We start from the raw sequence: 144,179 nt of genomic DNA, 5'->3' as shown, positions 1-144,179 counted from the left end.
CGACTTTCATAAAATATTCAACAGTATGACTTAAAATCAACAGCTAGTCAAGTTTGTTCTTTCAAAGGCCATTTCTGTGAATTTCAACACCTGATAAATTGTGGTGAACAAAGCATCCCTAGTGGAACACCTTAATACACTCTGATCTATCACCAACCTACTGTAAATTCTCTAATTTACTGTTCTTAGTCTGTTCTAGTTCATAAATGACATAATCAGCAGCTGCTGAACTGCAGTTCTAATAAGTCACTAGTGCTTGCAGCAAACTTTGTGCCAGGCTTTACATAATTTTGTGACATTTAGTAGTTTTATTATTTATCATTACTATTCATTTATTTGTAACAATATTTATTCTACCTTAGCCATGTACCATGCTTTTTAAGTCAGACAATTATAGGAGCATAGTTCCTAGTTTTATATACAGTGCAATACACAAATAAGTGCCTTTTCCATCACTACCTTGATCTCAAAGGCCTGTGGTCATTTGTTGTCTGGAAGCACTCCTTGAGACTTTTAACTTCCCATCATTGATGTTCCCAGACACTAGAGATGATGTCAAAGTTAGGCACACTACCAATCACTTACTGACGATGAGTTGCAGCAAGGAATGTCTCAGACTCAAGGAGTGACCTTGGGAGGTGCCCCCACTCAAGGGAGAGCCTGGCGTGCAGCCTGCTGGTATGCAGGAGAGCTCAACAGGCCCTGGGCTATCCACTGTTTATAAATAAGATGATTCATTTGTATTTGCATACCAGCAAGACATCTGGGTCACTGACCGAGACAGCCCTTGGCTACCATGCTGCCATCCATCCCCAAAGTCCAGAGTAAGCTGGACGCAGCGTCACCATCCCCATTGGTGGCTGTGGCTTAAGCAGGACAGTGGAAGGCAGGGGAGACACACCATTACTGTCCCTCTTCCTGAAGCTGTTCCAAGGATGAATGGGGTAATCACCATTTCAATGTCCAGCTGAGATTCAGCAAATGAGAGATGATGAATGTGTGGGCCTACATCTGAGGAACAAGGAACCCTCAAGGGAGTGAGATGCTCTGAACTTTTTATTGCAATCAATATTTCTTATGAAATAGTTTGATAGATATTTGAGAAATGGCTGGAATTTGTTCCAGCTGGAATCTGTCTTTGTTCAGACCAATATGCCAATAGCCCAGGGGAAAAAGCAATACAGAAACACAGATTCACCAGGGTCATGCTGCCATTGCTTAGCCCCAGTTGGCAACTGAGCCCCACGCAGGTCTTTGCCTGTTCCCACTCCCCCCTCCAGAGCAATGAAGGAAAGAATTACAAGAGTAAAAGTGAGAAAACTCATGGATTTAGAAAAAAAACCCGATTTAATAGGTAAAGGTAAGCAGAGCCAAACAAGGAATTCACTCACCACTTCCCACAGGCAGGCAGGTTTTCAGCCATTCCCACTACAGGGGATCACATGTAACAGTTCCTGGGGAAGACAAAGGCAGAGGACTATTGGATCACTTGGTGATCCAAGTCCATAGACTCATGTCACAAAATTGATCACAATATATAAAAAATCAGATTATTTTGCTTGTTTGTTTTTGTCATGGTTTATGTTTTCATCTTGTACTATAATTGTTATATCATAAATACATTGTCTTCACACCAAAAATGATAAATTGAGAAAAAAGAAGCCATTTGAGAATTGGGATGTGTTAGAAAAGTTCAGAAATTCTATACAGCACAAATAATACTTCCAAGCACAGGAGCTAACAAGCAACTCATTTCTGCAATGCATTTTTACTAAATCCAGTAATCTGAAGGATCCCTTTGACGCTTAAATCAGTATGCATCAGCAAAACTAGCACAATGAAAGAATGTTTAAGTGGTCTAAGATCATACATGCTTTTACTTTACTATAGAATTAAACAGAATAATTTTGTGCAGTATGAATATTTACCTAAGCAAACTGGAAAGTTGCTTTTTCTGCCATATACCTTAACTATAGTACAATTTGGAAAATGGTCGTATGATCTTATCTCTGCAGAAAATGGGAAATCAAAGTTGAAAACACCATTAAAAACAACTTTTTTTTTTTCTTATTTCAATACCACAGGATTAAACTGTGTTACTCATTGACATGGGAAGCTTATATTATGTCAAGAGTATAAAATGGGATGAATGTTTTTTTAAAAAGTCAATGATATCCTGAACTATAATAATCAAGTTTTAAAATTTAGAAAGAAAATTAAATTCAGAATAACCTCTGATTCAGGATGCATCCAAAAGGCTAAAAACAAAGACAAGAATGGATGTGGAAGTCTTATAGCTTTGTCTGAAACATTAGTTATTGGGCGTTATCGTATTTTTTTGAAATTACACATGCACACACTCTCACAAATAGAACTTGGATTTGGCTCAGCACAGGGAAAAAACCCTTGGTTTCTTTTTATTTAAAATTAACTTTTTTTACATTCAGTTTATTTAGTAGTTATATAAATTCAGTTTATATAACAGTTGAAGAGAATTTGAGAGAATTTGTACAAGTAAAATAGGAACAGAATGACTAGGACTATTGCATAAAATATGTTTTTTTTTAAATTGTCTGTAGTTCTATTTTTCCTATACTTTGTGAGATACATATGCTTGCTTCAAACATGGAAATTGTAATTAGGTATATTCTAAAGAAGAGGTACTTAAAATAGCTTTTGGAAAGGAAAAAACTAACAAAAAAATTTGCCAAATTGCTAAAGAAAAATAAATGGATTCAGGCTTGACCCTTCTTAATTAATTTCTTTCCAGTTGGGTGCAATCTACTTGTATTCGCTTCAGAGTTGTGGCTTAAGATGCATCATTACAACACTGCTCACAAATAAGAACCTTTGCTACCTTCTAATGGGCAGTACACCTTGTTATTAAACTTTCAGCTTAACTGTATATCATGAGTAATGATCACTGATAGGATGATCTCTGGATGCCCATCCAGTTTGAAAAGACTTGGATTTCAGAGTTCTGAAGTATCTTTTAGTTCTTCTCTAACTTCTGAAGCCAGAAACTGAAGAACACTATTTACATTAGAAAACTGTCTGCCCTGAATAATAACTTCCACATCAGTGCTCCTTGATAAAGCACAAAGATTCCTAAGTTAAATTCATTACATTAAAAGTGTTGTTTAACATCAAGTAATAATAAAATAAATTCATAAACCACAACTTATGCAAAATGAAAAAAATATTATTGCCAGATACGGAAGCACAAGTGCAAAATTGAAACAAAACTTTAGATATTTTTCTCAGCTTCCTTGCACATTCTGTGAGTTATTTAAGCAGAACAGTTTTAAATTCTTGACTGATATTAAGGTGTTAAAGACATCAATAAGTTCACTAATGACTCAATAGTCTTTATTGCTATATTTATGAGGAAAAAAAAATAATAGCAACGAACAGAAAATCATGCTTGAAGCCATCTACTGTGCACTCATCAAAAGATTGTTGCTCTAGGAAAATAATCAGAAATTTTTTTTTTTGCATAATGGCAAAATTTAAGATTTATATATATATATATATATATTTTTTTTTTTTTTTTACTTCCAAGACGCTACTTATAAGCAAAGTAAATAAAGATTAGTAGAACACAGTCAGTAGGTACTTTCTTACTCAGAAACAACAGATACCTTAAAGTGCACTTTGGCTGCATCATTGCTATTATTTCCTTCATGCGCTTCAAGAACTTTATTTCCTCTCATTCAGCAGAGGAAATTGTTCATCTTGCCAATCAAGTAATTCAATGAGTTTAGTGCTTGGCCTTAAAAAGTGCTGGGAACTGCAAAGATTAATACAAATGGAAATTATGAGTATACTCTAGCAGTTATAGATGGAGTACAGAAATGTATTTCCTTAATTCTGCCTTGTCCATGATACCTTCAAAACAGATACCTTTCCCTAAAGGCAAAAATTAATTCTTGCAAGGAACAGTGTCTGTAATTCTGTGAAAATAATAATTCTTTTTTATTCTATCCCCACTTCATGTGTGTGGAAAAAAAAAAGTGCATAATGAGTATAAAATCAATGAACTATAAAGCTGGATTTGGTTTTGTAGTTTATCACTCAAATGTGAGAATACAGGTTCAGAGCCTACTTTTTATTTGGCAGGCATAAAGTCCTTGACAGTCAACAAGAAACTATTGGAAATTACTCAACTTTTAAGAAATATATCAGCTTGTAAGACTAAACTAATTTTAATATTCACTAAACATGAACGGCAATTTTTTTATTTTTTAAAATTTCTAGAACCCCACAACTTTCTAATGGAAAATAATTCAATCCATACAAGACTCCCTTACCATTTCAGGGCAAATCATACCTAATCCTTTGGCCAACTGATATTTTTCTAATTTTCAGCTAACTGGTCATTTCAACATATATGCTGCCCCACTTTAACCAAAATAAGGAAATTTTCAAAAGTGATCTTAATAGAGTAGTAAAAATTAAAGGAGAAAGAAACCTGGAATGTACTTTAATTATCGATGGCAAAAAAAGTGAGATAAAGGTGACAAACAATCTGTCCAACCATGGTTATTTGATATCTCATTTTTCAGAAGTTTAAACTTATAATGTAATATGCAAAAAAAAAAAAAAAGGTATCTAGGTCTGAGTAAATCTATATTTTTATACAGTCCTGATTACTTAATGCCATTTAATTCGGTGAAATTTACATAATTTTTTCACTGATCTAAGATGCATTGAACTTACATAAGCGACTCTGAAACACATTTTCCTCCTGACTATACTGGTATAAATTAGGATCAACTACAGAGAATTCAACACCAAGATCAACTTTAGAGAAGTCAGCATCAAATTTATGAAGCTGTTATTAAGAGCAAATTCCTTTTCATTTTTTGCCGTCATTCACCATTTAATGTTTGGATGCTATTTACATGCAGAGCTGAGATGCTACAAAGATGAACATCACCCTCTTTTCATTATAATATATTTAATTGCCTTTGCTGAGAATTCCAGATGGATAGCATGGTTGAACTGAATTTCTTTATAATGAGATGGACATATTTAAGTCCCCAAAAAGTTTAATGTCATCTATAATTTATTATCAAAATACATGACATGTATAAGTTCAATGATTTTGTTTTCTGGGTTATACATAGCTTTCAGAGTCTTTGTGAATCCTGAATAAATCTTTTACTGCTCTATAAGGCTGCAAGCGATATGGTACAGATGCTTATAAAAAAATAAAATCATATTTACAGGGAAAATTCTTCAAAATTCTTTGAAGATCAATGCTGTCCTTATCCTCTAAATTATAAGGATGGAAAATTGAAGGTCTCTGAGTGGTCATTTCACTTTGGCTCCTCCTTTGAGTGGTGATATCCTTGTGGGTTCTCATTCACAAATAATTTAAGTTGATATAATATAGTTATATAATAAGAGAAAGCCTCATTCCAACCTCCTTATTGGCTAAATTCACTTCTAGTCAGTTTATCTCCATTTATTCTAGTGCTTAAATTGTCCTTCAGCATAAGCAGTTCTCTTCATCTCTGATGTTTATCTTGTGAGACATTAATAGTTAACATTCCTCTCCCCTCTCAGTCTCAGCTTTACTTGCTTGAACATCATATTATTCTAGTCCGTAAAACAGGTTCTCTCTTCCCTTGATAATTTTATTTACTCTTGTCTTTACCTGCTCTTCTTTGAATTTAGCAGCCATGGACACTTGCTTGGGATGCATTTTTACTAGTGATTTGTACAGTGATATCAACATTTCTCTGCTTGTTCTGACTCTGTTTTGCCTGTTATAGTATGAAACTATATTTGACTTTTGAAAGCAGCTTCCTCTTGACAAACTTTAGTCTTTTCTAACTGCATTCCCCCATGTTGGAACACACATTGTGGAACAATCTAATCTGACTTGATTAAAAAGTAATAGGTCTGAAACTGTATTAGCATATGTTTAAACTTACATAGTATATGAAGTTGTTAGACAGATTCTTTTTAGCAGAACAATTATATACCTAAATTAAGGTGTTTATATTCATTGAGACAAAATTTGCTCAACAAATTTGGCACAGCATGTAGTGTCCAGCCTCAGGCAAAATTTTGAGTGGACTTGTTTTATGATTTTTGAAGAAATATTTTATGATATTGCTCTTTTCAATATGATTTCAGTACTTCTGTTAGCTACACTTCTTTGGATCAAAGTATTGCAACATTTTTTTTCATAATGAACTGTTAACCTTAAAGGAAGCTTGAGCGATCATGGTGATTTGCATTGTCTCAAATATTTTTCATGTGTAGAACATTTTTTTCACTCTATTTAAATCTATTTAAAACTGTGTTAATGCTTTACTGTGTGTGATCTCATTACGGCTCTCTGGCTAAGCTGGTAGAGCAAAACACTGTGCTGAGGACTCAGAATCCACAGTGACATTAGAAATGCGGTTAACTTTGGACTGAAAACATGGCAGGATGACTTGAACAGCTGGAGTGCTCCAGTGGGTGGCTATAAATAGGGTTGAGCGTTTACGGATAAGAATCAGGGGAAAGGCCAGCAAGGCAGATATCCCATGGGGAGTCTGTCATAGACTGCCCTACCAGGATGAAAAGACTGATTAAATACTCTATAGACAACTGGGAAAAAAATCTCACCAATCACTAGTCCTTGTTCTCCTAGGGGACTTCCACTTACCAAATGTCTGCTGAAAGTACAAGACGGCAGAGTACAAGGAAGCAGTCTGGGAGGTTCCTGGAGTGTGTGGCAGACAACTTCCTGACAGCTGTTGAATGAACCAGTTTGGGGAGATGTCCTGCTGGACCTGTTGTTTGTGCACAGGGAAGGACTGCTGGGTGATGTGACCCCGGGAGGCTATCTTAGACACAGTGCTCATCAAATGATAGACTTTTTCCAGACAGCAGACCTTGTCCTGTTTATGAGACTGGGTGAGAGAGTCCTTTGCGAGGCAATCTTGAAGGGCAAAGGAGTCCAGGAAGCCTGGACACACTTCAATAAGGATATATTAAAGGTACAGGAGCAGGCTGTCCACATGTTCCAAAAGATGAGCCAGTAGGCAAGAAGACCAGCCTGTCTTAACAAAGAACTTTGGCTGGAACTTAGGCCAAAAAAAGTTCATAACTGTTGATGGAGGGGCAGGAAACTCAGGAAGAGTAAAAGGATGTTGTGAGGTTGTGGTGGGCCAAAGCCTAGCTAGAATTTAATCTGGCTGTTGCTGTAAAGGAAAACATTTTTTTTTTATAAACACATCAGCAGCAAAAGGAGGTCAAGAGAGAATCTCCATCCTTTATTGGATGAAGGGAAAAACCTAGTGACGAAGGATGAGGAAAAAGTTGAGGTACTTAATGCCTTCTTTGCCTCAGTTTTTAATGGCAAAAACAATTGTCTTCAGGTTCCCTGCCCCTGAGTTGACAACAGGGACATAAGGTAGAAGCAGGGAACAGTATGAAATCCCCTAATCCAGGAGAAAATGGTCAGCAACATGCTGTTCCACTTAGACACGCACAGCTCTATGGAGCCAGATGGAATTCAACCAAAGGTACTGAGGGAGCTGGGGTTAAAACCCAGCAAGCCACTTTCAATCTTTTACCTAGAGTCTTGGCTCACCAGAGAGATCCCAACTGACTGGAAGTCAGCAAATGTGATGCCCATTTACCGGAGATGTTGGAAGGAGAAGCCAGGGCACTACAAGCCTGTCAGTTTGACCTTGGTGCCAGGGAAGGCTGTGGAGCAGATCATCCTGAGTGCCATCACATGGTATATGCAGGACAGTTTGCGGATCAGGCCCAGCAAGTGCAGGTTTGTGAAAGACAGGTCTTGCTTGAGTAGCCTGATCTCCTTCTTATGAGAAGGTGACCTCTCATATGAGTGGATGAGGGAAAGGCTGTGGATGTTGTCTAGCTGGACTTCAGTAAAGCTTTTGACACCATTTCCTGCAGGCAATAGTCTCAAGTTGTGCCAGAAGAAGGCTAGATTGGGTATTATGAAAAAATTGCTTCACTGAAGGGTGTTAAGGGAGTGGAACAGACTGCCCAGGGAACTGATGGAGTTCCTGGAAAGGTGCTTAAAAGACACATAGATGTGGCACTTAGGGACGTGGTTTAGTAGTGACCGTGACCATGGCAGTGCTTGGTTAATGGTTGGACTTGATGATCTTAAAGGTCTTTTCCAAAATTAATGATTCTGTCATTCTGTGACCTCAACATGCTGTATAGGAAAAACTGCATTTTCTTCTCCACAGCCCAAGCCGCAGTGAAGCTTTGATGATCAATAGTGATTGACTTCAATAACTGTTAGTTAAAGTATCTACTGTGTGTACTGCAGAAACACTTGTATGGCCTTCTCTGAATTGATTAAATATGCCACTGACTCAAACAGATCAGGATCCATATCCTTTTGCCTAATAGTTGCAGAAGAAAACAGACCTTCCTAGGGAGCCACAAAGCAGGCAAGCCAGGAGACAGGCTTTCCCTCACAAAGCATTTACTTAATTTAAATCTGGGGTGAAAGTAAGGTTAATTATCACTATGCCAGCATTTTGTTTATGTGTATCTACACAAACAGATTGTGGTGTTTAATTACACTGTACCTAATTTATTAAAAGCTTATATAATAGAGGAACAGAGAAGGGTTTGTTTTTTTTTTTTTTTTTCTTATCTCAAGAAAGAGTGTCATATACAGATTCATATATACATATTTGTGTATATATTTTTAGTATTTAGGTGTAATATATACTTTTGGTAAATGCACACATCTGTATTGACAGTTGAGGAATTTGCCATAATATTTTATCTTATTTCAGCTTGAACTAAGAATACATGCAGTCTAAGTCACTGATTTACTGTTCTTTTGACCTTCCAAATCTCAGTTTGTCTGTCTTTAAAATTGCATTGCAGGTAGACATGGTCTTTCCACAATAACTTATGGAGCACTTGGGGCCTATTTTAGCATCTATGTATTACTACCTATAAAACTTAGTACATACATTTGAAGACATTCTTTTGGGGGAGAAAATATTTACAAAATTGGACTGATGCATCAACCATAGCGGAACACAGCTGAGTAGTGAAACAGCAGATTGTTACAGCCTCCTAATTTTAACACCTATTAAGAAAAATCTCTGACGAATGCCAGAAAATACAGTGCAAAATACTAGGCAGTCCTCCTGCCACATGAAGCTTGAGTACAAGGACACTGTTTATTAGTGGGCTCAAGCAGCTAAAGGCAAAGGGTTTTTGATAGTGTTGGCAAAACCAAAGCACTTGAAGCCACTGTGTTCATACAGAATGAGTTTGCAGACACCAATTATAGGCAAATTATCACTGCTGGTATCCCTGATAACTGACTGAAAGATGCCAGCTGTAAAAGGAATTTCAGCACTTTTTCCAGGGCTTCATTCCCTCACAGATAGACAGGGAAATTATGGTAAAACCTTAGAGCCCAATTAAGTTAACAGACTCTTACTTGGAGCACAGGCAGGAGAATAAGAATTTGTTCAGAACATAGCTCTCCATAGGCTATCATCAGTGGTTGCCACAGCCACGTGGGTCCTTCTGTGCTACACTGTGCCACTGCCTCTACCATCACAGTGGAGGCTGTACATGTGAAAATGACCTGGCTAATTAATCACAAATTGTACTAAAACATTAACAAGAAAGAAAAGTTCTGGTGCCACTTCTCAAAAGTGGCACCAGAACCAAAACCATGGGCTGTGCCCATTTTATTCTACTTTTTCCCACCAATTATGAAGCAGTCATTATATAAAAGTTTGGACTGAACTAACTTGTCCTACTTCCCATTTATCTCCGTGTGATGCATTTACTTTGGAAATAGTTGATTACAAATAGATAATCCTGAAATTATAAAAGTAACTATTGTGACTTTATTTTAAAAACACATTTTACCTTTTCATGTATTTAGGTACCTGTCCCAAAATAATTTTCCTCCTCCTTGTGTCTGAATTTCCTTATGCAATTTACAAGTCTGTTTGGTATAATAAACCCTATTAATCTAAGATAACTGCAGATAATATCAAATCTATTGAAATAATGAAGTTGTGAGAGAAAAGAAAGGGACAGAGGATTTTTAGCAATCAAAGATGCTGAAGATTAAAAGTCCATTCCCTTCACAGTATGATATCTCAATTCACCCAAAGAAGTCTTTGGGCTTTCCAGAAAACATTCATAATTAAAAGACAACATATCACTTACAGAGGAGGCTGCAATACTGAATTACTTGCTTGATCTAATCTTCACCATTTACCTACCTGCTTTATATAGGTATAAAGTTACCAGTTCTGATCTCATTGTCAGCTCTAACCTCCATTAACTCACCTCAGCTTTGGTGAGAAGGATGACTGCTGCTCAAGGTTTCAGCTACTGACTGAAGATGTCTGGCCATCCACCTTGTTGATCCATCTTCTGCTTTACTGAGTTGTGCTAGATCCTTCCTAGCTTTCAGCCAGGGCTGGAGGACAGTCATCCCACAGTGGTGATTTCAGAAGCTTTGGGCAGTCACAGAAGTAGTCTGAGGTCACAGTTTATGTTTCTTTGCATTTTCAACTTCTTCACAATGACATTTGTGAAGTGAAAGATGATAATACTTCCCTACCACAGACATTATTTAGATGCTGTGATATGTCTGGTTCTATAATGATCACCACCAGAAGGACAGATAATTTGACACAAAGAAGCAGGCAACAGAGTTATTTTTGTTACAGGGTGAACTCAGTACTCTGGAGAATGGTGTCTAGTGAAGAAGGACTTCAGAACTCTGACATGAGTGCTTTAAAAGCAGATAAAGGAGCGAATGCATAATGCATTCTAATAGGTATTTACATGTTAAATAGTGGCAGTATATTATTCTGAGACAGAGCTTTGAATTTATAAATTCTTTGGATTTATATATTTTTAAAGCTTTTAGATACCACTTTTTATAATTAAAGCAATGCGACCTAAATGCACATAATAGAAAGTGGCAGAACATGCCAACACACCTTTGGGAACATGATTGTGTGCCACTTCTTGCAGCTTTGTTTACTCTCAGAAAATTAATGTTAACATTGATAAGCAACACTCACAAATTCAGGTCAGATAGTGCTGCTCTGCTTCATTCAGAGAAAAAATTAATTTCAAAGACTTACTCTGCTGTGCTAAGAAGCTTGAATTCCCAGGGCACTCAGACAATGGCCATCAGGGTTTCATCAATGGATCATCAAATTAAGTTTTATTTTAATGCTAATTTGCATATGTACATGACGTTATGGTGATAAATGAATACAGTTTCATTTGACACTTTGGTATCTGCAAATAACAAATAGATTTGTTTCTTGATAGCAAGATTGGTGACTTTTCAGAAAAACAATATTTACCTTCCTTTAGAACTCACAGGGAGAAAATGTATAAAACTCTTATTTATTTTCAGGTCTATAAGGAGGAGAGCACATATTTAAAGATAAATAAATTTTGAATCACAAATGGATCTGACTGAGTAAACTCCAGAGACTTCTAACAAGATGCAGAGCATTTCACTCCTATGACAGTAGTTTGAAATTAGCCCAGGTGAACAGAGAGCAGGAGTCATTTTCATCTAATATCTGTTCAGCAGCCTACACAAAATGAGTTGTTGGGGTTTAATGCATGCATCTCCTTGGGGTCACACAGTTGCTTTTTAGAAACCAACATTAATCAGCAGTCAGCCTGAATTATGAATATGCACAGACAAACTAGCAGTAGTATGCAAATAATCCACATGGGAAAGGGACTACTCGAACTAAATATACACAGCAGTACACTCCAAAGGATCTGCTGCAATTCAGGAGAAAAATCTTGATATCAGCACTGGTATTTCTTTGAAATCATCAACTCAAAGCATGAAGCTCAAAAACAATCAGAAAGGCAAACAGATGCTCAAAGTTACTAGGAAATATACACAAAGAACAGGAAGAACTATCATTCCAATGATGTTAGTTCCACACCTGGAATACTATTTTCTTCTTTCATTGCCTCATCTTAAAAATACTGGAGATCTAGAAGAGTTCTTAAAAATGTTCCTAGAAAATACAAGAGAGCAATGATAATCTGAGGCTTGGGACTGATTGAAAATAAAGAAAAATTATTTAGACAAATTCTCAGTCTGAAGGAGTGTCATTGAACAGTACATATAAAAAAAAGTGATATCATGGATGGCATGAAGAGAGAGAATCGGCATATTTATTCGTTTTTTCCACATAAGAGAAAAACTAGGAGGCATTAATGAAATCACTAGGGAGCAGGTATAAAATAAACAGATGCACTTTTCCATGCTATATGTAATTAAATTATGGAACATATTTCCACAGGATGTTACAAAACCCAAATGTGTTTATAAAGTGGCTAAAGAGGTCCATGGAAGTAAGGGCCATCAAGGATAATTAGCACAATGCAGTTGCAACCTCTTGTACTGGAATGCCCAAGCTGCTGATTACAAGTAGCTTAGAATATAAGCTTGGGGAAGTGTATTTCTATGCTACCATTTCATTTTTATGGTTTCCAGCAAGATATTTCTCCCAGGCATCTACCATTAGCTCTGCCAAGAGAGGCTTCTAGGCTGAATGGTGTGGCTGTTTCTACAACAGTCAAAAAAATACTACTTGCCTATTATTTTTGTAAATATATTCAAAGCAAAGAATCAATTTTTTATTGTGGTAAATGTGCTGAAAAAGTATCCAGCATCTGGTAAAAATGAGCATAGGAAGCAAAATATTCCTCGAGGTCAAAATACCTCTTAGAGGTTTTTTTTTTTTGTTGGTTGTGGTGTGGGGGTACTAAATGCAGCTTTTTTCATCATTAATTCAAAGGTGCTATGATGGTTGAATCTCTAAATATGCAAACTGAAAAAAATATATGGTGAACTTACTTGAGCAATAACATTAAATTCAGGGGGAAATCTGTTTAATGCTTCAGGAAAAAAACAAAAATTGCCTTCAGCATCTTGTACTTCATAGGAAAAAATATTTGTTTCAAATTTAACTCTACAAATGCTGATATTTTATAAACTCCTAAAGAATGAAAGCACTTATTTCAGATTATCTCCTGTAGTATCCACTATATTGTAATTTAGAGATGGATGTGAAGTTCTATTCACACGGAAATTATCCTGTTCCTCCACAAAATGGAATTGCGTATTACAACATCTTTTTGCCCTGTGTTGAGAATTGCTGCCTATACTTGTTATAGAGGAAGTTTCCATTTTCTGTCTCTGTGGAACTAGCTATGTGCAGACATATTATATATTCCTTCTGTACTTACTTTCCCTGGATTTTCTAGATTCTCAGTATTAAAAACCATAACAATTATTTTCTTTGTGTGCTCTTGTACATAAGTCTATCATATATAAAATGTAACCATCTAGCATTTTCTTCTTTTAAATCAATAGGTTGTGTTATCAAAGAATTTTTGAGCATCTGGCATAAAAATGTCTTCATTTTGGTTCAACAGAAAGGACATCTCAATAAGAGTTGCATATGGGTCAAGTCAACAGCTGGAGGAACAGGACCAGTTTTATAAGTCAATCAATTGTCCATCATCCTTCTGCATGAGGGCTACAAACATTCATACATATATTACAATTTTTCTCAAAATCTTAAAAAATACAGAATAACAGCTCACATTGAACTCATATCAAGAGGAATATTTAACTATTTATATGTTTAACTTAGAATGTTTAACCTTCTATAGCCAAAATTTTAAAGGAAAAGAAGAAAAATATAGCAGTTTCACATGTTGGCACTAGTAGAATAGTGCATCAGTAGAATTTGCCATTTTTGTAGTAATCAAATTTGAATGTCTGGATCATTATCACACATAATGGATGGAAATTTTTTTAAGTGTTATTTCTTTCTACTTGATTTGAAGTACTGTTATGCATCATGGAAAAGGATTTTTGAACGTGAAATCTGAACTCATCAGTCACTGGGAGTTGCTTTTCTAGGTTATTAAAATAATTTTTTAAACCACATGTCTGGTTAAATTCAAAACTCAAATGGAGATTTTATATCTTCTAAATGTCAAGAAACAAGGGAGCTTAACCATGTTTATGAAAGCTCACAAAAAGAATAGCAGATCAGTACCAAACAATGGAAGCCACTGACAACTGACAAAATCGCTTTAAGGCTTCCACACTGGGGAATGAAGTCCTAGCTCAAGGGAACGAGTAGAAACTTTACGCTGACCCTAAATAGCTTAATGAACAAACAGCAACAGAATAGAGAATAATTAAACACTATAATAATTAAGCACTATTCATTCTAAAATATGGAGATGGCTTCAGTTTTCTTCTCAAACAGATACTAAGATTGTTTTTGAAAATGATAAGATATATTTGAAAATTTTGTGCAATCTTCAAGGAAAAAGATCCAATCAGGTTGACTACAGTGTGAAAGTTAACTTCTACAGAAATGCCCTTTAAAACTCCAGTCACCAGAGTGTAGATCTTAAAAAAAAAGAATGCAGATGTTAATGATGTGAAGATGACAGATAACCAACAGATAATGAATACTGAAATTATGAAGATTGTAGAAGACCCCAAAAAGAGCACAAGTCTGTGTGGAACAGTTTTTTACTAGGCAATATTCTACAGTCACTGCCTGTCCTCTTGTGACCATGCTGTCTCTCTCCAGCAAATATGCCCGTATCTGAAAACAAATCCCATTCTGTATTTACTTGTGTACAGTTAAATTGTATTTTCACTTATGATAGGATAAACTTTTCTGGGTCTTCTATTATCATATTTATCTAGCCGACTGAATAATTATACAAATAATGCAGCTTATTTTCCGTCTTTGCCTTTTGTAAGACAGAAAATCTCACCTCATAAATTTTAAGAAATTATTATATAGAGAAATTAAATAAATAATAATTAAAAAAAAAATCAGTATTCCACTCAATGTATCCCTCTTGCTGGAGTGTAGGGACTCTCAGTGAAGAGGGACAAAGTGATAGGACAAAGGGGAATGGCTTTAAACTGAAAGATTAGATGCTGGATTTAGATTAGAAGAGTCTAAGGCCAAGCTGGATGGGGCTTTGAGCAACCTGGTGTAGTGGAAAGTGTCCCTGTCCATGGCAGGGGGGTTGGAACTAGGTGACTTTTAGGTACCTTCCAACCCAAACCAGTCTCTCTTTCTGTGATGACTGTACAGCTCTGGTTTTGAGACCTGTCTCTGAAAATGAACAATGCAGCCCAACATCTGCATGTGTGACTATGGAACTGCATCAGTATGCAAGTCTTTCTATATTTCCATATTTTTCTGCCTTCAGTTAAAGTTCTCCCTTGAATGTCTGACTATAGCAAGATAATCTCTACTTTGCAAAGATTAACCCCATTAATACCAATTAACACATAACAAAGAAGGCTTTTAATGTTTTACAGCAGCAGGCTAAGGAGGATAGTTCTGAGGAGGATTAGAGGGGATCACTTGTATCTGTAGTTTATGACATCTCATTAAATAGTTTATAATAAGCGTCAAACATTTTATAGTGATGAAGTTGTAAATGTTTAAGCAGTGGGATCCATTACTGCAGTGAAGAAGAAGAATTTATCTCATACAGTTTAATACAAGGGAAAAGAGGAAAATTACAGGTCTTACAGAAAGCAAAGACTCAAAGATGGTATCAGCAGGATCACAGGTTTTCTGAATGAAATCTAGGTTTATTTCCTTTTTTATAGAAAAAAAACCAACAACCTACAAAAAAACCACCCCCAAACAAACAGCCTGCACCCACTTTAAAGCACTCTCAATTCAATGGAGAAATTAGCTTTCTCCTCATTATGGATAATGACTACACTGGTTCAGTTTATTCTTTGCATTTTATCCTAAGAAAATCTCTGCCCAATGTCAGTGAATGAATACATTTTTAAGAATTAGAACTTCAAACATTTTGTATTTTTTGTTGAAAATATCAAGTATATATTTTTAAATAAAAACAATTACATTCTTCCTAACACTGAATTCTTATAAATTTTTACTTAATCAAGAATAGGATTCTTCTGTGATATGGATCTCTACAACAACAGTAAGGAAGGACCCCTGTCCTGAGGCTTTTACAAGAGACATACAAAAAACAGATATTAAAATGAAACCTTATTATACTATGTATACTGAATGGATTTATAAACAGGAACATTTAATATATTATTTCCTCACACTCTACTATCTCTCCACTTTCCCATTAATACACTCAAACTCAAAATATTGGAATATAATGTTATTGGACATACTAACACCAGAATTTATTTCATAAACAACAACTGAATCAGTAGTTTGTGGTCTTTTTACATTTTTTTCACTTTCAGGCACAGAAGTTAAAAATATGTCAATGGATAAATGCACACTCAAATCCTTGGGAAGTATATTTGATATTTTTAGTGCAGACAGAAACTGAAAAATGAACTTTTTTTTCTCTGTACAAGACAGTACTTTTACAGGGCATGAGAAAAATAGAACCTTGCATATTTGATAAGAGCCAATTAATCTCCAGTCTAATGCTCTGTTCTGTTCTACTTTGCCATCCTCCTCTTCTACTGATATTTTATTCTTCTTCCAAAAATCTGAGAATATATTGGGCATGGAAGCTGCCACTCTGGCAAGTTCATGTGAGGAGATGCTACTGTCAGGCCATGTCACACTCACAGTTATTGCATTTCAGTAACTATATTAATTTAGCAGAGATACCTATATAAATACAGCGACCTATATAAAGTCTGCTTTGCTGAATTGACACTATTGCTGCTGTGTATTGCCTCAGAGCCCTCCTGCTCCCCCACTTCTTGCTTGTTGCTAGGTAACCAGAAGGATTTCATAAGCCAGCCCAAAGCAGGCTTTTGGGTTTGGGCATGAACTTCAGTAATTTGTTAACTAACAAATACAGAAATCAGAATTTGCCATTAGACTCTGCCAGTAAAATTACACCTCAAGGTTGTGTGCGTATGTGCCCATTGCTGGCCACCAAGGCAGTCTTTTTGTCAGAACAGAGCCATGGTGCCTTTTCCACATATTCCACAGGGATATCAGCTGTAACCATCTGCTGAAAAATTGCTTTATCTCCTATCTGAACATGATGTACCTTCTCAGAATTTCGAGAGGCCATTATGAACAGTGTGCTATTCCATAACTGATATGTCAAACACACTTTATGACTTCAGATGAAGCTACAGAAAAAATAAGTACATATGTTTGTGTATATATCTTCTTCATACTTTCATGCAAGCATATCTCAGATTATTGTGGAAATACTGAAATTATGCATGTGTAAGTAGTTTTTCACTTCTAGCAGGATTCAGAAGCACCTTTGAAAAAGCAAAAAAAAGACAAGTGTACATCAACCTCCCGCAACAAATCTGGTTATAGCATATTTTTGCCTTCATGGTATAGCCACAAAGAGTTATAATGGCAATGTCGGAGTTTGTTAACCTCTCTCTAGCTGCCAAAAGGGTATTTTGCAGCAATTCAGTTACTCAGTTGGACAAGGTAGACTTGTATCATGTTCATTATCCTCTTCCTTACCACAGAAGCATTCCCTTCAAAACTAATTCCTGTCTTTCCTTCTACAGCACCTGCTATTGAACTTTCTAATTGACAGCATTTGAAAGCCTGGAAACTCTTGTGACCACCCCAGTCTTCAATGATCTACTTCAGGCGTTTCTTTGAAAAAATAAATTTTCTAATAGACTAATAGTCCAAGGTTATCCCCTTGCTCTTTCATAGGAAAACATTAGAAAATCATATGACAGTGCAAATTAGACAACTTCCTGCAAATCACAGATCTTCTAAGAGGTGATAAAATAACACTATTCAATCAATCACCTGGCTTTTGCTACATCCCATCACTTTAACATCACCTCTCTTTATAAGAAATTCCCTTTGATTCCATTAGACCTCTTTTCTCTGTTCCCTGAGAAGAGCAGGAGTGACAGAATTCTTCCAAGCCACAAACTAGCACTCAAAATGTGACACAATAATCAGGAACTGGGGAAAAAAATAATGATGCTCCACCTGAGTCCTCTGCATTGTTTGTATCATGTAAATTGCAATGATGCCAAACAATAAGCAAGTGCTCTGCAGGTCTTGTGCTCAGGATAACATGCTTGTTTCCTAGCTCTTTAAATTACTATAAGGATCTAGAATAATCTTCCTGCACAACTGACAACAGCAAATATTTTCAATCCCCAGAAATCTGATCAAGCATGATTTAGAAAAACTTACTTTTCAACATATTTCATTTTAAATATGCCATAGCATGTATGATTTTATTGACTCTACCATCTTTAAGTCCTCAGGGTCTTTGAATTAACAGCAGGAACAGAATTCTCTGTTTACATAAGAAAACAACCAACCAACCAAGTAAACTCTCCCTCCTACTATATTTTCCCCCACCCTTGAATATCATTTGAATTCCTTCTCTGTATTTCAGATATGAACCTGAGTAGCAAAAACTCGTCTGTGAATAATGTAAATTATACACTGTCTAGATGATTGCAATTGTCAAGGGGATTGTGATGCAAAGTTCTCTTACCCTGGAGATGTATAATTGCAGGTACTCATAATAGACATGAATGCCTGTCCAGCTCTTTATGATGCTCCATGATCTGCTTTACTATTTCATAGAAATAGAAGAACAGAGCAAAATTTAAAACAAAAATGTACAGTGTGGCTAGTAATTTATCTGGAATCACACATGAGATATTTGGATTAGATCCTGAAGTGCAGCTCCTGTGAGGTCAGTAGACATACTCAAACCTGATTTTCTGAGAATCTGCACACAGAATTCTGTATCACCAGCAAAATATCAAATAGAGAACAACAGCATAACATCTAGAAAGTCCTTGTGCCAAGACATAGCAGCCATTGCTTCATTGTGGGCACACTTGGTCATCTTTTAGTATTGCCTGTCTTAGCACAGATGAACCACCAAGCATCGAACACAGCTCCAGTGATCCCCAGGGGACGGTTTTGCTCAAATGATAATGTAAAGAGCAATGCAAGTATGGAAAGGATTATTCATGTGTGTAACAAACTGTTCTCATATTTGGGACTCACATCAGCACAGGTGTTTTTAACTTTAGCTCAGAAAAAACAGAAATGTGTCAGGAGGATATGAGAAGTACTGTGTCACTGTGGTAATTTCAGCATGACTTGAGTTTCCATTTAAAATTTTCTTTCAAACAAAGAAAACCTGATCTGAACAGTATGTCACTGATTCTTGTTTCCAGAAAACCCATTAATGCAAATGATTGTACATCTCAACCCAGGGTACTTCCAAAAAAAGTAACTGCTTTTAAATGACTACATAGTTCTTAGAGAACAGAATTAACCTTGAAGAATAAGTTCATTAAATCAAGAGGAAGCTTTTTTTTTTACATGGTGAAGAACTGGAAAATCTATAAAATGGTCAAACCCTACTATAGTCAACAAAAAACTTTCAGCAATTTCCAGTAAAACACTGATAGTACCTCTCATAGCTAGGAGTCAAGTTTGCAAAATACTGCATCATCAAGTACATTTTTGGAAAATTAATTTATATGAGAGAAAATATTTTGCATTTCATATTAAGGGTTAAGCCCAAAAATTATGTTCCTTTAAACTGAACCTATTCACTAGTAGAATTGTGCAGAAAAAAATAATAGGATTTGATATAAGAACTCTTGATAGAAAAAGCTTAAAAACTGTTCAGTGGATTGCTCAAAGATGAATACTTATTTGTAGCTCAGTCAAAGTGACTTTAAATAGTAGCAGAATTTGCCTTTGAAAGCAAATATCCTGGAAGATAATGTCATATACCTTTGTTTACTTTTTTTCTGGTGTTGGCTCCACTGAAAAACTGCTTTCCATTGACAACAAAGAAAAAATGAAAAACAAATAAAACAATCATACCACTAAAAATTCCTGATAAGCTTTAAAAGGGTCAACATGGGATGAATTTTGCATGGGGTGTAATGTTTTTCTTTATGATATACAAAAGGGTTGGCACATCCTTCAGCATGAATCAGCTCTCATCAGGCCATTAAGATATATAAATATTTCATCTATTTCATTGCTTCTATAATGATATTTGAAAGTACTTGTTTTCTCCCAAGAGTATGCTTTCAAAAAGAACAAATAAATAAGCCCAAATTTTTTTGGTTTCTTTTTTTCATTTATACTTAAAAGTTTGAGTTCACTTTGTGACAAAGACTACAGATTTGCCCCAAAAGCTTTATAGGCTTATTAAAAGAAAAATGTTATTCAGTTCACATGCTGCACAATAGAGAAAATAATGTTGATAAGACTGTTTTTGGTTTCATTGAAGACATTTATGAATGGAGTTCCTCACACACATGTACATACACTCGGCCTTCTCCCAAAGAGGCTCAATCATCAACCTCAAATCAAATAAACATATATTACAAGAAATGAAATCTGTGTGAGTGGTCTTCATAGCAGTACTCTTCATTAAAATACGCTAATATCAATCATTTTGCTCACAAACTGACGACTGAAAAAAAACCACTTTGAAAAAAGTCTGTAAAGTCCAGTATTGTGGAAGGCAAATTTACATTGGCAATGAAAATCAACTCATCATTTATCTTCATTATGAAGGCAAACTTCCTAATAAGTTATTAATCTTATGTTAAACCAAAAAATTATGTTTTTAGACCCACTTTTCAAGTTTTAATCAGTTATGTAAAAGATACCTCACTCCTCTCGAGATTGTTGGCTTCCATGTGCCTTTTATGCATCTCCAAGTTTTAGTTACTTGTTTCTTGGAAGAAGTGGGACACCTGATATGATTTCGTGTTGTTGGATCTCATCACCTTCTGCAGAATTCTATCTACCCTCTCCCATATTATAACTTCATACTGCAGAAAATGGAGTTTAAAAATTGCATAGCTTTAAAAATTTTTGCTTGAGTTCATTTTTACCCTAGTTCCTCTTCAAGGTCAGGTTAACAATCTGTCCATATTAACCACCTGAATGCAGCAGTCCTAGTAGGGCTTTCTTCAATTTGTCTGCTGTTTCCTGTTCTATTTCCTTGTTACTTCCCAATATTATGCTGTTTTTCTATGTAATATATCATATTTGTACATATTGTACACATTGAAGCTGTGCTCTGCAGTTAACTTTCTAATCTGGGCAGCTCTAATCACAAACACTTCAAGCTATTTTAGCTTCAAGAAACTAAAGATGCACAAAGGCATATATAAATATACAAGAATACATACATACATATGTATGTATATATATATATTCTCATATATCCTTGTGTATATATATATTCTGGTATGTATATATAGCAAAACTGGGTTTTGAGAGTGGGGTGCATTGGAAAAAAACAAAACAATGAACACTCAAACACCAATAACTTAAGGAATCAGAATCTTTGTTGCAGATCAAAGGTGGAACCACTCTTCTGTAATTCCTTATTTGCTAATTTTATAATTAACAGATCAAACTATTAGAGAACAAACTGTAACCTAAAGAATAATTATTCTAAACTCTTTGTAGGCAACAGTCCCATGCCAAATTCACCACTGGTAACCTTACTGTAGACTACACAGCACCTGTGGAATTTCAGAACAGCTCTCATCACACACCTGGTCTGGCACTACTTTCCTTCAAATTTCAATTGCAAACTACTTGCAGCACAGGGAGGAAAAGTAAATTGAAAACTCAGAAAGATGAAGGAGAGCCACTTCCAATATACAAGGCATGCATCTTGCTACCTGGACTTGAAAGTCACCCTGGTTTTATTGCTGGAAATCATTATACAACCATTATAAAAGAGAAGGTATAACACCCTTATGTATTCAAATAAAGGTACAGATTTAATTTACAGAATTTCATTGAGAAGTGAAAATGTCTCTTTGCAGCACAATTCAATTCTCTTTGGTTACAAACATTCTCTGATGGGTGAGTTAGCTCTTTCTTCCACATTGCAGTGGACTTGATTCATTGGCAAACGGGTGCAATTTAATCACTTCTAGTCTACATGGCTTACAGCACAAAATAGGGTTAATATTCTTAGAAGCTTGAACACATTTTAAATACAGTTTATTCAGAAGTGAGATTTCCAGTCTCTTGGGTATTGCCTCACAATCCCTGCTTCTATCCTCAAATAATTACTGTCCAAAATATACTCGAAATTAGTTCAGTCTATTTCTTTATCTACTCTTTTTGCATTGAGGGATGCAACATAATTGTGTTATTTCAGGCAATAAAATGGTCATCCCCCATAGACAAATAATCAAGCAATTTAAAATGTGGTCATGGTTGCCTGAGCAGCCAGATTCTGATTTCAAAAGGCCTGGCTACATAACCCTGAGTATGTTGTGCTTTTTAAGGGAAAATCCCTTCACAAAATAAATATTAGCTGGGGGCATGGGGGGGGAAGGTATAGAGCATTTATTGTTTTTGCAAACATCTTGTCTGCTCTCTGGATATAGTGACATCAGAAATTCCTTAAACTCCAGTGCTTTGCTTCTCTCACACACACACAGTTTTCTGTCTGCTTTTCACATATACACACAGAGGTTTGGGGTACTTTGGGTTAGGTTTTCTTTTTGTTTTGTTTTTAATCTAGGACTTTGAGCTGTGGACATTTTGTTAATTTATTATGATACTGTGAAAGCTATGCAAAGAAGTTAATAAATCCTATAGACAAGAAAGTTGTTGGAGAAGGGTGGACGACAGATGATAGTTACAGTAAAAGGAGCATGTTCTTGATAGCATAAAATTTATTTATACAGCCTTCACAGCCAGTCCTGAGGCACTGAATTCAAATGAAATTGACTGATGTCACATGCACTAGTTACCAAGTTAGAATGCACAACTTCATCTACCAAGTATTTGAGGTTCTTTGGTTAAGACTTCACTTAGTCCTCTTGAAGAGTTTAAGCTAGAGACAGCTGTAGCAGTTAACAGATGATAACATTTTGATTCGGACTCTTTTAAATGAAGTATCAATATCATATCAGGTAGTAAAATTCTACTGTGTGTTTTAGAACACAAAACCCATAAGACAAAGGAGGAAGGGACAGATCTCCTCCTTCTCCTTTACTAGTTTCCTTTTGACCATCAAATCTGATTTCCTGCAGGCTTTTTCTCTGTCGAGAGACATTTTCTAGATTTCTAAGATGTGATTCCCATTCCATTCCAGGACTTGCTGTTTGTATCTTTCCCTTAGCCACAGGATCTGCCCTCTCAGCATTCCCCCCAGCACCATTTACGCCTCAGGATATGCACAGCTTCATTTGAAGGCAAAACCGATGTGACCCAGCATCACAGGACTGGGCAACCACCAAGGAAAGGGAAAAAAAAGCAGGATCTCAGACATTCACTGAACAGCTTTGGTATTGCTACATATAATGAAACTCAAACTGTGACTCTATTAAACTACAAATTCACTGTCCAGCACTGAGTAGCAAAGCAGCATGAACAGTGATTACATCAGACTGGTGCTTCATGAGATCACCTATCCCAGTAGCCTACAGCCTGCAGCCCTGACAGCTCTCTCCTTTGCATCAGACCAGCTGCACAACTTGTCCTCAAACCCTTCTACAACCTATTCTCCCTGGCTTCCTCCAAGATAAGGCTTTCTCCTCATATTTTATGGTTGTAATGAAGTTCCCTTTTCTCACAGTTCAGTAACCACACACAACCGACAACTGCTCAGTCTACTTCATGGACAATTTTTCATTAAAAGGTTTTTTTAATTAAAAAAAAATACATCTGAATGCTCTTAAGTCAGCAAAATCCCGAGAAAACCATAACTATAATGAAAATAAGTCCTCTCTGATATTTTGTAAAATCACATTAAATTTTTCATTTATCTCAGAAACACTGCAAAAGTAAATTATATTCTTACCCACATTTGTCATTGATATTTCTTTCTTAACTCACATAGACAATGACAACAACAAAACCGTATTTGTTTATATGTTATTCTTCTAGACAATCATTCATGATGACAAAAAAATATTTTTAACCATTCAACCCATTTTTCCTAAATGAAGAACTGAAACACTGAAGCAAATACTTTGTTAGTGACTTGTCATCTGTTTCAAAATTATTTTTCTTCAATGACATTGTCCAGAAACTTTTATACTTTCCCTTGGGAAAACGATTTTAGAGCCAGGAAAATTTGTGGCACTTTGGAATACATCACTGTCCCCCAGATTTTTCTCTGGGTTAGATTTTCTTTGGACTTTTTGTTTGTGAAATAAAGAGCTACAGAATATAACTTTCTTTTCCCCTGCTCCTGGAAATGAACAATATTAGAAGACAATAAGTCAAATTTCCCCCTCATATCCATGTCAGATTTTTATCATGTGCTGGTCAGAGAAAAGAAATCATTTTATTGTTGTCATATATAAGTTTGCCTCATTATATCTCCTTGATATTAGAACAATTTGCTGGTAGTAGCAATGAGAGAAGATTACTCATCATGTAAAGAAAGACATTTAAAGTGTTTAAATTGTGCTGGTTATGCAAGATTTACTCAGTGACTCTACTGCTGATAATTTACTATCAAGCTAAGATTTTAAAAATATTTTAAATACAAACAACTTTCATAATCACTCATTCTCTTCAGCATCTATACTGCTTTTTTACACTTAGCCATTCTACTTGGACAAAAAGAAAACAGTTTATTTTTAGCTTTGCTCTGAGCCCCTACTGAGCCCAAAGATCTTGCAAAATTATTTAAAATACAAAAGTAAGAGACTTTTAAATATTTTTGTATATACTAAAATAATTTGTTGTCTAAACAGATAACAGGAAACAGAACTGATACTAGAATTATTTACAAAATAATTTCCTTCCACTTGCTCACTGTGCCCTTCACTCAACTCACTCACTGCTAGCTGCAAACTCTGTGACACCTGTGAGTTCCTAGCAAATCTGGTTTTCTATCACAGAAAGGCCCAGCTCAGCTCAACATCCCTGCAGGGCCTCAGCAGATTTGTTTCTCCCCCCATCCACAATCTGCCAAAGCCTCCTCTCCCAAAATGTGCCCAAATATGTCCTGGGGAAAAGCCCCAGCAGAGGAACCCCCATGCCCCAGGTGTTCACTGCACTCACTTCACATCAGGAGGAAACAACCCAGAGTTTATTGCAGTTTCCCTCTAACAGCTGAGGAGGAGGGAAATTGTGAACAAGTATTTGTAACCTGCCTGAAAGGCTCCCATGGAAAGATGTAGCGAAGCAGCGAATGACAGCAATTCCTCCTGACCCCTATCAGCATGAATATCCACTCTGTTTACAATACAGAGTTAAGTTCTAGTTTAATGTGTTAATAATAAAGGCTTTCTGCCCTTTAGTCTAATAATTTTCTTGAAGAGGGAACACTTCATAGTCCATATTTAAGATAAGATTGAAACAGATAAGCCTGTATATTTCCTTAAAGGGCAAAAAACAATCTGCAAAAGCTTACTTATTCAAGAGAAGCCTTTTTCTGAGGAATAGAGAAGATATTTCCTACAACTTTTCCCAAATACTTCTCCCCATCTCTGAGTCTGTTCTGATTGTTTCATGCATGTGTGCCTGCACCTTTCCTGCATCCCTTCACTTTCTTCTTAGAGGATGGAATCACTGATTGCCTTGTCTTTTCTCTCAAAGCTAATGTTTGAGAAAGCTGCAAGAGAAACAAGAGTGTTCCACTATTTGCTCACATCTCACTCCATATGACTGTACTGTCAATGCCTTTGGCAATGATGTCACAGGTGCACAATAGGCACAGATGCCATATCCTTTAAATATCATAAAATCCTGTATTAGTTTTACTTGGAGGCAGTGACTCATTGACCCTTCCACTTGAAATTCTCAGAGAGGAGCATTTAATGCTTGAGAAACACAAAAGAAAAGAAAAATAGCCCCACCCTAGCAAAGAGAGCAACAGCAGTAGTGACCCAACATTCACACTGCTTTTCCTTTCTGTGTTTCCCAACACATTTCACAAATGGGGAAATTGCTACAAAAAATGAAATGAAGAGTTTTTACATATTGATTACAAAGACCAAAGGCAAAACTAGAATTACTACAGAAAGAGATATTCACTTTCTCCCACTTTCAGGTACATGCACTTGCATACTCTTTCCCACTGTTCATACATAAGGAACCATATTGTCCTGTACTAGAGTAGATCCTCCAGACTCACTGCACTGTATGCATGGGGTCAGCTCTTACCTCAGGTATAGGGGTACTCTGTCCACACCAGAACTTTTATCTTTGGTGAAAACCTCTTTCCTCCTCATTTTCCTCCTCTGCCACAGATGCCAGTGGACAGCCTAACCACCCAAAGAGAAGTGCACTTTGGGTGCAGATGCAGATGCAGATGCACTGCATCTCCTCTGCATCTGCATTGTTTTCCAGAGTAGACCTGATGAAAAGCATAAAAAGAGTGGGTTCGTGTGTGTATACTTATGTGTGTGTCTACAATAGAGGAAAGCATGGATTTATATTTGTTTCTAATCGTTTGTGTCTTGACTGATCTTTTTCTTGTAGTACTATTTACGTGGGCACTTTACTCAAACATTGCCCCTGCCTATGGAACTAGATGATCTATAGGCCTAGATGATCTATAAGCTCCCTTCCAATCCATTCAGTGATTCTCTGATTATCTGGATGAACATATGTTCTGGAAGTAAAACCACCACCTTCTTTCTTCTTCCCATTACTTGTGCCATTCCTTGGAAACACCCTGAGAAATGAAATGGAATAAAAAGAATTAATTGTGTCAATTAGGATTGCAGAGAAACAAGATTATTTGGAAGTTTCCATAGGGGATAGAGAGAGAACAATTTGTATCTGAACAACAGACATATAGTGATGCCCCTTTTAATTCTGCATAACTTACCCTGCAAAGACAGGCTGTCAGCTATCAAACACTTTGCAACTGCACTAAGATAGAGCACTTGATGGAAACTTAAATGAAGATATAGAAACTTAACCCAAAGCCAAACTCAGAAGCAAGAGGTATCAATACTTATTACCCCATGATGAATATCCTGTGGTCTATTTGCAATATGTCTGGTATGTGTCTGATAGAGTTTATATCTTAGAGTAAATGCCCAGTCAGAGAACTGCATCTGTCCCAGAAGACTTGGAAGAGATGAAGACTTCTCATGTGCTTCTGGTATACCCTTAAAATCAAAGGTGCAGCACTGTCACAGCAAAGCAATGTGAAAGACTTGGTCTCGGCCCATCAATTCTCCTAGGACTTAATTAACATTTTAAAAGAACAAAATCATTTCCCCTACTGAACCAATATAGCAACACATGTCAGATCACAACTTTAAGGTAAAGCAACAGACTACTACCAGTGGATTAGATGTGATGAATTTGCACAACTGTAAAATTTTGGCATAATTCCTAGCAATGTGCTTCCATAGCTGTGCTATCAGTACTTAAAAGGCATTTCAAAAAAGACCTATAAGTATCTGTGATCAGCAGAAGGAAAATCCATTTAGAAGTATGCTGATCCAATTCTTCAGTGATATCAACTAAATGACAGTCTGGTGGCACCTCCATCAACCATGCATGCAATATGGTCACAGCAATCTAAACTTCCAATAGATTTCTGAATTTTTAAATTAAAAAAACAGCTAAAAAAAGAAAAAAAAAGAAACCTCAAAACAAAGCCCAAACAACTTTTTTCTTTTTTTTTTTTTTTTTTCACTTGGATTGTAAAACACACTTTAGAGGAGACAGAGTATAATTCTTCTCCTCTTCAGAGGTAACATCTTCCTTTGTTAAGATATTAATTACTTCACTCCATGCAGGCTGTTCTAATGACATCCTGCAGCCAAACCACAACTGCCACAGAAAGCTGGAAAGTTTGAATTTACCATGTTGTGCTGCTAAGCCTCGAAACAAGTGCTGGGCAGTCATATTGTTCTGCACTTCTATTTACTATCGACACTTAGAGTTTTTGAGGATGAAAAATTCCTGAACTCCATAGAGACTGACTCTCAATTAGAGACAGAGAATGGTACAACCAAAAAATACTATGAGGCTACTGAATGAGACCAGATACTACCAGGAAGTTTGGGATGAAACACAGCATCCTACAACCCTGCATCAAGGAGAAAATACACAATTAAAAAGACTCAGCTTTTTAATTAAAAAATATGCTGAATGAAAACTGAAGGTACAGAAAAAAAATTGAAGCTGTAAATAGAGACAAAGGAAAAAGGCTTCTAATCTGAAACATAATAAAATCCATTTAATATTTAATTTGATTAGTGAAAGAAAACAGCACATTCATGAATATGAATACAGAATCATGAATAAAGAATCATGAAAACACTTATAAGAAAGACTTATTTGGGCTTCCTACCCTTTTATGCCAGCAAACTAGAATGAAATTAAGAATGGACTATTAAGAAATTAAATTAAGTATGGAGATATAAATCTTGCATGAAAATAATAAAGATATCTTGTGCCTTCCAAAATTTCATCACAGAGACAATTTTTCTATTTTATAATTTCCTTCTATTATTTTGTAAAGGCAAAGAAATGCAACTTAAAATAAAACAAAGCAAAAGCATGCTACAAAATTACCACGTGTTTCACAAGGCATCTCTCCCTTTTTTTCCCCAATATTCTAATACCAGTTTTATTAGATGGCCTAAAATGTTATCCCCATTTGTGAAGATAAAGGGGAAAAAATGTAAGCTCTTTCTTGGTTCCTAATGAAAAATATTGTATTACTAAAAATAACTTCAAAGGATAAAAATGGGAAGTTCTACTAAATGAACTATTTCACTACTGCCATCTTTGTCCATTCCATGCATCCCAGTGCTTCTTTCAGGTTGATTTTTATAAATCCAATTTTAAAATCAAAAGAAGTTAATGCTAAAATTATATGTACATGCAGAAATTGCCAATTGGGTTCTCCCATAATGCAAATTTCTACTTTTTCTTTTGGGAAATTATTTTCTACTTGTAAAGTATGAACAGTTAATTTTTCCGAATTCCAATTTAAATCTCTTGCTACAGTAGTCTTTAAGCATCTTGGTAGTACCTCATAACAATTTAATTACTTCCCTGTGACTTTTTTGACTCACATGAGTCTAAGGAATGTTTCTTTTATTATTTTTAAAATAATCCCTAAAAGAGTTTCCAGTGTGATGTATTTAAAAAGAATTCATCAATGGGTTCAATTGTGATCCAGCTATACCAAGGAACACAATGCACAAAATGAGAAGGAAAGAATAGCTTCACACTGTCCCTCAAATTCCTTCATCTTTTCAATATCTTTTTCTCCTCCTGTAATGTTTATTTTCTCAGGACACTTCCCTCCCCATTACCACTGCATTTTATTTTATTCCTCATTGCTAGGTTCAGCCCTTTATTATGTTATTGTTGTGTTAGGTGGACAAAAGCTTTTTTTGCAGCACAGAATTGATTGCTTCCCCACAAGAGTGTCACAAATCAGCAGGGAGTTGAAAAAAAAAAACATCCAGCGCCAGTGTTTCTCCAGGTAGAAACAGGAGGGGACAATATTTCCAGTAATAATTACTCATGTCCATCCTGATGGAAACACTCCTGATATAAGGAATAGAATTTATTTAAAAAATAAAAGTAGGAGAAAAGAACAATCTCTGTTGAGGGAGTTTTAGCAAAAGCCATGGAAGTTGTCAAATCCTCTGTTTTATTCAGTCTGTTAAGGTCATGGTGACTTTGTTTAGGTTTTGGCTTTCTACGAATCTTAGAGCATTGCTATTTACTGACTCTTTTTTTTTTCTTAAATGGAGTTTTATACAATTCATAATCCTTTTATAGTCTTAATATTCAACAGCATTGATAAGTCTTCTAAGTCTTTATAATTTTATCAAATTCTTGATTTGGATCTTTCTTCATCACAATGAAACACATATTCCAACAGGAAAAAAAAAAAAAAAAACAACTCTTTCAGCTTGGAAGATAGTTGATTAACACATGCCATGTGACCAACAATCTTAATCTTATATACAATATTCAAAACTTATGCATTATTTATGACACTACTTTGCGATATCAGATAGGAATAAGTTGTATAGGAATTAGTGAACTTAAACACCAAGTACTGCAGGAGCCCTGCTTAGGAACACAACACCGACCTGTCTTTGTCTCACTGACCATTTGAATTCACTCCCAACACAGGCTGGATTGGTGGGTGCCTCAGGAAGGCATTTTCAGAAAATGGTAATTGAACAGCTCAACAGCAATGGCTAGCCCAGGAGGGCAAGCAAAATGAAAACCTGCTTGATATTATGTGGGTACTGCCAAAAACAGAACTCATCTTTCCACCTCCTTTTTTAGACAACTAACTGTTCTTTTGAGGAATTAAATGAGTGAATTGAATCAAATTGAATTACATCTTATGGAATTAAATTAGTTATAGGGGTTGGATTAATTCTGTGGTCCACTAACTCCAGTTCTGTTTCACTAGATTCTCTCTTGGCTCATTTATTCTCCCTTATTTTCTTTTTTATACATTTCTTCCTTTATTCCTTTAAACTCACTTGTAGAATAATTTTTAAATAATACACATATACAGACCCATCTGCATGCAAAGCATTCCAAGATAGTAAGATAGTTCCTCTTTCTTAATTTTAATTATTTTTTTTAATTTAGTTGCATTTAACTGAGCTACTGTGAAAGGAACCACAGTATTTTTTCAAGTCATTAGATTTCAAAATGTTTTACTAAAATAAAATAAAATTGCTGTTTATATTTTAAATTTGATAAAATAATTAATAATAATTATTTGATAAAATATAATCAATGCAAAAACTTATCCAAACTAGGATATTAACCATATATTGTTATAATAGCAAAGAATCGAAGAAATGAAGGAATCTCTCACTGCACAAGCCATTTCAAGTAGATTGAAAAAAGCCCCAAAGAGTACCAGACATGCACCTCCAATAAGTGGAGTTTGGATAATTTAAGAGAATTTCCTTTCATACTCTAAGTGAGAACTTTTTGCAAAGCTGAAAGTCCAGATTTTATCATATATGTACTGCAAAATGCAAAAAAAAACCAGTAAAGTATGGATAAAGCAGTTAGAATCCTTGCAGAAGCTGCATGATACACAAAAAAGTAACTAATTGTTGAGTTCACAAATTGTGCTGTTAGAAAATGTGTAAAGATTATCTGGGATATATAATTCCCATTTCTTGCTTTAAACATTACATCTTACTGTTCCTTTCCAATCCAATAATATTCTAATTTATTCTGGCTTGTAGGGGTTTTTTTTCTGCTAAGAATTTCCATCTTAACAAAGTATTTTCTAAGTTCTCAAAAATGACAAACTATTTTTCTCTTTCTTATTTTACAAAAGATGACCATAAAATCATCTGATGATGTCATCAATTCAGGGTCTCTCCCTCATTCCAAACTTTCATACCTCACTGGATTTACACTATATGAAAGATTTGTCTCTTATGAAAGTCAGTCAGAATTCACTGATTTGGCCCTTTGGAGAGCACTCTGATTACCAGACAATCTGATACCAGACAATGTGTATGCTATAAACATGAGAACAAGGAGTAAAACCAAGACAAATTAAACTAAATATTTCCTTACACATTTCTCACCTAACAAAATCATGGTTTATTCTTATTTAAATAAATGGCACGTAACTATTAAAGTACAGATCTCATTTGTCTTCACAGAATTCACACAATAACTACGTAGGAAGAGAGTTTGGATGGAGGTCATTGAGTCCAACCCATGCCCTAACACCTCAACTAAGCCATGGCACTCAGTGCCATATCCAGTCTTTTCTTAAACACATCCAGGGATGGTGACTCTATCACCTTCCTGACTCCATCACCTCCCTGGGCAGACCATTCCAGAACTTAATCACTCTTTCTGTAAAAAAACTTCTTCCTAATATCCAACCTATATTTCCCTTGACACAGCTTGAGACTGTCTTAATAGAGTTAATACTGAAAAATCGATCCTAGAATCAATCAAACCAATAATCATATTTTTTTCAAAGCATGATTTTGCCATTTGTGTAAAAATTACATTGTAAATCCGTGACTTTTTTTTATTCTTCAAGTTTTCCATTGTTTAGTGTGCATTAAGCCTTAGAACCAACTTGTGATTAAATGTGGTAAACAAAAAAAAAAAAAATTCCTCATTTCTAATAATACACTGCATGTCTGAACCTGACCTATTAGCTGTTATGGTGATTACTGCTGCATCTGTGCTCTTAAGTGGGGAACAGTCAATGAAGTTATTCCCAACCGAAATCTCTTCTGCCCTGCTGTACTCTTCCATCCACAAACTAGACACAACCATAGTGCTCCACAGGGCACCACCATAACTGAGGTTGCAGGCAAACAGGAATCGCAGATTTACCTGGTAGGTTTCACAGAATTTCCCCAAACCCATTCCCTGCTGCTGAACCTCTGCTACGTCAATAGTGGTGGCTCCATGTGTTAGTTTTTTATAATACTAATATATAATAACATCTCTGTAATAAAATGTTCACCACCACCTTTGGACTAACTGCAGATCAAATTTTAGAACTGAGATTTTTCTTGGCAACACCTGCACAAATGAGAAAAAGAGAAATTAAGTTGTTCTGCTAAGAAAAACAGAAACCCAGGCACTAAAGCCTAACTGTTTTTGTTACATCTAGAAGATAAGGATAAATTATTTCTTAATTTGTTTCTTTTGGTATGAAATTGCAAGGTAGCTCCTAATATTCCTTCGACCTTCACCTCCTGGACTTAAAAAAAACCAGTGAGAATTTCAAAAATTATGTATTTAGGCCATGTAAAAATGGGATATAACCTTTAGAGAGGGGTGAAAAAGTTGAAGAGATTTTCCATGCCCCTCATTGAAAAGACTAGACTTGTGTCAGGCCATACCTGACACATAAAAACTCGTAACAGCTGTTATGAAACATTTTCATAAGACTATGAAGCTGGTATAACAAAGTACAATATTAATTCACTTATCTTTTCTCTAATTCTGTGATCGACCTGTGTCAGTGGGGACAGGGAATCTTGAAACGATTAAATATAATTTTTAATGTGTTAGAATATTTTAGCAAAAAATACAATTAATCTATTATTTTTCATACATTTAGCCCTTTTGGAAGGAAAATAAAATGTCCATCTTCTATGATGAATTGAATGGAACTGACGTGGTTTGCTTTTACACGTGTTATTTCTGCATATGACAAGATTTGCAAGACTTGATGAAAATTCCAGAAAGAAAATGCTTTGCAATTTCTGTTTGTACAGGACAGCAGATAAACATCTTCAAACTCCATCAAATGAACTGAAGAACAATTCATCATGTCTTATGAGAGTACTAGAAAGAGACAGATCGTGATCAAGAACACAACATTTTTGCACAATTGCTTTACATCACACACAATGTGGTCACCTGCAAGAGAAATGTCATTAAAATTTTCTGTCAGTTATGCTCTGTCATACAGGAGATAGAGGCTTCTTTCTTAACATTGTGGTCTCTGGAGCAGTAACAACAGGCACTGGAATGTGATTTGAGCATCAGAACAAGAGAGCATAGTACCCCCTTCACCTTATTACAGAACTCAGTTCATAATTTAAACTGATCTTTTCTAACTCACCTATTAAATTCACCTGCAAAAGTAGTGAGTGTTTTGTAGAAGTAGGAAGGAATCAGAAATAATATCTGTGGCTCCAAGAAGGATAGGGAACATGATGGGAAAATCATAACAAATATGACTGACATGTAACAGATATATACTTACCCAACCAAACCCGCCCCAATGCTTTCCCTTTATACTTATTATAAGCAAGCAGGAATATCTAGTTTTTTGATTAGCCAATAAAACAGGATTAACACTCAGTAAGAATGAATATATTGCTTAAAATAGTCAGTGATAGCATTTTGTGTTACTGCAAAAAGGATCAAAGATTGTCACTGATCCAGTATTGTATTTGACAATAACTATACCTGATTTCTTATAGGCCTCCTACTAACCTACTTTAGGAGTTAGTAAAATACTATGTGTTTATAAAAGCATGTTGACCATAACTGCTTTCACAAATACTGGTTAGAGCAGCCATAATTTGTTAACATAAACCCATTAATTACAGATTTAAATAGTCCAGATTTAGGTTTCCTGAATGGAATTTTTTTAAATTTTCAGATTAGTATTGGACAGACTGTTCCTAGCCAGGTGGGCAAAGAACACATAGGAATGTGTAACTGGAGTAGTTTTGTACACAATCTATCACAACGCTTAAAAGAAATCACCAATGAAATACTCAATTGCACTTTGAAGAAACAGGCAAACCTAAGAATCACAGCTGCAATATTTTACATTCAGGTCCATCTTTGCCCTCTATTAAAATTCCCTTTGAGTAGATATTATTTTTCATGTAGCACATCAAAGGATAATGCCTTGCCAAATGTTTCTTAGAGATTGTTTTAGAACTTTGTGTTTAATTCGGTATTATAATTATCAGACTCCTTGCAAGGTGTGATTCATTGTCACCTATCTTCACTGTGTCCTCTTTAAATCAGCCTTTGTACTACAACATTCACTTGCAACCTTGAGAACTGTGCATCCAACAGGAGATGTTTACCTCCTCAACCTATCAGAATTCCATCTTAAACTTACAGAATATACGTATATTTTTCAGTGGGGTCTTCATCCTGCATGCTGCTCCATACTAGAAAGATCCAAACAGATTTTGCTAAGAATTTTATTAACCTGGCACAAGGCCCCATAAACCCTCAGTAAGGGTGGTTAAGAAAGAAAACAGGTGAAAAGACATTCAGAAATATATATGAGATTCCTTTTTTTTTCCTAATTTGAATAATCTTAAAATGCTTCTGTTCAGCTGCTAATGCATAAAGTTTAATTTGGCAGAACTTTTGCTTGGAAAAACACAATGTCTTGAAGTGGGTTTTCTTATGAAAAACCTTCCTTTTAGCTTTCGGCAAGCACAGTATACACCAGTCCTATACCAATAAGCTAAATCTAGAGAATGTAGATAAACAGAAAGGCAAAGGGTGTGCATTTCCTATTGGTACATGAGTCTAATTTAATGGGAACTGGGTACTCTACAGGGAGTCTAATTGTCATGTAAATTACAGTAACTTAAAATATCCTCTGATTTGTCTGACTTTGTTCTTTCTCTTCTTTAAACCTAAATCCTCAAATTTCTTCCTTTGATTTACTCCATGAACAGCATGTTGATTTGATTTTGCACATAGGGATACAGCTCTTATTACAGGTATTATAATGGCTAAGCTTCTTTCATATTTGTGCCTAGAAGTCCCAGAACAACTGAACTGGAAACCACTAGCTTTGATATAAAGATGAATTTTCTCATTGACAGTTATAAATAATAAAAAACAGAAAAAAAAATCAGTTTTGTCTAATAAATTCAGAGACAACTGAAGTTCCTTGCAAAACTTTTCTGGAATTGTGAAAAGCATATTGTGACATAATAGAGATAATTGCAAACTCCATTAGAAGGAACCATCTCAGTCTTGCATTAGAAATCAAACACCCTTGTTTGCCAGTATGTTGTTTTCATAAACTAAAATGAAAACTGTGATATCCTTCAGTAATGATCCAAAATGGTTTAATTATTGTCTTTTAGGTGATTGTGTTTTGGACCATCGGAGCAGATTATCATAAGAATGTTAACAAACTTTTGATGCTTAAAGCCACACTAAGAATGAGCTATATCCAAGTACAGAAAAAAAACAGTATTTTATTTATAATCTTAGTTTAGTGTTTGAACTACAAATTCAGGTTCTAGAATTGCTTAAAAGATCATGGGTTTTATAGGCTTTCACAAGTAAATTAATTTTTGGTTTGATTTTTTTTACTTTTTTTCCATTTTTTTCACAGAATGGTGCTTTCGGTAAATACAGAGCAAATCATTACATGGAGGAAAAAAAGGTTTACTTGTTTTTCTCACTTGCAAAGGTACTGTTATTACTCCATTCTCTGTTGAATAATTTCAAAAAGGGCATGAGAAAACAAAAGAAAAAAGAGAAAGTGACAAAATAGACCGAATCTCACCACTAGAATTCACCATAAAAATTCCCAAAGTGTAACAGAATTCTTACAAAATTTCCTAGATCAGTTCTTTTAGGGAATCAAGATCTCCTATGAAAAATATGGCAAATGGGAGTCAGGGTAGGTTGGGCAGAAAACGGGAACGAGGAGGGTAAATAACTGCAGCAAAAACAGGTTCTGAGGAATACACATAATTTTGTCTGCTTTAGATCACAATAGAATTTTTAATAAATAAATTTCTTTTTCTTTGTAAAGACACTTTTGAAATAGTAGATTTAGCCCAGTCATTTGTGTCATTTGTTTTATAAACCATCTTTTGTTGTCCCCCCACCCCACCCCTTAATGTCATAAATGTCTTAGATTTGAGTCTCTTGAACATTGTCTTTCGAGTTCATTCGGATCAATAACGGTTCATGCACTGAACTGTGTATTGAATTTATTGTGTTAATTGTTGTTGTGTGGTTGAAAGGAGATTTATAAGAGTTATAGTGATTTAAGTGCTCATGCTCTATTGCTGGCATGGGCAAATGACTCTCTATGGGTGTGTCACCTGTAAGCTCATCATCCACATTAATGATCTCTACAGTCCGTGTTGGAGCATGATGGTTCTGCCGGTGATGCTGTTTCCTCATTTTGTAGAAAATTACCAGCATCACAGCAGCCATGAGAGTGATAGCCACAAAACAACCAATTATGATTTTGGTAGTCTTCATAACCTCATCTATTCCTGGGATCCCATTGTTTGCATCCGTCACAGGAATGGTGAATGTTTTTTCTGTTGATCTTGTGCTCTGTGGAGTGAGTGAGGTTGTCATGTTAATGGTTTCCCAGTTGGTAACTGGTGTGGGCCCAACCTGCTCTGTGGTCTGTGCCTCATCCTGAGAAGGTTCCACAGTCTCTACCGTGACAGTTGAAAAGTACGTGTAACCAGGGTTATCCAGGGCAGTCACATTCAGCGTGGCAGAAGCCGTGGTATTCCCAACAGAGTTACTCACCATGCATGTGTACAAACCCGTGTCTTGCACAGTTACCTTGGTAAAATTTAATGTGCCATCACTGAGCACAGCAATCCGAACTCTGTATGCCCCATGCGTCATTACAGATCCATTGGGAGTAATCCAAGATACGGAGGTCAGGGAGGTCGATGCCCGGCATTTCATCTCTGCAGCCATGCCTTCTGTGACGTTGAGGTCTGCTGGTGGCTCCACTATGACTGGAGCATAACATGTGAAGTAATTCAGGTCCAGCTCACCAATGTACCTTCCTTTTAAACTGGGGGGCGTGTGGCAACGGGCACAGCATGCAGTGTTGGAGGGTGCCTTGTCTTTAATCCACCAGCTGAGCCAAAGGATATCACAGTTGCAGTTCCAAGGATTGTGATGCAAGTGGATCCTTTCTAGGTGGAGCGGTGTGAACAGGTCATGAGGCAGTAGTGTTAGATTGTTGTGTGCCAGGTTGATCTCTACAAGTGACTGAAGGTTATCAAAAGCATTCCTTTCTATCACTTGAATCTGGGACTGTATCATCCACAATTTCTGAAGATGCATTAACCCTTGGAAAGAACCTGGCCGGATGGCAGTCAGGTGATTCCCAGAAAGATCTAGCTCATCCAGTTTTACAAGCGGAGTAAGGTTAGGTATCTCTCGAAGATTGCACATGGCAAGGTTCAAATACCTCAAGTTGGACAGACCTTCAAAGGCACCTTCTGAGATGTATGAAAGCCTTTTCAATTCCCCCAAATCCAACCTCCGGAGAGAAGGGATTCTGTTAAAAGCATAAGAAGGGATGCTTTCAATGGGGTTGTTTCTCAACCACAGTTCCTTCAGTTTTGATAGGTATACAAAAGCCCCATTTGGGATAGTGGTCAGACGATTGTCAAAGAGTTCCAAAGTGTTGAGATTGGCCAGACCATTGAAAGCCCCTATTTCAATTGTTCTGATGTGATTCCTGCTGAGCTGCAGGATTTCTAGGTGCCTCAGATGCTTGAAGCTATTAACTTTAATGATTTGAATCTGGTTCTCATGGAGATTGAGTAGCCGGGTGTTGGTGGAGATGCCGTCTGGTACGTCTCTAAGATTTTTCCGTACACAAATCACTTTACTGAACTGGTTGCTGCAGGAGCAGACAGAAGGGCAAGTTTGAGCCCTCACTAGACCAGCCACCACAAGAAGCTGAAGAGCCAACAGCACCACAAGCAGGGGGTCAAATAGGGCCCTGTTAAACCTAGGACCTATCATTATCTGCTGTGGATGTAAGGTCATCTTGTTCAACATTCATAATTTATTTGGTGTTGGTCCTTCTGGAGTTTGAATCGTCTGAAAGAAAGGAAGAAAGGAGAAGGAGAACATTAAATTAGTCTCAAATAATTGTGTTCTCTTAACAAAGGCTTCTCAAGTCCTTTCAGTCAACTCTACCAATTTCTTGAAATCCGATAGTGAGAACAGGAATAAAATTTCTAATATTTTTTTTCTGTACAGATATGTATATCAGCTGCAACTGGCAATGAGATAAGAAATAGCCATACAATAGTTCTCCTGCACATTCCAATCTACAATGTATGTAGGTGGATGGCAGATAAGAAGTTCAGTCACAATGAATACCTAAGAGAAATGTAACTCAGGGGAGAGTTGAAAGAAAGGACAAGATCTCAAAAGGCAAAAGTTAGTAGCATAGGAATCTACTAAGATAGGCATCATCAGAGTATTCAAGGTGTTAACCTTTTTTACACATTACAAGACAAGACAACAGATAATATGAAAACAAATGGACACTCCTGCCTCGTATGGGTAAAAATCTTTGTCTATACAAACACAATTCCTGAATCAGAGTTTAACTAGAAGTCTCTAAAACTGAGTGTCATGCAGATGACAGGGCAAGATCTTGCCTATAAGAATTAAAAAAAAAAAATTAGAATAAAGACACATACTGAGCATCATCCAATTTAATGGATATGTCCTCTTCAATTCTTTGGTTTGGCACCAGCAGCAGAGAAACATTCATTAGCAAATGTGTACCGAACATAGAAATGAGAATAGCCTTTTATTTAAATGCTGAAAAACATCCCTGTAGCTGCAGGGTTGGCAGTTTCATTGACACTTTGAAAAAACTCTCAAAAAATTCTTACTGCAAAGGGAAAAAAGACCTTCACACTACAAATGATCATTACCATTTTAAGAACTTCAGTACTGATTCACGTGTGGCAGTTTTTATAGTCCCCAGCTTTTGGTTCATTTTCAATCTGCTGCTCAGTTCAAGATTCCTCTGTTGCAGAGATTAATGAAATTTCTTATAAATCGGCCAAAAGTGAAGTCTTAGAAATCACAGCAAGCTTAAAGCATATTTATAACCCAGAGCACCCAAATGGATAGTACATATATATTCAGTAAAACAAAATACCATAAGGTAACAGTTTTCTACTCCAGGCTCCAAATTGATTCATTTTTTTGTAAAAAATAAAGACCTTTCTTAAAAAAAAAAAAAAAAACAAAAAAAAAACACACCAAAAAAACCAAAAAAACCCCCAAAAAACCCCACCAAACCAGGAAAATATATTAACTTTCATCTCACATAAATTCATTTAATGAAACATTTTTTTCTAATTATATATTCAGCCAATGTGTTTTTGAGAATTCATTTCTGCATTTTTAAAAAGCCTGTAATAAGGGTTCAGAGCTAGCAATCATTCTCATCTCATTTTTAATAATTTACTGCAGAGAAAGCCAATATAATGGTTAAAAACCTGTGAAAGGATCTAGAAAGTCTGAACTGTATCTGTATGTTTGATCTCTCTATATGTGCTATTTATAAAACATCATTCTTGTTATGAAAGATTCATGAAACTAATGTGTTTTGCAACATTGAGCTAGTCATTGAACTTCTCTCTCTGCAGCTTACACTTCTGTCCCATGGCTCTGGAGAAACCTGTGGCTGTAGTGTTAGATGTTACTGCTCCCACCCCTCCATCACTTCCCTCTGCCAACACCTGCACTCCTGAACATCAGCTTCATGTAGGTTTATGTAGGTTTAGGTTAATGTACTAGACTGCATGAAGGGTCACTGCTCTACACACCTTCCTTTTCACTGCAGGCTCACAAGGTCACTTATCGCTTCAGAGGTGCTGAACAGGATGTATGGAGAAACACTCTAACCACTGTAATTCAAGTTCGCTTGCAAAAGTCCAACTGCAGTAAAACTACATTCAAAAGGCAGGTGAAAAGGCCATAGTTCCCATCTTTCTTACACAGTTATGAAGAAAAATCTGTTGTTTTTCACAGGTCAAAAGAATTGTATCAGAGCCTAATATCAACTTTAGAGTTCTTAGTTAAGACTTGTGATACATGAATTTTGCTGCTGAATACTAATTAACCATCATCTGTGATAGTTAATGTGATTGTATTCACATTTTTGGTCACAATTTTTAAATTCTTTTTTTTTTTTTTTTTTTTTTTTTTTGTGCAGTAATTTGTTTTTCCTTTCTCATTTTCAAAATTCTTCTAAAACTTATACCCTAAGGACTTGGACTGAATAATGAATTCCACTAACAAGTAATAAAAGAGACACAGAAACACAACAAACTAATTATTTTACCATTGTACTGGTGCAATATTTTTGTCTTCACTGAAACTGGGGTGAGAACTCAGCCTGCTATGTCTGCCTTCAGAGCTGCCAGTTATCCTTGTGTACAAGGCTGGTGAGGCACAGGCAGCATATGGGGCTTGCAGAGGCACAAGAATCTTCTCAAATTAATTCAGTACTAAAGGCCTGCTTTGTAGGATGTCATAGAATTTCTTTGCCTTTCTTTTTGTGATTGTCTGGTCTCAATCCTGTACCCTGGATTCCCTGAAGGACCAGGAAAACTACAACATTTGTAGAATAAAAAAGTACCGAGAAATAAGAAAGGCCATGGGAAAGCAAAAACCCTCAACATCAGGCTGTGTATGCACCAAGTCCCTTCAACTGCTCTTTTCTAGCCTCTATGAAGCTGATGATCCCAAGCCATGCTGCAAGTACTCCAAGGCACTTTCCTCCTGTTCCAATTACTTGAACCTGATGTATCTCCCAACATTTCCTTTACCTAGTTCTTCATCCAGAAAATCCTTCCTTTTCACCACTACCTGTTGCATCCTGGGATTGGGTTATAGGGGTTCTTATTTGTGTTAGCTAGCCGAGTCCTGTGTACCCCCGCGTTTCCCCTGTGTTGTTCCCCCCCGCGGTTTCTGGCCCCACGCTGCCTGCTGCTGGATCTTCCCCCTCTGCCGCTCCTGTAACCACCCCCTCGTCCGGCCCCGGGAAACCCCGTGCTGGCCACCCCAAGCCACACGATCCCGCTCAGCCCAAGGCTCGGTGCCCGCCCCTGCGGGGTTCTCTGGTTGGTCGCTGTTGCTGGCGTCACTGCCACGGCAACCTCCCCTATTGGACAGCAGGCCGTGGATCCTCTCGCCCCGCCCCTCCATAAAATCCTACCCCACCGGCGCCCAGGTGCCATTTTCTCCCATGCAACTGCTGGGAGCGGTCGCGTCTTTCCATCAAACCGCGCCACGTGATCAATAAATCGTTCCTGCCAAGCACGGAGTAAATGGACAAATTCCTTACCTCTTTACCGGATCCCTAGTGCACGGTAACAGTGGCTGGCCAGCCCACGCGCCCGAGACACGGAGCCGTATCTGGGAACCCGCGGCAGAAAACCCCAGCAGCACGTGGAAGCTACACCACAGCCGGGCTCCTAAGAGCAGAGTGCAGCCAGGGAAAGCAAAAACCCATGCCGCAACTACCCATGCACTCCATGGGGAAAAAAATCATTTTACTTGAGTACATCATTACAACAAAAAAATTATCCAGTTATGAGACTGATCAGTAAATGCTGTCTAACCCAAACCAAAATGTTTCCATGTCTTAGTTGCAAAAAGGTTTTTGAAAGAAATGCTTTTACCTTTTTAAGATAAATTCCCTATATCCTTCCTATTTTTGGTTATTGACTGAAACAATGAATCATTCACATAGAATAGCTTTTTCCTTGAACTGAAGGCCAAATTGCCTGTGGCTTTTACATTTACTGTTCTCCGTAGTCCTGTGCTAGGGATGTCTCAATCAAACATATACCTCAGAACAACCCTCTATCAAAGACCTTCAGGGAAATCTGATACCATCAGGTTTCTGTAAAATTCAAATCTGTGCATACTTCAAATACAAGTTTGGTTACTGACTAATTGATAGCTTCTCTAAGTCTATAATTTTGAAGACAGTATCACCATTTTGTGATATTTGAATACAAAGTTCTAGATACGTTTTTCACAGGTATTGGTATGTTCTTTCTGTGTCTAAGCCATATCTTGCTTAATATATAAGTACAGAATATCTATATTGCCATCCCTCTGCACCATTTTCCACGAGGCAGTGAGAGCCAATCGTAGCTTTTGCAGCCACCAATTGATTTAACTTTGGACTTATTTATATTACTTAACTTTTTCCCCTGTTCTTTGGTAAAACAGGAAGCAAAATGCAGTTTTCAGGACAAGACCATACTAAGTGGACTTGGTGCTGCAAAAGTACAGGGGAGATGATGACCCAAAAAAGTGACCATGACCAGCAGAAAATATACTGGGTATTACCTGGCTAGTCCTGACTTCCAGCTACTGAGGTTTGCATGAGGCTGACATATGGCAGTAAGATTCCTGGTGGCTGGAAGAATGTAGTAAAAAGATCCGTTCTTTTATACTGGTTATTTTCCAGAGTTCAGAGCTTAAATATTCAGGAAGTCTTGGTGCAGATATTTCATATCAGCACAATTTTAAATCATAAATATCTTGGAAATACCCTGGAAAAAAAAAATTAGCCAGCACAAAATCACAGTGGAAAATTAATTTAAAGCCTTGAAGGGTGTTATGGAAATATTTTAATGGGCTTTACATAAAGATCCATCTGGAGCTCTGTACTAGAGTAATTTGCTATTCAATTCCTATTTATGCTAGAGACACCCGAAGGTTTAGCTTTACCAGCCCACACATGGAACACAGACCATCAACCAGCTTCTTTAGTCTTTGTTGACACCTCTTTGTCTTCTAAGTAAGTTTTTTTTTCATTTTTCTAGTACCAAAATAGCAACTCTACGGTCAATTCAATATCACTAGTGCCCTCTGCTGTATAGACTAAAAATTTAGGTTAAAATGTTAAGAATTTCCTTACTGCACAGTCAGTTCCCCAGACACATACAATTATCAAATGTGTTTCCAAACACGGCCTTAAGTCTGTCTGTGGCACTGCTCTAATTACCACAGCATATATCATCTGATTTTTTTTAGCACAGTAATGTATATTCTCTTTCTGGCCATGGAGACATTCCCAGACATATATGGAGAGCTGTTCGTTTGGTTTTCCATTTGCACAGAAATAAGAAAACATTTTATGGAAATTGACATTTGAAACACGTGTTCTCCTCTCTATAGCTTATCTGACTCCCTGTTACTCTCAATGTACTACACATTTTCCTCTGAGCTAAAGGCAGTGCCCTCTTAAGATCCAGTGCAGAACATGAAGCATGGAATGACAGAGCTAATCTACCTCTGTAGCTGTGCACAGTACAATTTTCCTTAGGGACAGCCTGAAGGATGCCATAGTTACCCAACTGAATGTAACTTCGCCAAATGTGTATGCAAAGGTGACTTCTATCTCTCTTTTTTTTTTTTTTTTTTTTCCCCTTTTTTGTAATTAGGTCTTGGGTCTGATGTGTTTTGTTCTCCCTTTGCTATACTACCAGGAGAAAGTGACTGTGCTCCGACTGTTGAATGATTTTCCTGTAATGGGGGTCTTTGATAACAAAAGAGAACTTCCATGCCATTTCCAAAGATCTGCCTAATGAGATATGGCAGGTGGCAATGATATTTCCCCAAGCTCCAGTGACCCTTAGCTGGATCACTGGCAGTTTAGTTGCTGTTGGCAAGTCATGCTTTCCTTTCTGTCTTGTCTGTGGGTCTATGAATAACTGTCTCAGCAGCAGAGCTGTGCAGTGCAAAGGCCATGGCTTTATCCCAATATATGGTTTAAAATACAGTATGATCTAGCATACTTTGGTTCATGCCACTGCCATGAAAAAAAATTGAGATGTGATGTTATATGTGCTACATTGAAAATATAGACAGAATTTATCAAGTATCAGGTGTTTAAACTATCACAATAAAATTACATCATCACAAATACATCACAGTTAAGTCTAAGCTGAAGAACTATTAAATCACAAAAACTCTCCCTCAGCCTTTTCCAGAAAATTTCAGGATGAGAAGCATTAAAATCACTGTTTTCAAATTTTTTCAAGTTGATAAATATGTGGATGCATTCAGAAAATGCATCTTTGCTTCACTCTATATAGCACAGTTATGTATGCTGTACCTCACACCCTTTTAAAGAGGTTTTCTGAGAGAAAAACCCTTTGCAATGATATCTGCATTTTTTCAGAGAACAAGCCACTCTACAGTTGCAAATTAAACAGCAGGTTTCCAAACATGAGAAGAGGAGCTAGGTGCATCAAGTAGCTAATTATGCTGGGAAGTCTCTTCCGGTAGCATCAGCACCAGAGAATTAAAAATAATTTCTGTATGGAACAGAGTTTGGAATATAGCAGTTAAAATAGGTCCAAATCCCAGGATGACCTTATGCAGAAGTAACTCTTTTGACACTCTTTTCAGGAACTCTGAATGCTCCAAGGGCCTGAGACTGATCCCCTTTTGGCAGCAATGGCAGCAGAAGCAGCCAAGGGAATTTCAGTGTAAAGAAATGCACACAATATACTTTAGCTCCACAAAGGACTGAAATACCTGAGGGTTAGCCTTCGTCCCAGAATAGAGACTGAACTGTGGGCAGGGAGTTCCACCGGGGTCAGAAATGCTCTACCAACATCTGCTCTGCAAATGCTCCAGCAGCCTCACATGTGGGTCCCCATATGGCTGTGCAGGGTTGGGCCGATGGAACCACATTGCCAGGGATTCACTCACCATAATCTCCTGCCCACCTCACCTCCCCCCTTTTCTCTCTGGAAATACCTTTCCACCTGGCTGAACCCTCAAGGACTTGAGCTCTCAGTTCAAGAGCAGTGCAAGCAGTTTGCATGCTGTTCCCTGCCCATACACAATACAATGACACCATTCTCTTTTTCTATGGGATGCTTTGGTCACTAACAAAGGAACACATGCTATGCTTTTAACAGACAAATACAACGCATCACCATGCAAAATCAGTGAAGTGGTTTAGAGCAGATCTCATATCATCCTTTTCCTAATCTTATTTTTTATTTCTTCATGGCTTGACTTCTGTCAGAGGTGCTTGGCTTTTTTAGAACAGATGAAACAATGAAACCCCACATCTATGACTATAGAACTGGGTAACTTTATCTACATTGTTAAAAATCAGCTTTCCCTTTTCACTGCTATAGGACTTTAAAAGTCTCAACAACAGTTAAGGGAGCCATAGCAATAATGTGTAAAATCTTGTGAGGTTTCAAAATCTAGCAGTTTTTATCTATTTGTTTTATATTTTATTTTTAGTTAAATACAGTGGAGAACAAAGGAGGCTAGATAGACAGCCCTGCATCACAAACTGATGACTCATGAGAACAGACAAATCAAAACACTCACAATGCAAAGTATTCTCCTCTTTGCATGTTTCACTCTTTTGCTCTGGGACATAGTTCTGTGGCCCCTTGAAGCATTTAAGTGTAGGAGGCAGAGTGGATATTGCTGTAGCATAGATACTTCCCAGTTCTCTCCTGCAAGCCTTTTAAGAGTCAACTGAATCACTAAAACACTGATCTGGAAGACCTAAATGTGATTGGACACATTCAATCCTCCTGAATCACCAATGATTTCAGGGGAGTTCAATCAAGGGTGAATTTGACCCAGTCTGCCTTTTTCTTCTTGTCTTTCATTTTGTTATACAGAAAACAGTTTTATTTCACCCACCTCATTTCCCAGCATGATTCCATGTTTCCTCTCTCATTTCTTCCTAAGGTTTAAAACTTTAACATCAGGTAAAAGAAATGAACATGAAATTAACCTTTTAAAAATGAGAATTTGAGTGCACATTGGTCCAAGCAAAAGTATTTGCATTTTAGCTAGAAATTAAGATATTTCACAGTGTTTGAATCTCAATCAGTCTGGTATTTCTCTTTATTTATAAATATAATTTTACTCTTAAGCATCATTTGCAGTTTGTATCCTCAGTAAAACTAATTTCACAGGAAAATCATAGAAAATATCAGATGATATGCAATGAATATTTGTTTAGGACAAACTTAGATATCTTAAGAGGAATGATATTACTTCTTTGTTGTCCTCTCCCTGGATGTCACTCCAGGGAGTCACTCCAAGGGTGATGAAGACAAAACAATCCTAACTTCTCTGTTCAGACTGTACACAGTGGTATGAATAGGAGCAATCTATGAACTATTCACAACGACCTAAAATTCTTCATAAAAGCCACCACAATACAGCTTGGTTCTAGTGCACTCAGACACATTCTAGAATTTTAATTGGAATTAACTTTTAAGTGGGTTAATTCTATTACATTAAATCTTAGTGTGGGCATTCTTATTTAGAATTTAATTTAAGCTAAATTGAATCAAGGCCACTGTAACTTCAATTAAGAGTGTCCATAAAAGGATGTAATGTAGTTTAGCTAGTCCCTTTTCAAAGTTAATTTGGATTCATTTTCTTGAGACCCCCTATAGACATTAGGAACTTTTGTTCTGTATTGACTTGATTCAAACCGATTACATAAAGGTAAAAAGGTTTTCTACCTCATCACTGATCCCCCTGGGTTACTGAAGTTCCATTTTGCTTCACTAATTCAGTTGATTAAATGCATTTTCTCTGTCATTTTGTTGTTTGTTTCATCTCATATCTCCTTCTGAGCAGATATTTATGTAGGGGAAAACAGGCAACTGAACAATAGAAATTTTACAATAGCCCGATAATAAAATTCTCTTAATTACAGAAGTCTGTCATGGCACCTCATGTGCCAACCGTGATATAAGAGGAAGTCATACAAGCACTTTCAAGATTTCCCTCTCTTATGGCAGAAATATCTCAGTGAGCAATAATTAAACTGCACTATTTCTATAATTATGTTTTGTTCATTCTTTTTTCATTAATTATCAAACTAAAATCACAGATCCATGTTAGGAAGGCATCTGAAAACCACAACAAAATTAGAACAAAAACAACCCTTAATAAAAACTATATGCTGTTCTAAAGCACCGGTCCAAAACAATGCAGGTTTTAGTCCTGTCATATTGGGGTGATTTTTTGAAATACTATAGTATTTTTTGGTTTGAGGAGTGATCAAACATCTATTTAGACATAGTACAGTGATACTTTATTACAAACAAACTAGTTTTGGTCCAGTAGAATATTATCAATTTTTCTACATGGAAACATTAAATTGTAAATTAACATCCTTTCTAAAATATACCAGAACATTTCAAACTGGTAGGTAAAAATCTATTACTTTATGTAATATTAAGTTTGTGTCTTTTCAAAAATGGAAAGGCAAAAATGTGCAAGGCTTGTGGAATCCATGGTATTAGCCCTGATTACTTTCAGAATTTTCTCTCTACTCACAAATGATAAAAAGAGATGTGGGAAATGTCATGTCAGAACAACTTAAGAATACATATACAAATGTAGCCAGTATAATGAAGAGAAAGAAAGAAAGAAACAAACAAAAAACAATTAGAGTATATACCTGCACTTAAGAAAGTTTCATCCTAACCTTAGAAACTTGGAATCTAGTTTTTAAAGTCCAAAACATAATTTCCTAAATTACAATATTTGCACTTGTCTACTGAATGTGCCAATGCTGAATAATCTTGTCACCCATACACATCATCCTCTGAGCTTTGCTGAGCTCTGGACCTCAGCAGATAACATAGACAAGAAGACAAAAATATTTTAGTTTGATGAACATGCAATGCAGTAGCAGTTTTGTATACTTCTCTATAGTTTGGCAACAGAGATACCCTGGTAAAAGCCAAAGTAATTTTAAAAGATTTGAAGATTACTTTGATATTAGCAAATCAGAGAATTGTCCATTTCAGTGGCATGAAACTGCGGTTTTTCCAAGTGCACTTTGTATTATGTAAAACAGAGGAGACTGAGGGATGAAAGGAAATTATATTAAAGCAGCCATGGAAAACCTGCATCACTATTTTTTTTTGCAATATAATTTAAAATAGGTATCTGCCTAAGTACTTCCACACCATGATGATGTGTCAAGAACAGTGTTTTCCTGTTTTCCTTTTTTAAGTGCCAAATTATTTGATGCTGACTTGGAGAAGTGCTTGGTAGGTATTTCATAACCTTGAAAAACATAGGCTGTATTGTTAATATGTATTATTTCAAAATACCTTCTGGGAAAAACATACCCAGCTAACAACACACTAAAGCACCAGAGTCCATTTTGCATCATTGCATTTGTAGTGGCTAACTGAGTCCAAATTGCTCCCTCATTCTGTTAATAAACAAAGCAACAAATAGAAAAAGAGACATGAGTTAAAAAGTTAAGGCTGCAAATAGCCTTGAGTCTGGTAAATGATGGTTAAACTTCTTGTCCTTGTAACTATGGAAACCCCTTAAGGTAAGAGTGGAACACAGGCACTTTGTGGTCTCCAATTTACAAGCTGTTTATTTAATTATGAAGGAATATGAAACTGTTAGGGGTAATGCAATTATCCTACTGTGATAGTGTTTTGAAAATAAAAATAGGTACAGAGAAATATAAGAAGTTAATTTTTTTGGAAAATTACTTTTTTAGATTTCCGTGAAACTGCAACACATTGTTTTTTTACTGAAATCTGTGGGTTTTTTTTTTCCCCAAAGAAAGTGAGGAGCCAAAATTAGTAATACGACATTTTGCCATAATATCCCTCAGTAGATTCATAGTAATTATGTCCATTCTATGCTTCATGAACAAAACCAATGTCAGGGTGTATTTCAATTAAACCCTAGGTGTTACCAAAGTGCAGTACAGCCAGAATAGCAAGCACATTATTACCAGCTCTATCACTGCTGGGCAATGAACAGGTCACAGGTTCTCTTGTGCATAGCATTTGTACACCTTTAAATATCACAAGTGGGAGAATGTTTCAATTCAATTTAGGAGGCAGCTGGTGAAATAAAATTAAGAGTGAAACTATGTGGTGTCTCAGGAGGACTATAACAACTACTTACAAGTATTTTCCTGGATCTGAACAACAAACTTTGACCTCAGAGTTCTGTTATTGTGAATTGCATGACTGTAGTTACCCCAGGGCCCTTTGCACACAATGGGAGTTTTTGGCCTCAATCCATCATTCACTGGATTGCCATAATTAGCTGTCAAACATAAACACAACTTCACAGGCCTCTGGGAAAAAGATTGGTAATATTATTCTTATTTACAGCTGAAGAAACTGAGGCAATAATAGATTGAACCAGTTACCAAAATTTAGGATATGTATATAAGACACTTTGCAAACGTGAGCTTCACATTCCACATTGGCCAGATGCAATACATGTATTACCAAGTATCTGCTGCAAGTTGTTGACACTATAGATGGCAAATCGGAAGAAATACTTTGGGAGTTTGAAACTGCAATTTATAATGCTACTCCTACTTGAAACTCATTGGACGTCTCTTCTACCCAGACAACAAAGCACAGATATCAGTCTGGATCACTTGAGACGCAGTCCAATCCTTCCAACAATGATAATGATAAAACTACTACAATGATAAAAGCTGAAAGAAAATTCCTTTCATAGGATTGTATAACTGGCAAAACGTGACATTCATTATAATTTGGAGCCATCCAACTAAGGAAACGTAAAGCTCTTGAAAAAGAACAACAGTTCACCTTCAGAGAACTAGCCTCAGAAGAAGAAAAGGGAAGACCAACTGGATTTAACTCCATTCAGCATCACTCTCTGTGCCCAGCTACCCAGCCAGGTTTTTACTCAATGAAGTGTTCACCTGTCCACACCATGGGAAGCTAGGAATATGCTGCAGAAGACAGTGCCAAAGGCTTTACTAAATTCCAGGAGGACAACATTCACAGCCCTTCCCACACCCACTAGGTGGGTCACCTTGTCATAGAAGGAGATCAGGTTAGCAAAGCAAGACCTGCTTTTCCTAAACCCATCCTGGCCATCCTGGCTGGGCTGATCCCCTGTTTGCCCTATACGTGCTGAGCAATGGCACTCAAGGTAATCTGCCCCATGACCTTCCCTGGCATGAGGTCAGACTGATATAAACTCTACAAATCTCATTTTCATTAGCTATATTCTCTCAAGTGTCCATTCTTCTCTAACAAACAGATGTTTCTGACCTCGTAAAGGACTCATGTTGTTTCATGTATTATAGTACTGTTGAAAGATAATGTTCAAAAACAGTTTCACTCTGAAGTGACTAATTACTAAAGTTTTAATTTCTAGATTCCGATAATTAGTTCATTAACTCCCAAATATCTTTATATAAAGCATAATCACAGGGTCACACATTTGGATTTTACCTTAACAGGGAATAAACCTCCTTTAGCTAGCTTAGCTCAGTCAGGAACTGGAAGCAAAAATAACGAGACAGAACTAGGTCCAGTTTTATAACTGTGTCAACCACTTTAACATGGCAAAATAAAATAATTATATATTTTTATTTTAACCAGTTTTAATTTTATTCAAATATTAAATTAATTCTGGAGTAACTTAATATTGGAGCATTGTGTTTCTATATGTGCTGAAATATGACACTAGCAAAAGCCTGTCTCATTCATCCCAATGTGTTTTCTTGAGGTATCCAAGACATAGTGCATGTGTCTTCAGAATGTCATCTGATTCAACAATTGATAACATAGATCTGCCTAGCAAGTTATGATTAACAAAGAGAGCTTTGAATGAAGCTTGGTGAAAATCCAAGGCTTTAAAGGAATTTGTGAGAAAATGTGGCAAATTATATGAGTTATTCTATTTTTGTCCAGACAACCTATAAATGCAAGAATCATAAATTATAAAGATAGAATAGATGTTATCTCTCTGGAACTCCATACTACAGGAAGTCTTACAGAGAAAAATATTATATTACTTTTCACATAGACATGATTTTAAAATTGATGAATACACCTTTATTTAATGGAAAGTCTTCTCTACACAGGCTCCTTATAGCCTGCTTGTCAAAATCACTGGCCAAATTAAAATATTAGTACACCAATATGAAAGTCATATCAGATCCAGGAAAGCTAGCTTGTAATACTTAAGCAGATAACAATTTTCACTACGGTGTTGTATATCTTCTTCAAGTGACCAACAGGCTCTAGTGCCCAGTATCAGCAGTGCTGCCTGCTTGTTCAGCTGTTCAAACTCTTAATGCTGATACAGTATTCTATGTGCATGAGCTCACCACACACTTGCATTTTTAACTAGTTCCATGAGAGACAATTATAGGTAAAAATTTACTTCTACAGAAACCAAAGGGAGTTTTGCATTTGGTTTCAGTGGAGTCAGGACTACATGCTGTATATCAATAAGAATTTGTTATATAGTGCCAATTGCAGATTATTGCTGATGTAAGCACTAGGGCCTTGATGACATTCTTTTAGGATAGTTTTCAGGGATATGAAAATGTAATTTTCACTTAATTAAAACTGGCAGAGAATATAAAAGAAAAAAATAGTAACTGAGACAGCTAAAAAAAATGTTCCTATATATAAAAGTTGGCTATTAAAAAAACCCAGTAATACAGTATTTCAAAATGTCAATATATTAATGCAGCTGATTTAAAGCAGCTGTCGTACCTTATGGCAACAAATAGCTTTCAGAAAAGGAGAACATTACTGATAAAGACTCAAGTACTGAATTTAGGTTATTTTTTTTCATTCTGTTCATTGAAAGATACGGAGTTACTATAGGCAACACATGATCTGGTCAATAGTTAAAGATAATAATAAAACACAACATAGCCAGTAAAGTTTTCATTCAAACTCATGCACTTCTACATGCATAGCTATACCTGATACACCTAAAGATACCTCAACACTATTTTTTAAAAGCCACTTGTTTGTTTTCTATCAAGAAAGTACTTTCTGAATTTTTGAATTCTAACTGTTGCTCTAGCCTGAGCACATCAAAAATACAGTTGAAGGACAAAAGTGCTAATGTATCTAGTACTCTTTGGCTCAAAATTATTTTCTGGATTCTTGTGTATTCTTGTTCCTACTCCAGAAAGATACAGGAGGACAAGGACATGAAATATTTCTTAGGTGTCATTAGCAGGCACCCATGTAAGCACTTATAATGCACATGGATAATGCAGTCTTCCTGTGAAGTATCTGAAGACTTTTGGCATCATCAGACACTCTCCCACCAGAGTATTTCACACCAGCTCCATGTAGTTGTGAGCTACTAAAAGCAATGATAAATATAATTGTTAACTGGCATTTAAATATCAATGATACACAATGATACAACATTTAAATATCAATTATCCCCAACACTGTGATGACTTGCAGACCTGAATCACATAGTGAACTTTTTAGACTGGAAGATGACACAATTAACTGTAGAGTGGATTTTGCTATCTGCCTATAGGCAAATATAGTTCTTTGCCTATTTCTAGATGTATCCACTTGTGCAAGAATGCCTAAAGGCAGCTATTACCAAGTAATTCTCTGTCATTGTCTGCCTTTGATCTGCAAGAATGGTTTTAAAACTTGGGTTCAAGCATCTTCAGAAAAGCACCTAAATTTCTTTCTTCATATTGCTATTCATATGTTCAGTACTTAAGAAAGCTAAGAAAGTGACAAAATGTAATCACAGCAACTAGAACCACAAAGACTTCAGGGAGTTCTGTCACACATTCTTTACACAGAAGCACAGAGATTTCCTTTACTACACCTGATTTCTGAACTGGGATCTAAATCTCAGAAGGATTTCATGGAAGACAGGACAGCTGCTGTGTATCAGAGATAAGGAACATGCATGGATTTAAGAATTTCCTCTAACACTGCAGCCATAGATCTAAATCTAAGCTATGACTAGCTGGGAAGGAATGATGGAAAAAAAAAATATATAAGGAAAAGGAAGTGATATACATAACACTTTCCTTTGGCTGCTCTTTATAATCTTTTTTTCCTTTTCAGTAGAGTGAAGGCAACATTTTTCTCTGTAATTCTAGGAAATTGTCTGAACTTAGTCCAATTTCCTAGATGGGATAAACTGGAGTTGTTTCATTCAAGTCAATGAAACCAGATGATTTTTATTCCAGTTGAAGGTTGTGATCCTTAGTACCCTCTAAACTAGACTTATCCATTCTTGAAAAATAAGCTTTCTTGGGAGACCTTAGAGCAGCCTTCCAATACCTAAATGGAGCATACTAGAAAGCTGGAGAGGGACTTTTTACAAGGGCATACAGTAATAGAATGTGAGAAAGTGGTTTTAAAATGAAAGAAGGCAGACGTAGATCAGATATCAGGACGAAATTCTTTACTGTGAGGCACTGGAACAGGTTGCCCAGAGAAGTTGTGGATGCCCCATTCCTGGAGTTCTTCTAAGGCCAGGCTGGATGGGGCTTTGAGTAACCTGGTCTTGTAGATGTCTCTGCCCACAGCAGAGAGGGTTGGACTCATCCAACCCAAGGTCTTTAAGGTCTCATCCAACCCAAACCATTCAATTATTCATAGGTTTTTGAATATCAAGAGGTTCAGATAGCCAACTGCTATGAAAATGGATTTTTTATAAAGTAGGCTTAGAATGGTAAAGACAAAACTAACTGTTTTAACCATGAAATAAAGAATTCTGATTGTGGAATGCTGAAAGAATAAAAATCATACCTTAAGAATGGACCTTGGTTTAGTCCTCAAGAAATAAACATTCAGTTTTCTGAATAATGAGGTATTTCCTTTCTTTTTCTCTTTTTTCTTCCTTATTGCAATAAATTATAGGGTTGCAATCGAAATTATGAAATAAAAATAGCAGACATAATCCACATCAAGGAAAGAGAGGTTCTTATCTCCTCCTTTACAATGTTGTCTGGTGTACATGAAATTTAAGAGGTTTTACATTGACTAATAGATTGCAATAGCTTAGAGTTATATATTAACTTTTATTTAAGTGTTTTCCTGTGTTTTAAATCCTTCACTGAAACACAACATCCACCCATCCCTCTCTATATCTATCTATCTATCTATCTATCTATCTATCTATCTATCTATCACAGTTACTTTATTTCCCACTGAAACCAAAGTATTTCTGGAGAGACTCATAGCAGGTTTTTTATAGTTTACCATGATATATCAAGAAATATGGAAGGCTGCTGTCTTCAACTGAAATCAAGGGAAAATTTTAGAAAAGTGGGCTATATATCTATGCTCAAATTTAACATAAAGCAATTAGGGTAAATTTCCCTAGTGTTTTGGAAAAAACATATTTGGAAAAGCATTTGATTCCAAGTGGAGTGGATTTCTCATTCACCTCTATCATGTTAAAGAACAGTTATTTCTGTCAGAACAGCAATAGAACACTGCTGTAGAATTAGACTGGGAGAACAATCTGCTTTTACAAATTTGACAAAATAGTTTCTTGTAACTTTCCATTTTGTTCAGCAGATGCAATGGATCCTTTTTAGGAGAGATACAAAGCTGGGTACCCAAAGGGAAGAGACTGGTACCCTTCATCCTTTAGCTAACAGTAAGCTAAGCACACTGATAATCTTTCCATCAGTATTTGCAGAAGCGTGTTCCAGACAGTGTCTTTTCCCTGACATTTGTCCTGAGTGAGACAGGGTATGAGAGATAACTTGGGAAACAGCCATGAATTATCTTACCTCTTCCTCAGAGAGCAACCATCATTTGGAGGGATCTATTAACATTCAGTATCTGCTGTCCAGACTGCCCTGAGCAACATTTCTTAGTAACAGGTAACAAATTAATGTTCAGTGGCAGATACTGGGATTTAAAGTCCACTCTATAGGTAACCACAAGAAGAAAGCAAAGCCATATTAAAAATTTTTCATAATACTTTACAGCTGTTTAAAGAGGGAACATTTTCTGCAGCTACACAAAGACACCCAGCAAGACTTCAGTATACTGAAGTCAGCAAAGCAGCTCAATAGTTCCTCCTTAATGTATAAAAGTAGCATAGTAAGGTACCTTTCAATTTAATTAAGGGTCTTCTAAGAACTGACAAAATTAATTTCTCCTTCTTAAAGAATACTAAATCCTTATTTTAAAATTTAATTTACCTGCAATCTGGTGTCCAAGTTGTCAGTAATTTCTTTTTTTCCTTAAGTGTAGTACAAATTGCTAAGTAAGTTTAAAATTATATAGCAGCAAAAAGACTTTTTTCTTTTAATGGTTTGGGGTGCTTTTCTTCTCACCAGGATCCCTCACATTTTTACTAAATACAGCTTCATTTCTCAAAATGAAATTTAACAAGCCATACTTAAGAGTGAGAAATGCACTTACTAGACCATACTCAATTGCTCTTCGATGTTATTCTTTATCTCCCAGTTTTTACTAAAAGGCAAAGTAAGAACATTGTAGGAAATTAGAGGAATTTTATTAGTCATTGTTGAACAATACGAACAGACAATGCAAAAAACAGCAGACAGTATACCTGGAAATTGAGCTACTGCTACAGAGCTACTGCTGTCCTCGTGAAATTCTGATTTTCAGACTGTTGATTCAAAGATTTTGAACTGGGCTTTGCTTCACTTTCCTTGCAAACTGCAAGGAATAATGACCAATTCCATTTTCAACCCAAGGATCCTTGGCCATACCACTCTGCCCATTATATAGTGGCATGATCATCAAAAGCATGAATAAAATTCAAAGATCCATTCTTCATACTACAACTAAAATGACCTGACTTTTTATGCTTCTGAGTAAAAGGCCCTTTTTTTTCTGAACACATGCTGAATTTTACTATTTTTGGAATGTTCTCTCAATGGGAAGTTTCAATATCAATTCAGTGCATAGCAATCACTTCATTCAACACAAATTAGTTATGGATGCTGAGCCAGTGCTCTATGTCATGAAGAAAGCCTGTAGAAAGTCCTGACTGTGCTGTAATAGTGGTTACTGTCAAAAATAAAATTCATAGGCTAGATCCACAGCTTGTATAAATCAGTGCAGCTTCACTGGCACAGGCTCTGTCTCACTGCATCCATTTAAATAGTTTCTCAAACTCCTGATCCAACATTTTTGTCCAAGTGCTGGTTCAGGTAACTGCAGGCCAAAGTACATACATTTAAGAAAACAACAATAACAACAAAGGATACCATCTCTCTTTGTTCATTGCTAATAAGCAAGAATAAAGATTAGGTTTTTTAATATTTGTCTGGTATTTAGCTCATTATATTCTTAAGGAAATTATATTTAATGCAGTATTTCTCAAAAATGTTTCCACTTAATCAACATCAGGGTCACAGAGATCCTCTACAACAATTTCTGTCTCTGTCCTTTGCAATGACAATTGGATTTCTGTCACAAGGAATAAACAAGAGGATGTTCCTAGTAGATGTGGATGACAGCTATGAGGAATTCAGTGTTTGATATGTATGGGAGTCTTTCCACTGGAATGAAGACATTAAAAAGTTTAGATTACAAGTACTTAAATTTAAATTTAATTTTCACTCCTCTTCTGATGAATTATGACTTGCCAAAGCCATGTCAAAATGAACAAACAAATTCAGAATCAAAAGTCCCAAGTTCAAGCTTTCTTTTTAAGTGTAAATAATGTTGTTTTCACAATAATATTAAATCCACCTTAGATATACTTTCATCAACTGGTACTAAATAATTATCTGTTTTGAACTGCAGAAACTAAACTAATCACTTAATCTCCCCTATTTGTCCAGTCACCTCACTCTAGGATAATTCATGTGCCATTGACCAGTGAAGTGATTAAGAGGACTTTAGAAGAAAAGTTGGAATGTTTCTATGACACTGCTGTTTCCCATTTATCCCTTCAGGCAAATGTCATACCCCTTAACAGTATCACATTCTCTTATGCAATATGTAGAAATATCACCTTTCTGTTTAAAGTTACAGATTTATTTTAAATATGAATTAACAATTGGAGAAGGTAACAGCCTTTCATTATTTTGAATGTTTGATCTTAGTGAGGCTTCCCAGCACTTCAGTTAAGTTAGGAAAAAATGTATAAAATTATCAGGACTGTATCAGAAAAAAGTACCCATAATCTTGGATGCTGATTCCTTTCTTACTCACAAGTATGAGCTACTATTTTTCTTTTACTTAAAGCAGGTGGCTGCAAAATCTGGAAATGCAAAAAGGCTTTGCCAAGAGAATGAACTTCAAAAATTTTTCTGTAGTTTAACACCTGTAGTTTATTGTCCAAAATGGATTTAAAAGTGCAGTGTTGATATACTTTACAGTATCACTCAAAATGTTGGTATAGGAAAAAAAAAATCATACCCACTTCATAGAGTTGAACTCTATGTTTGCTGGAAATGAAAATTGCATTTGTCCAAACAAGTCAGTATTTCAGGGACTTCTCCCCCCTATAGTTCCTTGCCTACACGTAGTATCAGATACCTGATATATCTGAAAGATGAGTCTTCACAAGTTAATCTTAAGCTTGTTATAGAAAAACAGAATTCAAACTTGGCTTTTGTAAGCAGTGTAGGGATTTTTTACCCTCTCCCTTACTCATTCACAGTAAAGCTGGGTGGTCTATGTGACATTTGTCATTATTTGCAACTCTTAGTTGAAGAAAACTATGTCCTGTGCCACAGCTAATGGGGCAATTCCTGTAGCACTTGTAGCAGAACTTTTGTCCTGCAATACTGAGGATTATAAATTTATACCCTGCTGCTAAAATATGCTGTTGGGGTCATTACTCAGTCTGAGCTAAAGCTGATTTGATCTTGAAACTCAGCAGAGGAGCTTCCTGACTCAAGATCATAGAGTAATAGAGTCTTTCTCAATAAAGGGTCAGATAAAAAAAAAATAAAAAGAAATCACAGGGGGGAACAAAATCAAGAAGCTCATTTCTGCTAATTACTACCATCATATCTGGCTCATTAGTGCCACTGACTCATGTGGTGTGAAAAAAACAACTGAAAAGGTTGCACACCAGCAAACTAAACATGAAAAATACTCTTTTGTAATGATAAATGAAATAGAATAATTGATTTATTGTTAATTAGTCCTCTGACTATCTGATATAACTTAAGTGGTAAATAGGAAAATGCAACAAACATAGGACTTGTAAGAAAAAAAAATTAGAAAACATCTTCTTAATAAGCTGTTGCCTTTTTATTTTTTTTTTTAAATTTTACTTCATCTCCTCCCTTCATCCAAAACTACTGCCAACAGAACTTACTGAACAATAGCCTGTTATGCAATACCATGAAATGTACACAGGGGTTTTGATGATAAACTATTCAAAAGCCTGAAAATACTTTTTGCAGAGCCTGGGGATAAAAATCTAAAGAATTTAATTTCTACAGAATTTACAAGAGAGTTTTATCCATCCTACAAGATAACCCCCAACCACTATCTAAAAGAAATAATTTTAGTTAGGTTCTGGGGAGGAAATACTGACCCCAGTAAAATATTTAGAAAAATACTTCTCACAAGAGGTTCATTACACTCCATATGTTTTAAGAAGAAAAGAAATGAAGTCCTGTTCAATTTGTAGAAGATCTCTATTCTTTTCATGCTTGTTAGTTGCTACATCGGGTCCTCTCTCCCTCATATGTATTTTCTTGTGAGTCATTTAGAGATAAGCACAAATACACGGAGATTTAAAGGACTGAAGCCAGCATGCTTCATGATAATCAAATCTTTAATTCCTAAAGTAGGAGCAAGATATCTACCTAATTTTGAGGATCTGAGCCCGACTTACTCTTTGCAACTTGTTTTTACATTGTTCATAGTAATTTTCCTGGAGTTTTAAAAGCCTTCTTCTATTTGGTTCAGTCGAGTAATACACATATTATCTATTTCTAAGCTAGAAAGAGAGCCATGTTGTGATGTCTTCCACCCCTAATTTAGGGTCATCCACCCCTTTTATTAGTGTGTGTACTCCAGATAGAAATAAGAAAAAAAATATGGAGTGCAGAAAGTGCAGAATTATAATATGCAGTGGATGTTTATGCAGAGGATCTGAAACCATTACCAGTCCTTTGAGACAGTCCTGAGAGACTACGATTCAACAACCTGAATATTGTGCCATGCAAATGAAACTGAATTGCTTTGGGGAGAGGTAATGAAATGGGAAGATGAGTGTCTTCGTTACCATTTTCTATTTCATAGGATAATCATGCCTTAAAGCTGCTGAGACCAGTTCCTCAGATACTTGTTTGTGGCTTGGGCTTCCAGACAAATCATGACATTTACAAGTGCTGTTCCAATCTGCTAAAGACGTTAGCCCAGCTGTCTATTCTGTTGTTAGCTGAGAGGTGAATATATAAATGTACTAAAACATATATATTTCATAGAGATACATACTTAAAAAGAGATGGGGACTGGAATAAAGGTCTCAAAAGAGGAAATTAACTCACTTGCCCACTGACTCACCCTAGCCTAGCCTTGTTTGAGGATAGTCATGTGATCCATTAATTTGAAATCTAATTATGCTCTACTACTAAGCACAAATACAGGGAACTGCATGTACCCAAGGAGACATTTCAACGAGCTTCCTCTGTGGAATATCTGCAATACCTATTTTTAAATCAGGACCCAAGATTTTGCCTTCACTGAAACGAAGCACAGTGAACCAAAAGAGCATTCCCTTAATTAGTGGTATCTGTGTTGGGTCAGATACAAACATGAGAGAATTACATTCCAGTCCCTAGAATTACTCCAAATCTCCTTCTAATGTGTTTTGTTGAATTGGCAAATATACGTTCTTATGTGACTAAAAACCCCACTTAAAAAAAAAAAAAAAGTTGATAGCTCAGTGTTTTAATTACATTAAATTTTTAGTTCTAGTTTATCATTTGGACTTAACAGCATAGGGAAAGTCTTTCAACACAGGAACAGATCTGTGTAGTCTGTCTAAAATTTACTCCAATTTTTCTAAGATGGATTCACATGGGAAATCTTCCTTTGTTGAAGACCTGTTTCTTTTTAAAAAAACAGTTCTTATGGTGCAATCGGTACCCTTATATCCTTGAAAAATACTATAGGTGCTGGATTAAGTGTTTCATTTGAAAACACATCCAGCAGCATAACATCCAGATGTGCAGCTCGCTGAAGCTGGAATTCAGCACCCACTAAGATGACCTCCTAAAACTCTGCAGGATCAAAGATTTTATCTAAAAATTTGTCACCCATGGTTTTAGTCCTTCTGAAAACTTTAAAATGAAATTACATTAAACAGAACATTTTAGTCTTATTATCACTGCCAGCATAAACAATTCAATCAAAATTACCACAGCCAATAAAAATCAGCAAAGATCACAGGTTTTAAAAATTACCTGATCACTAGAACAGGGAAATCACTATCAGTTTCTAAAAACAGCTGTGGATGGGCTGTGCTTTTATAACCCATTAAAGGTATCATAATTTATACAGTTATCAGGGTTCCCCTATTTCACATTGGTGCTTCAGAGGAGCTTTATCTGAACACAGTGTTCCATACCAGCAGCCCTGCAATCAGCAATAAAATATAATGAATCAGTGTTAACAGCACAGTGTGCTAGTTTTAGCAGCATGTCAGTCAATTGTTTTGTTAGTTTGGCCAGGAAAATTCCAACTTGCCTGTAAATTCAAGTAGATAGAAAATACCTTTTTCTCCAAGTCTGTGCTGCAGATGTCATCTCTGGCTCTCACTACGTTTTTTCCCCAGACCAATTAAGGACAGCTTGTCATTATTGCTAAAGTCTTCCTAAATCCAGCTCCAGACACAGAAAGGAGCCATGGTTTATTATGGAAATAGCTGGGTTTTCAATTCCATAGGCTCCCAGAGCCAGTCAAATAAACGCTTCCCTTCTGCCACACACATTTCTCCAGTTACATTGTTAGGTGTTTTCAGCTTCATTTGAAACATCAGGTACTGGTCATTGCTTAAAGCAAGATGCTGGATGTCACGGCTGTGTGACTGGATCCAATATGGTAAAATCTCTCCCTGCAGGAAGCAGACATCTCTCTAGACAACTGCAGCTGCTGCTGTGCCCATCACACTGCGTGCAGTGCCATGTCTGCAGGGGGAATTTATGGGCACACACTGCAGGCAAGGGAGGCTGGAAAGCTGGGGGCAGAGCAGCCAGGCTGTGGAAACATCCTGGCTGGCCAGCAGTCCCCATCGGACTGTACCGCAGCAGAAAATGAGCGTGCGAGGGAGCTGCTGACAGCCCACACACTGGATGATGGGTTTCTTTCTGAAATGAGGAAAGTAAAACAACACTCAGCAGTGATGAAAAGACATAACAGAGCAGCCCTGAACTATCACTTCTTTCAGTGTTGCAGGGACTGGCTCTGTGCCCAAGGCAAAATTACATCTAAGCTCTCACATGCAGCTGAGCAGCTGGGAGGGAAATGGTGGTGTGTACAGGGACTATATAAGTTCCTATTTCTAATTGATCCTAAAAGAAGCTGAAGATTCTAACCTCAGGATTCGGCCTAAATGTTACACATGTCTTTTTTTTTTGCAGTCTTGTGCCGCCAAATGTAGTGTTGTGAAGTGATACCAGAGTGTCCCTATAGGACATGTAAAAGTCCTTTTTCAGGAAAGCTGCAGCTCTCAGAAACAGCTCCCCACTGCTGTGCTCTCACATCTTCACTCCACTAAAACCAAGGAACCTCTATAAACACTGATGCCCTTCCCAAAAAAGCATCTGGTCCCTGCTATTCACCAAGAGGTATCACCAGGGTAGAGGCTTGTCTAGATTTAATTGTGGGGGTCAATAGGCATTTCCTGGTATTGTGAATATCTCAAGATGTTTAAACACACAACTTTACTGAACTGAATAAAAGAGTGGCAAAGCCCTGCAATTCACAGCACACATTGATATATTTATTGAGATGAATTTAAAAGAAAATTCTGTTACACACAGGTTATTTTATAACTGCCATCTGTCAAGGAATTCTATATTTTTCCACTAGAGCACTTGTACTGCCCACTTTCAGGGATGGGAAAAATGGAAGAAAATAATCTCTAGGTTGAGCCAGTAAGGCAGTTATCAACTGTCTCCCTGCATATGAGGGGACATATGAATGAAGCTACAGATGGGGCAGCTCCAAGACAGACGGCTATTTCATTTTTTAAACAACAGATAACATTGCCAGCCATCTAAAGCCATGTTGTTAGCTGTTCTTTATGCTGAGTTAGGGTCACTGCCTGTGAAATCAACTTGTCTGAGAATAATCAACATACTGTTCTCAACTATTTCCAGGGGAAACACAGCTGGTTTTGTTTTCTGTCATTTGAAGTTTAATACTCTCTTCTTGATCTGAGTTCTAAAGTATCTCACAGAAGTGTCAATTCTTTGTTGCGTGATGAAGGAATTTCATTAGTCTAAGGTGACATTTTAGGTTTTGTATAAATAATTTCTAGTGCTATTGCTTCCTGCAGAGAGTATTCTTTTAAATCACCAACACATTGCTGTGCACAATAGAGACCTCCCTTGGCAGGATATGAAAGAAAAATCACGTTCTGATAGCTATTCATACTCTAAAAGTGGGCAGAGAGTAAGAGGAAAAAGGTAGTCAGAGAAACTCCGAGGATGGACAATTTTTGCAGAAAGAGTAATTAGAGGACAAGGCATGTTCCAAAGCTGTTGACGAAAAGCTTTTCACATAAAGAAGCAATTAAAACTGCTGTGACCACAGTTCAAAACTAAATCTATGGCATTTCCTTCTGCATCACACTTAAAACTAAGTATGTATATGCATAAGGATAAAACATGAGTGAATGCATTGCAACTTCATTTGCATCAGCAACATCCTTTAAAAAGAATTAGAAATATTCAGTAAAATATGTTATACAAGAAATGCAGAAAACTGTCACAAAATTCTTAAGACCACATCTGCCAAAGTCTGTCTCTATATTTTCCAATTTACCTAGCATTTCTACAAATTTACACTTACCCCTAGCTTGACTTCATTAAAATCAATGCCCAGTTTCCAAATATTATGCTATTAATTGTTCTGAAGTTGACTCTTTGAAAGCAAACTTAAGTGCCTGCACATAACATGCTCAAAATGTATTTTAAAATTGTATTATTGATGGTGGACACAAATAAAATTTAAGCATTCAAAAAGGTAGCAAGGCACAGAAAATATTGACAAAACTATTTTTCATATCTCCTAGCTTTCAGCTCAAAGATAAAGCATTTTTTAAATTACTTGTTTTCATAGATCTCTCTAAAGCCTAAGATCTCTCTAAAATGTACTTTTTTCCTACATACAAAAATTAATTTTTGTTTATTAGAAAGATCTTGAAGAGCAATATCAATCTCAAGAATGAGATTATCAAAGCCATTTGATACATATTTAAATGTGTGTTCTTTAGTTATTTATATTTTCCATTAAACAAACAACTATTACAGGAATGTACTGTCAACAGAAAATTTAATTTAAACACAAGGGATTATTTGCCTCTTTTTTAACCTTTTTTTCTTTATATTTTAACATTTTCCTGCAAAGCTCTGATCACAAATAACAGCATTATGTTGGCACATGAACTGCAGAAACAAAATCTTATTGGTGTTTATTCATTGTCTGTGCTGCAGAGTGCAAAGCGCACATGCATTAGCTATAAAAATTCTGTCTGCTTTAATAATTTATGCTATTATTAGTAACACTGTGTGAGCAGGCATGTTTCCCAGGATTCTCTATACACAAGGCAGAGTTCAAAATTCATGTATGTCCTGTGGTTAGGCTTTATTATTGCATGAAAAGTAATAAATTAGCTTAACATTTAAAAATATGAAGGTCTCTATATAGACCTCCTCAAACTCAGCTGCTGGTGTTTGTCCTTCCTCAGGATGCCTTAATCTTTTCTGTTTAACAGAGTCATTCCTACTTCTTTTCTATTTAGGTCATGATAATGAGTTACCAGTTTTGGTGAGTCATTGTGCTGCTACTGACAATTCTTACAATTTATAATGAGGTATTATTTTTAAATGTCAAAATATTTTACCATCCTACAGTCAGATATGATATTGTCTGCTCTTTAAAATGACTACTGGCCACAGGTATATATTGGAATGTGCTGCAGAAATTGCTACAGTCTATGTGTAAACATCCCCTGGTTTTTTTTTTCTGTTTTTAATAAAATAAAGCCAGACTTCCCTGATAGTTAATGGTCACCTCCTAGATTTGATTTTATGCTTAGTGGGCTGAATAATAAGACTGGTCAGGAGTTTTACAAGACATTTTTTTCACAAAATCCTTGGCAATAAAACAAATTTGTCAGAGCTTCCAGTGGAGTGGGAAGTCCAGAAAGCGTGTCAGCCCTATTTAGAGATATTATTTAAGACCATCTCTCTGCCTGCTGTGGAGTGAGGGACCTGGTGGTCCTGGAGTTTGTTCCTTTGAAGTTCTAGCTTAACCTAAATCTCCAAAATTCTTGCTGCCCATCTTTGCACTTAAGCTTATGTAAGAAAGAACACAGGTTTCCAGAGCAGCTCAGGAATCCTAATGTTTTAGTTATTTTTCTCACTTTAGTTTGCTTGAAACAGTATCTTAGACTTCCTAGAACACATGGAATTTGTAAAGTTTATTCTGCAATTCATTTTTTTCTCTTGTTATTTATGTTTGAGGTAAAGACTTTCCTCATCCATACAGTTTTACTGCAGGAAGAGGTAGGCACATGTAGGAAGAAGAGGATGGTAACGACATTTCAGATAAATGCATTCTGTAATGCAGGGAAACAGCTGTGCAAAGGAGGATTGTGAGGTGACAGTGGTTAACTCTACAAAAACAATTTTATAGCAGTCAAAAAAACATATTAACATAAGGGAAAAAATAGAAAACAAAAGCTTTGTCATTCCCTCTTTAAATGTATTACTTCAACAAGACTTTTGACACTGTCTCCTGTAATATTGTCATAGGCAAACTCAGGAATTGAGAGCTGGATTAATGGACAGTGAGGTGCATTGAGAACTGGCTGAGTGGCAGATCCCTTAGGGTCATGATCAGCAGCACAGGTTATAGATGGAGCCCTGTCACTGGTGGTGTCCCCCAGGGTTCAATACTGGGCCCAGTCTGGTTTACCTAATTCATCAATGACTTGGAGGAAGGGGCAGAGGCCTCCTCAGCAAGCTCCCTGCTGACTCAAAGCCAGGAGGAGTGGCCCATACCCCAGAGTGCTGTGCCACCCTTCAGAAGGGCTTCGACAGCTTGGAGAGATGGGCAGAAAGGGACCTTCTGAAATTCAACCAAGGCAGGTGCAGGTCCTACTCGTGGAGAGGAATAACACCCCGCACCAGCACAGGCTGGGGGCTGAGCTCTTGGAAAGCAGCTCTGTGGAGAAGGACCTGGGGATCCTGGTGGAAAACAAGCTGTCCAAGGCCAGCAGTGCTCTTGTGGCCAAGAAGGCCATGAGATCCTGGGACACATTAAGAAGAGCATTGCCACCAGGCTGGGAGAGGTGATCCTGCTCATCTGCTCAGCCCTGGTGAGGCCTCATCTGGACAACTGTGTGCAGGTTTGGCTGTATCTCTCTATACAAGCATTAGAAAATAAAAAGTATATGCATCACAACACAAAAATAAATATTTTTTCAGAAAGCAGGTAGTCATCCAGAAATGGATGCTAGGCAAGTTTTTGGAAGAGTAAACCAATAGGAATGATTAAATATAAATCTACTCCAGGCTCAGAAATTTATCTGAACTGGAAAGAGTTGGAGACTGATGAATACCTACCTTGGAAGTATAAACAGTTGACAAGCTCTAGGTCTTTAGCATATTAATATAATTCCTTATAGAAAAAGAATACCTAGTCCAGCATTACCACCCTCATATTGAGGCATTCATCATGTTAAAAGCAGTTAGCCATGTGACCTTGCATCAAAAACTGATGCAAGGAGACAAGCTAGCAGAATGACTATCAAGTGTATCAAGAGTAACACAAAAATAACATTAAAATAAAATTTTAAGTTGAAAATACTAGAGAGTAAATAAATACATTATTATTATCATTATTATTATCATCATTATCATCATCATTATTATTTTGTTCTTTTCCTATAATCTTTCCTGTATATCTACTTGTTGCATCGTGGGTTTGGGTTCAGATTAGGGGTTCTAATCCCGTGCATCCCCCATGTCTCCCCCCAGCGCGGTTACTCGCTCCAGGCTGCCTGCCATTGGAGCCTCCCCCATCACTCCTGTGACCACTCCCCTGTCCAGTCCCAGGAGTTCGGTGTCTGTCACCCCGATCCCACAACCCCATTCGCCCCAGGGCCTTGTGTCCGCCCCCGCCATGCTCCCATTGGTCACTGTAGTCGACGTCACTGCCACGGCACTTGCCCCATTGGCCAGGGGGCGCTCCTGCTCCCCTCGCCCCGCCCTTGGTAAAACCCCGCGTCTCCCTGGTCCCAGCGCCATTTCCCCACATGGGTGTGGGAAGCGCAGGTCACACCCCCCCACCGCAGCTCTCCGCGACAATAAAGCCTTCCCACTTTCCTTCGTGGGTGATTTGGACAAATTCCTTCCCTCTTTGCCTCGGTCCCTCACGCGGGTGACAGAACCCAGCAAACCCCGACTAGCGTGCCAGCAGCAGTGGCACGCGGGAGAGAAGCGGCGAGCCCAAGTTCCGGAGGGAGGTGGGGCTGAAAGGCACTGGAGCTGCCCGGAGCCGGGAGGAACAGCGCGACGCCGCTTTTACTGTGTGCCACTACAGGAAAAATATACTGAAATACATGTCAGACCTTTGGTCTGACTTGGAAAAAACATTCCTGTGTTCCTGTTAGGTAGTTGGACACCAGAAATATTAACAATATCATGCATTATAAGAAATATGTTGATCAGATGTTTCAAAGGACTAATTGTCCTAAGTGAGAGACCTCCTACAGGAATGCAAAAGGGGGTAGGACATTGATATGAGAAGAAAATGGAAAGAATAAACACAAAACTGACTTTGTTAGACATGGGGAGGTTTACAATTTTGCTTTTCTGCATGAATTTGGGACTTAAATATGAAAACAAGTGTATATCTAAAGCCCAAAAAAGAAAATGCAGAACACATCCCACAAAATGTGAATGATGTTCATGAAAAAAACATCTTAAGTACTTAGCATTGATGGCAGTTGGAGCCAAGAAAAGATAATTAACTCTGTTCTTATTGGATTGATATCTGCATTTGGAGTGGGATATTCTAATGCTGTCGGTACCAGCTAGTTACATTTATGATTTCCTTAAGTCCAATATTTAAAAAAATAAGAATCACAAACTTCAAGATCTCTTAATTCAAGCAGTATATAAATTTGTTGAGTCATGGAAGTGTTTTCCAATAACAGAGCAAAATAATAAGCAATTCTAAAGCTGGGCTAGAAGTCTGAAAGAAAAATTCTAACAAGTATTTCCAGTGGAACTCTACTAGACAATGCACCATGCTCTACCACAGTACAAATAAAATATCTAAGTAATAACAGGATTCCTCACTATTTACCAGGAATGCAGACAGAAATACTTCATTTTCCTGGTTTTGATCAGCTTACATACTGCCAACACTACACAGTAAAATTCGATGAATAGAAAACAGTGAATTCTTTTCCCTACTATTGGTTTTCAAAGTTAACACTCATGACAAGAAAGTACAACAAACAGAAATTTTTGATGCAAGAATATTATAAACACATATATTCCAACATGTGCACATATTTGTATGCACACACACAAATTCTTGTTTCTCATTCCCACACCTTCTAGATTGTTTTTACCTCCAAAATCACTTTGGAAAAAAAAAAAAATCATGCTTTGTACTTCGATTATGTATTTGGCCAAAATTTTGGTGCCCGCAGTAGAATTTGATCCATATTTCGATCCTTGATATAGTCACTGTAGCTGTTAAAGAATTGACATGTGAATTGCCACTGCAACTTATTTTGCATTAAATACTAATTCTTTACTTATACTTCAAGATTCAATATGGTAGAACTTCTTCCAAATGAAGAAGCTGAAATTGCAAAGCACAAATACAGAAGCAAAGCAAAACCTAAAGATATGGAGAGAAGCCAATCCCTGAAAATAATTCACTTTTTTCCCCTATCATGTATTTTTATTGCATGGCATAATGTGGCCTGCTCATAATCTCACAAGCCAAGATGAACCTTGATACATCCTTATTCCAAATTCCACATATTCAACACGGTTGAGGCAATTTCTGATTGTCTGAAGGCGAACTTCCATCTCTTTCCATCCTACTGTGTCAGAATTTTGCTAGTAAATATTTTGTAGTTAATGGTCATGGGATATTGGTTTCAGTCAGGTTGGGTTTTTTTCTCATTTTTGGTTTTTTACCTACTACTATTCATTACAAACTCAGGAGCATTTTATGAGAGTGCTGCATAAGCAGTAAACTTCATTAAATCTTGACTCAGTATTAGCCCAAATGTGATGTTAGAGAAATCAATGAAGTGGGAGCAAGGACACTTTCAAATATCTTTCTCCTATTCATCATCGACATACTCAAATGATAACTCAGTGGAAAACCTTGGTGTTTATATTCATTGAACTCAGTGTTTTAGAGTTCAAAGTAATTTTAGTTTCATGCTCCAGAGTCATATAGGCATTTTTGTGCACTCACATTTTAATTACATTAGTTTTCTTTCTCGAGGATCTTTCTCTTTTCTTTCTCGAGGACCTACTAAGATTAAAATTGTTTTTCAAAATACATCTAAGCAAGAAGGTGACTTTAAGGTTCATTATCTAATTGATCAAACAACCTGCTAATTAAATGTATCTGGGCCTAATCAAAGTAGAGACATAATGCAGCAACACAGTGCAACTGTCAGCAAGGTGTGTGAGACTCCCACCATCAAGGTGAATGGAGCTCACGATGCTGCTTAATTACATTAAGATTTTCCAGGGAGCCTAGCTGAGAGAATCAGCTGTGTGTCTTATGTTGCCCTGGATATGTAAGACTGTGGTTTGGAAGTGCCTGAGTCTTAGCAATAAGCTCTGTTTCACATGACTGCTCTTGCCAAGCTTGCTCAGCTCCTACAATCTTGATTCAGCACATTTGAGGCTAGTGTAAAATCTGGGGTTAATGACCTAAGTGAACAGTCTTGTTTATTATTCCACAGTCAAGGCCAGACATATAGATCTGCTAGATCTCTAGTGTTCAATAAATACCCTTGTTTTTAGTGTTTAAAAGTAATGAGCTGCAATGAGATTTACACAAACTGCCTTGTGCTTTCCCTTAACTCTAAAGCCAGTAGTGTTTTCTTTTTCATTATGGTGTATCCCCATTCTGAAATAAAAACAAATAGCTGACTAATCTCTATAAATCTGCTAATGGCAATGACTCATCTAAAAAGAAAAGGAGATTGGGGAAAACTCCACACTTTTTCCTACTATAAGAAAAAACAGCAACTATTTCCTTTGAGGAAAGATTTAACAATCTAGATTGATAGAATGGGTTGGAGACACATTAAATATATTCTTAGGTCTATCTGAATAATAGGTAGGTCTCACTGACTGGAGGCTGATCTATTCAATCAAGGCTAATGTATACTTTGCACTCAATGTGTATGCAAAGGTGAACTATATTTTTCATCATAAGTATTGCATTTATTGCAGTAACATCTGGAAGTGCAAATCATAGTGGTAGTCCTGAGAGAATCTTACCCCAAAATTGACCTTAAAAGTGAGGACAGAGGCAAGAGTATTTGTCTAATCCCATGAAAAAAATCAAGAGCACATTTATCACCCAAGTTCAGTCTTCTGCTTGAACTTGTGGGCAAAACTCCAGTTGTTTAATGATGTGGATAAAAACTCTAAACCACGGCTCTGCCTGGTGTCACTCCTGGTTAGTGACCAGTTGTACACTGCTGCAGTATACATTGCCCTGGAGCCAGCACAGTTTCACCATTATTTTATAGAGTGGCATCTTCAAAATGGAAGAAATTAGCTGCTAATTATGATCATACACCACTGGCAAATATCCCCTAATTTTTTGAGTATTTTCAAACTTCTCACTACTGTGAAAGATACATAGCAATAACCTCCAACAGAGAGAAATATCTTCTGCCAAAGAGGACATTTGCAGCCATTTGCCTGGGTAGAGTAGAAATCTCCAGTTGTAATTCATATAGAAATGTTTCCGTAAGTCCAAGTATAATGGTTGTCACACTGTGCCTCAGAAGCCAAAACCAGAAATAGAAAATATGGTTTTATAAGCCTGAAATAAATAAAAGCAGGTTCCAAAGTAAAGATCTAATGAAATTCACTTCATTGTCAAGGGAATAGGAGGTAAGGATAGAAGAAAAAAAGAAAAATTAAAAGCCTATGTTTTTAAACAGATTTTGCAGCTAAGCCAAACTTCAGGAGCTTTAGCCGTAATTATATTCACAAACATTGTAATTGTTCCTGGGAAGCATCAGCTGGTTTTAAACCACCTTCCTTTTGACATTAGTTCAATATGTTTACTACTAGCTCCCCCAAACTTCACTGATGTACTCTGATTTGAATCTTAACCATTGTGGGTATATCTAACAACTGTCTTTGAGTTTACTGTCAAATCCAGTGTCATTTCAAAAACTCCAAAGGCTGTTACAGCAACAAAAATTACAACATAACCTTCTAATTGAAAGCATTTTAGCAAGAACAAAAATTTTGATGGAAAGTTCATGTGCATGTCAGGAAGAAAGCATGCACATATAGCAATATAAGTTTGAATACGTATATGAACTAAAATATGAAATTTCTTTTTTTTTTTTTATCAAATAAATTTCATACCTGACTTGCAGTTTTCAGAGGCAGCAGGCCATTAATCATCAGTGCTACTCAGTTCCCAGTAGGTCCTTTCAGTTCTTTAGTTTTACTTTTGAGTTATTTGTACAAGGAGATGAACCAACTGGTTTTCTCTAAATGCAAAAAAAAAAAAAAAAGCAACCAAAAAACCCCAAACCAATCACCCAAACCCAAAATCCATATCTTAATAAGTAAGTGCAAAAAAGCTTCTAAAAATTCAAATCTTGCAGTTTTTCTCTAGGTAATAGCCTAGTAAAAAGAAGCATTAATTCAGAGACAGAAGTTGCCTGCTGTTTCAAAAATTTAGTACAACTAGAAATTTCACTACTAGATGGTGTCAAGGACACAGATTTGGGGAAGATTGGGTAATTGGGTAAATCTGTAAAGTTTTAACGTCTTTAGACTGGCAGAAGCTGAGGGGCCTGATGCAGATTCAGCCAAAGGACACTATGAGAATTTGTCTTTTCTTCACAATTAGGGCGGTCAAGGAAAATTCAAGGAATTGGAAGGGTATGTAAAATAGGCAGTAACACAAACATTAAGAGTCAAGCAACGATCTTCACACCCTAGAACCTGAACTACTTCTTTAGCAGGAACAATGGCTTAACTTTCTAATGTTTTGCTATATATGAGACAGAAGAAACATCTCTGTTTTTCTGAATTCTCTAGTGTGCTACTGTAGGCAATCAGCAACTTTGTTTGTTTTAGGAACTACTTTTTCTATGCTTAAAATCTCAAGAGTTCATTAGAAAAAAGCCTAAGAGAAAAAAGACATTTTTCTCATTTTGATTACAAAGGATTGTCATTTTGGGGTTTCTATCTCCCTAGAGGCTTCTAAAACTGAATTTTATAACTTTCCTTCCAGAGATTTTGTAAGAGGAAAAACATTTAATCATAAAGTACTCCATAAATATGCTATTTATAATATTATCTTATATAGAGTGAGATTTTTTTTTAAAGAGTTAATATAGACCCATGGGTGGCAACTAGTAAAAATGAAGTCTGAGCAGTTTCATTGAAGCCAAAAACTTACCAAAGTCATTGTCTAATTAAAATGACTTTTGATTTGACTTTTTCTAAACTTCCAATAACAGGAAATCAAGAAGGCAAGAGCAGGAGATTTGTTTCTTGCTCACACTCTATGTCTTTGCCAAAATGTCACCTTTCTTCCTGTTATGAAAAGAGACATCTAGCCCTGAAATTCTGTCTTTCTTAGATGTTACAGCATTCAAGTGAGCACAGGTATTTATTGCACCAACATGGCAAATGTCTACCAGCCTGCAAGTACACAGAAAAAGTGCATTTACAGGAGTGAGGCAATCCTCCTTACGCTCTGCTGCTGAAAGGTGGGCACTGCAGCAGAACATTAATAGTCATATTTTAAATCATCTGGGGGATGTTACAAAGGAAAATAACAAAAGGAGTTCCTGGAGGTTGGGGGGAACTCCTAAGGGATGAAAATAACACATTGTGATTTCAAAATTATTTACTTGGATGATCCTTTGAAAGGGGTCATTGCCTCTCCTGTTTCTAGCTAAAGCAGGGAAAGGTGGGATGCCTTGGCACAGGCACATAACTGACAAAACAGGGAGAATTCAGATCTCTGAATTCAGCTCAACTACAGCTCAGTTTACTTCCTCTACAGCAGATTCATTATTTACTAAATGGGGAGTTGATTCACCCAAATCAGTGAGTACTTGGACTCATCTTATTCCAGCAACCTGCATTTTACATTTCTTCACAGTTTTAACAAATACAGTGCAAAATGCTCAGCCAAATGAGAACAGTTTTATTTCCTTTCAAAAACCAAATGATCCTTCCATGATTTGCAGTTGCTCCATTAATTATATATTAAAAAATCTATTTATTTATGATTTTTCTAAGCTACTCCAAAAGTAAAACCATTTAAATGTTGATTCAGTTTCAGTGCCCAAGAGAACTGCCCCCAAGGAGTCCCAGCTACTGAATCACTTGAAAACGCCCTTGTAAATTAGCAAGTATTGCACAAACACTGCTGGCAAATTCAGTCATTTCTGTGTCATGCTGCATTTTTATCTCCTGCTCAGAGAGCTGAAGTTCATTCTGCCTTGATTCCATGTAGGCTAGTGAGATGATACGAATGACTTTGGTTAAGTAGCACTGACTGTATTAATATTTAAATACAGAGAATAATAAAACTAGAGAAGAAAGACTTAGAAATGAAACTACCAATTGCATGACGCTTCTTCATGTTCTCTGCTTTTTAATATCCATCATCTCTTCAACAGTATTTTTCCATTTTAAATATTCCTTTGTATTTAATGTAGAGGTATTAGAAGAAAGAAATGCAAGAGATCAAGGTTCAAGCTACAGTATCTCTAATGTCTCTCTATCCCTATGGGCTTTCACAGAATTTACCAGGGTTGGAATTTTGAAAACAGATGCTTTTGCCTAAACCCAGACATCAGCACCTTTTAGACATGTTGTTATATAAGCACTTTCAGAAATCAGAACCTTGATACAATAAAATCAATCTCTTCTTTATTCTTTGACTGATTGCTTTGTCAATTACAGGAAACAGAAAAATATTCAAAACTTTAATACCACATATATCTCTCCAACAACAAAGGAAACAAAAACGTGTGAAACTATCACATGAATCCCATGTCAAAACCAATTCCTACTATAAAACTCCTGCAAGTAGCAATTTGTTAGTTGAGACTATATAAAGGATAAAAATCTAGACTTTAGAATTTATTCTCATCTGTTATAAAATGCTTCCTAAATTTTAGACTCTATGAATTCATACTTATTTTGATCATGTTATAAACTTATCTCAGTGTTTTATATAGTTACATAAATAAATGTTTAAAATTACTGAGGTATTATTGCAAATTAAATATGAATTAAAAAAAAAAAGACTTTGTTCTGTTTTTTTTTTCTAAGATTACGAGACAGTTCAAAATTTTATTAAAATAAAGCACACCTGCTACATGACTTTTCATCAGGGTTAAAAATGTTAACTCCCTGTGGAGCAGTGAGGATATAATTAAAGTTTGCAGATGCTGTGTTTCTAATATTTAAAAGTACGTGAAAGACATGCAGAATAATTCTTACTATAGTATTACAACTGCATTATCTGACAGTGTATTAATATTTTCCCCATTTTATTCCCTAAACTCAAGTAATGCTAATATTGTTCTTAGGCATATTACAAAGGTTCTGCTTATTCTGTTCTTTTAGTTTTATAAACTCACATAAATTGGTGCCAAATATATTTATATAGATAAATATTATTTAATCCTTTCTTGACCAATAAATAGAAGTGATTAAGCAATAGTTGGTAAAGAACTATCGCCTCAGTTGTCTGCCCCTCCTACAGCTAATATTTCAGCCTTAATGAAGTTAGTCATCTTCCATTAGATATAACAGTACCAGGCAAACTGTCAGTGATGCCAGTAACTTGGCAATTTTATGAAAAGCCACTTCAGCTGTTAAATTGTCCTAGTTCTTAATTCTCATGAACTTGCTAGAGGAATAATTTGAAAATAAGGTGATCTAGAAGTCTAAATAAGATATAAATAAAATGCAGTATTTTGCTCTAACACAGGATGAGGATGTCATTCTTGGATCCTGATCTTAAAAGTACTTAATACAGCCACGTTTTTACTTATGTATAAGATGTACTCACATCATGACGTAAGAGTCTTGTCACATACGAAACTTAAGTCGATTTTAATATAGAAAGGAAATTGAAATGGACAATTTGCTGCAGAATTGCTCCCATATGTATCTCATGAAGTTTAACAAGGCCAAGTGGAAGCTCCTGCACCTGGGTCAGGGCAACCCCTGGTGGCAATACATGCTGGGGGATGAAAGGATTGAGAGCAGCCCTGCTGAGAAGGGCTCAGGGTACTGGTGGATGAAAAGCTGAACAAGACCCAGCAATGTGTGCTTGCATCCCAGAAAGTCAAATATATCCAAAGCAGTGAGGTCAGCAGGGCAAGGGAGGAGATTCTGCTCCTCTGCTCTGCTCTGGTGAGACCCCATCTGCAGTGCTGTGGGGTAATATTTTATGGTACCAAACAGTATTATTAATAGTCCACATATTCAGGCCTCTTTAAGTGCAGTGCAGGATATATCCCTCACCTGTAAACAGCACATTTTCACTGCATGCCTCTAACCTGCAGACAAGGTTGAAAGGAAAATAAACTACATTTTTCAAGAGGCTTATTTTAGAATGAAGGACTCCAGTGATTCATATGGAGTATGAATAATAAATCTTTAAAATTCTCTTTGATACATCTATGCACAAGAAACAATCATTACTTAGAAGTGCATCTGAGAAGTGAAAGAACTTCGTCACGACCCACAAAGGGAAGCTCTATGTGTGGGGAGAATAAAACAAAGTAGCATTCCCAAATCCATATGATATTGGGCTGAAACATAGGAAATAAAATAAAATCATTGCTATGACTATTGCATATTTATAAAGTACCTTATAAATGGGAACTTCAAAGGGTTTTTTCAAAGGATTCATTAGTTAGATCACAATAATCCAGTGAATTAGGTTTATGGCATTCATTTTAAACACCATTAAATTTAGGCAGCTTAAGTGACGTACCCAAGAGCGTATATACAAAACAGTGGTAAATGAACAAATTGGGCCCCTCAATGTCCTTGAAGACTATGGGCTGAGATTTCAAATTTCTTTTATGAACAAGATAGTAAGAAAAAAATATATGTTCTATTAATGAAAGAAGGTTTTGACCATCATAGATTAAAAGTAAGTGCAATAGGAGATCAAAACTCAGTGAGGAGTAATGAGCATACTGAGCCTGGAAAACATGGAAAATAAATAAAAAGTTTTTCCTCTGAAGTATGACTTAATTATCAACTGAGACAACAGCCTAACATGAACTGTCACTTTCACAGTAGAAATTTGCTAGATATCCACCTGATCACAAGAGGTAAAACGGAGTGGAGATGATAATTGAAATGCAAAACAGGCAGGTAAAAAGATGGCATAGGTTGCAATCAATGGGGGATTTCAACAGCTGCCCAGACAAGTGCTGGCATCCATTACACTGGATTAAAAAAATGTCACCAGTGCAGTAACCAGTCAGATTCAGTTTACAGTAGTTTGGAATAGAGAAGAGATCATGTTTCATTAGGATTATTCCTGTTTCCTTTTAACATAGTTGCCAGAATATCTTGGGAGAAGTGATACAGCGATACAGTTCCAATTTTCACAACTTGTCAGGTTTCTCCTATGCACGCACCACTGTCATTTTAAATACTTATCTACAGCATATATTTCTGCTGTAGCTTTGCTTGCAGCAATGTAACTGCATCTCCCACACTGCATTTATAACTTAAGAAATCAGCTAAAATTTTAAAATTATGAATCTCTAAAACTTGATTCCAACAGAGCTCTTTAACAAACAATATAGATGCCTATCTTCCTTTCTTCTGCTTGCCATCTTTCCCATTCTTTTCAATTCTAGATATTCACCATTGATCACTTGTTTTTTATTGTCCACACAAGTCTGGTCATAGTTCCTCTTCAAAACACCACACTATTTGAAGACATGCATTAAAGCAAGCTGTCACTAAGACAATAATATCAAATCAAAGTTTCCACATCAGCTTTTCTTGTTTCATCCAAAAGAAAAAAAAAAAAAAAAAAAAGGCAAATCGCAGTATTTTTAAATACTACCTCTTATTTTTCATCATTCATCTTGGAGGCTCTAGCTCCCCAATAGCCAGCTTTTTGCATGTGAGGGTCATGAGTAAAGCAGCACTACTGATTCACTTTTCAGTTATGTACATATCCAGGTATTTTCTGAGCTCAGAGTGTAATAGGCACTATAACCAGAGAGAATTAAGTGCATTTGCAAAGATTATTTGAAAATAATTTTCCATAATCTTGGTTTCAAAATGCAGCTAGTTTTTCTCTCACACTTGTAATATGCCAAATACCTAAGCCTTCAGACATAAAAGTTACTATTGCAGCACTGCTAGAGATCCAAATATTGGAAAGCACTGGTCATCCCAAAAGCCTCACAACTTGCAACAGAACATAAAAGTACTTAGACCCTCACAGTATCAGTTATTACTTGAAGCGGTACAATAAAACTTCTGGGAATGCTCTGGGGCTCATAAAAACAGGTATTTAACAGAAAAGCACATGAACTGTAGTCAAAAGATGAGGGATGTGTTGGAGTGGTACAACGCCCTGCAGGAGCTGACTTTGGTCTAAGGTTTAAACTTTCTGTCTGATTTTCTTGGGCTTCTCTCCTGTTCCCTCCATGTTATATTGGAACACTTTCCACATCATATGGATTGTAGTAGCCAAAACTGTCACACTGATTTGTTATGTGAACATATTATATGAATGAACACAATGACAGAAAAGAAATCAGAAAATAAAACATAAGAAAAGAAGAATCCCTTGTATTCTACAGAATGGAGAAGGCAAATACTGCATGACTGAACTAATTTCAAATTATAATCATATCATGTAAGTATCAAATTTTACCCTGCTATAAACTTGGAAAAAAAACCAGTAAATTATTTTAAAAAAATCAGAAAATTATTTTATTTCATCATACCAAGCCCACACTCTGATATTGAGGAATATCTTGCAGCACCTGAAAAAGTTTTGAAATTTACTAATAATTTATTTGATAAGCAAGAACATTTGAGATGAAGCCAGATTGGGATCAGCTCCAAAAAGATGATGGGAAAAAAATTAAGCATGCTTTTAAATCTGTATCCCTCTGTGGGTAATATAGGTAAAAAAAAAAAAAAAAAAAAAAAAAAGCAAAGTAAACCAACCAACCAACAAAAATTAAAATAAAATTTAAAAAAAAATTGAAAGAGAGGGAGAAACTGCAGTAGTTTTTGTGCACTGATGGGGAAGAATACCCATTCTTTGTAAGTGATACGATCCCAAACTCTAGATTAGAAACCAAGCCCAACAGTTTTCAGCACCTTACATCATCCTCCCCAAATATAAAATTCCTGACAAGTCACAATCCCTACAGTGGAGCAGGAGCCAGCTCCTCCTGTAGCAACACAGGTTTGGCACAATTTTATAAAACACGTATCTCTGTCACTAAAACAGACAGTAAAGATAGCTAAGAGCTAAAACTAGGTAAGAAGGCACCACCTTTATGTTATCACTTGTCATTCTTTGTCCTGAGGTTCTGTCTGATTGGATCTCACATGCTTGGCTCCTACCTACTTGTGCCTAGTTAACTTGGACTGCTTAACAAGTTCTATGCATGCATGGCTTCACATTCCTGCCATAAATCTCCTAGTAATACCAATACTCCATGTTGCATTTCTCCTGATTGTGTTCCAAAGGAGCAGAGGCATAAGAGAAGAGCAGATGACACATTTTATTCACAGAAAGGTGACATCTGAGACCAAGTTGGGCACCAGATTAGAATGGTTTTCTCTGACTGTGAGTCATAAATCCCTTGAAGGTCACACAAAGGTTAAAAAGAGAGCTATCATTGAGCAACAGCTCAGTCCCTGCAGGGCTGTGAAAGAAGAGACACCATTATTACTTACTCCAATTTTTACACTTCCCAGAAAACTCAAATTACCTTTGATTGCTGGAAACAGTTCAACTCCTCCAAAATGAAGATGTCAATAAGAGCAGTTGTTTTTTACTCCCCTGTCCTGGGGGGATTTGTTAATACTGATTAGTGCCTATCACACCAAAACAGATTAGCTGAGAGGGTCTTTAACTTTCAGAAAGTTAGCTAAATGTAATCAATAAAGTAAAAGATCTGGGGAGAGATGGCAAGGGTATAGAACATTGTTCCACAGCCATTTCTCTTGGCAACTGTGTCTTTCTAAGATCCTACCTCCTGTGTCCCCAGCCAGGTTTCCATCCCCTGAACATGAATTTGGTTGTGCTGGTACAATTCCACTCACTGCAGAGGTTTCTGGCAAAGAGGGTTACAGCTCTCAGGTTAATAACAAGCCCTCCTATAAAAGGCAGAATAGGTTAAAAATAGATCTTTCTATTTCATCGTGCAACCCCATTAACAGTCATAGGGGCAAACAGCAGGGACAGAATAAACTTAAGCAAAATGTACTACTCTGTCAGGATGGAGTGGAAATAGAGTTAGAGGACACAAGGACAAGGACTAATTACTAACTAGAACACCAATCTGGAAGATAGAATGACAGAGGGTGTATGGAAACCAATTTACAAATCTGGAGTAGAGAAGGACAGGGTGAGTCAGCAATATAATTTTTTTAAAAAAATCATCATTCTAATGCAGACAAAAATCAATGAGATGATGGCAGAATTGTTTCCAAGAAGAATTGTTTTCAGTGTTTTCCATGAGGTTTTTAAAAGAACTAAACATGATGAGCCTCTTGAAGACTGCAAGGATAGAACTACAAGACAAAGCGAATACAGAAGCATTGATTAAATGCAGAGTAAGAGTACATCAAAGGCAACCAAAAACATCTCTTCAGAGTTGCAGGAGGAAAGAAACAGAAAGCTAATCAATTTTCCTTTTAGCTTATATAAACAATACCAAGTTAAAGCAAATGTCATATTATAAATGCATACCTCTTTCTTTTGGAGAGAAACTGATGGAGTGTAAAATATGCAAATAGCAGCACAAGTCAGGGCATGTGGAGTATTTAGTCCTTGACATCCCTTCTTTTTGTACTACCTACTGTCAGAGGAAAAAAATCAGGTCTAGGGAAGACCCCTCCTTTCTCAGAGGCACTGCTGATCTCAAGTCAATAGTCTGCTTCCCCTCCATGGGCAGATCTCCAGCTGTTTGTACTGGGAGTTCTGAGTATGCAGTGAAAGAGTTTTAAATTCCTAATAATAGCAGGGAAAACTGTATTATATCTAAAACACGAGCAATGTGCTTTAACTAAAACATATCAAAAAACTAAAAACATTTATTTCAGTTGCAAAGACAAGCATTCAAAAAAATATCCCAAAATGCCTTTGCAGCTCCTCTTTCAAGTCATCCTCTGCAACAAATGAGGCAAGGTCTAAATGGATGGTGAACGTTAAGAGAAGCAATGACTAAAACATGATCATGCACTTGAGAATATATAATAATATATATAATAATATATATAATAATATATATAATAATATACATAATAAATTAATATAATATAATAATATAACAATATAATAATATACAATATTAATATAATTATATTATATTATATTATATTATATTATATTATATTATATTATGTAATAATATTTATATTGATGCATGCAATATAACAATTCTATCCCTCACACATTTTACTGGAAATATAAAGGATTTTCTACCATAGCAAATTCTTACATATGTACTAGATTCCTTTTGAAGTGGGGAAACAAAGAAAGTGAATATTGAAAATTTTTGGTTCAAAAAATGAAGAAAGTAAAAAGTAGAGCTGTTAATGGACTGTGCATGCACACTTTTATTGCCATTGTCATAGAAGTAACACAGCAAAAATCATTAAAAATATTAAAATTTGAGTAAAATAATAAAGCTAAGAAATCTAAATTAAGTTACCATTAATAAGTTTTACAGACCTCATAAATTTAGTTTCATTTTAATGTTCAAAATAATTAATAAATATTTATGTAGAGGAGAATAAGGATCAACATAGCTGTCTGCATATCCAGTTCAATGAAATTCCTTATATGCACTAAATTCATAGGCATGACTAGGGAATATGGAGCCTTTTCAAGTGAAGAGCATAATATATAATAATGAGATTGAATTTGTTGTTGTCCTCTGCAGGGCACTGGAGATAATAACTGTGATGTCTTTGAAATGACAGCATGGCTGGTATGGTTCTAAGCATCATATGCCAGCAGCTCTGAAACTTCCCTCTGAACTGACATAATTTAATATTTTTTTTCCAAATAAAACTTAACTATTGTAGCAAAACCCCAGCTCTTCTGCATTCTAAATTAGCCCACCTTATATTTAATTTCACTTGTTTACAACACTTCTGAATTTTATCCTTTATCTGTAGTAATGCAGAAATCATCAAAATCCATATATACAATTTAATTAACACCCAAGAATTTTCTGTCCAAGCTAGCATGAAAGCAAAATAAACAAAAATTCAAGCGTGTATACCTTCAATGTGTATATCTTCATATACCTGAATGGACAGGCAATATATTCTAAAGGCAAAGCTCCAACATTCCTCTTGAAAGTCAAAGAGTGTCTTTCCATCAGAATTAAGAGGTTTCAAATCAGACTTAGTTTACTATAGTCCACTGTGTTGTGAAAATTTTCACTTTTGCCTATTCTCTTGTTTGTTCTGTGATGACTTCAGAGATCAAAAGTAGCAAATGCCTGGAAAACATGACAAAATCTGTTTCTGAGACTAAAAATGGAAGCGATATTCTTCATTTTAATAACAAAATTTTCTCTTCTGAATGATCCCTTGGTTAGTTTTTACATGTTCCTTGATAATATTAATAATTTGAAAAGAGAGGGATGAATAATGTGATATCCTATGAGAACCTAGAATACTTTTTTTAAGGAAGTCAGTTCTAAGTTTGATGGAACAAAGTCTCCTTGTTATTTCATTCTGTAGACAGCATAGCTTACAGTTTTAACTCCAAAATTCTCACCAAATTCCACATTAGACTCTACTAGAGAAAATTCTCTGTTCACACTTGGCTCATTGAATATGAAACTGGCAAGTGAGATAAGTAATGTCTAATATTCCATAAATGAAGGAAGCTGAAGAACACATTTAGCAAAGTGGAGGATGCATGCCAATAAGTTAAGCAAAGCACTTCTAAACAGAAGATTAGCTTTACATTTCTCACACATCAGATTAAACCCCAGGAAAATCTGATTTCTCTTTTCACCTTATAAAACCTTATTCATATTGTGTTTTTTAATCAAGCAAAAACAGAAAATAATTTTTTTCTTTTATTATATTGTGAATGGCTGTACATCTTGTTTATAAAGATTTTCTTATTAGGCTTCAGCTGTTATTTAAATCTCATCAGCTTGTTATACTGGGACAATGCAAAGGTCATCAGAAACACATTTCTGGTGGCATTTTGTCTGAACAGAACCATTAGAAGGAAAAAACCTGGGAGTGTTATAGAAGAAAATAGCAATGAAACCATACTTCACAAACATGGAGTTAAGAAAGGATGCTAACCATCATTTGATTTTGATCCACTGCTCAAGAGATTCATCAGCTGGCACTCTCTGATCACCTGATTCTGACATAGCCAGGGCACAGCAATGGTGTCATTGCTTTGCACAGACACCTAAACCCAGCATATATTTTCTACTCTTTTGATGCTAATCAGGTAAACAAGAATTTTGATGTAAGTAAGTGAATTATCATTGATTTCACTCTGCAACCATCCAGGATGCACAAAGTTTATATGCAGTTTGAATTTGGTTTTGCTATCACAGATCAGTTCAATTCAGTGTGCAAGCCTCATTTTTTAATTTTTTCTTTTTGGATCATGACACCTTTTTTTTTTTTTTTCTGAAATTACATTTTTAAATGATCAGCAATTCAGTGTCAAATGACAATTTGATACTGAATTGCTGATCATTTAAATATCAATATGAAATTACAATTCTACTTATAGAGTCCTTCTTCCTCATACTGGTAATTTTAAATTTAACTTTTACTTGTAGTAAAAGAATGGATTATGATGGCTCCCAGATTTGTCACTAGTGGATATTTGACCACATTTTTTATTATTGTGGAACTCAGCAGCTAGTTGCAATGCTTAATGTATGCTTAGAAGAGATCAGGACAGAAGAAATAGGAAGATCTCTTCCTTATAACTCAAAATATAGTGGACTGCGTGTTGCCAAAACTTTAGTATTCCTAGCAAAACTAAATAGGAATACTCATGCAACTGAACAATATTTTCTAGTTTAGCTATTAAACCCTTGGTATAAAAAGTACTACTTTATTTTTAAGGCAGTGTATGGGACTGGAGACAGGACTATCCTTGCCTCTCTCTATGCAATGTCCATAATTAAGACAGCTTTTCTCTGTTTAGACATGATAAGGTAATTTTCAATTGTAGCATCTCAGATCCTCAAAGAGCTATAAAGATATGCAATAATAAATTCAAAGTGGAGCTTTCTGTGGGGAAAATGGCCCAGATTTCCAGATCAAAGTCAGTAGGGAAGAGGTTCGACCCACCGCAACTTTCTTAATGCTGCATCTCTGTGTCTTCTCTGTAAAACTGATCAAACGGAAGTTGCAAAGATAAATTACCTACTCATTTTCACTTATACTGCTTCTAAACATTAAATTTTGCTATAGAATCACATTTTTGAATGCAATAGTCAGAGAAGTTGAGCATGTCTGTGCTGCCTGGTTATTAAATAAATTAACCAGTGCACTGTCATTTTTGTTCTGATGTAGTGTATTTTTCTGTATTCATCAGAGGCTCATTGTGTACAGAGTGTTACTTCATGTATCTAAAGGAGTAAATTACTCTGAAGCCAAATACTCTTGTATTCATCCCAGTAAAAAAGTTTTAAAAGCCGTAAATCAAGAGGATTAAATATATGGCTTCCCTCGTTGCAGTATCTGAATGATATAGAGCTCTCTTTTATTTTGGCTCAAACAGCACTTTTCATAAAATATCAAAGGCACTGCCATAACATAATAATTTTAGAAAACTATTAGAAATAATGTTATGACAAAGTATAATAATCAACTTGGCCAATATAAAGGAATGCTGTAATATATCAGAAATATATTCACAGTTTAGTTCTGTTAGCTGCTATGCTCCATGTGGTATAAAATCAGCCTTGTTTGTACTGCTAATTTTGCTTTATATAAAAAGTGCAGGGATTACCCTCAAAATAATTTTCAGGTTTTTCTAAGTCAGTTCAAATATCTCTATGACTGAAATGAACAATGACTTACATACTGGATTAAAGCAATCTTCAGCCTACAGAGGCACAGAATGCCCAGGTCTGCCTGGTGATGTGGGCTTCCTCTTTGCCATCTGCTTCTAAGCATGAAGAACACTGACCTGTTCTGCCAGTGGGAATTCCTTCCCAAAAGCTGATACTTGGCATTCACAGTTCCCATAACGATGCTTAACAGAGCAGCAGGAAGAGCTCTCAGCACTCCTGTCTCTAGGTGCAGCTCCTTTTCCACTGCAACATATTCTTTTGACCTCTTACCTCTAGCCCTGCTGGTAGCCCTACTGTCTTGCTGTGATGCATCTTGCTCCCCCACATAAGACAGGCTTACATAGAAAAAAGTTATAGCTAGCAAAATTTCAGATTAAGGCTTTATGTAAAGAAAGCAAATGGAGAATTGTGAGGTAAGAATAAACCCCAAAACCCACCATAAATCACCGTTCTAACCTAACCTTACAAGTATGTTTCATTCACATCCCTCACACACATCAATGTGCTGTTGCTCAAAGGCCATATAGACATGAATTCTGTCCCTTCCCCTCACTTTTTGAGGTTCCACAGGAATAACTTCCATCCCAACTACTTTGCGTAGATTATTTGGGTAGATTTAAATGTCCTGGGAAGTTCTAGCTGCAGTCAGACACCTTGCATACGTAAGGTATATGCATTTGCTTTGTTAATACTCATATTGCCTAATGCAGACTGTTGGATCTTCAATCTTTCAGATTTCAATAGCTTCATGATAAATATTACATCAGACAATGGATACAAACAAAAGATGTTATGAACCTGATTTCTGATATGTTAACGATTTCTCACAGAGATCTCACCTTCTACAGCAGATGCAAGTGTCACCTCAATAAAAAGTGATCTACTTGATGCATTTGAGAGTAAATTCTTTACCTCCCCTTCAGCCTGCTTTAATATGTCCTCTTTTGCAAGTAAAAGTTTAAAGCAATTTGAAACTGATTTTTTATTATCTATCAATTTTATGTTGCCAAATCAACAACTAATGTTTTCTAAATCCCCAATATGTCAAAGGAATAAGAGGAAAAAAAAAATCTATTTGGTATTCAGATCAACTCTTCCACACCCAGTTTTATTCTATCGTAGTCAAAGCAAAACTTCCACTAAAGGAAATGTCAAAAATTGCAGGATATAATTCTGGAACAGTACAAGAACCACAATACTCAGAGGAAGGTACCTGAACATCCAGTCCTACAAAGAGTAAATACCACAAACTCTTCTCCTTCAGTATCAGATGACCAGTTTTCTGCCCCCTATCAAAACAGAACTTGAGAAATGAAAAGGGAAATCATAATTTATCAAACTAAGAGGAGCATAATTAGAAATTAATTAAATAATAACAGAGAAAAAATAGAAAAAAATGGCAGATGAACAAAGTCTAACCTTACAGAGGTGAGGAAAAGAAGTAATTTGAGAGACTGAATAATTGGCATTTGGACACACTAAGGGCACCAGCTTTTCAACCATTTTTTAATTAAAGAATTTCACACAAGTTTAAACAAAAAGAATATGAAACATAAGAAATCTATTATAAACAGTGTTATCAGCTGCGGAGGGAGTAATTTAAATGGCATTCAGTAATGCAGGTGAAGGCTGTCTGGTAGTTCATCTCTTTCATATTTGATTTCTCAGATAATTTCAGAGACCCAATGGTCTACCCTTCTCATGACATAGTCTTTAGCCCTTTTGTGAAATATTGAAGGAATTGCTGCTGTCCTGTCTCTATTAGACTCTTAAGGGTAATTGGCTTTGGTTCTGTCTAAGGGTTCTTTCTTCTAAGACAAAACCCTTGAGAACTCTTGGTGCTTTCTTGCCTGCTAGCAAGGGGCACTGCCAGTTTTGCTTGCTCATGCATTGTGACTGAATCTCCAGCTGTGTAGAGCTAGTTTTGCCCACACAGACATTCAAGAGATAAGCTTTGTTCTAAACACAGCTATGGGATTTGTTAGGTGAAAAGAACTTCTGTTTTGATTTGAATATCTCATTTCTTCTGTTTCGAACACTGGGGCATGCCTCATTTTCAAATGGAGATTTTCATTATGTTTAAGAACATAATTAATTCTGAAGCTGTATACACTTCACTTATTTGAAAGGTTTGAACTTTTCCATAAATCATGGAAAACAACTGTTTTCTCAGCTGTTACAAAACAGGAACCAAAACCAAACCCTGTATTGACTACTATGACTTTATTCTAAATACCCTCAAAGGGTATCAAATCAAACCATTCATCTTAAAATGCACCAAAACAAAATATTGATCAAACAGACCAGCAAAATGCAGCCATTTGTAAACTGACCAGAGAAAGAAATGCACAGAAAGAGGTATGCTTGCTAGGACAATGTGAAACATTTGTCATTCACACCAGAAGCAGAATCTGGTCAGAATTCAAGGATATATATACTTAGTACTGATATCAGATCAATATCACTAGAGTCCAGTGAAGATGAAAGCCTCTTACTGAAAATATAAATTACCTTTTAACATCAAGATCTCAAGGTATATTAAAACATCACTCTTATCTTCTCCTACCTTCAGACAATATGGCATTTCAAGAATAGTTCACATGAAAATTTAAGCAGGGAATCAAAGACTGAAACATCAATCCATTAGGCTTCCTATTTCTCAAGAACTCTTAAGAGTGGAGAAGTTCAAACTTCAGGTAATATGTTGCAGATGAAGTTATCACAATGTCATACCCTCTAATTTCAATTTTTTTCTCTATTTGTCTTGAGGGGTTGTAACTACTTTTCCCTGTGTAAAGCCTGAAATCCAAATTATTTTCTATAGCATTGAGGTTGGATTAATAGAACCATAGAATATCTGAAGTTGAAAGGATCGTCAAGTCCAACTCCCTGTTTCTCACAGGACTACCTAAAACTAAATCATGTGGCATCATCCAAATGCTCCTTGAACTCTCTTGGGCTTAGGGCCATGACCATTTCTGTGGGGAAGCCCGTGTCAGTGACCAACCACCTACAGGGTGAGGAACCTCCAATCTGAAGTTCCCCTGGTGCAGCTTTATTCCATTTCCTTGTGTCTTGTTGCTGGTCACTAGAGACAAGAGATCAGCACCTTCCCCTTTGCTGCCCCCCCCAGGGAAGTTCTAGACTGCAATGGGGTCACCCCAGCCTTCTCTTCTCCGAACTGAGCAAACCAAGTGATCTTATATGCTCCTCATAAGTCTTGCTCTTAGGACCTTTTGCCATGTTGGTTGCCTGTGGACAGAGTCCAATGGGTCAATGTGCTTCTTTTGAGGCCCCCAAAACTGCACTCAGTACTCAAGGTGGGGCTGCAGTGTAGAGTGGGACAATAATCTCCCTCAACCAACCAGTGATGCTGTGCCTGATGTATCCCAGGACACAGCTGGCTCTTTTGGTTACCAGAGCACTGCATATTCAATTTGCCACTACCCAGTTCCCCAGAGCTCATTCTGCATGGCTGCTCTCCAGACTCTTTCTCTGATTTGTACGTACCACACTGACCTGTTCCCAGTGGAGAAGCCTGCACTTGCTCTTGTGGCTCAAATTGCAGAAGTTTGTGAGAACTGTTGTCTGTGGGATGGACTCACAATAGAGAAGTTCACAGAGAACCATTTCCCTTGGGAGGGACCCCACACTGGAGCAAGTGAAGGATTCCTCTCCCTGAGCAGTGGCAGAAACAACCCAGGATAAACTGGTCATAACCCTTATTCCTTATCTCCATGCACTGCTGGATGAGGGGAGGTGGAGCTGGGAATAAGGGAGGGATGGGGGAGTTTGTTTTTAAGATTTATTTTACCTCTCATTATCCTGCTCTGATTTTGTTAGTAATAAGTTCAGTTAATATCCCCAGTTTGAGTCTGTTTTGCCCATGATGGTATTTAGTGAGTGATCTCTCTCCCAGTCCTTAACCCATTAAATGTTCTTTATATTTTCTCTCTCCTGTCCAGTTGTGGAGGGGATTGACAGAGCAGCTTTGGTGGGTACCAGGCATCTGGTACCAGGCATCAGGGTCAACCCCACTACACTGCTCATGCTGTGCATATTAGTATAAAGGCATTTCAAATGTGCTCAGGTTTACTCAGCAGACTGATGGACCTGCAAACACACCATCCCACAAACATTGGCATGCTACCCCCAGGCTTTTCTCTAGTGAGCCTGGTTTTATCCCTTTCTCCCTTCAAATCTAGTTTAAAGCTCTTTTAATTACACCTATTAACTATTGGGCAAAGATCCTTTTTCCCCTTCAAGAAAGGATGATCACTAAAGCATCAGCAAAGGAACATTACAGAAGTTCCATGAAAATCCGCCCACATTGCAGGTAGAAAAATGCAACGAAGACACCTGAAACACAGTAAAGGACTGACACTGGATCCTCTGGATCTCAGGCCAGTTCCAACAATAAGCAAGCTATTACTGTCTTTTGTTTACAGTAAAGTACCTAAGACTAATTGGTGCAATTTTTTTTGTAAAGACTACTGGGCCCTCACTAAAAAAAGCCATATAAACTCATTTCTACTAGATAATAGAAAACCAAATTAGGTCTGGAGAAGCTAAGTTGTTGAAAAGTAGATCATAGGCTGAAAACTATCACCACATGTATAAATACAGGAGGCAAGGCCTCCCTTTCTTGTACCAAACCTTTCTTCTGCGACAACTTTGTGAATTGTAGCAGTAGTTTCTCTGAACTGTTTTAATGAATGAATGTCAGGGAGCTGGAGGGAGCTCATCAGCAACAAAAGGTAGGTAATTCCCAGACACATTTGAAAGCCTAACCTAGTATTCAACCAACCAAAACATCTACACTGAGCAAAGAAAAAATATTTCCCCCATTAAATGATATTTTATGGTTTTTCAGTGTCTCATGAGATGTGGGAATAGATCCTTACAGAAACTTTTGCATCAAAAATCCCATTTTATTTTCTACCAGTGTGATTTTCCATTGTTATTTTTCTTGCAGTCTGCATACATTAAGGCACATTAAAAAAGGGAAGAAGCAAAGCAGCCTGTCAGATATTTCAAAACATACCATGGGGAATGATTGGTTTAGGATGAGTGAACAAAATCTGTTCGTTCAGCAAACTTAATTTTAGCTGAGAACCAAGAAATGTGTGTATAGCATGGACATATGATAAGTTAACTGGGCTCAAAAATACACCATATAGCTGGGCTTTTGGGACAGCAGAAAATGTTTTGATGCTTCATGGCTCAACTCTACCTTTTAACATGAATGAGGAAGCATTACAGTTATTCTGAAGGATGACAGATTTTTATTTTGCACATTCTCTTTGACTTCTGAAATGCTGGAAACAAAAACATCCATAGTTAAGGCTTCAGGGTAGGAAGAGAGTCTCCACAAGCACAGTAGCTAAGATGAGAATGAAAGAATGCAATAAAACTAGATTATGTACTTTTAAAAATTCAACTATTAGCTCTCCCTGTGAAAGAACATTTTATTCTGCTAAATTGTTATAGGGTTTATAAGCTGGTATTTTCAGGGTTTTAATTCCTATAAGGAATTTCTTGGGAAGTTACTGCAAATTTGTGATTTGTGCTCTCTAATAGGTCCACAGGAAAACAAGAAAACCCCTGTAAGATACTGCATCCAAATTCTCTCTCACACAAGGATGGGATTTGAAACTCAGCACAGTTTTAGAGACTCGGGAAAGATATTCAGAGGATGCTGTACACTGTACGAAGAGTTAGATAACAGCAACGGTTTGTGCTCCCCTTCCAATGGCAGTTTGCTGCCATTCATTCCAGCATATCCATGGAGCCTGAAAAGCTGACTTGCATGACAATATCCTAACATGAATTACCTTTTCAGTAGGTTTACCGTCTCAGGAGGTGATGTTTCTCCTCGTTTCCCAAACTACCCCTGGACCTTCTCATCCTACTAGCCCATTGGAGACTGTTCCACAGAGCTGCCTGGACCCCCCCACAGCATCCACCCTGTGGAAGAAACACAGATTGAGAAACTGTGATGCAGCAATTAAATCTTCTCTAGACAGAAATTGATGACACTGAGAGAGAATAACTCAGGTAGACTGTACCAGGATCTAGAGCTGTCACACACAATCTGAGAAGGGAGGAGAGTTGTAAGATTACCGTGCCCCCTCAATATATAATATACCATGCCCCCTTCAGAACTGCTGAAGGCACAGTTATTTCAAGAAGACTTTCAAGGAACAAATATAAACAGAGATTTCGAAGGCAGCAATTAGTCAATAATGATCACCCAATCTTGCAGATGACAACCTTGCCTTGCCTGTTAGAAATGCCTATATTTTTGCATACTTAGCAGTAATAGGAAGGGGGTGGTTACTTCTGTATTTCTGTAATGAGTAGCTCATCATACACCATAGAGGACAAGGTGGTGGAAATTAAGCCTTTTCCTGTCATTAGTGACAGTGAAACCTGTCTGTGTACACCTCTTGAGGGCAAGGTATTCCTTCTAGCATTCGAATCTTTCTTCTTGTCGTGGTTTGACATGGAAGTGATTTTTTTTTTCAGGAAGTTGGGTCAAACCAATCAGTGGTCAGGTTTGGATATTGGCACCTGGAGTGACCACTGAAAGTATGGACACGCCTCTGAGAACACAGGGGGTTAAAAGCAAGAAGTCCCAAGGGAACTGTATCTTTTGGTTCCAGTCGACAGAGAGTGCAGACTCTCCCCTGCCCAGCCTCAGGCTGGCCGGGGGAGGGGAAGCCATGCGGCCTTGTCCAGGTAGGCCGAGGGGGCTGAAGGTCTGGAACCGAGCCAGCTCCTCTGGACAGAAGGGTGGAGAGAAGCAAAGATGCCTTTATCCCCCCACCAGAGGGAAAGAGACAGAGAGCCTGACGGCACCTAGAAATTTGCCGGCAGAGGAGAAGGAGAAAGGGGGGGGGGATGATGCCCAGTGTGGGAGTCGAGAATGCTGGGCAGAGATATCAGCCATCCAGGGAGTCTGAACTTTTAACCGTTTCCGGGAAATGAGGGCTTTGTAAAATATTACTACTCCTCGATTTGTAGTGGAAGAGAGACAGTCCGGGATCTGAGATGTTAGAAGAAGAAATATTTAGGTGGGAGGAGATGATGGAGTAGCTTTTGGCTGGACTTTTCTTGTTAGCCATAGACTGAACCAAATTCTCCTGCAATAGATGTTGCATCCCGGAGTTTGGGTTTAGATGAGGGTTTTTAATTTATGTTAAAATAAGTCAAGTTCTGTAATCCCGCGTTTCCCCCGCGTTGTTCCCCCCCGCGGTTTCTGGCCAGATGTTGCCTGTTGCCGGACCTTACCCCTGTGCCGCTCCTGTAACCACCCTGCCGTCCGGCCCCGGGAAACCCCGTGCTGGCCGCCCCGAGCCACACGATCCCGCTCAGCCCGCGGCTCGGTGCCCGCCCCTGCGGGGTTCTCTGGTTGGTCGCTGTTGCTGGCGTCACCGCCACGGCAGCCGCCCCTATTGGCCGGCAGGCTGTGGATCCTCTCGCCCCGCCCCTCTATAAAGCCCTATCCCGCCGGCAGTCAGACGCCATTTGCTCCCATGCGAGTGCCGAGAGCGGTCACGTCTTTCCATCGAACCGCGCCACGTGACCAATAAACCGTTCCTGCCAAGCACGGAGTAAATGGACAAATTCCTTACCTCTTTGCCGGGTCCCTAGCGCACGGTAACAGAGACTGGCCAGCCCACGCGCCCGAGACACGGAGCCGTGTCCGGGAACCCGCGGCAGCAAACCCCGGCAGCACGTGGAAGCTACACCACAGCCGGGCTCCCAAGAGCTGCGTGCAGCCGGGGAGAGGAAAAAACCCCCGCCGCAATTGGCACCCAACATGGGGCCGAGGCCAGCGCTGAGCTGATTGCGTGGACGGAGGTTCACCGCGGAGCTCCAGGAACAGCGCTGGGAGCCGCCGCCGCCGGCCAGGGGCCGCGCCGTCGCCAAGGGGGGAGCGCCGCTGCCAAGCCAGAGCGGGCAGCGGTCCGCGCCGGACCGCAGCTCCGTGCCGGACGGAAACCGAGAGCAGGGGCTCTCCAAAGTACGTCAGTGAAGTCTCCGTCGCCCACGGGGGACCAGACAGTGTGTCCCGCGTGGGACAGGAAGTGCAAACTTTCGCAGCCAGGAGGGCAGAAGAAAGGACACTTCCCGGGACTCCCGGACCCTGGTGGCAGCTTTGCTTTGCAGAGACTTCACTCTGGTAAGTATTAGTCGTGGAAACGTGTCCAGCTAATACGGGGAGGGCTGGCCGTGTTCCTGAGGTTGGGACGTGCGGCGCGCAGCACGAACGGCAGCCGCTGGAGTCGCCTGCGTTTTTTTTGCTTTTTTTCTCCTTTTTACTGCCCCAGGGGTGAGGTGGTTTGGGTGGAAGAAGCATGGGGACCGTGCTATCTGCCCAACAAAAGGAATTTTATTCCCAAGTTAAAGAAATCCTTTTGGTGAAGGGCCCCTACCCAAAAAATTTAGTTAAGAAATTTGTCCGGTGGTTGTTCTTTGCTTTCCCCCGTCTGTCTACCGAGGACGCGCGCAAAACAGAATTTTGGGAGCAAGTGGGAAAAAGGCTAGCAGAGGGGATCGGTAGGGATCCCTCCATAGATGACTGCTTCCCTAAATTCCATTTGTTGATCACAGATGTGGTAAAATCAGACCCCGCGCAAAACTCGGTTGGGGAAGGGAAAGAACCATCCGGAAAATCTGTTACTCCCTCTGAATCTGTTTCCCCATCCCCTTCTCCTACCCCTTCTTCCCCTAACCCGGTTGGGCGAGGGGGAGCACCCTGTCGATCTGAGACGCAGGGCAGCTCCACAAACGTGGACCATGCTCCTGGCTCCCCCAAGCCACCCCGGTGTCCCTGCCTTAGCGAGATCGGTCGATTCGCTGAGGCCACGACCCTAAACCCCTTTTCCAATCCCTTTTTCCCAGTTGAAAATCGCAGTTTCGGCGCTACCCCGCGCAGTTCTGTTTCTTTAAACCCCTTTCTTTGTTCCTCTGAGGAGGCCACGTGGTTGATCCCTTTGTTTTCCCAAGATGGAGGGCGGCCACATGGCAGGGTCTCTTCTTCCCACAACCCCTTTCTGTTCTTTGTTCCCGGTGTCCCCGCCTTTGACCCAACCCCCACCTGCCTCCCTGTGGGCATGGGCGCCACCCCCTCGGGAGGTCAGGTTACTTCCTCACCCATTGTTCTCCCTCGAATGGGCGTTCCCTCCAGTCCTTTGCATGTCGTCCCTGCTGAGTCATCGACTCCGCCCTCCTCCACCAGGGAGAGCTCTGCCATCTCCACCCCGCTGCCTGAGGGAGGCAGCCCCCGTCCTGTTGCCCGCACCCTGTCCCCATCTTCCCATGGGTCCCGGAGATCTGGGCGGGAGGGAAGAGGGGGGAGGGAGGAGTGGGAACCCCTACCCCCATCTTCCCATGGGCCCCGGAGAGCCGGGCGGGAGGGAAGAGGAGGGGGGGGGGACGGGAACCCCTACCTCCAAGTTCCCATGGGCCCCAGACATCTGGGCGGGAGGGAAAAGGAGAGGGAGGGGAATCGGAGCCCCTGCCTCTGCAGTCCCAGGGTTACCGGAGACCCGGGAGGGAGGGAAGCAGGGGGATGTGGGTCTCTGAGCATTTTCCAGGTTCCGTGGAATGGGTCGAGCCGACAGATGAGAGGCATGTAGAGGGATTGGAGGTTCAGGACAAGTATGTCCTGGAAGCGGCATCGAAGAACACTGCTGCCTTGGATGCCGTGCCCCCAAAGAACGCTGGTCCGAAGCAGCCTCCAGCAAGACGCCAGTGCTTCCACTGCAATCAGAGAGGACATTTTGTGGTTCAATGTCCGTTTCTGGGCAGGGCACCCCCAGGGACAGTGGGAGGGGGGAGAGGCGGGGAGGGAGATCCCATTCCCCCAAAAAACTGAAGAAACAACGCGCACCTGCCTCGCGTGAAGATAAAAGTAAGGCAGGTTACAGCACCTTAAGGGGAGCTGTGAGTTATCAAGTAACTGTGCAGGTGGTAGTTCAGAACATCAGGGTGCCTTTGAGCGTGGCAGATGACCCCACCAATCGGGGGGTTGCATCAAACCGCAGGCGACGCAAAAGAAAAAGGACCCTACAATCTCCTTAAAAAATGTTTTTCCCCAAAGCCCCAGTCTGTGTGTGTCCCAAATCCCCATGTTTGTAATAAAGTTGCCTCCCAGTTTCCCTATCCCTAAACACCCGGAAAAGAACCAACCCCAGCACCATCTTCAGGCCCTCTCCACCTGCGTAGCAGTCAGTCACCGCAGCTGCAGCAGCAGAAGAAGCTGGGAGAAGAGGCCACCGCTTGAGAGACTGAATCAACACCACTGCTTTCTTTTTATATTTTATTAAGCGGGGAGATGTTGCATCCCGGAGTTTGGGTTTAGATTAGGGTTTTTAATTTATGTTAAAATAAGTCAAGTTTTGTAATCTCGCATTTCCCCCGCGTTGTTCCCCCCCGCGGTTTCTGGCCCCATGTTGCCTGTTGCCGGACCTTACCCCTGTGCCGCTCCTGTAACCACCCTGCCGTCCGGCCCCGGGAAACCCCGTGCTGGCCGCCCTGAGCCACACGGTCCCGCTCAGCCCGCTCTGGCTCGGTGCCCACCCCTGTGGGGTTCTCTGGTTGGTCGCTGTTGCTGGCGTCACCGCCATGGCAGCCGCCCCTATTGGCCGGCAGGCCGTGGATCCTCTCGCCCCGCCCCTCTATAAAACCCTATCCCGCCGGCAGTCAGACGCCATTTGCTCCCATGCGAGTGCCGGGAGCGGTCACGTCTTTCCATCGAACCGTGCCACATGACCAATAAACCGTTCCTGCCAAGCACGGAGTAAATGGACAAATTCCTTCCTCTTTGCCGGGTCCCTAGCGCACGGTAACAGAGACTGGCCAGCCCACGCGCCCGAGACACGGAGCCGTGTCCGGGAACCCGCAGCAGCAAACCCCGGCAGCACGTGGAAGCTACGCCACAGCCGGGCTCCCAAGAGCTGCGTGCAGCCGGGGAGAGGAAAAACCCACGCCGCAATAGAGACTGCATTTTAGAGGGATGCAGTGGTGACCCAAGGAGACCTGCTTCAGCAACTACCAGCACAGGAATGGCAAGAACAAAGGAAAGCTGGGGAGGGAATGGTGATGCCCTCTGTCTTCAGGAAGAAGATGATCTCTGTTCCTGGACCCTTAGCCCCAGGGGAAAATGGGGGGGACTGTAGTCCCAAGATGAGAAGCTGAACTATTGTCTCTTTTGGTCCATGGCAAAGCATCCTTAAAGGAGCCCTATGAGCAGTCTCTCCATGCACGGTGGTGAGAGCACTGTGACATGGAAAGGAGAGTGTCACACTGGCAGATTTTCTCCGGGTGGTTGCCATGTGTGACATGGAAACACAGGAGGTGGCAACTGTGTTTCCTGGGGGGTCTGTGGTGCAAGAGAGACTTCTCTCTCCCTTGACAGACTGAGTATTGATTATCTGAAGGGTGGTAATTTGATCAGGAATCCCGGGTAACATTTCATGGTGGTTGTTTTGGAAACTGGGAGGAGGAGGGGTGTTTTAGAGGGTCTTCATCCTGGATTTAGTGCGTGTGTCTTCTGTAGTAGTAGTTAAAATAAAGTGTTTTTTTTCCTTTGTTATTAAGCTTGGGCCTGCTCTGCTCTGTTCCTGATAACATCTCACAACATTTATTTGGGAAGGTGTATTTTCATGGGGGCGCTGGCATTGCACCAGTGTCAAACCATGACACTTCTTTTAGAGCGCACACCATAGTAAAAATTAAAATCAGAAAAAAGTTTAAAAATCAATTAATTTGATAAATAGTTTTCAATTTATAGCATCTATATACTGGATGAAATTTCTCTATAAGGAATAAGTAAAGATTATAAATAATAATCATGCACAAAATTTCATATCTTCAAAACTATGTCTTTTGTTTATGACAAAAGACAATTGAGTAAATCATGACTTCAGATAACCCATAAGTCACTGATTCTGTTTTTCAAAGACCTGGCTGCTTTCTATTCCTTTGGCCTTGGCTGCCTAGCAACCTTCACAGAGCTTTCTTGGTCTATACTAATTCTGGAGAGTTTTCATTTATATATTTATTTATGAGAATGTCTATAAGGAGGATTATATAAAGAGCTGATTGTTCCTTCCTTCTAACAGTGAATTCCAAACATGTCATCTCAGTGTCTCAGTGAAGAACACAGTCCTTAATTCTTCAAAGAGGTACCTGCCTCCTTGATTTTGCTTGGGAACTAAGCAAATCTCAGTTTCTATTAGACAAAAGCTTAGTCTCTGTAGGAAGCTACTGATGTAATAGGCACTGGTATTTCTTTCTCTCCCAGTTGGTTTGATTCATTGATAAGTTTTTTTCACCCTGCATTCCTAGATGCTTATGTAAGGTTACTGTGCTCATGCAGCCTGCAGCTCTTATTTAACATGCAGACAGTTTGTGCTACTGCTCTGGGTCACCAACAGTTCCAGTATCAACCAAGCTCTAGAGGGAAATGGAGATTAAAGCTGATCTGCTGTGTCTGTGACTCAAAGCAGGACAATCTGGAAGGCTTGGATGGGATTGCTTGTTATAATAAGTAGTTTGAAACAAGATATGGACTGACTTTCCCTGAACCAGCCATCAGTTTTAAATGGAAAATACTATTTCCTCAGGGGTTTTTCTGTTGGTTTGTTTTGGTTTTTTTTTTTCCTTCATTACAAGTGCAAATGGGGATGTCATAGAATAGATCTCTATGCTACATTAAGAAAATACTTATTCTCTTGCCAGTTCTATTCAACCAGCACTTTGCAAATACTTTATGCCTTTATCACCACAGTAATGTCCTCCAACTGAAAAGAAAGAAAAAAATAAAGAGAGAGAGAGGAAGGGATAGTCAAATATGTGCCCTGAAGAGCTTAACAGGCTCTCTCAAATGATGTGGTAAAGAAATGCCGGGTATTCATAGTCTGCAGTCACATAGTGGAGATGTAGGGTTTGTGTCTCACTACGTCCAGCCCTGAGCTCAGATGGAGGAGCTTGCATTTACTTCGGGATCAAACTGAAGCCTGAAACACAACAAATCAATATGTCTTAAGATATCTCAATATACCTTAATAACTTGATTCCATTTTTTTCTGATTAAGTTGACCTTTAGATATATTTTGTCCTTAAAGGACATGCAGGGGATCTGTCACAGAACATAAATCTGAAAGCAGATCTTCTAACTTCCACTCAATTTCTTATCAACAGAGCTACATACATAAAGATTAGTTTGTTGTAAGCTTGTAGGATTATGGAAGCATTTTTAAATCTTGGTGTTTCCATATACTTATACATCAGTAAAAATTTACTCCCAATTCAATAGTAGGGAAAGAATATTTTTTTTTAAATCTCCTCAATATTGTAACAGGCAATAAAAATATTGGTATATTGGTTGGGTGGTATATCGGTGTCCAATGAAATAAGAGTAACAACATGAATGATAGGAATTATTCAAAAATAACCTGCTGGTTAAAAGAGTGACATTTTGTAGAGCAACTTATAAACAGTGAAAATACCTACAGAAACTAAAATAGGGAAAATTATTCAATAAACAGGAGGAAGAAAGTTACTGGAAGTAAACAGAGATCTAGAATATCTTTTTTTCTATTCATAGGCTAACAATAAACAATTTTTTTTTAGTTCCTATCCCTCTGTCATTCCACACAGTAATGTAAATTTGCAGTTAGCAGAAAATATCTCAATCTGTACTCCTCTGAGTTATTGTAATACAAATAAATTCCAAATATAATCCAAGTAGTTGCTTATTGAAAATGAGTTTCCATATGTATGTTCATTTTTCATAGAGCATGATTATTATAGCAAAACTTGAGCATGTGGTGTTTCCTCCCCTTACAAAGTATGATCACAATTACATATGTTTTCAAATGTTAAGTCAAACTCTGAAAATAAACCTACTGAAGAGTAACAGAACCACAGATTTACATGTCTGTTTTCTCACTTACTTTTCTGAGAAGTCTGTTTTCAATAAGTTCAAGGGCATATAAATAGACCATAGAGAAAAAGACTTCATCATGCATTTTTATAAAAAAAAAAAAAAAAAATATATATATATATATATATATATATATAATAGGGTTTTCTACAGAATGAATAAAATTGAACCATGCCAAAGCAGATAGAAAAGGAAATTCAACCAGAGAAAATTAACTTTCTCAAGGCATATGGAAAAATAAGTTGCATGCAGTCCCATCCAAAATTTCAGAGACTACAATTAGGTACTAGATCTACTACATTTTCACTGGAAAACCTCACCTGCCATGCACGTAGGCTCCCAAAAGAAGAGTATATCAAAAAGAGAGATAATCCTCCTTCCCTTCCTTCCACCCTTCCTTCCTAAAGAGAGAGATGTAAAATGCCTTCGGTTTCTGGATAGGGACTACAGAAAAATGAAATGCTAGGGAGGGTTTGGAAAAAGGTAATTACAAAGGAAATCAAGCTTTAGTGGGAAAAAGAGAACAAGAAAATTATCATCAATATGAAAGTATAATCTTTGCTTGAATAACTAACTCACCAAGGAGAATTCAAGAAACCTTTTGAAAACAATCAATAGTATTATTCCAACACTCAGCTCCTCATTTCAAATGCACTGATTTTACTTCAGACTTAGGCCAGTAAATGATCAAAATTTGATCTAAAATATTTAAATATTTTCTAACAATTCATTATGGCAGTAAGTAAGAAAAACTCATTGAAGTTATAACTGGGCTTTAGTAATTGTTCTCAAAGCAGCCATATTTTTAGAGATTGCAAAGGGCTGAAAAAAACTGCAGTAAAAGGAAGATTTCTTAAAGAAAGACTAAACATAGTAACATATGCTACCATGATGACAGTAAAGAACATAAATAAGCAGAAGAGAAAACACAGTTACCCAGTTCCTGCTATTTTTAATAAATATCACTAACAGGGTAACATTCAGCTGCCAAAGGAAAGGAGGTTGTTATACTCTGTTACTACGTCTGGCCCTGAGTTGCCATTGCAGAAGAGCACAAGTTTCTTGTAGATTTAAGACCTTATCTGCCTGCTCCTGAAGTCTTGGATACCCTAGGATGTGTGAAATAGCATTAGATTCTGTTATTTATGAATCTGAATCACTTGTAAGCTGTTAGTAGAAATGTGTGTGAGCTCTGGGTACTTAAATGTTAAATAACAAGAGTAAAATAAAACAGAAAATCATAGTGTGCTATGCCCACATAAGACTTTCACCTGAGGGTACAAAGAAAAATACTAAAAAGTTCCTTAAAAAAAAAGGTGTCTGTATACAAATTCTATACCAGTAGTAAATATGAAGAACTTAGAGCTAAATCTCACCTCTGACTGCTGACTCACTGTGCAGTAAAACAAGCTACTGGTGTTTCCTTGATGGTTTGAAAAGGTGTTCTTTCTAGCATTCATTCCCTTCAGGTTTTGACATATTCTATTTCAGAGCTCTATTTTATTTAACATGCTTGAAAGAACAGAACCTTTTTTAGACTTCAGAATTGGCCAAACCTCCAAAATCCCTGATTATTTATGGCCAGGGTCGTAACTATGTTTTTTCCTGATCTTTTATCTTAGTTAAACCCTGAGTAAGAATTATTCTCCTGCATAAAACCTGTACTTTCTATATATACTGCACTTCTCCTTTTTCTTCTTTCAAGAATGCCAGATGGAAACAAACCAAAGAATATTTGTATGCCTAGTATGCTAATATTTTTATATTCCTGCATTTGAGTTAAGCAGATGAGAATTAGGTAATTCTGCATGGCTATCTCTTCAAAACCAGTTCAAATAAGGCATACTTTCTAAATTCTAAAATAATTTTCTCTCTGATCTGCTGTAGCAAAGATATTCACTCATACACTATTGATTGGAAATGTTTTTGTACATCTAATCAATAAATGAGTTAATATGTGTTAAACCAATCTTCTAGACTATTTGTCTTGCTCAGCCTAACTAATACAAAGCTGTGAGTGATTCATTTCAGAGCAGCAGTACAGTGTGAAAACCAGACTGGTGTCTTTTTAATGTGCCTGTGTGTGCTTATAAACACAAAATGTCATTAAAAATATTTTCCCCTGACAATATTTCCCCCATTTTAAGATCAGTTCTATTGACTCGCAATAATGGTCTCCAGATACTCATCTGACAAATGGCTGCTTAATTTATTTTTTACTGTGAAATATTTGACCTGGTTTGTTCGTCTATAAGTACACATTTTTGTGCTGTAGACAAAAATATGCATTTGTTTTAGCTTCAATTCCTGCTGTGTTTGTGTAACACAGTGAGATATTCACAAACAGAAAGAAAAGAGATTGAAGAGCATTTGATAGTGTTTTCTAGCATTTTAAATACAGGAAAAAAAAAAAAAAGAAAAAGAAAAAAAAAAAGTGCCCACTTCATCAAGTACTAAATTCAGTATGGCTGAAATGAAACAGCATGGGCTAGAGAGAAAAAAATCTTCATCTTAGGTGGAAAAACTACTCATGTTGTTGACAAAGCAATAGCTACTAAGTTCTACTGTACTGGTCATTTTAAACTTATATTCACCTTCCCTACTAGCATATCTGATGTACTTCCAGCTTAGCAATAATTATAAGGAATTTTGCTATACCAGAATGTTATATCATCAAAGGAGTCTGTGAGGATCTTTATCTCTACAAAAAAAGGAAGGTGACAGTCTTAACAAATCTAGAGCCACAGAAAAATTCAGAAAGCAATTTTGAGTTCCAGAGTCCTATTTTAATCACAGTAAGACACAAATCATTATTTTTGAAAAGCAGCTAAGCCCATTTGTTTTTCTTTTCAAAATGAAAACTAAAATTATGTATTGTTATTATTTATGTGAATAATTCCTATTTTTTATTCCTCTGCTGGTGTATATGTTGCTTATATCAAAATTTTACAAATCTTTCACCTACTTTATACCATTTTGTAGAGTTTTCAATCATTAATTAGAAGTTAATTCATGTAAATCAGCTTCAGAAACAAAGCATGGAAGACAAAGGGCTGGCACTAAATAATCCTTAAGATCTGTTGTGATCCAAACAATTTTATAATTCTGTTACATTAAAAGAATTACAGGATTCTCCTACTCACTAGTTCATGTGGATACTTCCTAGTCACAATCCATTTCCCACATCAGAGAGTTTCCAAATACAGAAAATTTCAATTTTATTAATAACGCAAAAGATCTACCCCCTTATTTAATCTATTTTCTGCCCTTTGTACCCTCAAGGTTTTGTGAAAGAAAGTGACATCATTTGCTGGTGTTGCACATGGGAAAAAACTAATTCCCTGAGTTATCAAAAAGAAAGATTTTGAAAGGTGCCAACTTTGTAGCTGAAGAATTTCTTTCAGAAGATTTGAAGAATATGATTTGTCTTATACTAATGAAGAACATGATTTATTTTACAGTATATATGCATAGTTATGTATCATTGTTACTCTTGAGGTGAACATAAGGTGGAGACTGGCAAGCAGGGACTGAAGCACAGCTAATATTATTCCCTGCAACATACTAAGTAGAAATAGCTGAGTCTTACATTGCTGGAAGGTGGTATGCACTGTTACCTGCAAAAGAACAGGAAAAAATGCCCAAATTGTTATTGAAAACTGAAAAAAAAAACCCACCAAACAATTGGTGTAGAGACATTAGAGATTAAAGTTCAAAATATTTTGAGTGCTATTGCAACAGTGTAGTCTACTCGCACAAAGGAAAGCAGTTAAAAATATCAGTTCCTTTCTTATTTGCAAATTGTTCATAAATTAGTGATGTATTTCTCTGCTAATAATGATATTTTCAAAAATTTTCCAAAAATAAATACAGCTAAAAGCAATTAAAACCTATAAATTAACAGATTGATTATGTGTCATTAGTCATATAGTACAATGCTGATGGTTCAGATGGGATGATCCAACTTTAACAGCTAGAACCAAGCATGAAAAATATTTGAACATTTCAGGAAAAGAAATTGAGGCTTTAAATATGAAAGGGACATAAAAATCATTTTTTCTCCTTTAAAAAGAAGATGTTTTGGGAATTACGTTCAATTTAAAACAAGTTCTCTTCCCTCTGAAGAGTAAAATGGGAATAGTCACCACATCTCTACCAGGAACATTTGCTTCCTGTTACACTGATTACCAAGATGTGAAAAATACCATCAGTTCCAGCTCAGTACTCCAGTTTTCCAAAACTGTCAAAACCGTATTCATGCAAAAGAAGTATCTACGCAAGCACAACGAAACAATCTGATAGAAAATGGCACAACAAGCACGGGCAGTGGTGACCAGTTTATGAACCCTCATTAAGATACATGAACTCAGCTTGTACATTTTTCTCTCCAAAACATGCAGTGCCCATTTTCACATTGCAAATTTGGAATCAAATGAAGTTAGCATCCAGTAGGCCTTATTAAGTCTCAGAGCAGACTTAGACTTTGCAAGCAGGTTACCTGGTTAAGTATTTTAGAAATATTTGCAAGCAGAATTTTATCTCAAGTATTAATTTCTATGGTCTGGGAATGGTACCTGCATTATCTATACATTAATACCACCTTTTTATTGCAAACAAAAACTGGTGAAATTTGCAGAAATATCCTTTTTACCCTTTTTTTTTTAATTCTACACTTAAATTTACTAATACTTTTAATACTTTTTTAGATATGGTGCAATGCATGTGTAATAATCCATAAAATTTTGTTCAACATAATTAAAAGTGTGGAGTACTGTACCCACACATCCTAGGAAAAAAAGAAGATTGGTTATTTAAAAGACCAGCAGTGCAAACTTTCTTCTTTTGCATATAATGTAGTAAGTAAAGTAATTGAAAGGAACAAGGGATACTGAGTTCAATTCCTATTCAAGTTTGAACTGAAGCTCTTCTAGAAAAAAAGTTTATTTCATAGCACTAAGGTTGGAAAAGACCTCTATGATCAGTAAGCCTAACCATCAATGAGCACCACTACAATATTCACCATAGAACCATGGCCTCAGCTGCCAAAACCACATGTCTTCTGAGCACTTCCAGGGATGGTGATTTAACCATTTCCCTGGGCAGCCTGATCCAATGCTTGACAACCCCTTCTGTGAAGAATGTTTTTCCTAATATCCAGTCTAAACCTCCCCTAGCAGAACTTGAGGCCATTTCCTCTCTTCCTGCCGCTTGTTATCTGCGAGAAGAGACAAACTCCCACCTCACTACAACATCTTTTCAGGTTGTTGTAAAAGTGATAAGGTAGACTTCATGCCCCTGAAGCAGAATCATGCTTGCTAGCAATGTAAAATTTCTGGGGACAGAAGGAAAAGAGGGAGCACACAAGGTGACCATCTGGACATGGGAAGATAGCACTGGGTTCTGATTCCTTTATTTGGGATTATGACTATAGTGACAAGACCACATAAAATGTACCTTCAAGATCAGTAATCCAAAGCTGGTCTGGAAATCAATTGAAGTCTTTGTAGTCTACCTTTGACATTGCTCACCAGAGTATTACAAAGACCTTAATTTATGGATATTAGATACAATATATTGATTAGTATATTGAAATACATCACAGAAAACAAGATTGTTTTCCTTAAAAGCACACACAAGTCATGGAAACCTTTTGAACAGAGTTCAAGAGATTTCAGCTCAATTAAGTCTACAGTAGACAAAACCCCTGCATGTATTCTTGGTTGCCTAGTCATATTTCAGGAAAGATGAAGAGAACACCTCACTGAGACCTACCATATGTTCAACCTCCCAAAAAAAAAGACTGTTACAAGTTTTATCTAAATTATTATAGGCTATAAACTTTATCACTTTTTGAATTTCTGTCTTGAACATTCATAACATTTTGTATGAAAGGGCATTTTTATCCAAGATAAGGGAAAGGAAAAAAGGAAGGAAAAAAAAAATCACACCTTGTGTGACTGCAGTTGTCCAGAGCTAGACTGTACAGGAACTTGTGAGGCAATTTCTCCACAGGAAAGGGAATTGTGCTACACCACTGCTTAACTTGTCAAGCAGCAGCACACATTGACCAGGGGACCAAGTCTGGGACACGAGGTATAAAATAAAACCTGGACCACGTTTTATGCTTATATTCAGTAATGTAAGGAAATGCACAACAATTATACTGAACTCCTGAGTGGAGAGCAAAGAAAAAAAGTAAAATAACACATCCAGAAACAAATAGTTATGGAACTTTGGAAGCATTTCAAACCACAACTGTTGCATCCCGGAGTTTGGGTTTAGATTAGGGTTTTTAATTTATGTTAAAATAAGTCAAGTTCTGTAATCCCGCGTTTCCCCCGCGTTGTTTCCCCCCACCGCGGTTTCTGGCCCCACGCTGCCTGCTGCCGGATTCTTACCCCTCTGCCGCTCCTGTAACCACCCTGCCACCCGGCCCCGGGAAACCCTGTGCTGGCCACCCCGAGCCACAGGATCCCACTCAGCCTGTGGCTCGGTGCCCGCCCCTGCGGGGTTCTCTGGTTGGTCGCTGTTGCTGGCGTCACCGCCACGGCAGCCGCCCCTATTGGCCGGCAGGCCGTGGATCCTCTCGCCCCACCTCTCCATAGAGCCCTATCCCGCCGGCAGTCAGACGCCATTTTCTCCCATGCGAGTGCCGGGAGCGGTCGCGTCTTTCCATCGACCCGCGCCATGTGTGACCAATAAACCGTTCCTGCCAAGCACGGAGTAAATGGACAAATTCCTTACCTCTCTGCCGGATCCCTAGCGCACGGTAACAGAGGCTGGCCAGCCCACGCGCCCGAGACACGGAGCCGTGTCCGGGAACCCGCGGCAGCAAACCCCGGCAGCACGTGGAAGCTACGCCACAGCCGGGCTCCCAAGAGCCGCATGCAGCCGGGGAGAGCAAAAACCCACGCCGCAACAACTTCAAATGACAATCTACGCTGCAAAAACTTCAACAGGTATCAATTTATTAAAGATGGAATCTCAGTCTTGCTAAAAAACAAACAAACAAAAAAAAAAAAACCAACCAAAAAAACCCGTATAAATTTGAATTTTGATAGCAAATTCCCATGATTTCCCCCCTTTCTTCAAATACTCTTCAGAAATAAAATTTAATCTTTGGCTGAGATCCAGTATAATCAGTCTTTCAACTTGAGAAGCCGATATTGTACCTAAGCGACTAAAAATCCATAAGAAAACTCACAAACCCAGCAAATTATGCTGTTTTCAGAGTTCAGAAATTGGAGTTCAGAGACCATCATATTTGTGACACATCTTTGTCTAAGATGGTGGGTTTAGTGGTTTAGAGAAATATTAAATTCTCTCATGAAGAATTTCAGACTTCCTCTTTACAGATCATTCTCCACATTTTCCCTGATTTCCCCTAGCCTGTGGCCAAAATCTCATCGCAGATGAGTAGAGCACCCAAGCTCCTGCCACAGCCACATGGAGACAGTGATTCCAACATATCCATCTGTTCTCTTGTCAGGGGTTACATGTTATTATCTCCAAAGTCTGTGTTTTCTTCAATTTGAATCATGCAATACAGTCGTGAGGTGAAAACTCATATTTTGTTGACTTGTTAATTAAGAAAGTAGATGGAATACTTGAAACATGTATTACTAAACTTTTTTGTTGTTGTTGGTCCTGTCAAGAAGTTTAACACAATTTGTGAAAGCTTGGAAATGCTAGCTGTTGCATTTTTACTCATATTTATTCATTAGAAAAATCAAAATTAAGCAAAGCAAATTGGCATATAGTTCTGAAAGGCAGTTCGAGGATGAGATGGAAACTTGCAACCCCCTTAATTTCTATGCTTAAAGAATAATCAGTGCAGAGAAAGAATACCTAATTTTCAAACATTCATTCAATTCTTTGCTTATCAGCTAAGGTAGTCAGGAGAAATGTCATTATACAAAACTGATGTTTGCTTCAGTAGCAGACAGAATGAGAACAGAACACTTTATAAACACCTCCAAGGAATTGATAAGGGATGACTACAGTTATTGGCATCAGAGGCATAGACAAGGAGCTTCTCACCCATTGCTAATGCCACAAGCTACCCAATCACTCCATCCATAATGACACCCACAGGAAAAAATCTGGGACCATACTCTGCATATTTCCAAAACATCCAGCACTGAGCACGTCTTCCTCCTAAATATATATTGTAAAACAGTTTCTAAGGAACTATCAAATGAATTTATATACTCATAATTCAGCAGATTCCTGACTGCTGACTTCTTTCAATGGCTTAGAGTTTCTAGTACCTAGAAAATTTATTTTACTTCAGGTGAAAGAGTTCTCCCGTCTGTGTAAAAGAAGGATGCAAATTCTACATTGTATCTTATTAAGTTCCAGATGGTCAGAGTGACAAACATAACCTTCCTGAGTAATCACAGATATGTTAATAAAGTACAGCATATACAGCATACCTGGACTGTTACCTTGACTGACTTTCTATGTGTGAATTACTTCTTCAGAAGTTAAATAATCATTGAGCTAGCCCATGGGTTTATTGCTTTTCTGAATCACACATACAGCTAGCTAATGGTTCTGATTCCCATCCTAAGAAATATGCATAGCACAGGAAGATTTTGTTGTACTGCAGCCACAGCAGGGCTATTTAAGCAAATGAAAATGTCTCCTTAAGAGCAGGTTTCTTTCTGTGCTTATTGGCATCACAGAGAAACAGAGCTAATGCTACACTCCTATGAGTGCTTTATGCATTCTGACAAACCAAACGAGGTTTGTCAGGAGAGGCTCTAGGCAGCATGGAACGGCTGCAATTTTACATCTCATTGATTACCACAATGGGAATTGAAAATGGTTCTCTGCTTTTGACATGATATTAAAAATACTGTTGCAGATCTCAGAAAAATATGCAGGTCCTTCAATGAAGGGAAAACTTCATACAGCATTGTTTCCCCTTGAATTTGAGTCAGGCCCATCTGACCTTTACAAAGGCTAATAATAAAGCAATAAGGTGACATGCAGTAAAGCATGTCATTCTGTGAGTTGTTCTGCAAGAGGATACATGAAACAAAAAGGCAGTTCAATACCCTGAGGCTTTGGGGATCTGCTTGTTTTGTGGAGTGTGCATCCTGCATACTGCTGGCATTACACAGAGTATGTGGGAACCCACATGTCACAACAAACAATATTAAAAGAACAAGGCCTAGAAACAACTGTAAGAAAATTTAGATTTATTATTACTGTCACACTGCCTTTGTCATTGGCTGGTTTGATGTTTTGGAGAGGTTTTCTATGAATTTTTCAGAAGAATGATTATTGCTTTTATACAAAAAATCTGAAATCTTTTCTGTTCCCATGTCTTCAGTGATTTATTTTTGCTGGATCCAGCAGTCCCCATCCACAGAATGTTACCATTTTATGAGGGACACACTCACATTCTAAGCACAGCAAAACAACCCCAAAAGTACCGAGAATAATCTACAGTGACAGCAATACAAGTTTGTTCTACTCAGAGATTGCAAATGACATATGTAGTACCATGTGCTAAGCAAGCTGTGATAGTCACTAACCCTTTGAGGTGCCTAGCAACCCTCAACAGCATTCAGGAGGAAGAGAAGATTTTCAGCACTCAATAGAATTAAATTCCTAATAAACCTGTTTACTCAGAATCCTAGCAGCCCCCAATGGTCTCTAAAATCAGACAGAGGAAAGCACACTTAGCACAAGACCAAGTCATTAGTGACTGCAATCACAGCACAAAACCAATTTAATTTAAAAAGAAATCTTTGTATTTAAAAATAATGGCAGGCTTCCAGTGGACTGGCCAACAAACTGGGAATCATAAAATCAGAGCTCTGAATTTCATCATATCTTTCTGATATTTATACTATATAATATCTATATACAAATACCTATACCAATGCTTTACATTTACATACAGTTCAGATACATTTTCAGCACACACACCATATAATCAACAATTAGTATAACAGGCAACCTAATCAATGGAGTTTGAAATGATACAAAAAATTGAAAAATAAGTTTCAGTAAATTAATTACATTTTTGGCATTCCCACCTGAAATATCCAATCATGGGAAGTTGGGTGCAGAAATTAAACACAAGCATTTCCAATGACTCACATTAGAACACACTGGGATCCATGTATCAGATAAAACCAAGTCTGTATGATAAAGAAACATGCCATTCAATAAAAAAAAAGAAGCAAAAACTCAAATGGCATTCAAATACTTCCAAGCAGTCAATAAGAACTAAGCTATGTGTGAGGAGAACTGGTAGTTTGATAAATAGCAGAACAGGAATAGAAAATCCCTCTCACAGACCAAAAGTATCTTTTGAGAATTCACAAATATCTTGTCCTTGCTGGACAATAATGTGATAATAATAAAGGCAACAGTCTGCCTAGAAAATCCAGTAAGTAATCTCAGTAATCATCTTAAGGACATAAAAGACTAAGAATAAATTTGTGTAAAAAATATTGTATTGGATTTCTTATTCCTTTGATATAAAGAAAGATAAAGGCAACGTAATAAAGCCAGAGAAATTGTATGGTTATGGGACAAGCCTCCTGATTCCACTTGAAAAAACTGATTTTTCCAGTACAGGAGTCATCTGCTACCCAAACCCAGCAAGCATTTAATTTTTCCCTAATAAGAAACTCTTTCATACACAATTTTGTGATGTTTACAATTGCATCTGTGACAGCTGTTCTCATCTACTGGTAATTGGTCTGCTGGAAAGGCATTAATATGAACTTTAATAATAATAGAATCATTATCACACTTGAGTTTTTTAATATATCCATATATAACCTATCACCTACTACTTCATATGGTGATGGTGCTTCATAGAACAACACACATTGCAAACTTTTTGGTGTAAAAGAATACTCTTTTATGTTGTTGTTTTTTTTTTTTTTTTTGTACATGCCATATACCTACATAAACTAAACTTTATAATACCAACAGCAACTTATTCTGACACACAGAATATTTAAAATAGAAAAAAAGAAGAAATAAAGTACTTTATAAACTTCAATTATATCAATTATATCAGTTTCTAACACCAATAACAGTTTTAGATTGGCTATTCTTCAGTATAACTGGCTTCAGCTGTTCCAGAAGGTAATCAGCTGCTACAAAATGCCTGACCTGATGAGAGCAGTCACTGAGAGTTTCATAAAGAAAACAGTGAAATAGTAATTTTGCTAGTATAGTTCTTACACAGAGCAGTGTATTGAAATACCTTAGAATCACAGAATGGCTGAGGTTGAAAGGGACCTCTGTAAATCATCTGATACAAAACCCATTCTCCAGATGCATTTGCCTCTGGCTCTGCACTAGTGCAAGGGGTTGTTCCTCCTCAGGTACAGAACTTTGCATCTCTCTGTGTTGAATTTCATGATGTTCCTGTCAGCCCATTTCTCCTGCCTTTCAAGATCCCTCTGGATGGCAGCACAACACTCTGAATATGCATGCGTAACACATTCTTGGGTCACTTGTTTAATATACTGCTAATTTTGTGACTTCACCTATTTTTTTCTTTATTTCTTCCTGTGAAATTCAAAAACATTAATGCTTTCCCCGTCTTCTTTTGCCATTTACTGAATCAATACTATATGCATTATGTGTCTTTTTAGCAGAGACTGAATTATTTTCTTAATGTCTGGGAAGTACCTATCACATTACAAATGCTGCTACAAGGAAAAAAAACACTGCAGCTTGGGTCTATTAGCCTCATCACAAATACTCTTCATCTGAATGCATTAAATCATATTAAAAATGTGATATAATAAATGAAACGTCTCTAATGTTATTTTGGTGCTCTACTGAAAGTCTAGGGGGTCTAAAGGGCTGAATTATAGCCAAAGGGATTTTTTGTTGTTGTTTTAGATGCTTGGGATTGTTTTTGAAAAAGAAAAGAAATAAACTAAGGCACTAAAGTTCTGATTTCGGGTACCCATTGATGGAAACCTCATGGCCTGAACTTCAGGGTTACTGAAGTCCCAGTGAATTCAAAGCTAGGTGTTATCAGTGTTCTGTAAATTCAGATTTTGCAGGTATTTAAACTTGGTTACTTGCATACCAACACATCCAACACAAAAATTTAAATAATGTACGGCAATCCACTCCTTTGAAAAAGGATTAAGTAATTTTAACCACCTTCTAAGAAGTAGAATGAATGTAATCAGTGAAAATCAATAAACCATTTCATAAATGGAATTCTACAGATTTTTTTAGGTTTTATTACACTATTATTCACATTATTTTGTTTTTAAATGAACAAAAATTATAGGAGGCATGAAGATTTGAATAACTTTCAAACTTTAAACTACATATGCATTGTTAATACAGATATACTGAATCTCATTTATGTTGGACTAGTGGCAGTCTCAGTGTAAAGAAAATCTCTAGAAGAATGTTTCAAAGCTAATTGACAAAAATACAAATTTTCTCTCAAATTTGCCTTCAGGGCAGAGGGAAGCCCTAGTTGTCCTAGAAGTCCTTTGCCCTAGTTCTTTTCCACTGACAAGGGATGATGGCCTCTGAGGAGGAGATAATGCCAGTCACCACAGCCTTGATCATGTATATGGCCGATATCGGAAGGAATTTTGGATTTAAAGCATTATTGGATGACAAAGAAATTTTACCAGTATATCTCACATTACCTTAGTCCATCATCTCCTTCATATACCTTACACAAGTCTTATGCAATCATGGGTGCCCAGCCACCCTAAGTCTTAGCAATCTTGTAACCAAAATGATAACAACAAGCAGGATATTCAGAGATGAAACAGTGACCAGAAAAGCTCATTTTAGAAGGACAGATCAGTCCAACATGACTAAATTAAAAAAGAGAAAAAAAAAACAAACAACAAAAAACACCAACATGATTTTTTGAATATCTGAAGGTTACAGATCTTGAGGAAGAAAATTTAGCATGATACAGCAAGAATGAAATGCCAATAAAACAACAATATTATGAAATGAAGGTAATAAGCTGAATAGCAGCAAAACATTTCAAAATCTATCCAATAGAGACATAATTCTGTAAGGCAGGAACATTTGGAAATAGAGTAGACAAAGCATGAGACAGCATGAAACAATTGTGTACTGATGACACAGAAGGCTAAATCATCTATATTTGCCTTTTTGTCTTTGAGATTACTTCTTCTAGTCAATCATTCTGGAGTACCACTACATTTTAACACCTCTTTCTTTCATTTTCTTTCTCCCTTCCTCTTTCTTTTGAAAGCATTATCAAAATAGATGTGACCTCATTTCCCTTCTTTCTCCTCTGGCTTTAAAGGAACAATCTGTATAATCATTATGTTTACCCAAATGTTTTCACATTTGGTTCTTTATATCTGAAAACCTATTTTAAACAACATCTGGACACAGTGTTCAACAGTCCTCTCTTAAAATGTAGTTTTCTGTAGTCACATGATTTTTCTAAGGTCCCGTATCACAAAAGTCAGTGACCTTATGAAAAAGTAGATGAATGAGTGAGGAAAGATTTGGGCTGGAGAAAATGTTAAGTATCATGACTGTTTACCACAAGCATATATCCATATACAAAGTTCATTCACAAAGAATAGACTAAGGCACTTCCAAAGAGAGCAAAAAGCCTAGAAGCCTGCAAGCATTTTTGAGAAAAGATTTAATGTTAATACAAGTCTAGAAAGTAGCATTCAAAAGTTCTTGATGACAGAAGAAAATAAATGCTTCTCTCTCCTTGTTAAAAAAAAAAAATCAAACCAGTTTTGGCTTTACTGGGAAACTATTTGAAATACAAGAATATCTGTACATGTTTGGTGAAATATATCTATATCTGCTAAAGGGGATGTGTAATGAATTTTTATGATGTTTTTAGTAATATTCACTTTTTTTTCCAATAATTTTTTTCAAACATTTTTAAATGTCAACAAAAAAAGAAGGAAAACTACAAAGATAGTTACTAGTATTCTAAAAGCATATTTTCTGTCAATAGCTGCTAATTTTTAAATTATTTTAATAGAAGTTATGCCTCTTATGAAATGCTTATAACTTTTTCAATACAAAAATTATCTATTTTGAGTCTCTTGTAACAAGTGTCTGAAATATAAGATTTTTGTATCTCAATCCACTCAATATTGTCACTATTACACTCAATGTTAAGAAATGGAAATTTCATGTCATTCAATCAAATGCTGAAGTTTTTGGTCCCAGTAAAATAAATTAAAAGAAAAAAAAAAACCATCACATTTTATTTAGTTTGATTAACTTGATTTTGATTTGTAGTCTGCAATTGGGGCAATTGGGGGATTATGAAAAATCATCTACTGCCTTTTGTAGGTGCAATAGAAGACTCTTCATATGTAGAATGGTTTAACAGACTAGATGGTATTTAGTGTGTAAGAGCAGGTTCTTTTAAAGGAAGTAAATCGTTCGCTATTTGTTTCTTCACATATGATAAAAAGTGAGGCATAATTTAAACTACTTTTTTTTTTTTTTTTTTAATTCTCAGCAGCTCTTATCATCCTTCTCACTTCAACTCCAGGAAAAATAACATTTTTTGGTTGATAGTCTAAAAGTATGATTTAAACTCATACATTTCACACCCTTTATTAAATTAGTCTCAAACACTGGTGGAATTGAATAATTGGAAGAATGGACTGAAGATACACAAGAATGGAGTAACAGGGGTTCTGCATTTCTGGGACTGCGTGGGGAAGAAGATGTGATAGAAAAGCTCACTAAATAAAACATTAAAAAGTAAACAAATAAGTAAATAAACAAATATTGAAGTAAAAATAAAGTAAGACTAAAATAAATAATAAGTAAAAACAAAGTAAAACATAAATAACCTGTGGCCTACTGATACTTTGTATATCATAGGAACCTGCAGAATGCAGGAACACTAGACAGAAGAACATAAAAAAAGTACTTGGAATAAAATCTAGCTTTGTATCCCTGAAAAACTATATGTACTGAGTTAAGTTTTGAAAAAAAATCCCAAAGAATACTATGGAAGTATTGCTGGTTCGTACTAAACACTAATCTGGTTTGAATTCCAAGGAGGTCTTAGAGTTTTTGTTCTCTTATTTATAATACAGTGAAAGGAAACTGAAATTAAAAGTCATCTGAAGTAGAACCCCCCCCATGCCAAAAAAAAATCCCAAAAAACCAAACCAAACCAAACAAACCAAACAACCTTAACCCAATCACAATATTTGTATTCATTTCTGATGAACAGGAAGAAATGTTAAGGGCAGTCTATTGAAGTCAAATAGAACTTGGTGGGTTTCTTGCCATGGGTTACCCTTACTACCTCATGGGATAGGCAATGTGAGATAAGTGAATGATCATCTTGGAATAACAAATGGTTTAGCCTAACTTGACTCAAAGGTTCCATCATTTTTAAAGGACAGTTAAATAAGAAATGATTACCTCCAACCAGGCTCCTTTTAGGGCAATTATAAGGAGCATAATACACAGTGATATGTTATGTCTATTATGTACAAATAAGGAGGAGTTTTTCTGAACATTCCATATTTTATCAGAGGAAAAGGGTGTTTTGTTAACTTTACAGAACACTGAGAACAGCTAAAAAAGCTGTTTTACAATAAATCCCAACTTAACAGATTTTGGAATTTTGTTTTGTTTATCAGGTAATTCTCAACATGTTTTGGAAACCAGGAGCCAGTCCTCTGAGAAAAAGTATGAGTGGCAAAACTGAGTTATCATTCAAATCAAGCCTTGCTCTAATGGAGATATGGAGCCAAATAACTACAGCAGCATTTGGATCCTTTAGCTGCCACATCCTGGGCCTAGGCACTCAGTTCTGGCTGAAAACAGAAGGGTATCCACAATATTTACTTTTGATGCTATGCTCATAGAATGATCAGTCAACAAAATACTGTATATTTACCATACACCTGAAAACCAGAGAAACTATGTGAGTCTATCAAGGAAAGCAGAGAAAATAATGTGTTATAAAAGACAGTTATTCTTAAATGAAAAAGGGAAGCCAACTCCAACTTCTTGAATCTAGAAAGAAGCAATCTAAGCACAGAACCATATTTTCAAATGCCATTACATAGTTCATTTGCTGAAAGAAGGGGATTTTGAAAAAAACTTAAGGCCTGAGTCAAGAGAAATATCTGAAAGTTCAAGGAATGCAAATGACTGCTACCAGCAGGGCTCAATACAGGCATACTGACTGTTCAGGGAGAAACTCTGAGGGAGGGAGCTGGGAGGTCCCACTGCATGCCAGGCTGAGCACAAGCATTTCCACTCAGTACTTTGGGAGGGTAAATGGCCATGATGATTGCTAATAGTCCTTTCCATACAATAATTTAATTATTTTATTTAATTATAAAAGTAGCAACACTTGCATAGACATATTCACAAATATATTCTCTTAAATACACCATAAAAATAATTAGCAACTTAAAATCTGCAAGAATTAAGTAGAAGTTTAAGAATTTTATGTAGTTTGAAGGGTTTAGGCACTCAAGTTTAAGTTAAAAAAAAGTCCATAAATCCTAGAAAAAAGTAGAAAAAATAAGCTTTTTGTTATCTAAATGTCCAACTTACAGAAAAAGACATAGGGGAAAAACACCAACCATGGTTTATTTTTTTTTTTTACATAATGGATATATTTTTATAGGTGTCATAAATTCAATTTTATATGTGTAATAATCCAATATTATGCACAATAATTATTTTTTTAAAATTAATAACCACTATTTTGAACGAACAGAATGCTTAGTTCTAAACCCATTTTCATTTGTTTCCCAAGGGTCTAAAAGGTGCTGAACAACTCCAGCCTCTAATGACTTTGTAATCCTATTTTGCACTTGGCTTATTATATGCACCTTGCATTTCTCTTCAATGGCTCAATCCTGCACAGATCTAGTCCTGATCCAGCAAAGCATCCTGATTCCTGCAGGTTATACCCAGATCACAGTCTGCAAAAACTTCCCTTTTCAGCAAGAATGATAGAAGTAGAAGGGAGAGCCTTAACACTGCTTTGCCAACACAGGAGAAAGCTGATAAAGGCTTATGTAAAGAAGGTAATAAAATGAACAGATTGCAATAAATTGTTTTCTTTTTGGATCAAGGCATTGTCTAATTTTGAACTGTACCTAAACTACAATTCCCTTCCTGAGATTCTTCTTGGATATTCCTTTCCTTACTGAAGGAACTGAAGAACTGTTCAGTCTAGCTTTTCATTTACTCTCATCTGTATTGTCATCTCATGCAAAATAAAATAACTTGAATTTTCAAACTGGGTTTTTCAAATAGGTGCGAGTCTTATGCTTATGAACTATTAACTTTTTAATACACTTCTTTGCTTTTATAATCGAGTTACCATTATTTCAAGTGTTAGGGGGTTTTGTTATTCCATTTGTTATTAATTAATATGTTTCTAACCAAATAATAGTCTATAATATTTACATGCAACAGCTGCTAAATTTTGCTGTACTTACACTGTCCTATACAAAAGCAAGTATAAAATTATTGCCTTTTAGGAAAAGGGTTCCATTTAATGTGAATACCTCTGGGTCACTCTGGTATTCCTTAACTCCATTTTACCTGTACAATAACACAGAACAGTGGTAGAATCATGGGAAAAAAATATAGGAAATGAAAATTTCTTTTAAGAATTAGCATTGTATTAAATGCCTTTGGATGAAGGAGGGATGAAAGGGGGAAATGGTTCTTTTAATGACTGGGGCACTCTATTCAGACTTAGATAGGATCTAATGCATCAATACAGACAATGAGAATAATTACTCAATGACTTTTGATTTAATTTTCTTGGCCAGCTCTAGGACACTGCAAAAGGAACCCAGCTGTTACTTGACTGCACATTTGATATTAAATGGTGTTATATTTTCCTCAGTGCAACACAGAGTTACTAACACAGCAAGTCGGTTACTATGTATGTTCTTTGGAATACTCCCATCTTAGCAAATTGAAAAGGGATTTTATAAAAGAATAAGGTAAGGAGGAAAGATAAAGCAGACCATGGAAATGTTGTACATGCCACTCTAATATACATACAGCAGGACTAGACTTAGAGTACCTGTGTTGTATAGAGATTGGATCTAGCAATAAATGCAATTGCACAGTTAAGCTAAACTACATTTATCAGTTCTATTTAATAAGTGTTTGTATAGCCTGTACCATCGGACTGTGATCATTCATCTTCCAGTCTATTCAAGAACACTGACATAATCTAACATAAGCTTTGAAAAGATAAACGCAAAACCAAGCTACACTAATTCTTTTGTATTTGAAAGACAGGTCTGATTAAATACATTATTTATTTTATGTTAGAAGCCAACAGTTTTTAATGGTATCATAGGAGCTGAAATCCATGAGAACTGCAGCTTTTTAGATTCTTTGACAAAAACTATGTATGTAAAGTGTTCAGATATAGGTTTAGTTGTCTTACCTAAAGAACTGGAGTTTGAGGGCTTCAGTTTATGCCCTCTGTTACCACAGATAATGGTGGTAGCTAATTCCCATGCCTTCTGGAATAGTGGTGATAAATAAACTAGAAACACAAAGTCCGTAAAATTTAAACTGAGGATTCTTTGTCCCAAGGCATTAATGTTGTCTGTGCTTGATGTTTGAAGAGAATTCGCCCCAGACCATCACTTCTTGCTTTTTAGTCATGGTGCATAACAACTATTTCTCATTTACTCAAATCACATTCACATTTATTCAAGAAGAATGAAACTAACTAGGAATACCTATGTACACTGTTTGGGTAAGTCCACTGATAGCTTGAGCCAAAATGTAATGATATTTAAAATTAATTTACATTTTAAAAAACAGGATTTTTTTTAAAAAAATTAAAATATTGCAGATTAGTATTTTAAAAATATTTCTGCTTCTGCACCTACTGCCTGAAGAATGATAAATTCTCAGTTTAATTTATTTTCCATCTGGTAACAGGCATTTACTTCCTTCTAAAGATGACTGATGTGCTGATCCCATTTCAATGCAAGAAAGTATCACCAAATAAGGGCAGAATTTTCCATTCGCTTCTATTGGATTTGGGCAATACTTGTTCTGAAGAATGTTCTAGTTTTTCACCCATATTTAGAAAATGTATTGTGTACCATGGTGAGATAGTCTGATTCTTGCCAGATTTGAACAAAAAGGCAACACAACGTTAGATAATTTTAGTCATAATGATACCATTCAGTGGAATCACAGTTATGGAATGCTATGTTTTCAGAGCATTGTGGAGTTGTGTTAGGATACTAATTTCTTGGCATTGTAGCCCAATTATTTTCATTTATGAACTCAGAGGGTGGAGGGAAATTTGCCATGCTAAAATTTGAAGCAGTCCTTTAGCTTTCTACTTTGAGTCCACTGTTGCACATACACTGTTCCCATAATAGCAGAACAACTCTGCTATTACAGAACAGGCAAATCAGACAGATTTAAAAACTAGAGGAACACTGTCAGGATTTTTTTGATGAACAGTAAAGGAGAGGACTTTAATGTGTAGAAAAGTCATGTATAAAGCAGATCTCCTTTGTGGAATGCAAACCAAAGCAAAATGCAAAAAAAGTACCATAAGCTTCATCAACAGAAGCTTATGCAGACATCTCTTAACCTAACAACCATCACAAAAATAAAGAAAAATACACTATGTTTGGGAGACAAAAGTGTCATTTATTTTCCTTAAATTCCTAGACAGTCATGGCTCTGACTCATCCAATTTTCTGTTTAATAAAATATGACCCTGTGGGAGTAGCCTATTGCAAAATTTAGCATAACTATCTTCTGCCTCCAATGTGAGAACTGAATTCTGAACATGTGGACAATTTCTCCTTTATTTGGTTAGTTAACTATTGAGATACCTCTGTGTAACTTCTATCTGATCATTCTGGCAACATGGAATTTGCACAATGCACAAAACTTTGATAAAGATCTCTGAATTAATGTAAATTTTCCAAGAACTTTTAAAAAATAATTAAATGGGGGGGGGAAGAATAAACCCAGAATATTTATGAAATCAATAAACAATTAAGCAATTCACCAAAGGTACTCAAAGTACCACAGCACCAAGACAAAGATTCTACATTAAACTCAATTCATAAAAGATACTTAATGTGCCAAGCAGAGGCAAGCAAGCAGGTGATATCCATTTCAGTGTTTTAATTGCATTGTTACCTCCACAGGCAGTCATAAATAAAAACAAAATAAAATTAAAAGTAAAAAAAAAAAGAAGGAACTTAACACTACATTTAATCCCTTTCCCTAAGTCTGATAAAATGTTATTGTACTGAATTTGCAATTTATAAGCAGTAATTTATGTATAAGCACAGTACACTGGAAACATTGCATTCAGGCAAATTTCTGATCTTGAAAACCCCTTCTCAAGTAAACAATTTTTACTCATCAAAGTATTTCTGATTCAGTAGCAGACATGCCTTCCTGTGCAAACTCATGGCAACTGACAATGTGAGAAATCAAGACATCACCAAGCCCTTTGCTGTGCTGGGAGTTTCCTGGGGGTAGGTTGGTCACAGTAAATTGTTCTTAGCTGTGAATTTCACTTTCCTCCTGAGACTCTAAATCTCTTGACCTCTGAGTCACATTTCAATGTCCACATACTCTCCATCTGCTTGTTTGCAGAGAAGGGAGAGGATGAGTGTCTGCAGAGCTAAAGAGAAGATTGAAAGGAGATGATGTCCTGGGTATGAGATAAAAAGGGACATCTCTATATTAATGGGGTGCTATAGAAACCTGTCCTCCATCAGTAGGAAGTGGTTCATCTACTACACACATAACAAGCTGGCACATCATTTCACATGGAAGCAACCAACATTATGAATTATGACAAAAAGAACTTTATATCCCTAATGCTTCTGAAGTTTGACAATAGTCAGAGTATATAAAAGTTCACAGTCCAGGAAAAAGAAAATTTGTGCTTTTCAACCATTAGAGTATATGAACTGAAAATAAATGAATAAGAATTTTGGTGTAAAATATGTAGAAAGCCTGATAAGGTTTTTTTTTTTAATACTCCTTATCTACTTGTTTAGAGCTAGAATATTAAAACAATATTTAAATGAGCCTATGTTTTCAATTACATACTCTTAAGAGTAAGAATTTTTGTAGGCTTATAATCATGATTAATTTTAAGGAAAGAAATTTGAGTTTGTTTTTTTTTTTTTGTACAATTCAATATATGCCCAGAGTAAAGTAAGTTATTAGGAAAAATGTCACTAAGAGTCTGAATATAAAATAGGGGTATAAAATTGCTGGTAGATCAGGAAAAACCCTTCTTAGCAATGCAAAGATAAAAAAAAATTGACCCATGTATCCAGAATTACTTAATAAATTGAATATTTAAGATAAAAGATGCATGTATTTTTTTGTTTTCATCTCTTACTCTGCACTGAAACACTCTTTTATGTATGGTGAGACAGATTGCAATAAAAACTGTGCTTACAAAATGCCTTTTATTCAAGTACCTTTCACACAACTTAAATCTTATGTTCAAAAAATCTCCCCTTAAACCCCACTCCCACTTCTTAAATTACATTAAATTTGTTTTGATATCTGAACCGTTAAAAATAAGGAGTGCTGGCTGCATACATTGTATAAAGATCTGTCCTGCAATTTGAGAATGCAATTTCTCGCAAGTTACAAAGAAGTAAAAAGGAGCTCAGAGTCTGTGTGATTTGTTTCAAAAAATAAGTAAGAGACCACAGAAAGGTCAGAGTTAAGAAATCTGTAGTGCTGCCCACTACAGTACACAACATTGACCATTCCACTCTATTTAAATGCATTTCCTAACTGCATTTTCCTTTCAAAATGTATAATTTGAAATGATAGAGGGAGAAAGATGTGAAACAAGATCTGATATATTTTCTTGCTTTTGGGAGATGGGTGATAGTTTCTTTACTTGTTTTGGAAAAAACTTATTCTTAAACCTTTCTGAAAGAAGTTCCCTTTTTACCTAACTGCCATGTAGTTGATGTTATAAATCATAAGAGATCTAGATGACTACTGTGTAGAGATTTATATTTGACTCCTACAAAAACAAAAAAAAAAAATGGAAGCAGGTGCTTCGCTAAACATACATAAAAATACTATTTCCCTGCTAATTTTCTACAATGCAACCACAGTTACAAATAATCATCACATTAATATGTCAGAAGGCCAAATACAATCCAAAACTTTCAAGAGCGATCTATCCACTTAAACACACATACATACACTTATAGAAATATATAGCTTTAGCAGTGAAAGTAGTTCAGCTCATGCCAGAGAAATTAAACTGCCAGCTCCTCTAGTACATTTTTGCCTCAATATAGAATCTGTTTTAGTTTCAGTGAGGCTTCATTTTGGTCCGTAGCTCCATCTGCATGGAAAAGCTGACAAGAACAGTGTTGTATCCTAGAAGTTTTAAACTTTTCATTAAAAAGAGCTACAGAAATGCTCAGAATCAGAATTCACTTTCTTCCAGTCTCCTCACACATTTCTCCCCAGTGCCATGATCATTCATTGATAGTTCTAGTCTTCCAGAGATCTCTGGCAGCACAGTACTCTTTGGAAGCAAGTGTGAGAGAAAGAGCTTTGGAATTCTGCTGCCACTGAGGAGAGAGATGAGCTATTGACAGACAATATTTATAAAGACCCTTAGTCAAAGATTAAGGAACAGCCCTATCACAGTTAGATTTCCTAGTAGGTAAACCAATTCTGTGTTGGTCTGTCTAATCATGGGGCTGGTCCCAAGCTAGGTCAATGGTTTGAGAAGTAGTCACACTAACTTTTGACAAGAGAATTTGCAGAAGGGACTGGGAGGGAGGTAATCCCAAACAGGATTTCAGTAGTAGGGAAATTTACTGGTTTCTGTTGTAAGGGAGCACTAAAGGATATTCAATCTCCTTCCTTGAAAATCCAGGACTACACTCTATGGAACACACATGTGGAATAATGCATAAGGATTAAGATGGGGCATGAATTTTCAAAATGCTAATTACTATACTAACTACCTAGACAGATATTCTCAGTCATTAATTAACAGGGCTTTTGGATAATATAACCTAATATGTACTAGCTATGCCAGCAATATAATTGCAAGCGCAATGCAGGTTAGTGTTTTATACTCATGTGATACACACTTTTATCCTACAAACAAGCACATGAGATCACCCAATTCATTTTTATAATTCCTGCAAAAGTGGTGTTATTTATCCAAAGGCAAAGTAGAGGGTGCGAAAAGGAGAACACAGAAAAGAGTGGAGAGGTAAAAAGTATAACTGTCTCTAACCTCACTCAGAACTTTCCAACATTAGAAATGCCTTTTGTTACCTCAGAGAATACTTTCCCACATTCCAGGACCTTTTGAACTAACCACTGAGCTGTAACAGTGAAATGGTACCCTACTCCAGGAAGGCTCATGAATGGAGGAAACCCAATTTATATGAAAAATTGACTTGGACTACAGAATTCTAAACTGAGAAAGTGAACATCTACCTCAACAGTAAGTATGAAAGATGTATACTTATTTTAGATTTCCATCAGCAATTTTTTTCCGAAATGTTTAGTACAAACTGTCCAAGGAAGGTGAAGAGTAACTAGAAATATGAGAAGACTGCATTTAATTTCAACCTATACTAGCAAAAGCTATTATGCAGAGATGCAGGAGAAAGTTCATTTAATTCTTTCTTCCTCTCTGTCTTCCCAAACCTGAGACAGGAATTTGCAAAAGAAATAAATAAGTAAAATCAAGTCCACAAATGCAGTTCTTTTATGAAGACAGAAAAGCACATTTCTAGTCTGAAATTCTTAGCAGCCATTCACAGCAAGAAAAGTTCAAAGCAATCTTAAGTGTTCTATAAGCAGAGAACATGTTGGATGTACCATCTTTGTCACCTCTATATTTAGTCTATTTCAGACCTGGAAAGTAGTCTGGCATCTATTGCAAAATAGGCATCAACTGACCAACTCCTGCAGCAATTCATATCCAGATTAATATCAGAAGCCTAAACTGGATACAAGCTCAGAGACAATAATTTTGGTTGATTTTGATTTAGATGTTGAACACATGGGTCAGCTTAAAAAAATAGACTTCTTCAAGCTGGAGGCCCAGGCTGCTGAAAATACAGTGTTTCAGAAGTACAACACCTAAAGCTTGCAAACCTTTACACTACGAAGAGAACTCTGAAGAAGGTAGAAGCTTGGTCACATAAATAAGTTTGTGGATTGGGTACTGAGTGAACAAGTAAATACACATGGTATTTGCTCACCCACAGCACAGCTTTTAAAATTCATCTTTACAGAACATTTCAGATTTGACAAATGCACAGATTTCAAAGGACAGTTTTCCAACCAAGCAGAAGTCTGAGGCACTGAGTCAGAGTACTATCATAAAGCAGCAGATGACCCAAAAACTTTGATGTTCTGATAGCAATCTCAGCAGAGAGGGAATGATGGACTGCAGAGTGAAATCCTTTGGGGTATTTTGCTCATAGCTACACATATCTGTTGATGACAGGATTGGAAGCCTGGTTATAGATGCCCAGGCTACATTCCTCCTACCTGCAGGTAGAGGGACCTCAGAATCATCTACTCTGCCTTTCTGAATTACCAAAATATACAAAACACCATAAGGCACACTTCACTACAACAGTCTTCCACAAAGACAAGGATCCCAAGAGATAGAGAAAATACTTCTCTGTGAATTTAAAAAATTATAAATTATTTTCAACATTAAAATGATGCCCTTAATTTCTATTATGAATTTATGAGACCTCAGCTTCCATCTATCTTTCTTCTTAGAATTTTATTTGGTATATTACAAAACATTTAAACAGCTATTTTTTTCCTCTTAAACTAATCACATCCATTCTTGAGCTTCTTAATGAATAGATTGATGTTAAAGTACTAAATTTTTCCTTTTTATTCAGCACTCAATATTTTTGTGGCTCTATTCAACAAAATTTTTAAAATGTAGACAAATTCAAATGCAAACAGCACTCCAGTTTTGCCTCTGACATTGGTAAAATCACTATTCTGTTTCTTTGGAATGTCATAATATTTTTTAACAGTAGCACAGTGGGAGCTCATGTGGAAATTCTTGCTTGTTGCAATATCAAATTCTCTTCAGAGTTGGTTTTATAGAGGAGTGTCCCTCATTCAGAATTTGTCCTTCTTATATGTAACATTTAGCATCCAATATTACTCAGTATGCCTGTCTTATTTATCATGCTGCTTCACTTGGTCTCAAGGAAAATCTCAATTCATGTGATTGAAATCACACCACTATGGCCAATGACATTTAATTAACTGGCACTCTCTGCCAGCTCAGGATCAACAATACAACCACAATCCCACCATATTTGACACTTTAAAAATGGCAATAAATACATAAAACTTTTAAAAATATTTATATAATTAATCCTCTAAAGCAACATCATTCAGATATCCTCACAGGCTGTGCCAGTTATGAGCACAGCCACACTCCTGGGAGTGCAGGCTCCCCTGCTTGCTCACTCTGCTGTTGCATCCCGGACTTTGGGTTTAGGTCGGGGTTCTGATGTGTCTTAGCAAATCCTGTGTACCCCCATGTATCCCCCGGTTTCCCCTGCCTTGCAGTACCCAGTTCCCAAGCTGCCTGACCACGTGGCCTGGCTCCCATCCCTCCTGCGGGTCCTTTCCGGCTGTTACCCCTCCCCTGTGGCCAGGGCTGCCCCGGGTCCCCGGTGCCGCCCCTGCCACTTCCCCATTGGCTCCTGCCTTCCACACCACACCCCCGCAGCCCCGGGAGAGCCTGGGGCCCCGGCACCGCCCCTGCGTGTCCCTATTGGTTCCTCCCCTTGGCCGGGACCGCCCCAGGTCCTGGTGCCATCCCCTACTGCATCCCTATTGGCTTCCCCAGACCACGTGACACCCCCCGCTCCTCCCTCCATAATGCTCCCACGAGGCCGGGGCCGGGTGGCCATATTGTCCAACTCAGGAATTGGGAGCGCATCAATAAAATGCTCTCAGCTCCTGCTGCGAGGAATTTGGCCCTTCCTTCTCCCCCTTTATCAAGGTCCTTCGCGTGCAGCGGTAGAAGTGGCCAACCCACCTTCCTGGAGCTACGGAGCCCGGGAGCAGCGGCGGGACCGGGACCAAAGGAGCCACAGTGCACCGCCGGGCGCGGCGGATGCTCCGGACCCGGGAGAAACACCAGAATGCCGCACTCTGCCTCTTGAGACATGGGTTTCCAGCTCAGGGTGTTCCCATGCTATCTGCCAATGGAGAGGCTGGGAAGAAAGCACTCCCAGGTCATGCATGCTCTTACAAGGTGCAGGTCACCCTGTGCAGTCACTCCACCAGATGGATGTTGGCTCCTCACAGTGCCCAGCACAGCTTACTCAGACCAAACTGAAGGCTGCAATGAAAGGGGTCAGTGTCTGGCAGCATCACAGAAGTGGTTTTGCTCTGTTTCTTTGACCTGTCCAGACATTTATGCTTTAAAAGCTTCATGCTTCTTTCAGACTTTTATTCAAGATTTGTTACATGGGGGTTTTATTATTATTTTTGATTCTTGGAAGGGTGTTTGTGTTTTTTTCCTAGTTTAGGAGTTTGTTTCTTTATTTTTCTTCAGTTGGCCTGTTTAGCATTCAGTTTTGGGAAATGTCCTCTCAGTTAGCTCAGTTAATCTTATTCACTTCGTTTACTCTCATATACCCATCCTAACAGACGCTCTTATCAAAGTAATTTTGCTAACTACAGGCTCTACACTTATATTGAGTGTAATTTTCTGTCAATGATTTGTCTAGAACATTGGTATAATTATTGTAAAAATAGTTACAATATCTGTATAATCCATTAAAAAATATTTACTCACAATACTTACTCTTAAACATCTTACAAGTGCCCCTAAGCTACTTGAATATCCTATGTTTTTTAAAGTTTGAGTGTACTTTATTTCCATGGTAACTTCTATCTACAGCCAGGCAGTATAAAAGGGTCAAATTATTTGCTCAATAGAAAATAATTCCCATAATAACATACCATTGACATTAAACTTTTTCCTGCCTTAAGTTTCTACCAGTTGAACCCTGTATTGTATTTTCAGTTACTTTGCCTAAAATTTATGTCAGGGGAAATGGTCAATGGTTACCATGTCCATCTAAGTTTCACATGTGTCATTAGAACGTTTTCTAGACACATACTTCAGACAACTTTTTTTAAAAGTAAAACACTACTGTTGATTTAAGAATATTTGTCCCTTAATAAATATTCCCTAAAATCCTTTCACTTGCTTTCTCTTTTCACAATAAAAAATTTTAATAATAATTTTCCAGATACAGAATAGAAATATTAATTGAATTATTCTGACAATTATGCATCACTACTGCCAATAGCTCTTCACAGGATGTGGCCAATAAAAACAACAAAAAGAGCAGCAATACTCCCTTATTTCTGGTGTATTCTAAGACTACCACACAATCACAACACTGCCCCCCTATTACATCAATTGTATTTCTTTTATACCTTGTTTTTTAATAGAGGTTGTTGTATGATTTTTTCTTTTTTTCTCTACTATGTACTATTTTGTTTTGATATCATTTTTTATGTAATTGTTAAATTTTTACTTCCTTTTCCCCTGTATCAAAGACAGACTCAAAGACAAATATAAACTCTTTTATGAATTGGGTATTTCCATGGCAAAACAGTGTATTCCTAGAAACTGACCAGTTTATATTCACAGCCTTCTGCTTATATGTCCTTTCCAATCAATTTTTCTCATAATTTTCCTCAGGTTTAGAAGGTAGGTATTTTTGAAGCAGCATTATTGACTTCTTTTATCTTTGATTTGCCCTTAGGCAATCATCAACTTCATCTTTCTTTGCCACAAAAAAAAAAATAATCTTATCTGGAATATATTTTAAATTAGATGCAATGCCTTTTGTGATAGGAATTTATTATCTATACTTCTTTGCAAATCCTAATGACATTTTACTACTGCTGCATGACATTTTCATACGTATCCTCAAACCTGAAATTTCCCATTAAAAAATGCAATTATTTTTTCCACATGTTATAGAAAGTTACCTAAGGACTGAGCCATCCTCCACTACCAGTTTGATTCAGTAGCCTTTAAAAGATACCTCCAGGCCTTCACTTAATGTATGTAACTCAATCTTCAGGGCCAGACCACTCAGGAAAATGCACATTACAGAAAGAGGGATATCAACATGAACATTCACTGAAGGTGAGGTTTTCTGACCTCTTTCTGGTTCAAAGGAGAAATCCATTATGGTTTTAATTCCCTGCACCATATACAGTCAAAATTCACACGGGCGTTAAATGCAATAAAACTCTTATTGAAGTAGTAGACTGTGCACTGCATATGAGCAACCTGAAAGGCTAATGGGGTCACAATGCTTCCCCTCTGGTAGCTGTGTCATCAACAACCTTAACACAAATGAACCTCAGTTCTCTAACGGATGTAACAAATATAAAAGCTTTCCTCTGGAAAAATAATATATAACCACTTGTAGAAGAAGCTGCTTGTCCAATAAGGGCTCACAAATTGAGTAGGGGCAAAGAAAATCCTTGTAAAACCAAATAGCTAAGTAAAGAATCCTTAACACAGCATACATGCCCTTTGGCAAAGAAGCTCATGGAATTGAATATATTTGTGCACATTTCATTTGAAACTTGCATGTATTGAAGGAGGGAAAAGTATGATTCCTAAACCCACTTCCTTCTGTCCCTGTAAAGCCTCTTCTAGCCTCTTTTAAAATGAAAACTATAGCATTTTTGTTAAACTGATTCTAATATTTCACAATATTCAGTTATTGACATTCATAATCAATACACAGAGATTACACCATCCTAAGGACTGAGAATTCCGACCTAAAATATCTAACTTTAAAATCAGCTACTTTTGTTAAAATAAGATCAGGTTTTGCAGTGAGATTAATTCATCAATTATTCCATTACATGCTGATGAAAAAGATGCAGTAACATCTGGAATGTCAGTAGGGATGATGAAGGAACATAGAGCCTTTGGAAATTTTGAAGCCTGTAGCATATTAACTCAATATGGTATTTGGATCATCTTTTTATATCTGTAAATATAAATGCTTATTCTATTATTTAGCTCTGGAAATAAAGAAAAATGAAAACAAAAACCTACAGAGCAAGACCCGTCCTGCTGAAGTAATTACTAAATATCTGATTGAGATCAGTTGGAGTAAAACTGTGCTTATGTTCTCACAATGACAGAAGAAAAAGAAATGTAAAAGCAATTAAACTAGTTGCATGGAAGGGTTTTTACAGAGCCAACTAGCTCATACACTTTACAATGCTAAATGATGACTAAAAAGTGGGCATTAGTGAATAAAAAAACCCCAACTATTTTAATTAATTCCTGCAAGACAGAAATCTCCCTTACCCCAGTTCATGAAGAGACTGTCAATCTCTTCTCTTACATGAATAGTCCACTAATAGCTGTTTTTGGAGATTAACAAGAAAGTTAAATGTTGGTCTATAGCTGATGAGGATCCAGTATGATGAAACTTTCCTCCTCTACACCCTACCATAATAATTTCCAAATAAGACAATGGAATCTGATGATCTTCAGTGATCTGAAGAGTGGGCATAGTGCATGAGAAGTGAGGTGAGTAGCCCCTATCCCAGTCTCAGGTGGCTACCTTTTTGCCATTACAAAGATTCTGGTGTAAGTTCAAAGTACATGAACAGAATTAGTGCCTGCTTAAAGTCTTAACATAGTCTTTAGCTTCAGATCGTGTCTAAGGTGTCATGATAAGCAGTGTGAGGAAACCTGCACTGTTGTGGCTCTTGCTGCACCCCCACACTGGTAACCAGGCTCTTTGTGTGCTTGGCTTTATTTCCCGTGTAACACGGCATAGGAGGGAAGAGATTATTGCCATGAAAGTGAAGAGAGGCTTATAAGCAAAATCAAAATGTGCTGCAGATCTGAAGGACACCAATTCTTTTTGGAGCTTATTACCACTGTTTTTCAGCATCAGGTCAGATCCTTTGGGCAATGACTCTTCTATGTATGGTGATATAAAAGCACCAACTCCTGGGCCTTCTAGAAGTCAGGTCATAGTATAGTGTCCATACAAATATGAAAGGAAATCACATTCATATTTCTGAGGATTATTTTAATGCACAGGATGATATGAATCCCATAATCCCATAGCTGTTAACTAACTGATCCCTCAAACACAAAGAGCATTAATGAATGCTCTGAATTGCTGCTGGTTTGCAGAGAAAACATCATTTATTTAACTTATCTTGCTGTGAAATTACTGAGTAATCTTTATCTAGCTGCAAGTGAAATAATTGTTGATGGAATCTTTTGCTTTGTTTTGAGGGTGGTTGGTTTCCTTTTTAATTCTGCTGGTTCCTGCTTATATTGCTCCCCCACAGTCCTGACATAACAAGCACAAGCTTGGCAGCAAACTATGGTAGATTTTATTCAGTGGTCTGATGCTGCCTCTCTCCCTTTCACAAGCAGCAAAGGTAAATCTTGTCTTGGCACTGTGAAAACAGAATTTCAAGACTTATTACAGTGGTATTAATATTTAAATTTACACAAGCTATGGTATATCCCTGAAATACATTTTAATATGCACAAGGAATAGATCCAGTCCTGGAAAGTTCATTGTTGTTTCTAATTGTCAGCGACTGTTATGCTTTGCTTGCCTGCAGCTATCCAATTAACATATCACCACTACAGAAAATATTGTAATATGCTCCATGTCCTAATGACAAGTCTCACTCTCCACTTCTATCCAACAATTTCCTTCTAACTCGGTTTCCAACATAATAGCAAACATCAGTGAAGGGCATACAGGCAGATATGCCATCAGATAATGCAGCCTGCAAACACCTTTTCCTATTGTTGTGCAAAGTTCTGCTGTGGAGATATTCCTGGTAGTTTAGAATATCGAGAGAGACAGAGGGAGATTGAGAGAGAAGCAAAGATCAACTCTAGAAGAGGAAAACACGTAACTTGTGCCCTGAGATATCACTATGGCAACATTTAAACAATGAACAGAAAGCCCTGCAGGATTCTGTTCTCGCTTCCTTGGATACCAAATGTAAATCCTGATTCTGTTTTATTGTGTGCATGCACAAGCTTCTGATTTTTGCTTTTTTCACTAACAGATAGCAAAATACCCAGGCCCCCTATCAGGAACTACACATTAATTCCCTTCCATGTATTGCAGCTTGTGCATATGCAACTAAAACACACCACTGGCATAATCATCTCCCTTCTTGTATCCCCATTTTTACTCCTTAGGAGAAAAAAATGACCATGATAGTACAGTTAAACAACAGGTATTCTTTTTTTTTTTTTTCCTTCTGAATAAAGTCATTAAATGAACCACTCTAAAGTGCCACAAGCCAATCCCCAATGCCTCCTGCCATGACAGGAAGTAAAGGCAAGATCCTTTCCAAGGGCTGCTCCTTCTCTAAGCTGCTAGAGTCAAGCATGCTGCAAGGCTGCCTTCCAGATCAGCATGGCTGCTGCTATTCCTAAATCCTTTTCATCTGGGTTATCCTGTGGGTGCTGAAGGAGGCTTGTTTTTGTTTATGACTTTCACAGAACAGCTGGCAATGGGATGAAAGGCCCCTGAGAATACTAACTGAATACTAACCAGTCAGCTTCACTACTCTAGAAAATACTCAGTGGGTTCCAACTGCATATCTTCTGAGTAATTTTCATCCCAGACTGAAAACGGCACTAATTCCATCATCCTTCTTTCTCCCCTTGTTCCCTCACTAGCCATCAGAAATAAAAGCGTATCTCCAAGCCAACACAAAGCCACTCTGGCAAGACTGAGATGGAGGTTCTCTCTCTCTCCTGCTGCTGCTTAGTGCACAGTGCACTCCTTCAGTGAATATATTGCAACTTGGATAGCATGGCTTGGGATTTTTCACCAGCAACAAGCTCCCTCAAAATGTGCTAAAATCCTCTCCTGAGCCCCATCCAAAATCTTCCTGCCTTATATTGCAACAGCAAGAATCTTCACATCAAATGGGAGACAGCTTTTTAGGTCACAGGCAAATCATTTTAAAACCTACATGTAGGAAGCCATAGCAACACCTCTGGAATCCCTTTGCTTTTCTCCACTTCCACATAATTGCTTGTATCGGCTCACATCTACAGCATTTTTTCTTGGGTCTCACCTAACTTGAAAGCCCATTTTTCACTTGTCAGTGATATCAGGCTGGGAGATATTGTGACACAATTTGCCACTCCACCAAACTGAACCTGCTTCAATTCTAGATTAGTACAAATAATTCCTGATATGAGAAAAGACACAGAGCAGCCACCCCCTTGCATTAAAAATTTACACTTTGCCTGAAGTTTGGGCTATGTGATCTCTGACCTTCTGGACAACAATTAGACCAAACAGAGCAGGACCTTCCAATTCAGCTTTATTCTTTCTCCTGTACAAGCATTTAGTGCCTAAATATATACATAATTGTTCCCTGTAGAGTGCTAAAATCCCAGCCGCCTGAGGTCACTACCAAAAATATCCATGGTTTGAAGAGGAGATAGCTCTCAGAACCAGCATGTGCCACTGAATGACACACCTGTGCTCAGACACCACTGGTTGAGAAGATATGTTGCTTCTCGCTTGGCTGGATGTTTGGATGAATGTTTTGGCTATTTGTTTTATGATCAGCCCTTTGGGCTCTGGATAAGTCTCAGGACAAATGCTGAGAAATGCTATACTCATTTCCACTTTGATATTGAAAGAGTTAAACTCTGGGTTGTTCCATGTGTCTTTTGGCTACTGTATTAAGTGAATGATTCACTGAAGTGTGAAACTGTTGCCTCTTTGGAAGCAGACACACATCCCTAGCTTTTTAATGTTGACAAGGTTTGCCTATTTCAGCCCAAACTGGTGACTAAATTTTCCCAGTGGCTCTTTATCATGTCAAGAAAATACTCCTGCTAGTTACTGTACAAAATGAATGGGGCACCTGTGACAGCTTTCTATTGGCCAAAACTGGAGCTGCTCTATCAAATTTTCTGTTTATGTGTTCACTTGACAGCAATCCAGGGAAAAGCTTGGAGATGTCTTTTCCTTAGCCAGCTTCTTTTTCCTTCAGTAATTACTGAGCAGCAGCTTAACATAAATTTAGCTTTTCTATTACTGCAACTGCTGATGTAAGTGTAGCCCACAACAGGGCACAGACTTATCATGATACATGAAGGAATGAACAGGAGAGAGTTTTGCACTTGTTTTCAGATACTGACAAACTTATTACCCATTTAGTGTCCCAATCATAGGCCCAGAGAAAAAAAGGAGGCTAAGATACTTAACACTAAAACAATTCATCTTATATTGAGAAGGATGAGAGTAATTGGAGCTGGAAGGAACAATTTTTGTTGTGCCTGCTCCCTTCTTTTCCTGAACACAACTGCACAAAGGGTCTGATTTGTTCGCATGGCCAAACAAAAACTCCCAGATATTTCCTTAGGAGCAGAATTGATTAATCCTTTTCAAATAGCCAATGTTGAAGAGGCATGACCTCCAAACAGAAGCACATGGGACACATCTGAGAGGCAGAAATTCTCATTTCCATTATTCCAGAAGATTCAGGACATTTACATGAAGTAACAGTAGTGATGTAAATCAATGAAGAAAGGGAGAAAAAAGGAAGAGGCTAATAACGGTTCATGTATTTATCCAGGGAAGTTACAGCTCTGTTTTGTGTTGTTCCATGCAGGCAGCTTGTGAAGTGAGAAATGCTGCCAGAAATTAGAAGAGCTAAAATCTGGATCTACCAACACTTCTTTCCTCCCTGACCACTCTCTCCCCATTGCTGCTAGAGAAAAGTAAAATGAATAGCAAAACTAGTCCTGCACCTTGCCTGAAAAAAAAAAAAAAAAAAAAAAAAAAAAAAAAAAAAAAAAAAAAAAAAACAAAAAAAAAAAAAAAAAAAAACAACAAAAAAACCAAACAAACAAAAAAACAAAACCAAAAAAAAAAAAAAAACCAAGAACAAAAAAAAAAACTAAAAAAGCATTCCTATTCAATGGCTCATTTAATTACTTGTTTCTCCCTATCATTCTGCATCAGTTTTGGCCTAATACCTTCAGCTGGAGCCTTAACATGTGAAGGCAAGGTTGAAGAGGGCAGAGGTGAGGGAGGACAGAAGGGGAAGAAAAAGAAAGAAATCGCCCTACTCACGAGCTATGCAGTCATGCCAGGAGAGGGGACGGAAGTAGCACTCTTCCCCACAGGAAAACATGGACCTCTATTTTAAACATCATGTTATCCTCCCTTTTTTCCACACTCCCACATGACATTTCTCCAAGAAGGGAGAGATATTTGCTGGTCTGCTACACATCATTGCTAATTTCTGAACCCCATCATTTACAAGACACTTTTTAATTATTTTCATTACCAGTATAATAAAAAAAAAAGTCTCCTGACACCTCAGAATCCTCTCACTGCTTGTCAATCAAAGTAAATCTCTTTCAATTGCCATGAAAGTCCAAGGGGACCCTTGAACTGGCATGGGTGGCCAGTACAGCTGTTCCCTAAACTCCCCTTCAATAGGAGAATATCCTCTCTCTGCCTGTTACTGTCCTTTCTTACCAATGGGGTGTAAAACGTGTCATTTCTCTTGGACCTGCATCCTCAAAATCCATTAAAAGCCCCTGCCCCACACCCCCCCACTCCTGCCAAAAGCCATCCTTCACCTCTCTGCTTGATTATAAAATGTTCCTGTTAATACACCATATTGATCTGCAATGTCAGACTGGACACCAGCATTGAAATTAGAGCCCTGAAGTATTTTAAACACTTAGTAAATAAATAAACCACCTCTGTGCATCTAATTCCATGCAACTTGCATCCGTTTGTAGAAGCTGGGCAATCAGGCAGCACCCCCGCTCACTGCAAGGGCTTTCTCAAAATATTTCTTTGCTAGCAAACATTTACAAATGTTATAGAGACACACAGGCAGGTGTCTGTAACACCCTACCAAGGCTCGAGTTTTAGGAATTTGAGCTACTGTGAGAATTCAGTTCTATCCTCGTTCCTTCCCTTTTCTCTTCCCAACAACCCCCCTCCATCCATTATCAAAATGCAGCCAGGTTATTTATTCAGGTGGGGGAAAAGACCGAGAAAAGAGGAATACGGATAAAAGAAGAAAAGCAATGGGACATATTTGCTTTCCAAAAAAATAATAAAATGGAAAGTGTACTCACTGTATCCTCAAAGACTATCCAGCTGGAAATCCGAGTGATTATGAAAAGCCAGGGTGGGGGAGGGGTTAGAAAACTATTTCATTTCAGCAATCAAACCAAAATTAAAAACAAGAAAGGAAATAAAAAAAAAAAGGATATCCAATTGCAATTTCCCAGCAATTTCCATCCATACAGGTGCCAATCCAACTCAACACTGCTGAACTCTCCCCCTCTGGCAATTTGCTTTCTTCTCTGTCCTTATTTTCTCTGTGACTTTCAACTTTTCTGCTTAAAATTTCTGTAGTGGTAATGTTGATGGTTACCTTCACTGAAGAATAGTGGTTTAAAATAAGGAAAAAACCAAAAATCCTTGAGGAGAATGAATGGTCCTTTTCCTTTCTGAAACTTTTCATTCCACTGTGGATCGTTTGCCTAGTTTCCTTTTTCTGAGATTTTCTGCCTTTCTGGCTGCACTGCTCCCCATTGCTCTCTATTTGTTTTTTCTCTGAAGAGCAGAAAAAACTGTATTTCCTTTAAGCAATCCTCCATCTGTAGTCTTTTAATGCAATTTTGTTGTGACACTTAGGATCCAGGTCTTGCGAGGCAATTTTCTTTTTCCCCCTTCTTTGCTGCAATATCAATTATCCAATCCATGTGTCTCCACATTAGAATGGGGATTCCCATTCTTCTTTTCCTCTATACCCCCACAGTCCTTTAGAAAAGAATTTCCTCTTGCATTTAAATTTTTATTCCTGTCTGTCAAAACAATAAACTTGTAGTCTCTCTCCCCCCTCTCCAAAGATCTGATTAGATTTCCAATCACAACCCAGTGCGCAATTGGATTTTTGATTTCGGCAAGAAGCCAGCAATCCACAGCATCAGCACTCTCTCCTTGTTTCAAACTCCACATTATATCCTTTTGCCTTCCCTGCAACTCCTCTGCATTTTCATAATTTCACATTAAATGAAATGAAGGAGGGAGGGAGTAGAGAAAAATTCAAGGTTCTCACCAGCTGTCAAGAATAAATCCATCACCTCGTTATTTTTTAAAGACTTGGGATGGGTATTTTTAACGCCCACTCTCGCCTTTCCCCCCCCCCAACTTTTCAAAATCCTTCAGACGCTAAAACTCCCCCAATGGGGCACAAAGAAACCCGGAAAGATGTGATTTGTCCTTTTAGCTGTAAATTTCAGAAGTATACTTTGCTTTTCATTTTAGCTTCCTCTCCATCTTTTGTCCAGCAGCTATATGAATCCAGAAGCACCGAGACGGAAAAACTTCTATTTCTTTGAGGAGAGAGAGGGAAAGAGAGACAGGAAAACGATAAAAGCTCTCGTGTCTCTGCCTCCCTTTTCCTCCCTTTCTGTGTTTCAATGCAGGTCTGATTTCATTTCCAAGCTGAGCCTGGTGTATTTCAGATGTACAAGTTGGATTTCCCTGCTGCACAGCAGTGAGTTAGTCTCCCATCTTCTTCCACATGCCAGTTATCTTCCCCCTTTTCTTCCTTCCTTCCTGCCTCCCTCCCTTCCAAGATGACACAGTCCCAGGAGCGCAGCCACTTCTTTCAGCTTTTAGTTTCATCCCTGACGTGCATAGCCTTTGCACAGACGAAACGCTTCCCTCCTCCTATGAGCTGCAGCTTGAATTCTCCCCATGTGAGCATGTAGGGACGCATGTATGTGTATATCCAGCTCCTGATAGCTGCTGTTGTTGCTGAGAGTAGCTCCGCGTTTCAGTCGCTCTGGCTTTCTCTTACTCCCCACCTTTCAGTGGCACCCTAGGATTTGTCCCAGTGTCGATCGCTCTGGCTACACTCCTCCTTCTCCCCTTCCGTTCTCTCCCTTTTTCCTCTGTTGCGGTTTGTTTCTTTTTTTTCTCTCTCTTCTTTCTTCCTTCCCCCCCCCCACCCTCTTTCCCCTTCTTCTCTCCCCCCCTTCCCTTTTTCTTTGCTTGTGATCAGTAAAATACAATTACCCAATTACCTCCCATCATCTTAGCACTGATTGGTCAATTGCATTAACACTTGATGTCAGGGAAAGGGGCCGGGAGCTGCTCCGACGTAGCATTGCTGCCACCTGCTTGACAGACTGGGAACAAACTCAGGGTTACCTTAAGAAATCTCCAAGTCAGAAAGCAGTAATTGAAAAACAAGGGATCATCTTAAGGAAAGGAATGTCAAAACTCATTTTCTTAAAAGCCTGCCTGATTCTGACAGTTCAACCAGTATTCTCAGGTTCCAGCCTAGCCGATGAGGCAGAGTAAATGACAGCAAAATGAAATGAGGTATAAAGTTGTCTTTGCAAAAGAAGTACAGGGCAACCGGTATTCACAGGTACCACCTCTGGCCACAGATGCAGAGGCATGATAATAATAAGAAAAAAGGTATAAAGTTATCTTTGCAAAAACTGTAACAGTGAAAATAGTTTGCATTGAAAGACAATCTGTTTTCCAATTACAGAAATCAATGTTTGTTTAAAACTTGTATGCACATAAAAATTACCTAAAAATCCATTTTGGCAGTTGTTCAAGGTCAAAAGCCTTTTGAATGGCTTCAAGGTTTCCGTGAGTTTCAGTCCTACCTTCAGTAAGCTGTGACAGCAATTCAACAAATGCGATGTCTAGGCTCACTACCAAATCTGCCACATTTTGATTAGAATGACTTCTGACATGCATTTTGGAGTTTTCTGAACTGGCTCCCTAATTTGGGTTACTGAAATACTGACATGTTTTTTATGCTCTTACCTGCTTACCCAGGTATGTTAGATGTACTTACCTATATTACCTAAAGTGCTCAGAATTGGTCTTGTGTGTTGTTTGTCTCAGGGATCTAAGTTCAGTGGAAATTTTACAGATAATTTTGCATGTGTAAGGTCAGATACACTACTCGCTTGATGGAAACAGAATATGGATGATTTATGTGCTGGCATTTTTCTCTCCCAAAATCAGAAAGATATTATTTATAGATCCAACTCCTCCACATAACCCAAAAAAATAATAAGTCAGGTACTAATGGTAATTATAGCAAACTTCAAATATTAAGCAGTAACTGAGTTATTCCATGCATATAGTAATATAACTAGCTCTTTTCTCAGTCCTCCCTCAAATAGTAAAGATATGTTTGGTATCCTTACTCAGGCTTCAGCTTTTGTGTGAAATTCACATACGTGAAAATAAAATAAAGTTTCAGTTCTATGTCATATTAGAAGTTTTTTCAGAATTATAATATCCATAAGCTAGCTGAATTCAGTCAAATAACACTTACTAGATCATTAACATTGACTTTCAGATTTATTCTACTGACTCAACAGGCTTTCTGGTGAGAAGGTCCTACTAGATAGAAGTTAAGCAACTGGAACCGGGTGCATTTAGCATCTGATCTTACTATCCCTGAAATCAGTGGCAAACACAAATGACCTGCAACGGGTGAAAGGCTGAGTGTGTAGCAATAATAAATAACCCAAACCTAGCAGTCTTTCAAAAATGCTGAAAAAGTCTCTGGGTTTTTTTGAGGAAGGTTGCAAGTGTGGTAGGAGATGAAGTTGCTTTCAAGTAACAATCTTTTTCTCAGTTGGTGAGCTTATTTTGTTCCTGTCTGATTCAGTGATGCTGCCGGTGTATTTTGGGTCTACAAACGTCTTATGAGAGTCTTTTTCCTTTTACTACTCAAAATGCAAAAAACCACAAGGTTGTTCCTTTTCCCAGAAGGATAAAAACATCACAGTCTAATATGTTTCCTCCACTGTTTTTTCAAAAAATTCCTGAAAAATTTCCTGCTGCTATTAAAGAATTTGTGAGTAAAAGGCAAGGTTTCTATAATTGAATGAAACAAATATATAGGTGTCAGGTGTATTAGAAGATACACAATTTTGGACATCTGATCAGAATCTAAGACCCAAACTCTGCTATAGCTACAGTATCCCTGTTGATACAAAGTGATACTGATGATAGAAATGTGCATATTTTCAAAATATGCATTTCTAACAGATGACTGCTGTCATCTGTCATGCTGATATATATTATCTTATATACAAAGATAATATATTTGCTGGCATTTGTGTGACTAAACAAAAAATATATCAAAACTGCAACACTCTCTAGGCTATGATATGATCTCAAAGTTTGTTATCTTTAATACATCAATTAGGCTTTATCAACTAATAAACATAGAAGATAGTGTGATTAGTTTCTTAGAACATAACTTTAAAGCAATCTAGTTTGCAATATTTATAGGATAACATTCCATGCTACATGAAAAAGTAAATATCCTTATACTAAACAAAATAAAAAATATAATTGCATTATCTGTTTTAGAAGCATATATGTCACATGTGTGACACATATTTTGTTAAAACACATATTTTGGTACCAACACAATAACTCATTTCTTAATCAAAGGTTAAAAGGCTATCATTAACTGTGGAGAGAACTGTTATCTATGTTACATTTTTCCTGCAGCACATTATATATGGTTGCCTTGAAACAGTATTGTTTGTATATTGCCTTCAACCTTGCCCAGTCCTGAGTATGGAAGGATAATAAAACTCAAATATATGTACTGGCAAATGTTCACATAATAAACATGAAGAACAGATTGCTATAAGTTTGCTATATAGATTGTTTTCATTTCCAACAGACAAGGCCAGTTACAGAACTGCCGCTCTGTGTATGACTAACACTGGAAGAGACTAGTGTAAAAGCCAAATATTCACAATATTCAGTCATTTGGTGGAAGAGAAACATGGCTAAAGCCTAAGAGAAAAGGATTCTGACCCTAAACAAAGGAGAAGAGAAACATTGTAATTGAATAAACAGAACCAAATTTTGAGGAAAAAACAGTAAAACCAGACTGCTTTACCTAGACAAAGTGAAAAGCTATTGTAATATTTTCCTAAGTTAGTTGACAGTCACACCTTCCTTTTAAATAAAAATGAGGAAATAATAAAGAAAACAGTGGAACATAATATTCTTTCTATTTTATTTAGTTTTGCTTACAAGAATCTGTTTGCATATGGAAATAGTACTTGAATTCTCTTATAGCTTACTACTTTCAAAGGGGAATAAAACTTGCTGACAAATATCCTTTTGACTGCACAGATCTAGGATCAAGCTCATAATCAATTAATGAATTCAGTGGAGATCCTAAAACTCTCAGACTATATAAAATATATCATATATAATCTAACAGAATGTAAATTTTCTATTGTAATTGGAGCCCACAGTACATAATTTCCTGTTTATGTGATTTCACTGGTTATTGTTCAATTTTTTTAATACAAAAAGCACTAAAATAGATGCTTACAATCAAAATTAGAAGCTGACTGATACTGCCTCATTTATTAATTTTCTTTTTTTTTTTTTTTCTGATGTTTACAGCTCTAGTGATATTTTTTTTTTTCTAGGTAATTTCTACTAGGTCATAGCAGCTTGGAAGAAGTAAAAGAAAAGATATTTTCCTTCCAGGAAAATCTGGATAAAACCACAGCACATGATTTTGGCACATGGATGTGTACCTGACTGTTCAATAAACTAATTTTTCCACAATATAATAATAACAACTGTTTCTGATAAAGATGGAACTGAATGGTGGAGTTTGTTGTTTACATTTGAAGGGAACCACATTCTCAAACCTTCTGTATGTTTATTGTGTGTTCCTTGTGCAGTTGGGTAAATAGAACAAATTTAGAATTGTCGTACATTTGTACATATTTTCATCTTCCATGCTAACCAGCCATGAGTGAAAACAGCCTGCTGTTTAGAGAGACTTTCTATAATTTCTTCTTATGGACTGAGTCACATATTGTCAAAGTTTCAGTTATGCAGAGACAAAACCAATTCCCCAAGCTGATCAAGAGGCATGCCCTCACTGCAAAGAGGCCTAATGGTATCCTGGGCTGCATCAGGCAAAGCATTGCCAACAGGTGGAGGGAGGTGATTCTTCCCGTCTGCACAGCCCCAGAGAGGTCACACCTGGAGTGCTGTCTCCAGACATGCACTGCTCAGTACAAGAGAGACATGGACAGACTGGAGAGAGTCCAACAAGTCCAGCGTGAAGACAACAGACTGGAGCATTTTTCCTACGGGCAAAGGTTGGAAGAACTGAGACTGTTTAGCCTGGAAAAGAGGAGGCTCAGTGGAATCTTATTAATATCCACATGTACATGGAGGGAGGGTGCAAAGAGGCTGGAGCCAGTGGTGCCCAGTGACAGAACCAGAGGCAGTGGGCACATGCTGAAACACCAGAAATTCCCTTTGAATATCATTTAACATTTTTTACTATGACAGTAAGATCACTGATGCAGGTTGCCCAGGGAGGTTGTGGAGTCTTCCCCCCTTGGTAATATTCAGAAGCCATCTGGACATGGCACCAGGCAATTTGCTCCAGGTGAATCTGCTTGAGCAGTGGGGATGCACTACATGACCTTAGAAGGTCCCTTCCACCCTCAAGTATTCTATGATTCTGCAGTTTAACGGTCTGTAGAAGTATTTACATAAAAGGAAAATAAGAAACCTCACACTTAACTGGTAAAAATGTTTTTTCTAAAGTGCTCTTAGTTTCTCTTATTCACTGTGGGCTTAGGAGAGTTATGTGCTTAGCATTCAACTCTGTACTAGCAGAGGTGTCTTTTGTTTTCTGAAATGAATTATGCCTTGATGAAAAAAATATGAGAAAGAAAAACTACTAACAGAAAAAAAAGTAAATATTTCCTAATTCAGCTCTTGGAACTGTGTTGCAATTCTGACCAGGACATATACATTTGAAGTGTTTTCATTCTATAACAGTTCTGAGAATAGTACCCAAATCCTGTGATTTTCTTATGCCACTAATTTCAGGCTTGGAATTTGGATTGAGAAGAATTCTCTCCTTTCCAGGACTGAGTGCCATTGACATTAAGCTGTTGTGAATTCATTCTATAGGGAGGAATAACTCCTTTGATTTCAATGGACCATCTCCTGATTAATGCAGGTGTAAATGAGAATAGAGCATTCTTCATTTTTTTTATCCATGCGCCATTTAATATGTATTTGGTTTTCTAAATCGCACAATTATATAATCATTGAGATTGGAAAATGCTAGTAGAGTGAAAAAGGAGGAGCGTTTCTTTTAAATTGAATTTTTGAGAATGTAAAATTTAAGAATATAGACAACTAGACTTGGGCAGGAATGATCCATCTGTTTGGAAATAATATCTTTATAGTGTAACAGCCATTTTTTCCCTCAGTGAATATTAAATAGCAAAAATATGATACTTTGACACAGAGATGAATGTATCAGACATCCTAGTTTCATCTTCTGTGGAATTATTTTGACTGGAAAATACAATTTCCACATATTGAGAATTAAATGCTAACCATATATGCTTCAAACTTTAATGAGAGACAACCTAGCAACCATATTTTCCTACCTTGTCCTTATGTTTAGCACACATTTAAAGTGAAACTCTGATACAGCGAGAAGATTTACAATTTAACTTCTGAGTCAAAGAAAATGTAACATTCAAGATCTCTAAATTTTCATCACAAAAAGCATAATGGTTTGTTTTAGCCATGCAAAGAACATTACAGCTTTCAATAAATTGGGAAGGAAAATAAATGTTGCGTAGAAAGGGCCATTTGTCAAAATAGAGAAAATAAGAAAATTTTGAGGCATAAATAACATTTCCAAAGGGGATGACTTTAATTTTCAAGATCTCTTTTCAGGTACATATAAAATAAATTACTTCAGCTAAATATCTTTAGCATCTTCTATTTCTATGTCCAACATGGAGGAATCATCTTTACATGAGAAAACATTTTCACTTCATCCTCATTTGTCAATATGAACAAAACCTCTGTACTTTCATAGTGATTTTTTTTTCTACTCCCTTTTCTTTTTTTTTTTTTTCCCTAAATTACTAATGGCTCATCTTTGGCCACCATTAAACAACATAAGCTTTTTCTCTCTTTTTCCAGATTTGTCTAAATTCAGATGGATTCAAATGGAAATACTATAATGCATGATTTCTTACCGTTGGTGCTTGTGGGACTGCTGCTAGTGATGTGGACATCAAAAGTGATATAGCCAGGACTCCCTGGAATTGTATTTGCAGAGTCTTTGCATGATCTCAAGATGGACACTTTGCTTATCTCCACGCCTGCCGCTCTACCTGTAAAATGGAAATAATGCATGTTTTAAACAGGAAGGACTCACCTTTATTTAGGGAGAGTGAAGTCTTCCAGTAGTGTCCGTGCATGACCTGACCCCATAATCACCTGGTGCACTACACCAAGCAAGGCATATTGGAAAATATAAGGTAGCAAATAGGGTAAAAAAACCCCATCCCTCTAAATAATTATCATTCTTTTCTGTACCCTAGCAGTCAATACCTGATATTAAATAATTTAAGATCCCTGAGAGCGTTGTAATATAAATGTACATTGACAGATGTTGACTTAAACTAGATGGATGAATAGTCAGGGAACAATTTAGGACCTAGAAATGAACAAAGGCAAGAAGAACTGTATTTATATTCACAAATGTTCTGAACTATGGTATAGATTACTTAAAAACTTACTTTTCAACCTTAATTTCTCTGGATTTTCTCATCAGGTGCTCAGCTCTCCCTTCTATCTCCACATAAACATTTAAACTCTACATCATTTAAAGAGCATATGAAATACCTAATCATCTTTCAGTATCATCTTAGAGAGATGGAGAAACACTGCAAGACAATGATGAGCCTCTTGAAACTCTTCTGGAATTTACTGGATTACTGCCACTCCAGAACAGACCAGTAGTCTGTCTAGTTCACTGTAGTGTCATTTCTAAAAAGAATACAAAATTATTCCATAACAGATTGTTCCATAACTTTCACTTCATAAAGCCGTATAAGCAGAAGAATAGCCAAGACCAATTTTCATTGGATTTGCACTTAAGCCCTGGAAATGTTACAAGTGGAAAAGGTAACTCTATACTTTGAAGACAATGCGAGGAAACAGGTTTAATATGAATAAAATTCTCTGTCCCCTTCAGGGCAGGATCCTTCAAAATGTTCTTAAAAAATCTGTGGTTAAGAATTTTTCTCATTCTTTATTTACCCCATGTTAGACATCCTAATTAGAAGAAATGCTGTCAGTCACAAGTGGTGAATGTGATGGCAAGAATAATGATTATTTAAAGAGTATTTATTTTCTTAAAAAACATTTTTATTTTATTATTCCAATTATTATTTTATTTTTATTGTATTAATAAACAATATTTATTTTTTATTCAGTGATAATTTAGGCTAAGTTTTCCTACAAACTCTCTGAACTTCATTCCCAGGTGGAATGGTACAGTATTTAATCAATACTCACCTTACTGAAGCACATCTGATCTTCAAAGTCTAGGGAAGAGTTTCTTGTTAAAAGGATTACTTCTGGTGATGAACAGCATAAAACACCTATAAGGGATGAAACACTGTTTTAAGAAGCTGCACATAATGATTATTATAAATTGTTTGAGTGTGGTAAAAAAAACCAAACAAACCACAAGAGGTGATACACAGAAGTCTGGATTTTATCCAGAGTTATACTAAATGCTTTTTGGTGGTTTTTTTTTTTTTTTTTTTTTTTTTTTTTTGAGAGCTGTTTCTCTCTCCTTAAACTTTTCTTATAGCTTAGATTGAGATTGCATTTCCTTTAAATTGTATTTGCTTTACACTCCTTTGTGCATGTTAGTGAAAGTATAAAATATGAAAAAATCTATGAGACAAGGAGCCCTACTGGCTTGAAAAATCACAGTAGTGGTAGTCTTTGAACAATAAGAAGGGCTAATATTAAGAAAATTAGAATAAGAGGCTGAAGACAAATTTCCAAAAGTTCTTCAAAACTTAATGGAAAATACATTTTGTAAAAATCAGGAGGCCAAGGGAAGTCATCTTTCACTTAAAATGTTTCAAGTGGGCATTATTTTCAAAAGCAGCACAGCAATATTTGCTAAATCCAGCTCCAGTTAAAATGTGTTCTCCAAAGATGAGCCAACTAAAATGAGTCATCATTTTTGGAAAACACATTTAGTAACTCCATCCATGAAGGCATATTTTTGGAAGCAGGAATTAACCATCTATAATACTAAAGCACATACAGTACATTTTACTAGCATTTCTTTTCTGAAAGAGAAATTTAGAAGAAAATATTAGGTTCAAAGAAAAATTTTAATGCAATCTCTGAAAAAATTAAGGCTGCAAAGCTGTTTCAATTTCATATTAAAACCTGTCCCAAGAAATACGATAATTAAAGACAAATCAGTTTGTTTTTTTTATTTAATGCTCCTGCCCTCAATTTTTTTAGGAAAATAAATACAAAAAAATAGAAATCTATCACTTGTTATTTATTGATATTAAAAGAAGCAATAAATATGTGGTTCCAAAGCAATCTTTTTTACATAGTTATTTTCCCTTAGCATTTTTTTCAAGAATTCACACATATATTGAAAATCAGAGAATAGTATGGAAATTGCTGTTTCTTTTCCTGCATGACTACTGCAGATAGAAGAATCAAAAATTGGTTTGTTTTTGCCTTTTTCTGAGATACATAACCTATGTACATAGATGTTTATAATGACAAATGGTAATGTTTAAATGCTTTAATGTTTAAATGTAATTGACATGGAGGTTTTATGGTCAGAAAGATTTAAGGAATAGATATTTATATAAAAGAACATTCAAAAATGTGTGACAAATAATTGACAAAATTTAGATATATATTTTAAAATAAACTAGATTTTAGATATTAGAAAGTATGTACTTTTAGGAGACTGATGCAGATTGAACTCGATAGTTTAGGATTTTCTGTTTGTTTGTAGGCAGAGCAGCATTGGCATTGTTCCTATTAAATGAATGTGTTTAAGATCAGAAATTCTTATTGCTCACAGAACTTGCACTTGCTGAAATTCTTCAATGTAAAATTTTCTGAGCAATATCAGAGCATCACAAAACCTGACTTTATTCTACGAACAAAATCTCTAAGATATATTTTAAAAGGTGCTTAAACGTGGATTTAGAAAATTCTGTGATTTACAGATTTTGTCTACATGTATTAATCAGCTAACTCCCACATGTCTTCATGTTTAGAAGCCTTCCAGAAAATAATAGTATTTTTTTGTTTGCTAATATAACAGAAATTAATAGGTGCTAAATGTTTAAGGTCCAT

The 144,179-nt window shown here is 37.1% G+C and overlaps 1 protein-coding gene across 3 annotated transcripts; it reads right to left on the bottom strand.

The window, feature by feature from the left end:
* Positions 1–35,705: 35,705 nt before the first annotated feature.
* LRRC4C (leucine rich repeat containing 4C) lies at positions 35,706–134,829 on the bottom strand. Of its 3 annotated transcripts, XM_053945651.1 has the most exons (3): positions 39,203–39,912; positions 38,963–39,001; positions 35,706–38,351 (listed from the first exon to the last, which is right to left on the bottom strand). In XM_053945651.1, exon 3 carries the CDS (start codon positions 38,307–38,309, stop codon positions 36,393–36,395), a length of 1,917 nt encoding a protein of 638 aa, XP_053801626.1. In that variant the 5' UTR covers positions 38,310–38,351; positions 38,963–39,001; positions 39,203–39,912; the 3' UTR covers positions 35,706–36,392. The 3 variants fall into 3 exon arrangements, with proteins under 3 accessions (XP_053801626.1, XP_053801625.1, XP_053801627.1); XM_053945650.1 differs by lacking the exons at positions 38,963–39,001; positions 39,203–39,912 and adding an exon at positions 133,031–134,829; XM_053945652.1 differs by lacking the exon at positions 38,963–39,001.
* Positions 134,830–144,179: the final 9,350 nt, after the last annotated feature.

The sequence above is a fragment of the Vidua chalybeata genome, chromosome 6, assembly GCF_026979565.1.
Source record: "Vidua chalybeata isolate OUT-0048 chromosome 6, bVidCha1 merged haplotype, whole genome shotgun sequence".
NCBI lineage: Eukaryota > Metazoa > Chordata > Aves > Passeriformes > Viduidae > Vidua > Vidua chalybeata.
Note: the sequence above shows the minus strand (reverse complement) of the source record. Positions and strands in the feature narration are given on the sequence as shown.

Bases quoted from the DNA above. Each gene is read 5' to 3' on its own strand.
- LRRC4C (XM_053945650.1), bottom strand. From the start codon at position 38,309: ATGTTGAACAAGATGACCTTACATCCACAGCAGATAATGATAGGTCCT.